This window comes from Anomaloglossus baeobatrachus, chromosome 4 (genome assembly GCF_048569485.1).
Source record: "Anomaloglossus baeobatrachus isolate aAnoBae1 chromosome 4, aAnoBae1.hap1, whole genome shotgun sequence".
NCBI lineage: Eukaryota > Metazoa > Chordata > Amphibia > Anura > Aromobatidae > Anomaloglossus > Anomaloglossus baeobatrachus.
In genome coordinates this window covers 291,693,943-291,838,121 of record NC_134356.1, presented here as the reverse complement: position 1 = coordinate 291,838,121, position 144,179 = coordinate 291,693,943, and positions in this window count along the sequence as shown.

Sequence of the window (144,179 nt, the reverse complement as noted above, 5' to 3'; positions counted from 1 at the left end):
ATTCCCCAAAGACTGGTTCCAGACTAGGGTTGGACCTAATGGAGGGCCACCTAGAGGTGGAGCCGATCCAGTCCACTAGACGACCAGGGAGGGGCAGACAGTGGATAGTCGGAGTGAGAGTGAGAGTAGTTGGTGGCGGAGAGAGAGAGCGAGTGGAAGCACTGACAGGAGTGTGATGGTGACTTGAGGGCCCTGGCGTGTGGTTGCCGGTCGAATATGGTGGCGTACTCCCGGAACCATAGCACCAACAGGGTACAGAATCCTAGGTCAGGCAAACACATCAGGCAGACCTGATAAAATCTGCACGGTGAGGGGACCATCAAGGACCTCACTGACCTTGAAGTTCAGGGCACAGTAACAACGGGAGAACCGGGGAACAGGACCAGAGACTCCGACCCCACAGGGTTCACTCTACCATCCTACAGACTACCGTTGAGAGACTACCAGGAGGGGACCCCAGACGCTCCAAGCCACGGGGACCCACTAACTAGAGACAGGTGCAGGGGAAAAATACATTAGGTCACTACACCGGCACTGGGACTAAGGGGACCAGCAGTCAAGACCAGCCTTTCTTGGGTGACCCGTTTACAACAGACTGTGAGTAAAGGCACCAGTTACACTGCAACCCCTTCTGTGGCCTACCTTCTTTCTGCACCCATCAACATCACCTATCCACTGGGGCCTGGCCCTGTTTGCGGAGGGCCTAACATCCAGGCTGCCTCCAACACCAACCCCAGTAGTGAGAACTGTGCAGCGGCGGCTCAATCTACATAGCCGCAACCCACAAGTGGTGTGACGTTTTAAACTTTCATTTAAACTCCCCTGTAAATATACCCCTTTTAAAAAGTATCCGCAGGGTCACGGAACCAGGCAACGGCCACCAAGTGACATCTCCCTAGACCGAGTACCCCATAGCTCTGGGTGACACACGTCCACACAGGACTCTGAAGTACAGTTTCAGGGCCAAAAGCGTACATGTCCTTCAACTTTCCAGCCAAGAACCGTCTGCCCAGCAGGGTGGTCATGAAGTTAGGTCAGGGGCATCACTGCAGTATGGCTTGGGGGATACAGAAGAGCCAGTCCACACACCTGTAACTGCCTACAGTCAAGCATGGTAGTGGGTATATCATGTTTAGTGTTGCATGAGTGCTGATGGCTGTGTGGAGCTATAGTTTATTGAGGGAACTATGAATGCCAACATGGAGTGCCAACATGCACTGTAATATACTGAAGAAAAGCATGATCCCCTGCTTTCAGGATCTGGGCCCCAGGCAGTATTCCAACATGATAACGACCTCATACACACCTCCAATATGACCACTGCATTGCTAAAAAAACTGCGGATAAAGGTGTTGTAATGGTCAAGTATATCTCCAGACCTAAACCCTATTAAGCATCTGTGGAAGATTCTCAAAATAAAGGTGGAGGAGTGCAAGGTTGCTAACATTCACTAGCTTTGTGACATCATCATGGAGGAGTGGAAGAGGATTCCAGTGGCCCCTGTTAAGCTCTAGTGAACTCAATGCCCAGGAGATTTAAGGCATTTTCACTTAAGGGTGTGCTCACTTTTGTTGCCAGCAGATTAAACATTATTTGCTGTGTTGAGTTATTTAGAGGACACCAAACTTACACTGTTATACAAGCTGTACACTGACTACTTTACATTGTATCATCATTGTCATATCTTCAGTGTTGTCACCTGGAAAGATATACTAATAGTTACTAAAATATGAGGAGTGTACTCACTTTTGTGATATACTATATATGTGTGTTTGTAAATAACTAACATCACCAACACACACGGAATGTACCGTGCCATAGTTGGTATATGGAAGAAGCCATATACAGAAATATTAGAGAAGAAAAAAGAAGAAACCTGTACAACGACTTAATTATAAAATGAGTATAAATTTTATTAATATAATTACAATCACAGTAAGACAAAAAAAGAGTAAAATTGTAGAACCAGATGGTGAGAGCCAGCAGGTTACAGCCTCACGTCACATTACAGCACATAAAAAAGGCACACTACAAAAATACTAACTAACCCAGCAGAACGCTGCTTGCAGAAAAAAAATTTCTCCCCATAAACAGAACAGCCGTATAGAAAGTACTAGTAGATAATGTCCTATAACGGCTGTACATAGAGCACCAAGTGGTGAGAAAATGCAGCAGCAATACCGCAAGGGAATTAACAGTAAATACAAGCCTTCAGTACCTGAATGTGAAGTGAGAGCCCAAGAACCCCGAGCTATAGGTTTCGGTGCTATAATCCTACTTCCCCCGGAAGAAACAAACAGCTGTTTGTAAAGATCAGGGATGAGTGGCAGAGGGTACTGCTTCTTCACAGTAATTTTGTTAAATTTCTACTACTCAATACATTGTCTTAGATCACTACCTATTTTAACAATACAAAAGAAACCTGCACTAGATGATGGTGTGGAAGATCTGATGAGCCCCTTTTGTAGACTTTTCGCTATATAACCTTCCATGGCCTGATATTCTGGAATTGAAAAAATATATATTCTACCTTTGTAGAGGCAAACATATGGTACCAAAACAATGGGACAATGATACACTCTGGAGGTAAATTTTCAGATTCAGACAAATAAAAAAAATGAGCTAAATCTCCAATTGTTTCAGGTAAAACAATGGGTAAAGCTTTAAACACAGTCAGAGAGAATAGACTTGTTTTGACACTTAAGTTTCAAGAATAAAATATTGCCATTGTTCTAGTCAATAACCAAGTTATGTGCACATATCCTTGACATGCCTAAGACCACAGCCAAGGACAAGTTTTCAAGGAGAAAAAATACAATCAACTCCAAATGTTAGGAACCTATATGTAAGGACTTATTGATGTACCTTACACCCTGGGTAAGAGGTCTATTATCAACAGCTGTAACATTTATAGAAAAAACATAATTTTAGCAATCATGAAAAAAAAATTTTGCCCGTCTTGGCATCAACATAATTTGCTACGAAATTGTAAATAATAAAGACTTTAAGCCACATAATTTTTTTTGTTAAGATAAACCAACAGGGAGAAATAGTTTTGCAGTGTCAGGGGAGAATACCTGTGCATCTAGGAGGGCATCCTCAGATCCACCTAGATTTTGGTGCTTGCCCAGCAGTGGTTGTCTCGGACAGTCAAATATCCGATGTCCAGGCTTTCCACAATTGCTATATTTACACACCTTTGGTCACTTAACCTCTTGTTGTTCATAGGACTGTTACACCCCAATCTGCATGGACTCCACAGTAATTGTAGTAAATTCAAGAGTTTTTGTATACTGTCTCTATTTATAACAGGGAAAAGGGAAAGGGGAAACATAAAATGAGGTGTAGCAAGCATTGAAATTACTTATTTTACAATTGTTGTCATTTTTTAACAAACAATAGGCTTTAGATATAATTTGAAAGGCAACATTAAAAAAAATAAATAAATAAATAAAAATATACAACTCCAGGATTCCTAGCAACTGTTACCATGCAAAAGAAACATACTGCAAATATAAGGCAAATTTTGCAAACAGTAAGAAAATTCAAACAACTAATATATGTAGAAAAAACAAACAAACAAGAGAATAACATCAAAGGTCGTATATCTTAAGGGTTGGGTTAAATTTAAGAGACCACAAATACCACCTCTCAGCATATCTAGAAAAGTTACCTTCCTTCAGGGCTATATTTTACTCATATATGTTGTGTAAGGAAACCCTATCTATAACTTCTTGTATTGAGGGGACATCTATTTCCTTCCATTTGGACGCTAGTAAAGATTGAATGACCAAACAATATGGCAAGTAATTTGTTTACACCGCTTTTTCAACTCCTCCAAACCAATAGATAGGAGAACTAGCTCAGAGGTCAACTGAATTCTAACTGAGATCACTGTATATATAAGATGTTCTGTGTCTTTCCATAGGGTACCCAACAAAGGCCAACTCCAAAAAATATAGAAAAAAGAGCCAGTACAGCCACAACCCCTCCAACAAAGACTTGAATTAGAGGATGAGATGACATTCAATCTCTGAGGCGTATAATACCATCTACTAAGTAATTTATAGTGTGTTTCCTGCAAATTAGCACAAGCACAATTCATATGTGTGTGTTTCAAGGACGTTTGCCATCGTTTAAGTGAGAATGAGCAATCCAGATCTCTTTCCCAAGATTTAATATACTGTAATTTAGTCAATTGGTGATCATCATTGAATATTCTGTAAATGTTGCTAGTTTTCCAGAAGATCTCATTAGTCGGATTGTGCAAAAGTACATTCAGTAATCTCGGAATCTTGAAGGCAGAAGTTGTTGTATCTGCCAAGAATTCACTTATCCTAACCCAGTTAATCTTTTCTGTATCAGGCAGATGGTATACCTCAGCAAGAACCTCAAATCCTAAAAGAGAATTATTTCTTAATAAATTACACATGTTTCTCCACTCTCTTATTTCTGCCTTGGTAGTCGGATTATCCACTAAACGTTTGTCTCTTTTTATTAAATATGACAAGATCACATCCCGTTTATGATGATTATGGCACAGGCCTTTCTCAATGTACATCTAACTATTGTTGAAATGATCCAGTAATGTGTTTTGGGTTTGCTTGACCAAATTCGTCAAATAATAGACTTGGATATTAGGCAAGCCAATACCTCCATTTTTCTTATGCTTAAATAAGGTAAGTTTAGAGATTCTTGCAACCTTCCCCTGCCAAACAAAAGATAAGATCTGTGCTTGTATTTTAATCAATATTTGTTTAGGGATAGTCAAGGGCAGACAACGCATTATATACAACATTTTTGGTAGAATAAAGAGCTTTATAAGAGACTATTTTCCCTACCCAGGACGTTTCAGTGATTTTTAGGGTATTCAAAGTGGCTTGAATTACATCTAAGGCACGCCTGACATTAACCGAAATTATTTTCTGTAAATTAGAAGGGATAATTATACCTAAATATAGAAGCTCATTGGACGACAAGTCGAAGGTAAATTCTAACTGCAAAAAATGACGTAAATGTGGGTCTAAATTATACTGCAACATTATAGATTTGCAATGATTAGATTGATAATAGGAAATATTAGAAAAATCTGTAATAATAAAACTAATACGCCGCAAAGACTCCAACGGATCGGTTAGCGTCAAAAGAATGTCATCCGCATATAATGAGATCTTGTATTGTCTTCTATTATAATGGATGCCCCTAATATTTTCATCTAATCTAATGGATTCAGCAAGCGGTTCTATCATAAGGGCAAAGAGTATAGGGGACAACGGACAGCCCTGTCTAGTACCATTAGAAATACGAAACTTATTTGAAAGGAAATGATTCACCAAAATCCGTGCCGTGGGGGTAGAATATAGTTTTAAAATTAAATTTAAAATTTTCCCATGAAAACCAAATTTGTCAAGAGTGGTGGACATGTAACCTCAATGAATGCGGTCAAAGGCCTTTTCGGCATCTAAGGAGAGCAAAATGGTGGGCAGTTTCTCTTTTTCTACATGGGACAAAAGATTAAGTAATCTTCTAGCAGCATCTGAAGCCTGTCGATGTTTAATAAATCCAACCTGATCCATATTAATTAAACTAGGGATAATTGGCAGCAATCGATTGACTATAAATTTAGAAATTATTTTGGTATCAGTATTAATAAGAGAAATGGGCCTATATTTAGAAATGTTTAAAGTATTGTCTGTGCTCTTTGGGAGCAAGATAATGTTGGCTTCCAGCATTTCATCCGGGATATTTGTTCCATTCAGAAAATAATTTATGAGCTTGGTAATATAAGGGCATAGAGTTGTATCAAATGACTTGTAGTACTCATTATTAAACCAGTCAGGACCAGGTGAGTTTTCTAACTTTAACTGTTTAATAACAGTCAATACCTCCTGTTCAGTGGCAGGCTGATTAATAATGTCCAAGTCTACCTTATCAATAACAGGAAGATGTAGTTTTTCTAAAAAGGTATTAATCAACTGTGAAGTAGGCTGAAATTGATTGGGGTTGTCTTTCTTATATAAATCTGAGTAGTAAGCTGCAAAAGCCTCAGCAATGTCGCCAGGATGTTTGCATAGTGAGCCCGACTTGTTGTTAATCGCCAGAATTCTCGTTTTTTGTCTATCTTGTTTCACCCTCCGCAACATCAATTTACTTGGTTTATTAATAGAGTGATAAAAACGTGTCTTACTAGCTAGTTGCAACCGATTGAACTCTCCAGCCAAGCAAGATCTCAATTGTAGCCGCAGCTCCATTAGTTGTGAGTGAAGCCTTTGGGTTGGTCGTAAAATCTGGAGGCTCTACTTGTGCTATTTCCTTACTTAAAGCTTTGATTTTTTCTGAATTTTTTTTACGATTCCTTTTGTTAAGTTCAATTAAAATCCCTCTGATAAATTTGCCTTATGCGCATTCCATAACAGGTGAGGTTGGATACTATCTTTGTCATTATTTTTGAAGAACTGCAACAGAGCTGTCTCGATTTCTTTCCTATATTTCTTATTTTGTAATATATAGCTGATACATCTTCAAAATCGTGGACAATTATTGGGGAAGACTTCATTAACTTCAAAAATTATTGGGGAATGATCCGACCAGGTTCTCAAGCCTATTTGCATGGATGTAAAAAAAATAATATGGGCGATAGGAGTATGGACTAAATCAATTCTGGAAAAAGATTGGTGTGAATGAGAATAAAATGTGTACTCTCTAGATGTTGTATTCAGGCAGCTGAAAACATCCAATAACTCCTCCTTTGCCAGCCAAGAATCTAGAGTCTGGAATATAAATCTAGTAGTAGAAGTGGAGTCAACTAACTTATTTGGGATTAAATTAAAGTCTCCGAATAGAATTAAAACACCCTGTGTTTTTCTTTTACAACTGGTGGAGGAAGGTTGAACTAGATGGACCTAGGTCTTTTTTCAACCTTAGTAACAATGTAACAATTTAACAACTGGCATGAGTCTGTTTAGAAAAGGAATCTGGCCAGTATTAGGTGCATAAAGAGTAACAAGAGTGTAAAGAACGTTATTAATTTTACATACCAGAATAATATATCGACCAGAACCATCCTCATGCTTATCTATAAGTTCAAAAGGACACCGAGTCTCTAATCAATATCATAACTCCCGCCTTTTTCTTTTCGCCACATGACAAGAATTTATAGGGAAAATGTTTATTCTCAAATCTAGGGATAGTATCTCTTTTAAATGTGGTTTCCTGAACACCTATGACGTCCAATTTACTTTCAGTAAGATACTTCCAAAGCATGAATCGGTGCTGAGGAGAATTCAGACCCTTGACATTATATGATCCAATTTTGATTGAAGGAACTTCTCCTCTTCCACTCCTCTCATGCCTCCATCCTACGATAGTTTTCATGTACCTAAAGGAGGAGGGAAAGGGAGAAAAAAAAACAAAAAAAAAAAACTAGATCCTGTAAGGAAGCTGCATAAACCGGAAACTAGAAAGAAAAAAGATATTCCGTATAAGGCATAGCAAAAATTCAGATAGAATCTCCAAGATAATCTTTTAAGAACTTCATTCCCTCTTCTGAAGATGTAATTGGTATTGTCTTGCCATTATGTTGTATAAGATGCTTAGTAGGGAATCCCCACCTATATAGAATTTTCTGTTGCCGCATGAGTTCAGTGACTTTCCCATATGACTTTCGCTGTTGAAGTGTTTCTCTTGATAGGTCTGCAAAAACTTTTAGTGTCTTGTATGGAGGTGGCAAGATGTTATGAATAGAGTTGAGCGCGGTTCTAGGTTCGAGGTTCTCCAGTTCTAGGCTCGAGTGATTTTGGGGGCTATTCGAGATCGAACTAGAACTCGAGCTTTTTGCAAAAGCTCGATAGTTCTAGATACGTTCGAGAACGGTTCTAGCAGCAAAAAGCAGGGCTTTTTACAGCTACAGTGTGCAGGAGCCATCACTGGCAGCTTGCCAGAAGCTGGTAACCAAGATAAACATCGGGTATCCAAGCAAAGCGCTTTGGTTAGTAACCCGATGTTTATCTTAGTTATGTACAGGAAGCCCACACCCTCCTGCCCGCGGCATGTACACATACACACACACACACACACACACACACACACACACACACACATGGTCCCGCTCGGCTTACCTGCGGTGATGAAGTCCCGCCATCCCGACCTCAGCGCTGTCACTGTCCTCCATGGCCGCCGCTTGTCACATCACCTCTCGCTTCCGACCCGAGACTGACTAGCGGTGACGTCACGGGCCTCTTGCGATATTTGGCTGTGAAGGCGGCGGTCATTGAACTCAGTGACAGGGGCTGTCAGTGTGCTGGAGATCAGCGCAGGTGATGTACCTCGCTGACAGCAGCACTTGTCATCCCCTGCAGTGACCTGGGCTGACCCATTGATGTTAGCTCAGGTCACTGCACTGCTCTCCCAGCCAATGGGGAACATCCTGCTCTTCATTGACTGGGACAGTGTGGATCGTCATGGCAACCCCTTGGATTACACCAGACCTGGATTTGTTTTTCATTCTAATAAATTGGTTAAAGAGGGAATGTTTTGGGGAGTGTTTTTTCAAATAAAAATGTGTTTGTCGTCTATTTTTTTTTATTACTGACTGGGTTGGTGATGTCGGGTATCTGATAGACGCCTGACCTCACCAACCCCAGGGCTTGATGCCAGGTGACATTACACATCTGGTATTAACCCCATATATTACCCCGTTTGCCACCGAACCAGGGCGCGGGATGAGCTGGGGTGAAGCACCAGGATTGGCGCATCTAATGGATGCGCCACTTCTGGGGCGGCTGCAGCCTGCTATTTTTAGGCTGGGGAGAGTCCAATAATCATGGACCTCCCTAGTCTGAGAATATCAGGCCCCAGCTGTCTGCTTTACCTTGGCTGGTGATCCAATTTTGGGAGACTCCTATGTGTTTTTTTTTTAAATTATTTATTTAATTTAAAATAACAGCGTGGGGTGCCCTTAGTTTTGGATTACCAGCCAAGGTGAGGTTGCCACTGTGGTCTGCAGGCTGCAGCCGTCTGCTTTACCCTAGCTGGCTACAAAACTAGGGGGAACCCTACGTAATTTTTTTTTTTCATTTTTTTGGCTGAATACAAAGCTAAGCACCCCTTAGTGCCACATGAAAGGCACCAAAGGGTTCTCCACTTTTTCCTCCACTTTTTCCTCCACTTTTTCCTCCACTTTTTTCTCCACTTTTTTCTCCACTTTTTCTCCATTTTTTTTCTCCACTTTTTCTCCATTTTTTCTCCACTTTTTCTCCGTTCTTTTTCTATGGTCGGTCTACTCATTAGCTCTGCCATGCATACTGTAGCTCTACACCTACTGCACATGTTACTTTATGATTGAAATCTCTTTCGTACCAGAGCTGCCTAAGCCTACTCTGACCCCATATTTGTCATTACTATATTGTCCTTGTACTGTATTATGACATTTGTATCATGTGTTTCATTTCTTGCTGTGTTGCAATTTTTTTGCTGCATCCCAATTGTTCGAGTTTATGTTATTGTTCTCTCACTCTTATGTGATACTGATTATTGTTATTTTTCAGGATTACATGCAGATAAGTCCAATCTGACGAAGGTTCAGGCCGAAACGTCATTTGTAACTTGTTTTGGACAAAAACATATATGCTTATGAAAATTTTTTTTTTCTTAATACGGACCAATAAAGAGTGATTTTGCATTACTATCCGTTGTGACTTACTGACTTAGTCTGGGAGATTCAGAGTACCGAGGTTACTCACTAATTTTATCTATTATTACCTCTGAGCACCTATATACCAGTGAGCAGAGCTTCCTCTACAGTAGTTCTCCTGATTAGGCATGCCCTTACCTCACGAGCAGGGCATTGCAGCTTTGGTAGCAACCATTATGACATGGACTCTGCTGCTGTGGACCCGAGAAGAGTGAGTGCAGATTCATTGCACCCACACTCCTCACATGAAGGGTCCGCACTCCTAGAAAATGGGGGATACGTTCCCTGAGTGTCTCCCCCCCATATTCTAGACAGTCCAGAGTCGTCGTGGGACCCCTTTATTTTTTTTCTTACAATAAATTGGTGAAAGAGGAAATGTTTTGGGGACTGTTTTTTCAAATAAATTTCTTTTGTCGATTTTTTTTTTTTGTTAGTACTGACAGTTTATGATGTTGGGTATCTAATAGACGCCATGACATCACAAAATGCTGGGCTTGATCTCAAGTGACTTTACAGCTAGTATCAACCCGATTTATTACCCCGTTTGCCACTGCACCAGGGCACGGGATGAGCTGGGGTGAAGCGCCAGAATTGGCGCATCTAGTGGATGCGCCACGTCTGGGGTGCCTGCGGCCTGCTATTTTTAGGCTGTGAAGGCCCAATAACTATGGACCTTCCCACCCTGAGAATACCAGACCACAGCTGTCCGCTTTACCTTGGCTGGTGATCCAATTTGGGGGGGACCCTACTTTTATTGTGTAATTATTAATATTTATAAAATAATTATAAAAAAGAGCCTGAGGGGACCTCCACATTGGATCCCCAACCACGGTAAAGCTGCCAGCTGTGGTTTTCAGGCTACAGCCGTCTGCTTTACCCTAGCTGGCTATCAAAAATGGGGGAACCCAACGTCATTTTTTTTTTAACTATTTTTTAAATAGAAAAAATTAATGGGCTTCCCTGTATTTTGATTGCCAACCAAGGTAACGGCAGGCAGATGGGGGTGGCAACCCATAGCTGTCTGCTTTATCTGCGCTGAGAATCAAAAATACCGCGGAGCGCTACGTCATTTTTTTAAAGATTTATTTTTACAGCACTGTGATGTCCAGCAATCAAAATACAGGGAAGCCCATTTTATTTTTAGTTATTTAAATAAATAATTAAAAAAAATATATATGGGCTCCCGCTGCATTTTTTGTATTGCTAGCTAAGGGTAATCCAAGCAGCTACTGGCTGCTAACCCCCACTGCTTGGTGTTACCTTCACTGGCAATGGAAAATCCAGGGAAGCATTTTTTATTTTTTTTGCCAAAAAACTACAAAAAAAGGACGTGAGCTTTGCCATATTTTTGTATGCTAGCCAGGTATAGCAGGCAGGTGCTGGAAGAGTTGGATACAGCACCAGAATATGGCGCTTCTATGAAAATGCCATTTTCTGAGGCGTCTGCAGACTGCAATTCGCAGCAGTGGGGCCCAGAAAGCTCAGGCCAACCTGTGCTGCGGATTCCAATCCCCAGCTGCCTAGTTGTACCTGGCTGGACACAAAAATGGGGCGAAGCCTACGTCATTTGTTTTCTAATTATTTCATGAAATTCATGAAATAATAAAAAAAGGGCTTCCCTTTATTTTTGGTTCCCAGCCGGGTACAAATAGGCAACTGGGGGTTGGGGGCAGCCGTACCTGCCTGCTGTACCTGGCTAGCATACAAAAATATGGCGAAGCCCACATAATTTTTTCAGGGGGCAAAAAACTTCTGCATACAGTCCTGGATGGAGTATGCTGAGCCTTGTAGTTCTGCAGCTGCTGTCTATCTGTATGGAGAAGAGCAGACAGCAGCTGCAGAACTACAAGGCTCAGCATACTCCATCCAGGACTGTATGCAGAATTTTTTTGCCCACCAAAAAAATGACGTGGGCTTCGCCATATTTTTGTATGCTAGCCAGGTACAGCAGGCAGCCACGGGCTGCCTCCAACCCCCAGTTGCCTATTTGTACCCGGCTGGGAACCAAAAATATAGGGAAGCCCGTTTTTTTTAATTATTTCACTTATTTCATGAAATAATTAAAAAACAAATGATGTGGGCTTCGCCCCATTTTTGTGTCCAGCCGGGTACAACTAGGCAGCTGGGGATTGGAATCCGCAGCACAGGTTAGCCCGAGGTTTCTGGGCGCCTCTGCTGCAGATTTCAGTCCGCAGCCGTCCCAGAAAATGGCGCTCTCATAGAAGCGCCATCATCTGGCGCTGTATCCAACTCTTCCAACAGCCCTGGAGCCAGGTGGCTTGTTGGGTAATCATGAGTTAATACTGGCTTTGTTTTACTAGCCAGTATTAAGCCAGAGTTTCTTAATGTCAGGCACGTTTGACCCGGCCATTAAGAATCTCCAATAAAGGGTTAAAAAAAGACACCACACAGAGAAAAAATACTTTAATAGAAATAAATACACAGACACATTAGAGACTCCATCTTTATTACCCCCTGTCAGCCCTCCACGATCCTGCTCTTCTGTCTTCTTTCTTTCTAGTGTAGTAGTAGTGACGATTGTACTGAGGAAGGATGAGGTTCACCAGCTCATCACTTGGGGCTGGGGAACCTCATCCTCACTACAATCGGGAAGCAGCGTGCAGCCTTCACTCCGTGAGTGATCAGTGCTGGCTGCTAGCGGTAACATAAAAACAAGAATAGGGACACTTAGATCTATCATGATTGGAAAATATCACTAGACCCCATAATAGGCATAGAAAAAAACAAGAGAAATAGAAGGGTTTCTACTAGTGAGACCAATATGTGGTCAAAAATAATGCACAGTCAGTCAACCTCTTGAAATATAAAAAGAATTTTTATTAACAACAATTTTTTAAGAGGAGAAAGTACATTTTATTATAAATTACTTAAATAGATAAAGTGAACCAGGTAAAGGCGGGAAAATACCGCAACCCAGACACGCCAGGTGATGCACAGATGGGGAAACAGAAGTACGTGCAATGGTTAGATGAGATAAATGTAGCTGAATATAATCAAATACCATTCAAGGCTAAATAGCTCCCAAAAAGCTCAATTGAGAGAATCTAAATAAGATTTGTCAAAAAAATGACACAAATACAGGGGTGTCCGCAGATATAAATATATATAAATAGTCAGTAAATATATGCAGAACAACCCCCAGATGTAAATAGCCGGATGAACGTTATCAATCCAAAGAGTCAATGGGAGCAAGAAAGCCAAAGTCAGTTGAAAGTATTAACCCATGCAGAACATTATAACATTAACCCTGCAAGGCAGATACAATAAGCCTGACCTGATGAATAAACAAGGCAATAATTGACAAAATACTCCTGTTTAAAATTCAGCTGAGTAAGAAACATTAACACTCAGCATAGCACTGATGCCACCAAATACATATATCAACCGTATAGAGAAAAACATGCTCATACCGATATATAAGGAGCATGAACATTAGCAGACACCAGGTAAAAAAAAAGTACCCAGCTGATAATAACAACAGCTGCGCTACCCGAGGAAGGTCACGAAACGTGCGCGTCGGAGCACGCCTCGCCGGGTTGTTATTATCAGATGGGTACGTCTTTTTTACCTGGTGTCTGCTAATGTTCATGCTCCTTATATATCGGTATGAGCATGTTTTTCTCTATACGGTTGATATATGTATTTGGTGGCATCAGTGCTATGCTGAGTGTTAATGTTTCTTACTCAGCTGAATTTTAAACAGGAGTATTTTGTCAATTATTGCCTTGTTTATTCATCAGGTCAGGCTTATTGTATCTGCCTTGCAGGGTTAATGTTATAATGTTCTGCATGGGTTAATACTTTCAACTGACTTTGGCTTTCTTGCTCCCATTGACTCTTTGGATTGATAACGTTCATCCGGCTATTTACATCTGGGGGTTGTTCTGCATATATTTACTGACTATTTATATATATTTATATCTGCGGACACCCCTGTATTTGTGTCATTTTTTTGACAAATCTTATTTAGATTCTCTAAATTGAGCTTTTTGGGAGCTATTTAGCCTTGAATGGTATTTGATTATATTCAGCTACATTTATCTCATCTAACCATTGCACGTACTTCTGTTTCCCCATCTGTGCATCACCTGGCGTGTCTGGGTTGCGGTATTTTCCCGCCTTTACCTGGTTCACTTTATCTATTTATGTAATTTATAATAAAATGTACTTTCTCCTCTTAAAAAATTGTTGTTAATAAAAATTATTTTTATATTTCAAGAGGTTGACTGACTGTGCATTATTTTTGACCACATATTGGTCTCACTAGTAGAAACCCTTCTATTTCTCTTGTTTTTTTCTCTGCTAGCGGTAACAGCGGTAACGCTGACAGACGCGTTACCATAGCAATGGTGCTCTCGGAGCCGCGGTTAGCGGTGACATCACCGCTAACTGCGTTGCTATGGCAACGGTGATCTCCGTTAATGACCGGCTGTGTCAGCCGGTCCCTAACGGAACGGGGAGTCGACCGTGTGCTAGAGCATGTCGCCGGTACACGGCGATACACATATGTGCACCGTGTACCGGAGAGATGCACTTGCAGGTCCTACATGACGCGTCATAGTCATGTGACCAGTCTGTAGCCAATGAGATAATAGCCACGTGACTGGTCACATGGCTATTTTGATGTCACGATAGGTCCTGCATCTCTGCTGGCAGTGCAGGTCACCGGGAGGATTAAGCGATCATCGGATGGAATAGCGGCAGGAGACAGAGTGCAGAAGGGATCGCGGGGACCGGTAAGTGTTATGGCAATGTTTATTAACTGTTTGTGTACATTTATAATGCATTTTTATGTGTTTGTGATTGCCTCCCATTATAGCCTATTGGTTCGAGTTCGGTTCGTCGAACGTTCGACGAACCGAACTCGAACGGGACCTCCGTTCGGCGAATCGACCTCGAGCCGAACCGGGACCGGTTTGCTCATCTCTAGTTATGAAGTCTCAAATAATTAAGGATTTTTTCTTTAACATGGAAGAAATGGATCCGTAAGATAGTATCTCTAGGAAGCTCTGACGAGATATGCCTAGGTTTTGGCAGCCTATGAGCCCTGTCTGTGATGATTTCTGATTCAGGCACATCAGGCAAAATCTTTTTAATCATCCGTGAAATATAACCAAGCAATTCATTCTGTTTTATATTTTCAGGGATCCCGCGTATTTTAATGTTATTACGACGATTGCGATCCTCCAAATCTGCCAAATTGAGGTTCAGAAAAGTGATTTCCTTCTTTTGGTCAGATTGTTCATTTTTTACAGTAATAGTGTCTTTTTTCAGAGTAGCAATTTCGGATTCATTTTTGTCAATCCTTTTAGCACAAAAGTCCAGGGACTGCTTAATTTCCCCAAATTCCATCTGGAAATCAGATTTTATTTGGCTCCTAAATGCTGAAAAAGAGTCTTCAAATAATTTCGGCAGAGAATTGATATCAAAAGTGAGAGGAACATTAGTTGGTGAAAGGTTAGTATCCAACATACAAGCTTCAGAAGATAAACTATCATCCATTTTCATCCGCCTTTTATCTGGGCTGTTAGTAGGAGTAGACAGCCCAGATCTGGAGTCATGCCCTGCTGACGGAGCAATCGTATCCCATTCCAAGTCTCTGTCTTTTTTGTTGTCTTGTCTCTTTTGCTTAACAGGAATATTAGATTTAACACCAGTAGCATGTGATGAAATTAATGGTTTCTTGTCTTGAAGTTTCATTGGTCTAGACATGTTAGAATAATATATGCCAATTCACTTGTATGCAGTGTGACGTTGCACCTTGCAAAATAGGGGGTTACTCGCTCTGCATGAGGGCTTCAGGTAGACACAGGAGGCACAGTTTCTTAAGATCACAGCCTGCTTTATTCAACTTCATAAAGCACCGCGCTGGTATGGACATAACATGGCATGTACAGGCAGGAAAACAGGTACATTCCCAAACCTCAGCCCTTCAGATTATGTTCAGTCCATAAGTCCCTGCAGAGCCTTCTCAGACGCTGTTTCCTTACCTCCACCCACCAATACACCCAGCTACTTCCTCCAGCACAGGAACTTCAGTGCAGGGCCATGGGTGTGTCCAGAGGCCTGACTTTCAATCCTGGGACCACACCCCGAGGTGGAGATATGGTGAATAGCCATCCCACCTATCTCATTAGCTGTCCACAACAGAGCCAGCCCAGGTAACATACCTTAACCCTCTCAGCACAGTACCAGTGATTATATCACATATCCCCCCCCCTCTGCCCAAAGCCGGGGGGTTTTGGCACCTTGACATAGCGAACAAGAGCACCCTCTCTGTCCTCCCCGGACTACAGCCCTTGACGTACCGTCCGTCACAGTCACCGGACCCTCCCCAGCGAACTCTCTCATACGCCCCCTGGTCAGTCCCAGCTCTCCAAGGCTGCCACCCACGGTCAGTGTAGGAGGGAGTCTTTCTCCCAGTCGATACTACCGTTCTGTCTAACCCTGAGCTATCCCGACACTAGAGGGGTTACTATCGAGGGGCCTCAGCGGTGAACTGCCAGAAGAGGCGCCATATCCAGGCCCTCCGCAGGGTCTGTGTATAAATCTATCGTGGGCTCTTCTACCCGGGCTTCGTCGTCTGTTTCTTGGATTGTGCACTCTCTTGTCAACAACATTGGCTAACGACACATCGCTACTTTCGTTCAGTCCTTTGGATTGTGTCTCACAGGACTGAGACCTTTCAGAGTCCGTGCTATAGCCCGATGAATACCTGGGTCCTCTATGACCCTGGCTCCTTTTACCATTGGACTTGCTTTTGCCCTCTGAAGCAACACGTTCATCGAGCGGGCCACCTTTCTCTTCCGGGCCATAGCCCCTATATGGTCGCCATCCCACACCAACTTGGCGAAGTTGGTTTGCAATCCTCCGTCTTTCTCGATTCAATTGTTTTAACTCTTACAGGTATCCCAAATGGTATTCTAGGAGGGCTCGTATATCTTCAACACACCCAGTTGTGCCCACAATGGCACATGGAACCAAACCGACTTCACAGAGCCTCCTGGCTTTGTTATGAATATCAATTCTTAATGTCGTCACACCGGTCTTATCAACCATCTCCTGCATGGCTCTTCCATGTCGTCCAATAAGCCTAAAGACCATCTCTCTGGGCACTTGCATGATCTCTTCTACAAACTCCAACAACCGTCGAGCTGTCTTCACTGCTTCTGCAGTTGTCCCATAGATACCAAATGTTCCACTGCCTTTGTCTAAATGCACAGCTGTGACGCCTGGAACCTTCCTGGCTTGCTTAATATTATTTCTTAGTGGGGCGTGGCCTGGACATGGAGCTGGCAAGACACACACTGTAGGAGCTCCTCAGTAACGGCTGCAAATACCACCACCCACCAGCTATCAAGAGCAAACACCGAGCTCAGATGAGAGGGAAAGCAGGTCTCCAATCACAGATGCCTGCCAGAGGGACTCCCAGCCGTGGGGGGCAAGGTATTGTGCCATACCTGACTGAGGCCCAGCGTCCTCCCAGGCCTGTAATGGCGACCGGGACACGTGCTGCTGCGACCCGGCTGTCACAGCCTGAGCGTTCTCCTGCTTCCCCCGCCCGCTGTGCACAGCAACCTGGAGAGGGGCTGCAGACTGACCCGGCATCGCAGGCTCCTGGATGGATGGCTCCTGGGGAAAACACTGGAGACCGGCCTGTGGTGACTGATAGGGGAGGGGTGAGCAGTGGGAAGTTGGCTGCAGGGCGCGCTTCTCCCCCTGGGGCTTCACAGAGCAGAGGATCTCCTGACTGACAACAATATTGCTTATTCCTGGGGCTATCCTTTTCAACTACAAGTCAGGAAAGGTCCCAACCTGATCATCTTGAGGTCTCCGGCTGACCTGCCAGATTTTCTTTTGGCTCTGGATCTCCCTGGGATAAAATTACTGGACTGGTCGTATACTACACCTCCACCCCAGAGAATGGTCCGTCGTGGAGGTCCCTTCCAATCTGATCAACACCGTACTCAGCGACCAAGATCCCAGAAGTCGCCGAGATCCTCATCGGCGGAGACCTGAACTCTCGGGACTACTTGGTTATACATGTAGTTTGAAGGAGGAATGAGGGCTGTTATGGCCTACTCTGATGCCTTACCAATATTGCCCTTTGTCCGTCTGGTTTTTTTTTTTTCCCTCCCCCTCCTCTCCTCCCTCCCCCCCCCCCCCGGGCATCACTAATTCTAATAATGTTGGGATTCTCTGCCTCCCCTCCCAGCATGCTCCAATGCTGAGTTGGGACGCCTGAACCCCCATGGGTATCTATGCTTCTCCTAAAAGCCTCACAAGTTGTGAGCCAGGAGACGAGAGTTTATCTCTCTTGCTGCATTCCTCACCTTGTTGCTGTGATTAATTATATTGAACTTGAGCTGTTAGCTGTTATATATGTTACTTTCATTTTGGTCGGGTGACTGACCATCTGTGGTTTCCTTTTCTTCTACCCCTTTTTGGTATTAACTAATTAGGTGGTGTAGCAGCCGTCCTTCAGGCCACATAGTTTTCAGTCACCTCCCACATTAGGGTGTGTTCCTAGAACACTAGTTACGAGTATTTTCTCAGTTTAATTGCCTTCTGAGCTAGGACTCAGGAGGCTAAGTAAAGACAGGTTTTGATACTTGTCTTTATTATTCTGGTTTCTCTCTCCATTCTACTACTTTCTCTCCTCCCTTTCCTTTAATCTCAGTTTCTTTCTTCTCCCTCCCCTTCTCCCTACTCTTCTCTCGGGTGCCCAGAAGATAGGGCTTCTAAGATGGCGAACCTCAACCTATGCTCGTTAAATGTTAGAGGATTTAATGTACCAGAGAAGAGATCCAAGATCCTCTATAACATGCATAAAAAAAAAATCCATATTCTATTGCTTCAGGAGACTCATTTTAAAACGGACCACACTCCCACATTTAAGCATAGGTATTATACTTCCTGGTTTCATAGTACCAATTCAGTTGCAAAATCCAAGGGAGTTAGCATCGCTCTACATAAATCTCTCCCAGCCCAGGTCTTAGCAGTTAAGCCCGACCCAGAGAGGCGATTTATTTTTATCAAACTTAAGATCTGTACCAAATTATTTACCATTGCCAATTTCTATCTCCCCAACCAGGACCCGGCCAGGACTTGCCAAAAGTACCTGAACACCCTCTCTGACTTCGCTGAAGGCTCCTTGATTCTTGGAGGAGATTTCAATCTTATCCTTGATCGAGCTGTTGACTCCTCCTCGGGTAGGTCTTCTGTTCCTGCAGTGAAACTGCGAGGTCTCAGAAGTAAATTACTAGACTTGAGGCTCATCGACGTCTGGCGTACCCTACACCCTAAAACACGGGACTACACTTTCTATTCTCCTGTCCATGATATGTACAGTAGAATAGACCTTTTTTTCATTAGCCACCACCTACTCACACATGACCCGGCCTGTACTATAGACCCTATGGTGTGGTCCGATCATGCTTCGGTGTCACTTTCTTTCCTCTTGACTGACTTGCGCCCTAGGGAGTGGGTATGGTCATTGAACCTGCACTTATTAAAAGATCAGACATGTCAGTCAGCCATCAGAAAGATCATCACGGACTTCTTCGAATTTCACGCCAATGACCCAACACCCTTACCGCTACAATGGGAGGCCCTGAAGGGGATGATCCGGGGGACTTTTATTCAACAGAGAACCAGACTTAAGAGGGATAGAGCTTGCAAAATAGATAGCTTAATGACTTCCATCCATCACCTAGAACAGGCCCATAAACGGACCCATGACCCTCAGATTTTAACAGACTTGCTCAAGGCTAGACTAGATCTGGGGTCCCTCTTGGATGCAGCGTCTGCCCATCACCGAGACAGAGGTAGGAGATTTATGTACGAATTCTCTAACAAGCCAGGCAGAGCTCTGGCTAGGTTTCTTAATCCTCGCCTGCCCTCTACATTTATCCCCACCATTAAATCACCATCTGGCCATTCAGCATATAAACCTCATGAAATTGCAGATGTATTCCGAGACTATTATGACGGGTTGTACAACCTAGGCGGCCCAGTGGCGTACATGTCCCCAACAAATTTCCAAGCGAAAGTGGACGAGTATGTCGATGGTACCCCTCTCCCCCCACTAAACCATGTGGACTCTCTCATGCTAGATGACCCTTTTAGCAAACAGGAGGTCACTGAGGTTATTAGGGGTCTAGCCAATGGTAGGAGTCCTGGTCCGGATGGCTTCCTGGCCAATTTCTATAAGCAATTCGCCTTGGAACTGACACCCTTCCTGACCAGGACCTTTAACGCTATATCCTCAGCTTGCCCCTTTGCCGCGCAAACTCTTGCGGCTACCATAACGGTGATTCCCAAGCCTGGGAAGGACCCATCGCTATGCTCCAACTACCGCCCTATCTCTCTTATAGGGGTAGATGTCAAGATCTTCGCCAAACTAATAGCTAACCGGTTGTCCCCGCTGTTGCCTGCCTCAATCGATACTGACCAAACAGGGTTTGTCCGGGGTAGAGAGGCGCGCGATAACACTATTAAAACTCTACTTTTGACCTCCCACATGTGCAGACAAGGTACTCCAGCCTGCCTGCTATCGATCGATGCTGAGAAGGCATTCGATCGTCTTAACTGGACCTTCCTACACTCATCCCTCAGACAGCTGGGAATCGGTCAAACTATGTTGGAGAGAATCTTTGCCCTGTATCATAAGCCCTCGGCACGAGTTCGAGCCAATAATACTCTATCTTCTCCCCTGCAAATATCTAATGGCACTAGACAGGGGTGCCCTCTTTCACCCCTTCTATATGTGATAGCCATGGAGCATTTGGCTATATCCCTTCGAAACTCCCCCGATATAAAGGGCTTTGATATAGGTCAGAAATATTATAAACTTGCCTTATACGCTGATGACCTCCTTCTATATCTAACACACCCGGAAATCGCCTTTCCAGTTCTCATCCAGGAATTTCAACGCTTTGGCATGGTTTCTAACTTCAAAGTAAACTACTCAAAGACAGAGGCCCTTAATATTACTCTTCCTACCACACAAGTCAATAGACTAAAATCCGCCTTCCCATTTAAGTGGGAGACCCAATCTATCAAATATCTTGGGATATTTGTTTCAGCCAATCCGGATGAGTTGTTTAAGGCTAATTACTCCCCACTGCTTACTAGAACTCTTGCAGATCTTAATAGATATAACCGGGGCCGACTTTCCTGGTTTGGCCGGATCAATGCCCTCAAGATGGACATACTCCCGAGGTTCCTTTATTTATTCCAAACAGTCCCGGTAAAAGTTGCTAAACAGTATTTTAGACAGCTCCAGAGGGCGTGTAGCAGATTTGTCTGGGGGACGGGGAGACCGCGGATTCGATACGCCCCACTGGTGAGACCCAAATCCAGGGGAGGCGCTGGTTTACCTGACTTCGAAAAATATTACCAGAGTGTCCTCCTCACGAGGGTCTTAGATTGGAGATTTAACGATCTCAATAAACAATGGGTGGGCGTTGAGTCACATCTCTCCCCGTTCCCTTTGGCACAGCTTCTATGGGCCCCCCTTCAACAGAGACCGGCGGTCTCGGTGTTTCAACCTCTGACTCAGGCGCTCATGCTTTTCTGCGACAGACATCTGGAGACATTAAACTTATCCCACAGACCGGGGAGTATGAGCCCACTTTTTAATAATTTAGACTTTCCCCCTGCGTTGAAGAGATCTACCTTCTTATGTTGGGACTCCGCAGACAGAGCTACACTGGGACAGGTGGCTAATAAATTATCTGGAACGACGTCTTTTGGGGCTTTGCAGGAGTCATGCCCGGAGAGGAGATTATCCTGGCTGGAATATACTCAATTGACCACATTTCTAAAAAAGAAATTCCCGGGAAACGCTCTATTATCCAAACCTACACACTTTGAGACCCTAATTTCATTAAAAGCCGAGCTGCAGCATGCCATCGCATTGATCTACAACCTCTTATGTACAGCCCAGTATAAAGGGACCCCAACGTATCTGGAGGCCTGGCAAAGAGAGCTCCAGATTACGCTGTCGGAAAAAGATCATCTCAAAATCTTTACACTCTCTCATAAAATGTCCATTTCCTGTAGTGCACAGGAGAAAAATTTTAAAATTCTTACACGCTGGTACAGATGCCCTGACGTACTGCATAAGATCTTCCCCACAGTACCAGATACCTGCTGGAGATGCGGAGTCGAAATTGGTACTGTGAAACATATATGGTGGGATTGCTCCTTGATAAGGTCATTCTGGGATTCAATCTTTGAAGTATACTTTCAACTATCGGGTATTCGAGTAATCCCCACTCCTCAAATAGCCTTACTGTCCCTAAGGCGGGCTTTGCACACTACGACATCGCAGCCCGATGCTGCGATGCCGAGTGCGATAGTGCCCGCCCCCGTCGCAGCAGCGATATGTGGTGATAGCTGGCGTAGCGAAAGTTATCGCTACGCCAGCTTCACACACACACTCACCTGCCGTGCGACGTCCCTGTGGCCGGCGACCCGCCTCCTTGTTAAGGGGGCGGGTCGTGCGGCGTCACTGCGACGTCACACGGCAGGCAGCCAATCAGAGCGGAGGGGCGGAGATGAGCAGGATGTAAACATCCTGCCCACCTCCTTCCTTCCGCATATCCTACGGAAGCCGCAGTGAGGCCGGTAGGAGACGTTCCTCGCTCCTGCGACTTCCCACACAGCGATGTGTGATGCCGCAGGAGCGAGGAACAACATCGGACCGTCGCGTCAGCGTAATCATGGATTACGCCGACGCTGCACCGATGATACGATTACGACGCTTTTGCGCTCGTTAATCGTATCATCCAGCCTTTACACACTGCGATGTCGCATGCGATGCCGGAAGTGCGTCATTTTCAATTTGACCCCACCGACATCGCACCTGCGATGTCGCAGTGTGCAAAGTGCCCCTAATTCCTGGATCTCTCTCTGTGACCAAAAGAGGTATCCTGCGCTTTTTTCTCATCGCTGCTCGTATGTTTATTCCAAGACATTGGAAGACAACTACCACCCCCTCTATGAGGGAATTTTTGGAGGAGATAAATAGATTGGAGCGTATGGAATCCCTGATGGCAGATGATAGTGACAAATGGGATGCACATGCTGGCACGTGGACTTCCTGGCTCCTTTTCCGAGAGACTCCGGAATATTCGTCTTGGCACAGATAAGGGGCTATACTGTGGTCGTTTATCCCCCAGGTTCCTTTAACTCAGGGGTCGGGAACCTATGGCTCGCGAGCCAGATATGGCTCTTTTGATGGCCGTATCTGGCTCGCAGACAGGGCTCCTACCTGTCTATGGGAAGGATGCATGCACCGCGCTCCATCAGGCCGCGGTGCACGCTGACAGGGGCGTAACTACCGCGGTCGCAGCGGTCGCCATTGCGACCGGGCCCGGCGGTACTCACCCTGAAGATAAACAGCCGGCTCCGCTCTGTGACAGAGTCACTGCGCTGTAACTATACTGTACTAGCTCTTATACAAGTGGCCGGCAGCACTGGGCTCTGCCCCCTCCAGCCACTTCCTACCTGTGACCTCGAGCTGACTGCCTGGCTCATCATCTACTCTTCTGCAGTGTGTGGAGCCAGTGACTGCTGTGATTGTGGATGCATGTCATGTCGGCAGTTGCAGGATATGCAGACTCAGGTCAGAGATGAATATGTCAGGACTGGAGGCTGCAGACATTGCGGTCTGAGTGGCAGACAGTGGCCGACACAGTCACAAAGTTTGTGACTTGCTGTGAGAACATCCTCTGCTGCCTCCCCCTCCCACTAGCTCTGGTCAGTGCCCTGATGTCGACCCTTAGCTTATTTAGTAATGTGCAGGCAGCCATGTGCTGGACAGGGTTAACAGTAAGCTATACAGAAAACTGCATCTGGCCCTTTTTGCATTATATTATCTTTGTAAAGATTCGCCAAACTGCCAGGAACAGTTTGAAATCTGGATTCCAAATCTGGAATCTGTGCACAAGATGAAGATTTGGTTGCAGAAATTTCTGCACCAAGTCTGCATCTACTGCCAGGAGAAATGCTGCAGCAAAACCAAGGCTTTTTGCCACAATTTGATGCATTATATGTATTTTTGCTTGCATTTTATTTTCATTACTTTTAATGGGGAAAACGTAGCAAAAACACAGAAAGAATTGACATGCTGCAGTTTTTTTTCTACAATACAAAGTGCAAGGAAAAGATCCTGAACATGTTTACAATACTTCAGGATTCTCATTTACCATATTTTTCGTTTTCTAAGATGCACTTTTTTCCCTCAAAACTGGCGGTAAAATGGGGGTGTATCTTACAAAACATATATGGCTTATGAAGGTGGCGATGGTCGAGCGGGCTCATAGGAGACAGGCTCACAGGACGCGCTCGGCGGTGTCGCAGTGGGCAGCATTAATCTGCGGGCAGGCGGGCTGCGAGGGTGTCTCGGCGGTGGGTGCATTGAGCTGACTGCCGACTCAATTGCATCACCCACGGTTCATGCGATGAGCTTCAAGAAAATGGCCGTGGAATCATATCTGCGCACGCGCCACCTCCGCGATCATTTTCTTGACGTCCATCTTGTCAAACCTGATTGATTCAATGGAGCCGGCAGTCAGCTCAATGCACTTGCCACAGAGACACCCTGTGTTGTGACACCTCCGCAGACCCCCTGCCCACAGATCAATGGCGGCCTCTGCAACACCCCCGAGTGCATCCTGTGACTCTGCTCCACCACTACCGCCCTGGTAAGCCATACCCGGGGGATTCAAATGCACCCATGGCTACACCCCCGAGCCACAGCATTGCTGACCCTCCTGAGCAGCAGCACCCCCTCCTCCGAGCTCGCAGCATCACTCTTCCTCCTGTGACCTTCCTGAGCCGCTCCACCACCACCAGCGCCTCTCCCCCTGGTGAGCATTAGGATTAAAGGGAAGGTGTCGCATTTTTTATTTTTGTATTAATAATAGTGATTATGAAATCAAGTATTTTTAATACAAAATTAAACTCACTGTTTATTTAGTTTTTATTTAATTCTAGTGTTACTGAAACACTGGGGGCTGCCATGCTGGATTTGGTGTTTGTAACAATAGTTACTCACCTCAACTCCTTTATGGCAGCGCCCTGTACCCGGACTGCGACCTGTACTTAATACAGGAAAGCTCCCTGCTGTGACCTGAACGCGCCGCCTGGGCTATCCAGATCACAACAGAGAGAGGAGATCGGTGCCATATTTGTGCAGCTCACAGCTTATGCTGTGCGCTGCACTTTCCCCCTGTCACCCGTTCGGCCTGTGTGAGTACCAGCGCCCTTCCCCCCGCCGCTGCTGCTACCTTCACCAAACACAACCCCTGTCCCCCCCCCCCCGTGCCACGACCACTACCCACCCCCCCACACTCTCCTTGCCTGGACTGATGTCATGCATCGCAAGTTGACAATGTAAGTTATTTATTTGATTTTTTTACTGCTAATTACCATTGTTTCAGTCCAGTTGTGGCTTTATACAGCAGGGAGGAGCATTCCTTGCTGTACTAAGTGAACATTGGAGCGATTGATCTGTCAATGGCCCTTTAAACATATTGTATGGCTCTCGCGGAATTATATTTCAAAATATGTGGCGTTTACGGCTCTCTTAGCCAAAAAGGTTCCTGACCCCTGCTTTAACTGATATTTGTAATCTTTACGAAGATTCGTATATTTGTGCGTATGAGCTCTCTGGACGCCCGACTTACTCCTATCTATCTATCTATTCCCCCCCCCCTCATACCCTCTTCTCTTTCCTATACCTATCTCTTTCTTCCTTCTTCTCTCTTTCTGATCTTCACTCAGGTCTTTATAGTTAAAATAGTTTCCATAATACTGTTTTGAGAAGTCTTACCATGACACGGTATAATCTGAATTGATTTGCTTTCTCTGTTTTTTCTGTTTTCTTTTCTTACCATTCCTATCTTGGTAAAAGTATTCACAATACAGTGTTATTTGCCTGATCCACATGTTTGAATTAACTTTAACCGATGTACATTTACATCTTATATGTGGTATGAACGATACTTTGTTCACTTTGCCTTAAACTTAATAAAATTATTTACTGGAAAAAAAAAAAATATTATTTCTTAGTGCTCTCAATGCCAGTCCAATTAATGCTTTCTTCACAACCACCACTTCTTGAAAGCCTGCGGTCAGCAGCGCCAAGCGTCTCGTGTCTTCATCCTTCTTTGCAGTGCTGATCCACTTCGTACGAAGACACCGTAGGTGCATGTCACTCAGGATTGCCACTCGCTTCTTTGTGACATCACTGAAAGAGCACACCACCAACTGATTAGTCTCTGCGGCAAAGTACACTTTACAGGCCCCTACTGCCTTCTGGAATCTCTCATGCACCTTCTCACTGGCACAGGCTTCTCTTAAGTCTTCCGGCAAGTCTATCTGGCACTTGAAGACTGGTCTGCTTCCTTCACTGTCAAGGACACTAGACTGTTCCTGAGGTCTCTTGCCTTCCTCCATATTCTCCACCAAAGGCTTCACCTGTTGAGTTACACACGCCTCGGGTTTCGCCCCGGCCTCAGAGCCTTCGGGTTTCAGGCTCTTAGCTGAGCCAATCTTCTTGTCTGCGATCTTGGTCTTACCCAATGAGTCAGTCAGGTTCTCAGCTCCTGATGAGACCTCGGGTTCAGCCCCCGCCTCAGAGCCTCTGGGTTTCCGGCTCTTAGCTGAGTCAATCTTCTTGTCTGCGGTCTTGGTCTTACCCACTGAGTCAGTCAGGCTCTCAGCTTCTGATGAGACCTCACATCCAGACTTCACCTCTTCCTCAGAGGCTCTTTCCACTTTTACAGCACCAGCTGTGTCTTGGGACTTCACTGCATTCCCTCCAACTTCCACTTGGGTCTCTGCAGTGTCACCCTCTGCCTTCTCTTGGGAGTTTACAGCATCACCTTCTACAAGGGTGTTACGCCCTTCAGCACGGCACTCTGTTCTTCTTAGAACCTTTGCACCATTTTCAACATTCATCACTTCAACACTGGGTAGCTTACCGGTCTGCTCACCAGGACCTTTGTGGATTTGTACTTCACAAATACTGTCCAGGATTCCGTCTCCTGTATTATTCTGTAGGATTTCATCTCCTACAGTGCTTTCATCCGACAGACCACCAGCTTCATGCTTGGAAATTATAGGAGACACCGCCATTACTTCTTTGGTCGGTTCCTTCCCTGCAATTTCATCCTGCTGATTTTTGTCGTGACAATGTGTCAGTTCAGTCTTTGATTCCTCTTTATTTTGTAGGATATCACTGTCTGACTCTACCGTAGCAGTTGCTACTGGCAACGTGTTTTCATTACCCAGGTATTTCACTTTCTCTGCACCCTCAGACGGCATACACTGTGCCACCTCTCGGCGCTTATTACGTCTTCGGCGTCGGGAGGAAGTTTTCCCCTTCTCACACTTCTGTACCTCACTGTACTTGTTTGTCACCTTTCTTGAGTCAGTGTCTTTACTGGAGTCATCGTCACTCCCTCTGGTGTCCTGGACTAACACGCCCCCACTTAACCAGGTGTCGGCCCCCTTTTCTGGAGCTACTATAACTGTAGTGGTCACACTGTCACTTCCTTTTGGAGACGTCATGGTCACCCCTAACTCTTGACAGTCCTTATGTGGAGGTACCGTCTCCTCATTGCACCCCAATATCCCACAGGGAATCTGTATAACCTCATACGGAAAAGAGGCTTTCTTAGGCCAGGGCCGACTCATTCCTGTGCAATCGGTCCAGGCCTCTGTCTTCCATAAATCCTGAAAGAGCTCAAAGTCCCGTCCTATGATAACCGGATATAACAAATCTGGAACTACCCCCAAATCAGGGCGTCCCAAACGTTTGGCCGTCTGAATCATCATCCTGGCCAGAGGATATACTTTAGTGGTCCCATGCACACAACTTCCTTCTATCGTCCTACCCACCATCACATGGAGATCAGGCATGGCTCTCACTAAGGTCAACCGGCTCCCCGGGTCTAACAGACCATACACACGTAGCCCATTCAAGTCCACGGAGCACTTCTGTGGCCTCATACCGGATGGATAGCCTATACCGCAGGTAGGACATATGTAACGCGAACCCCATTGCCCCTTGCTATAGTCCACCTGTTTGGCTTGTGAATGCTCCACCCCCTTGTGGGTCACCACCACTTTCTGAGGCTCCGCCCCCTATTGGGCAACCACCCCTTTTTGGGACTCCGCCCCCTTTTGGGCAACCACCCCTTTTTGGGACTCCGCCCCCTTTTGGGGTTTCCATGCAATGTCCTTAGCCCCCAGTTCACACCGTTCGCCCTTATCTCCCTGGGCACCCAATGTCCATACCGGCCCTCGAAGGGAACGCTCAAACTGGTCCATGACTGCCACATCGCTGCACACTGACAGCTCCTGCTGTTCCCGCACCAGGAACTGGTACAGCTCCTCCACAACGTCTGCATGATCCATTCCCTCTTTTCGGCTTTCAGCCCCCACTGCTGTCACTGGCCCTCCTGGCACATGCTGTTGGTGTTGCTGGCTCTGCAGCAGCTGTTTCAAGGACCCCTCCATGCTGCAATGAGAAGAGGAACAGGAGGGGCGCTCCAATGGTTAATACCCGGTGGGCAAATACAGGGGGGGTTTGAGAGCCACTAACCTTTCCTGGTTGTACCGCCCGTACAACCAGGATCTCCAGCTTGTGGTGTATCACTGCTCACCAAGCAGGGCCCCGCAATTCCAGACTGGCCTGCAACCTCCAGTCGCTGGACTCTCGCCACTGCAGCACAGAACCCCGCCACCTGGTGATTCGCTGCCAGGTGCTTGAGGGCGCTGTCACTGTTCGTGGACCCGCCGATCCACAGCTGTGTATATCCACCACATGCTCCTGGGAACGCTGCCCGCTATCTAGCACCATATGTGACGTTGCACCTTGCAACATAGGGGGTTACTCGCTCAGCATGAGGGCTTCAGGTAGACACAGGAGGCACAGTTTCTTAAGATCACAGCCTGCTTTATTCAACTTCATAAAGCACCGCGCTGGTACGGACATCACATGGCATGTACAGGCAGGAAAACAGGTACATTCCCAAACCTCAGCCCTTCAGATTATGTTCAGTCCATAAGTCCCTGCAGAGCCTTCTCAGACACTGTTTCCTTACCTCCACCCACCAATACACCCAGCTACTTCCTCCAGCACAGGAACTTCAGTGCAGGGCCATGGGTGTGTCCAGAGGCCTGACTTTCAATCCTGGGACCACACCCCGAGGTGGAGATATGGTGAATAGCCATCCCACCTATCTCATTAGCTGTCCACAACAGAGCCAGCCCAGGTAACACACCTTAACCCTCTCAGCACAGTACAAGGGATTATATCACAGCAGTAATAAAAAAATGTGTTTTATATTTTTAAATAAAGATGACAAAAATGCAGTAAGATCAGCATTAAACCTCTCAAAAAATAAACTACACAGTTTTTTGACAAGGCACGCCTCAGTACAAAAGAGGAATAGTAAAACCGGTGTAACTATCCTGTCAGTATGAGGAATACTGCCCGAGGGTCAGAAATTCTTCAGTGAAAAAAAGAAAACGCTGAAATTAAGCTCAAACTGTAAAATTTTCACTGTTTAGTTAATATCCAGACGAGAGGAAGATATTTAAAATTTATAAGCAGGACATATATTAGCATATATGTTCATCAAATATCCAAGATGGCCGCCGTGTCAGTTGCACAGCAACCCCTCACCGAAAATAATTAGTCAGTTAATAATTAGAAGTCCAAAATCCAATATTTGTCCTCACAAATAGAAATTGTATAGAAAAAATAAATTTTTGAGAAACCACAGTCACTTTTTTACTTATCTTTTTCACACACGACAGTCACTAGTGATCTACAGAAAATGGCACTTTTCAGAAATCGCAGAAAATGGATGAAAAGTACCACAACCTTTGCTATACCACTTCAGAAGAAGATATCCGGCTGTTCCAGTGTAATAAGTAGCGTTTTTTTACAGAATTTTGTTGATTTTGAGAGAAATATGACAGGAGCAGATAAACAGCACGTCCTACATGACTGGCAGTTAGGCTACGCCAATTCAAGAGTTTTTGGTTGGACTCAGCATTCCTGTACAAGCATTAGCCTGTCAAGACGAATTGCCAATGTCAAGGCACAGTCAAGGGTTTCAGGAGGAGAATACTGTATTAAGGTGTCCTTCATTTGGTGAGAAAGTCCAGTAAAGAAGGAATGACAGAGGATCTTGTCCTTCCATGAATAGTCTATAAAGGTGAGACATTTTTAGTGGTCACCTGAAAACAGTCTACTAAACTTACTGTAAGATGCAAAAAGTCAGTGGAGCTGCTGCAATGGCTTGTGTCTGATTGGTATCATGATGTTGAATCCACTATGAAAGATTTTCAACCAACTGTGTCAGGATCTTGATCTGGTCAATCATACCTTAGAATCGGTCCACATTTTTATCGCCCAGCTATACTATCAGGATGCACTGTAAGTATAAGACTGGCAACACTTGAAAATGCTTCCACCAACAGGCTTTATTCTAGGCACTGGAATTAGCAAATTCCAGGAAAACCATGGCATTCACCCTTTAACCCATAAGCAGGTAACTGGACTTATGTTGGGGCCCCTGGCATGAGCATATAGAGTGGTTGCATGCTGGTGTAGAGCAGTGGCAAAGAATGATCAGAAAGCTAGGACAGTGCCAAAAAGTCAGGATAAGGAGCAAAATTGTCAGGCACTAGTATAGTCAAAACCTGAATTGAGGTAAAAAAAAAGAAGGCAAAATAGGAGCAGAGAAAGAGGAGTGAACCATAGTATGATCAACTTATAACTGGCAACTAGAGGCAGGGAGATAGCAGCTTATATAGTGTGAATTCTCATTCATGGATCACAGAAGGGAGTTAATTAGAAAACCATGATCAAGCTTTAGCCTCCAAAGTCCATGTCTAGAAAGCACTACAAGTCCTACAGTATTAAAAAAAAAACTACTTCAATGTCACTCTGCATCTCTTCCAACGGGGTGCGGTTTCACCTGGTGACAGAAGCAATTGTACCGTTTCTACCGTCATTCCTTCTAAATTACAAATTATCTGCTTCATCTATACAGAAACATCTGCTTTTTGAGATTCAGTAGAATTTTTAAGATGTTGATGAGTGTATTAAATGGCACAGTTACTATGGAAACACAAGAGAAGATGTCTATAAAAGACATTTAATGAAGGGGTTTTCCATTTGTTTCTAAATGCTGAACAATCTGCAAATATCTGCATTTATACTGGTATACAATTTGTAGTATAACACAATCTTGTTATGCTGCTTATATGTATACTAGAGCAATGCATCCACAATAAAATGCATATGTACATTTATTTCATTTCGGTACAAGGTACAGTATCTGTCAATTTTGAACTTTGCAGTGTGTACATATTGACCGTCTCCATATTTAGCTGAGCACTCCTTTAATCTGCTTAAGGCAGGTTTTAATTACAGATAGATCCTACTTGCCGTTTAATCCCTTAACTACTGCCTATACACCTTATAACGGCGGTCATTGGCCTTATTCCTCAGTGCTGCTTTTTAATGTCGCTGAGGAATAAGTAATACCATGATCCCACAAGTAGAAATCCCATGGGTGTCAGCTGTACATGACAGCAGGCACTCACAGGCATCGTCCCCAACTGGTTTTGGAACCAATTGGGACTAATTTACCCTTTAATACCACTCTCAATCGCGATAGGAGTATCTAAAGGGTTAGACTGGGTTTAAAAGCACCCCTAAAGCAGAATCTACCCTCGCGATTATAATTGCTGGTGTTGATCATTGTCATGGTACCTTGGCGTATCTGATGACCTCAGGGTATGGTGGCCTGTAAGATCCAGCTATAAGCAGGGTCTTACAGGCTGTCGGTGAGACACTGATACAGGTCTCGTGCTGCTGTGCACAAGTACAAATCCCTTTAAAATTTTAATTCATAATCATGATCATTAGAACAGTATAAGTGCATATACCGAAAAATACCCTCCAAAAGAGGGTGGACTAGAGGGTAATTGCAATAGAAAAAAAGGTAAAGATGTATAATATACCTTAGAGGCCCTGATGTTACTCCTAAAGTTTCACCCTGCCTTGCCGCGGAGGTCGGCGCCCTAAATAAAACGCAAATGGCGGCCCCGCTCACCGAAGACTCACTCACAGTGCCCAGCAATGAATGGAATTGAAAATCCTTCTTATAAATTTACAAAGCATGAGCTAAAGGTCAGAATTAAAAGAAAGGAAAAGCATATCCACTTCCCTCATAGATGTACTTTCTTCAGAAAAACAGCCTCAATGTGTTTCTCCTATGTCAGGGGTAGATGTCCCAAGCAGGGTGGATTGGTATTTGGATCTCTTCTTTATCTGATATTGGTTAGTTGTGCAGTGCATGAGATCAGTGATCAAAGTAAAAAAAATCATGTCCCACAGTGGGACTATGGTAAATAAAACATATAAAACATAAAAAAAAACACAAAAGGCCTACACAAATCACAAAAACCCATTTTGCCACTAAAACGCATCTTTTGTGTTCAAACAAAAATAAATAAAGAAAAGAACATATACTGTAAGTGGCATTGCTGCATCTGGAACAATCCGATCTCTAAAAATGTCACGTTAATTATTCTGTACGGCGAATACCGTAAAAAAAAATACAGAACATGCCAAAAATGGTATTTCTTCACTATACTAACACACATAAAAAGGAATAAATGGTGATCAAAGAGTCATATATAAATAAAATGGTAGAAATGGATACTCTAAACCATCCTGCAAAAAAACCCAAGCCCTAATATGGGTCATTCAGAAAAAAAATAAAAAAGTTACACCTCTCGGAATATGGTCATGTAAAATTTTTTTTTTGTAAAATATAGAATTTAGTGTGTAAACGTATCAAATAGAGATGAGCGAACCGGTCGCGGTTCGGCTCGAGCTTGGTTCGGCGAACCGAGGTCTGGTTCGAGTTCGGGTCGGCGAACCGGTTCGGCGAACCACTCGAACCCATAGGAAACAATGGGAGGCAATCACAAACACATAATAACGCATTATAAATGTACACATACAGTTAATAAACATTGCCATAACACTTACCTGTCCCCGGGATGCGTCCTGCACTCTGTCTCCTGCTGCTATTCCTCACGATAATTGCTGCGTCCTCCTGTTAACTAGCAGTGATGCAGGACCTACGTGACGTCATCAAAATAGCATGTGACCAGTCACGTGTCTGTTATCTCATTGGCTACAGACTGGTCACATGACTATGACGCTTCATGTAGGACCTGTCATTGCATCTCTCTGTTACACGGTGCACGTTTGTGTATCGCCGTGTACCGGCGACATGCTCTAGCACACGGTCGACTCCCCGCTCTGCTTCCCCATTCCCTTAAGGTACCGTCACACTAAGTGACGCTCCAGCGATCCCACCAGCAACATTACCTGGCAGGGATCGCTGGAGTGTCGCTACATGGGTTGCTGGTGAGCTGTCACACAGGCAGATCTCACCAGCAACCAGTGACCAGCCCCCAGCCCCCAGCCAGCAGCACGCGTGAAAGCGATGCTGCGCTTGGTAACTAAGGTAAATATCGGGTAACCAACCCGATATTTACCTTGGTTACCAGTACACACCGCTTAGTGCTGGCTCCCTGCACTCCTAGACAGAGTACACATCGGGTTAATTTAACCCGATGTGTAGTCTCGCTATGTGTGCAGGGAGCAGGGAGCTGGGACTGGCAGCGTGAGAGCGGCGGACGCTGGTAATGAAGGTAAACATCGGGTAACCAAGGAAAGGGCTTCTTGGTTACCCGATGTTTACCGTAGTTACCAGCGTCCGCAGAAGCCGGCTCCTGACTGTTTGACACAGCCGGTCAATAACGGAGATCACCGTTGCCATAGCAACACGCTTGGTAGCGGTGACGGGGACGTCCCGCTACCGGCACCGGAATCATGTAATCGGAGCAGCGTTGCTATGGCAACCCGTGCCACCGCTTACAGCCGGGAGCCTGTGGTCACTCTCACAGAGTGATTTCTGCACGGAGCACAGCGTCTTCCCCCATGCAGTGCTGTCTGATGGAGCAGACAGAGCTGCATGTGTTGAAGGGGAAAGAAGACAGAAGACCATGGATCGTGGAGGGGTGACAGGGAGAAATAAAGATGGTGTCTCTAAGTGTGTCTGTGTATTTATTTCTATTAAAGTATTTTTTTTCTGTGTGGTGTTTTTTGTTAACCCTTTATTGGAGATTCTTAATGGCCGGGTCAAACGTGTCTGACATTAAGAATCTCTGACTTAATACTAGCTAGTAAAACAAAGCCAGTATTAACTCATGATTACCCAACAAGCCACCCGGCTTCAGGGCTGTTGGAAGAGTTGGATATAGCGCCAGATGATGGCGCTTCTATGAGAGCGCCATTTTCTGGGGCGGCTGCGGACTGCAATTCGCAGCAGAGGGGCCCAGAAACCTCGGGCTAACCTATGCTGTGGATTCCAATCCCTAGCTGCGTAGTAGTACCCGGCTGGACACAAAAATGGGGCGAAGCCCACGTCGTTTTTTTTTTTTTAATTATTTCATAAAATTCATGAATCAAGTAAAAAAAAGGCTTCCCTATATTTGTAGTTCCCAGCCGGGTACAAATAAGCAGCTGGGGGTTGGGGGCAGCCCGTAGCTGCCTGCTGTACCTGGCTAGCATAGAAAAATATGGCGAAGCGCATGTCATTTTTTTTTGTAGTTTTTTGGCCAAAAAAAAAAAAATGCTTCCGTGGATTTTCCATTGCCAGTGAAGGTAACACCAAGCAGTGGGGGTTGGCAGCCAGTAGCTGCTTGGATTACCCTTAGCTAGGAATACAAAAAATGCAGCGGGAGCCCATATATATTTTTTTTAATTATTTATTTAAATAACTAAAAACAAAAATGGCTTCCCTGTATTTTGATTGCCTGACATCACAGTGCTGTAAAAATAAATCTTTAAAAAAATGACGAAGCGCTCCGTGGTATTTTTGATTCTTAGTGCAGATAAAGCAGACAGCTATGGGTTGCCACCCCCATCTGCCTGGCGTTACCTTGGCTGGCAATCAAAATACAGGGAAGCCCATTAATTTTTTCTATTTAAAAAATAGTTGAAAACAAAAATGACGTTGGGTCCCCCCATTTTTGATAGCCAGCTAGGGTAAAGCAGACGGCTGTAGCCTGAAAACCACAGCTGGCAGCTTTACCGTGGTTGGGGATCCAATGTGGAGGTCCCCCCAGGCTCTTTTTTTATAATTATATTATAAATTTTAATTATTACAAAAAAAAAGTAGGGTCCCCCCCAAATTGGATCACCAGCCAAGGTAAAGAGGACAGCTGTGGTCTGGTATTCTCAGGGTGGGAAGGTCCATAGTTATTGGGCCTTCACAGCCTAAAAATAGCAGGCCGCAGGCACCCCAGACGTGGTGCATCCACTAGATGCGCCAATTCTGGCGCTTCACCCCAGCTCATCCTGTGCCCTGGTGCAGTGGCAAACGGGGTAATAAATGGGGTTGATACTAGCTGTAAAGTCACCTGACATCAAGCCCAGCAGTTTGTGATGTCATGGCGTCTATCAGATACCCGATATCATAAACTGTCAGTACTAACAAAAAAAATTGACAAAAAAAATTTATTTGAAAAAACAATCCCCAAAACATTTCCTCTTTCACCAATTTATTGTAAGAAAAAAAATAAGGGGGTCCCACGACGACTCTGGACCGTATAGAATATGGGGGGAGACACTCAGGGAGCGTATCCCCCATTTTCTAGGAGTGCAGACCCTGCATGTGAGGAGTGTGGGTGCAATGAATCTGCACTCACTCTCCCCGGGTCCACAGCAGCAGAGTCCATGTCGTAACGGTTGCTACCAAAGCTGCAATGCCCTGCTCATAAGGTAAGGGCATGCCTAATTAGGAGAACTATTCTACATTTCCAAATATTGGTATTTGCTGATATTATTGCTATTCCACCTTCTATATATTGGGGATAGGATCTTGGAGATGGAATACCCCTTTAAGTCCAGTTATCCAGCTGAATGAATACTAAACAACAGAGCTCACTATTTAGATGTGTTTTCTTGTGGCGTATAACGGAGTCTCATGTTTGGTAGTCGTTCAGCAGGGCAACTATAAAATCAAATACCTCGATTTGGAAATGTAGTATATAGCTCTCCTGATCAACTATGTTCCTTACCTCATGAGCAGGGCATTACAGTAATAATAATAATTTATTCATTTATATAGCGCCATTAATTCCATAGCGCTTTGCATACATTTGGAACACTGTGCCCATTGGGGCTCACAATCTAAATTCCCTATCTGTATGTCTTTGCAGTGTGGGAGGAAACCAGAGTACCCGGAGGAAACCCACACAAACAAGGGGAGAACATACAAACTCCTTGCAGATGGTGTTCTTGGTGGGAATTGAACCTAGGACTTCAGCGCTGCAAAACTGCAGTGCTAACCACTGAGCCACCGTGCCACCCATTTAGCTTACAGATGCATAAACACCACTCACTGTGTCTGAACACAGGAAGCTGAGCTGACAGCTGCTCTGTGCATGCGGCAGCGTCTATTGTGAAGGAGAGGGCCGCGGGGGATCAACGCTGCACAGGTACCGTGGGACACCGGGGAACACTGGTGGGGTTATGGGGGTGACCTGGCAGGGGTTTTCTGTCGCATGTGTCATGGCACATGTGACAGAAATCAGAGGAGTAGGGTGAATGCGGCTGGCGTGCTGCTGTGCACGCGGCCATCTTGGATTTCTGGGAGGGGGTCAGCGGGGGCACTTTGGCGACACCGGGGGACTGGAGGGGACCGGGGAGGAGATTTATCATGTTTGTTCATGCCAGATGGGGGATAAATAATTTTTTACCGGCGCTGTCATTTACTGTAACGTGATCATCGGTGTACGGTGTATACCGGTGATCACGTGAGCGGGGACCGGAAAAACCGGCCTAAATCATGATCTCCAGGGTCTCAGCTACCCACTGAAACCCCAGAGATTTTCTGACGCTGGGGGGCACTATTCACTTATTTCTGCCTGCTGTTTATAAACGGCAGATCAGAATAAGGCTACATTCACACAACCGATCCATTTTTGCGCTCCGCAAAAAACGGTTTGTTTTTTTTATGGGTGCATCCGTGTGGCATCTGTTTCTGTTCCATATACGGTCCGTATGTCATCCGTGTGCCTTCCGTTTGTTTGCGTACTGCAGAAAAACTGAAGGAGGGAAAATACATAAATTTATCCAGGATCTGTGATGCCCTGGACCCCCAGGGGTCACAGGTAACAACACACAACACCACACATATCCCCACCCCAGTAAGGCACCAGCAGCCAACAAGTCCTGACCGCCTCCTTCAGGTCTAGCAAAGCACACCAGGTGGGCGGAGCCAGGCGGATAGGCATGCCCTCCGAGGAGTCTGCTGGCCTGAGGCAGGGAAAGGACAAGTGAGTCGAGTGGGGAGAGGAGTAGTGAGAGGAGTAAAAGTGGCGAGCTGAGAGTCAGGGGCCTAGGACGTAGCCTAGGACCCCTTGGAACGGTCAGGCAAGTAGACGGTGGTGGCCGTCTGCAGAAGTCCGGTCAGGGACTGAACTGCGGAACGTAGGGATCGAGAAGAGGGTGGTGACCCTTCGGACCCGAACCGGGGAGCTAACAAGTCAACCGGAGCACCAGGCAGGGTCAGGGCCAGCATCAGCACGCGGCACACCCGGGCAAATGCCGGGGCCCTGGACAGCCAGGGGGCCCATTCGCGAGTTCTGGGGACCGCAGTCCTCTGCAGGAAACTGCAGCTGACGTCTCTTTAAGGCACGCTGTCCACAGCATTTGCTGTGAACTCCTTGTTTCAACTTCATCTGTGGACGGAGCTATCGCGTCCCGTCCAGCTCCAGTCACTGTCCCACAGATGAAAATGAGGAGCAGTGCGAGCCAGCGACCCCCAGCACAGCACTGCTCTCCAGTGCTGTGTGGGCCCCTTCTCCACCTTGATCCTTGATTTGAGCGGTATGCTCTACACCCCTCCCTGCCCCCTGGATTTATGGGCTCAAGTGATCTGTATGGACTCCCCCCACCCCTTCTGAGATGTATGTCCTCCTGGCTCCCTTCCCCCTGGAGATGTATGTCCTGGCTCCCCCACCAGAGACGTATGTGCTGGCCCCCAGAGCTAAGTGTTCGGGCCCCCCAGAGCCGTGTGTGTGGGGCCCCCAGAGCAGAGTGTGGGGCCCCTAGAGCCGCGTGTGTACATTTCCCAGATGTCCCATTATAAGCTAAAACCCCCTGCCCCCTGCATTAAAATGAGGTAACTACAACAGTGTGTCTGTGTCTGGGTGCAGCAGAGCCGAGTGTGTATTTGAATGCAGCAGGGCCAAGTAGGTGTATGGGTGCATCAGAGCCGAGTGTGTGTCTGCGTGCAGCAGAGCCGAGTGTGTGCCTGGATGCAGCAGAGCTGAGTAGGTGTCTGGGTGCAGCAGAGCCAAGTGTGTGTTTGGGTGCAGCAGAGCCAAGTATGTGTTTGGGTGCAGCAGAGCCGAGTATGTGTCTGGGTGCAGCAGAGCCGAGTATGTGTCTGGGTGCAGCAGAGCTGAGTGTGTGCCTAGGTGCAGCAGAGCTGAGTGTGTGCCTGGGTGCAACAGAGCTGAGTGTGTGCCTGGGTGCAGCAGAGCCAAGTATGTGTCTGGGTGCAGCAGAGCTGAGTATGTGTCTGGGTGCAGTAGAGCCGAGTGTGTGTTTGGGTGCAGCAGAGCCGAGTGTGTGTCTGGGTGCAGCAGAGCTGTTTGTGTATGTGTGCAGTAGAGCTGTGTGTATATATACTCTTTGGGAAGCAGAGTGTGTATTTACTCTGGGCAGCAGAGCTTTGTGAACATGTGCTGTTTGGGCAGCGTAGCAGAGATGTGTGCAGCAAAGCTGTGTGTATATATAGTCTTCAGACAGCAGAGACGTGTATATGTGCAGCAGAGCTGTGTGTGTGTATATATATATATATAATATAAATATAAATATATATATATATATATATATATATATATATATATATATATATATATATATATATATATATATATATATATATATATATATATATATATATATATATTGTGAGGCAGTGACAGGGGTAATATTTGAAGACCGCTATGTGTCCCCCAGAATGTGTCTGGAAACCCTCTGAGTTTGCTATAGCTATTACTGGGAGTATAGCACAAAGGGTAACAGGGAGACAGATCCCTCCTCCCAGTCCAGGTTTTGTAGCAATTCTCATGTCCGGCATTTTCATTTAAACTCATGCAGAGCACAGCAGGGTGTGTCTCAGTTGAGAGCCAGGCTTGGTGAAGCTAACACATGCTGTGTGAGCTGGGCTGGCTCTGTGTGGAGTGAACACAGGCCAAGAGTGTCAGCCTAGGAGAACCTTATACAGATCCCTGCGGTTATCGGGGTCCTAAGGTAACAAGACTTTTTGATGCAAAGAATTTGTCTATATGCACCGGCTGTGATCCGGAAGAGACTTTGACTGTGGGAAATTTGATCTATTTATGCTGCAACAATAAATAGACTGTTGGTGTGAACACGCTGCTGCCTCACTGCCTCACGTTTTTGCCCAAACAACGCTGCTACCTCACATTATGGTGGAGAATGCGGGCATGGCAGCCTGGTTGCTAAGGGCAATGGCCTAAGAGGTACTTACCCGGAAGAGAAAAAATTTTTTTTTTTTTTCTACTGACTGTTTGCGGTGGATCGGCGGGTCCACGAAGCCTGCAGGCATTGCAGCCTGGTTGCTAGGGGAAACAACCCAGTTTTCACATGTTTATGGTCAAGCCTGCAAAGTTACAGTTTAACTCAGCAGCCACCATGGAGGATCTTGTAAAGCAGCTGGCCCAGGCTAATGCTCAGCAGCAAAAAACCAATGTCCAGCTCCAGCGGGCGTTCATTCAGCAACAGGAGACAAACAGCTTGTTGGCTAAGCAGCTTTCTGCTCTGCGAGAAGCGCTCCCAGCAGTAACTCCAGGTCATCCAGTCCTTCCTGCGGCCCAGGACAGAGTAATTGCAGCACTTACGAGGATGAGTGCAGAGGATGACCCAGAAGCCTTTCTCTCCGTGTTTGAGAGGACCGCTGAGCGAGAGAAATTGTCTATCGACCGTTGGACTCATGTCGTGGCCCCGTTCTTGGTAGGTGAACCCCAAAAAGCCTACCTGGATCTCAGCACGAAGGATGCCAAGGACTATGGCACACTGAAAGGTGAGATCCTTGCACGAATGGGGGTTACCCAAAGAAATCCTGACCGATCAGGGCACTCCCTTTATGTCTAAAATTACAAAGGAACTGTGCAAACTCCTCCAGATCAAGCAGCTACGCACGTCGGTGTACCATCCCCAGACTGATGGTCTAGTGGAACGTTTTAATAAAACTCTAAAGGCTATGTTGAAAAAGGTGGTCTCCAAAGAGGGGAAAGATTGGGACATGTTATTGCCCTATTTAATGTTCGCTATCCGCGAGGTCCCACAATCTTCCACCGGGTTCTCGCCATTTGAGTTACTGTATGGCAGACATCCGCGGGGACTGCTGGATATAGTTAAGGAAACTTGGGAACAGGAGCCCACCCCTCACAAAAGCACAATGGAATACGTTATGGGTATGCAGGATCGTATCACGGCAATAATGCCCATTGTTAAAGAGCATTTGCTGGATGCTCAGGCAGCCCAAAGTACTCAGTATAATAGAAAGGCCTCCATCAGGTCTTTTAAACCGGGAGATCGTGTCTTAGTCCTAATACCTACTGCAGAAAGTAAGTTCTTAGCCAAATGGCAAGGTCCCTATGAGATCCGGGAAAAAGTGGGGGAAGTAAACTATAAAGTGTATCAGCCAGGTAGAAGAAAACCAGAGCAAATCTACCATGTAAACCTGCTGAAGGCGTGGAAAGACAGGGAATGTATGGTGGCTGACGTAACGTTGGACCTAACCTTTTCAGGTGCCTTGACAACAACAAAGGAGGAGTCCCCTGATGATGAATTGGGAGTAAGGATAGGGGATTCTCTCTCAAAACAGCAGAGACGGGAGTCTCGGAGATTAGTGCAGCGGAATACGGATGTGTTCTCAAGCCTACCCGGCCGAACAACCGTAATCCACTATGATATTGTCACCGAGCCTCAAGTAAGGGTACGCCTGAGGCCATACCGGGTACCAGAGGCTCGTAGGCAAGCCATTGCGGAGGAGGTAAAAAAGATGCTCCAACTAGGGGTTATTGAAAAATCCACGAGCGAATGGGCCAGTCCCATTGTGCTGATCCCGAAACCAGACGGTTCTTTAAGATTCTGTAATGACTTCCGAAAGTTAAATGAGGTATCGAAGTTTGATATGTATCCCATGCCCAGGGTCGACGAGCTGATAGAGAGACTGGGACGGGCCCAGTACTTCACGACTCTCGATCTCACTAAAGGTTACTGGCAGGTGCCGCTGACAGAGGCGGCAAAAGAAAAGACCGCTTTTGTCACGCCAGGGGGGCTCTATCACTATGTCGTCTTGCCATTTGGTTTACATGGGGCTCCGGCCACCTTTCAGAGATTAATGGACATAGTGTTAGAACCCCATCAACCATATGCCTCTGCATATTTGGATGACATCATCATCTATAGCAGTGACTGGAGCACCCACTTATCTCAGGTACAAGTGGTAGTGGATTCGCTCAGAGCGGCTGGTTTGACGGCGAATCCAAGCAAATGTGCTATGGGTCTCAAAGAAGCCCGTTACTTGGGGTATGTGATAGGCCAAGGGGTTATCAAGCCACAAGTAAACAAAATCGAAGCCATTCAAAACTGGCCTCGTCCCCTTACCACAAAACAGGTAAGAGCCTTTCTGGGTATAATGGGGTATTACCGACGATTCATACCCAATTTTGCTGGACGGTCGGCGCCTTTGTCCGATCTTTTAAAAGGGAAGAAGTCGGTCATGGTCCACTGGAATACACAAGCAGAGAAAGCCTTTCAGGTGCTAAAGGTAGTCCTATGTGGTCAGCCTGTCCTTGTCAACCCTGACTTTCAAAAGGAGTTTATAGTACAGGCAGATGCCTCTGAGGTGGGTCTGGGTGCGGTTCTGTCCCAGGAGGTAGATGGAGAAGAGCACCCGGTCACCTATTTGAGTAGAAAACTCACCCCGGCAGAGAAGAACTATAGCATAGTGGAGAAGGAGTGCCTGGCCATAAAATGGGCTCTGGAATCCCTACGCTACTACCTGCTGGGGCGACACTTTCGCCTGGTGACAGACCACTCCCCTTTGGTCTGGATGAGGAATGCTAAGGAGAGAAATGCTAGAGTCACCAGGTGGTTTCTCTCCTTGCAGAACTTTCACTTTTCTGTGGAACACCGGGCTGGTAGGTTGCAGGGCAATGCGGATGCCCTGTCTAGAGGTCCCTGTATGTTGGCAAAAGTTCAACCCCGCCCGTTTGAACTGAGGGGGGGGATATGTGAGGCAGTGACAGGGGTAATATTTGAAGACCGCTATGTGTCCCCCAGAATGTGTCTGGAAACCCTCTGAGTTTGCTATAGCTATTACTGGGAGTATAGCACAAAGGGTAACAGGGAGACAGATCCCTCCTCCCAGTCCAGGTTTTGTAGCAATCCTCATGTCCGGCATTTTCATTTAAACTCATGCAGAGCACAGCAGGGTGTGTCTCAGTTGAGAGCCAGGCTTGGTGAAGCTAACACATGCGGTGTGAGCTGGGCTGGCTCTGTGTGGAGTGAACACAGGCCAAGAGTGTCAGCCTAGGAGAACCTTATACAGATCCCTGCGGTTATCGGGGTCCTAAGGTAACAAGACTTTTTGATGCAAAGAATTTGTCTATATGCACCGGCTGTGATCCGGAAGAGACTTTGACTGTGGGAAATTGGTTCTATTTATGCTGCAACAATAAATAGACTGTTGGTGGGAACACGCTGCTGCCTCACTGCCTCACGTTTTTGCCCAAACAATGCTGCTACCTCACAATATATATATATATATATATATATATATATATATATATATATATATATATATATAGCAGGGCTGTGTGTGTGTGTGTTTGTGTCTGTGCATATGCAGCAGAGATGTGTGCAACAGTGTTATGAAGGGGTGTGTGTGTGTAGCAGATCTGTGTGAGTGTGTATGTATGGATCAGAGCTGTGCGTGTGCCCCCCCCATAGCCATCTATGCAGCCCCCTGGAGCCGTATGTGCAGCCCCCCAGAGCACTATGCAACTCACCCCAGTAATGTGTATACCCCCAGAGCTGTTTTCTATTCCAGTAACATCTATACCCTCCAGTAATGTCTATGCCCCCTGCCTCTCCTGTGATGTATATCCAACAGTGTCAGTGTGCACTGTGTGCGGCCATGTCTGTTAGTGATGACCATCATGCAGCACAGCCACATGTCTGGGAGGAGCTGGATGCAGACAAGCGGGAAGGTGTCTGTATGCATGTATGATGTGTATCTATGTATGTCACTGTATATGACTGTATAGATTTGTCTGTTTATAAGTATTTTTGTGAGTTTGTTTTCAAATATGTATATGTATGTATGCCTGTATGTGTACGTATCTGTGTATATGCATGTCTGCATGTAGATGGGGCCCAGTGAGACTCTTCCGCCCGGGGCCCACAAAAACCTGGAGCCGGCCCTGGGCAGGGTACTCAGACCCCGTTCTAGCCCAGAAGCAACCGGGCTCAGACAAATCTACTGATTGCGGTCTGGACCTCAGGGGTTCATTCCCACCCAAAGTCCCGATAGACGGCAACAGCCCATAATTCCGGATAAGAGCCACCGCCAAGGGCCAGAGATCCAAAGTGTCAGCGCCTGCGGGCAAAAGGGCTCCTCCGGTACCCAAAAGCCGGGGAGCGGACTACCGTTGCTGAAGCATAGGAGTCACTATAGCAAATTTAAAGGTGCAGGAGAAAGGCGACATCACCAACCTCACTGGGGACACACGCAGCCGGCTGCGGGCATCGATCTACACCGAACTTGGTTTACAATTGACTCTGTGTGGTTTAATCGTGAGTACACCAGTGCCATCAGGCACCGCGCTGCAAGCGAGCCCCTACGTCCTGCAACCCCTGGCTCCGGCCACCTGGCCCCGGGACCAACAAACCCACTACCTACAGAGGGGTCAACACCTAGCTGGGACCCACCACCGATCCTGGACGAGCCCCCGCACCCTCACCGCAGCGGTGGTGTCAATCACCTCACCCCGACCCGTGGGTGGCATCACAAACTGTTACCGGTCCCCGCGGCTCCGGCCATGAAACTGGTCCACACCAAAGCAAAAAACCAACCCCCCCCCCTTTCCAGAGCGACGTGGCCCCTGGTCCGGAGGCGCTCGAGCCACCGACAACTTGAGCCCGAATCCGAGCGGCTCGGCGGAGAGCAGCCGAGCCCCCAGGGCGGTACAGATCCATAGCTTCAACCTACATGAGCCGGTCACATGTTCACTCCAGTGCCATTTTCTACTGCTTTTCACAGCGTAGAGTGCTCTGGTGATTTTCTTGTGCTTGTACACTTCATATCAGTCTTTTCTGTCATTATAATGGCAGAAAGACACATAATGTCCCACTCTCCTGTATTTTGTAATTTTGCACCCTTTGGTGCCTTTCATGTGGCACTAAGGGGTGCTTAGCCTTGTATTTAGCCAAAAAAATGAAAAAAAAATGACGTGGGGTTCCCCCTATTTTTGTAGCCAGCTAGGGTAAAGCAGACGGCTGCAGCCTGCAGACCACAGCTGGCAGCTTCACCTTGGCTGGTAATCCAAAACTGAGGGCACCTCACGCTGTTATTTTAAATTAAATAAATAATTTAAAAAAAAAACACGTGGGGGTCCCCCCAAAATTGGATCACCAGCCAAGGTAAAGCAGACAGCTGGGGTCTGATATTCTCAGACTAGTGAGGTCCATGGTTATTGGACTCTCCCCAGCCTAAAAATAGCAGGCCGCAGCCGCCCCAGAGGTGGTGCATCCTGGTGCGGTGGCAAACGGGGTAATATATGGGGTTAATACCAGATGTGTAATGTCACCTGGCATCAAGCCCTGGGGTTAGTGATGTCACGCGTCTATCAGATACTCGACATCACAAACCCAGTCAGTAATAAAAAAAAAAAATAGACAACAAACACATTTTTATTTGAAAAAACACTGCCCAACATATTGCTTCTTTCACCAATTTATTTGAAAGAAAAACAAATCCAGGTCTGCTGTAATCCAAGGGGTTCCCATGACGATCCACACTGTCCCAGTCAATGAAGAGCAGGATGTTCCCCATTGGCTGGGAGAGCAATGCAGTGACCTGAGCTAACATCAATGGGTCAGCCCAGGTCACTGCAGGGGATGACAAGTTCCTGCTGTCAGCGAGGTACATTACTTGCGCTGATCTCCTGCACTGCTGACAGCACCTGTCACTGACTTCAATGACCTTCACAGCCAAGTATCGCAAGCGGCCCATGATGTCACCGCTAGTGACAGTCTCTGGTTGGCAGCGAGAGAACAAGCGGCAGCCATGGAGGACAGTGAAAGCGCTGAGGTCGGGAGAGCGGGACTTCATCACCGCAGGTAAGCCGAGCGGCGTAATGTGTGTGGAGTGTGAGGTGGGCAGAGCCTAGTGGGGTAATGTGTGCAGAGAGACAGGTGGGCGGAGCCAGAATCACCAAAATCACCAGAGCGCTCTACGCTTTGAAAAGAAGTAGCAAATGGCACTGGAGTGAACATGTGACCGCCTCATGTAGGTTGAAGCTATGGATACTGGGTAAATTTATGTATTTTCCCTCTTTCAGTTTTTTTGCAGTATGCAAAAAACGGAAGCCACATGGATGAAAAATGGATGACATAGGTACCGTATACGAAACGGAAACGGATGCCACACGGATGCACCCATGAAAAAAACGGACCGTTTTTTGCAGACCGCAAAAACGAATTGGTCGTATGAATGTAGCCTTATTCTGATCTGCCGTTTATAAACAGCAGGCAGAAATAAGTGAATAGTGCCCCCCCAGCGTTAGAAAATCTCCGGGGTTTCAGGGAGTAGCTGAGACCCTGGAGGTCATGATTCAGGCCGGTTTTTCCGGTCCCCGCTCACGTGATCACAGGTATACACCGTATACCGATGATCACGTTACAGTAAATGACAGCGCCGGTAAAAAATGATTTATCTACCATCTGGCATGAACAAACATGTCAGATGGGAGATAAATCTCCTCCCCGGTCCCCTCCGGTCCCCCGATGTCGCCAAAGTTCCCCCCTGACACCCTACCGAAAATCCAGGATGGCCACGCGCACAGCAGCGCGCCGGCCACATTCACCCTACTCCTCTGATTTATGTCGCATGTGCCATGACACATGCGACAGAAAACTCCTCCCCAGGACCTGCCAGGTCACCCCCTATAACCCCACCGGTGCTCCACGGTGTCCCACGGTACCTGTGCAGCGTTGATCCCCCGCGGCCCCCTCCTTCACAATAGATGCTGCTGCATGCACAGAGCGGCTGTCAGCTCAGCTTCCTGTGTTCAGACACAATGAGTGGTGGTAACCATGCATCTGTAACCTACTGCAATGCCCTGCTCATGAGGTAAGGAACATAGTTAATCAGGAGAGCTATACTACATTTCCAAATGGAGGTATTTGATTTTATAGTTGCCCTGCTGAACGACTACCAAACATGAGAGTCCGTTATACACCACAAGAAAACATGTCTAAATAGCGAGCTCTGTTGTTTAGTATTCATTCAGCTTGATAACTGGAATAAAGGGGTATTCCATCTCCAAGATCCTATCCCCAATATATAATAGGTGGAATAGCAAAAATATCAGCAAATACCAATATTTGGAAATGTAGAATAGTTCTCCTGATTAGGCATGCCCTTACCTCATGAGCAGGGCATTGCAGCTTTGGTAGCAACAGTTATGACATGGACTCGGCTGCTGTGGACCCGGGGAGAGTGGGTGCAGATTCATTGCACCCACACTCCTCACATGGAGGGCCTGCACTCTTAGAAAATGGGGGATACGTTCCCTGAGCGTTTCCCCCCATATTCTAGACGGTCCAGAGTCATCGTGGGACCCCCTTATTTTTTTGGTGAAAGAGGGAATGTTTTGGGGAGTGTTTGTTCAAATACATTTTTTTTTGTCTATTTTTTTTTGTTAGTACTGACAGTTTGTGATGTCGCGTATCTGATAGTAGCCATTACATCATAAGCTGCTGGGCTTGATGTCAGGTGACCTTACAGCTAGTATCAACTCCATTTATTACCCCGCTTGCCATCGCACCAGGGCACGGGATGAGCTGGGGTGAAGCGCCGGATTGGCGCATCTAGTGGATGCGCCACTTCTGGGGCACCTGCAGCCTGCTATTTTTAGGCTGTGAAGCGTCAATAACTATAGACCTTCCCACCCTGAGTATACCAGACCACAGCTGTCCGCTTTATCTTGGCTGGTGATCCAATTTGGGGGGGTCCCTACTTTTTTTTCTAATTAATAATATCTATTAACTAATTATCAAAAAAGAGCCTGGGGTAACCTCCACATTGGATCCCCAACCACGGTAAAGCTGCCAGCTGTTGTTTTCAGGCTACAGCCTTCTGCTTTACCCTAGCTGGCTATCAAAAATGGGGGGACCCAACGTCATTTTTTTTTTTAACTATTTCTTTAAATAAAAAAAAATTAATGGGCTTCCCTGTATTTTGATTGCCAGCCAAGGTAACGCCAGGCAGATGGGAGTGGCAACCCGTAGCTGTCTGCTTTATCTGCGCTGAGAATCAAAAATACCGCGGAGCGCTTCGTCATTTTTTTTAAAGATTTATTTTTACAGCACTGTGATGTCAGGCAATCAAAATACAGGGAAGCCATTTTTGTTTTTAGTTATTTAAATAAATAATTAAAAAAAATATATATGGGCTCCCACTGCATTTTTTGTATTGCTAGCTAAGGGTAATCCAAGCAGCTACTGGCTGCCAACCCCCACTGCTTGGTGTTACCTTCACTGGCAATGGAAAATCCAGGGAAGCATTTTTTATTTTTTTTGCCAAAAAACTACAAAAAAAAATGACGTGAGCTTCGCCATATTTTTGTATGCTAGCCAGGTACAGCAGGCAGGTACGGGCTGCCCCCAACCCCCAGCTGCCTATTTGTACTCGGCTGGGAACTATAGGGAAGCCCTTTTTTTAATTATTTCGTATATTTCATGAAATACTTAAAAAAAAAAAAAACGACGTGGGCTTCGCCCCATTTTTGTGTTCAGCCGGGTACAACTAGGCAGCTGGGGATTGGATCCGCAGCACAGGTTAGCCCGAGCTTTCTGGGCCCCCCTGCTGTGAATTGCAGTCCATAGCCGCCCCAGAAAATGGCGCTCTCATAGAAGTGCCATCTTCTGGCGCTGTATCAATTTTTTCCAACTGCCCTGATGCCGGTGGCTTGCTGGGTAATACTGAGTTAATACTAGCTTTGTTTTACTAGCTAGTATTAAGTCAGAGATTCTTAATATCAGGCAAGTTTACCCAGCCATTAAGAATCTCCAATAAAGGGTTAAAAAAAAGACACCACGCAGAGAAAAAATACTTTAATTGAAATAAATACTCAGACACACTTAGAGACTCAATGTTTATTACTACTTCTTAATCCTCTACGATCCCTGGTCTTCTGTCTTCTTTCTCCTTCAGCCCATGCAGCTCTGCTCCATCAGCAGCACTGCATGGGAGAAAGACACTGCTGCTCCCCGTGCAGGCTTTTCACTCCGTGAGTGATCAGTGCTGCTGGCTGTTAGTGGTAACGTCACCGCTGACAGACGGGTTACCATAGCAACGGTGCTCCGATCACGTGATTCCTGGTGCCGCTGCGGCTGTAAGTGGTGACGTCACTGCTAACAGGTGTGTTGCTATGGCAACGGTGATCTCTGTTATTGACCGGCATTGTCAGCCGGTCAATAACGGAATGGGGAAGCATTACGGGGAGTCCACCGTGTGCCAGAACATGCAATACACAAACGTGCACCGTGTACCGGAGAGATGCAATGACAGGACCTAGCATGACGTCAAAGCCATGTGACCAGTCTGTAGCCAATGAGATAATAGACACGTGACTGGTCACATGCTATTTTGACGTCACGATAGTTCCTGTCATCACTGCTGGTTACCGGGAGGAGGCAGCGATTACCGATGGAAAAGCGGCGGGAGACAGAGTGCAAGACGCATTGCGGGGACAAGTAAGTGTTATGGCAATGTTTATAAACTGTATTTGTACATTTATAATGTATTTTTATGTGTTTGTGATTGCCTCCCATTATTTTCAATGGGGTTCGAGAGGTTCGTTTAACGGTTCGTCGAACGGGGCACTGTTCGACGAACCGAACTCGAACTCTAGGGGGGTGGCTCATCTCTACTCGCCGATGTCCTTCTCTTTGCCTCTCTGTGGACTGTGTTTTCCTGGGGTGAATGATCCAGCTCAGCTTCCAGCTCACACACCACACTACTCGACTTCTTGCCTCACTGAACTCTCCTCACAGACTGACTAACTCCTCCCCCAGGTCAGAGCTTAAGGAATGCTATCTGGAACTCCAGGTTTAGAGCTCCCTCTGCTGGCTCGTGGGAGAAACTGTGTTGAATGATGGTACTTACTGGCCAATGGACTTCCTCAACTACCTCCAGGCTTAGCATTACCGTTTTGAGGAGGGTAACACTGCTGTGGCTTCCAGACCAGATTGGTGCTACATTCCCCTTTAGGAAAAAACAGTACTCCCGGACTGAGGAAACATAAATAAAACATAATATTATAACTTTTCATCCCTTTAGGGAGGCAACATCACTTGAACGTTACAAACTTAAATGACAAAGAAACAACAAAGAGCCAGCACCAATGTGCACTAAGGCATCAAATATTCCAAACTGCATTATAAAATTTTTTTTTTTTTTTTTTTTTTTTTTTTTTTTGAGATTTTTGGCAAAAAATTGCAATTTCTTGAGCTGCTTCGCCACGTCACGGCAAATCTCATTTGAAGCAGTCCTACACTAAAATATTTTTATAAAATGTGCCATGCGGCCTCACATATAAATAGCAGAACTGCTCTCAGCAGCACTCACCTGGTCTATTGCAGTCCCGTACCCATGACTGAGTCATGGCTGTGGGCGGGACAGGTCCAAGCAAATGCTGCATGAAGTATATATATAGCCTGTGGACAAAGCCTGATGACCCAATGTGAACAGTCACCAAACGCCAAAATCTATACAGATGGAATACATCCCAAATTGGGGTGCATAGCAAGGTGGAGGTCAACCACCGACCAATTCAACAAAGAAACAACAAAGAGCCAGCACCAATGTGCACTAAGGCATCAAATATTCCAAACTGCATTATAAAATTTTTTTTTTTTTTTTTTTTTTTTTTTTTTTTTGAGATTTTTGGCAAAAAATTGCAATTTCTTGAGCTGCTTCGCCACGTCACGGCAAATCTCATTTGAAGTAGTCCTACACTAAAATATTTTTATAAAATGTGCCATGCGGCCTCACATATAAATAGCAGAACTGCTCTCAGCAGCACTCACCTGGTCTATTGCAGTCCCGTACCCATGACTGAGTCATGGCTGTGGGCGGGACAGGTCCAAGCAAATGCTGCATGAAGTATATATATAGCCTGTGGACAAAGCCTGATGACCCAATGTGAACAGTCACCAAACGCCAAAATCTATACAGATGGAATACATCCCAAATTGGGGTGCATAGCAAGGTGGAGGTCAACCACCGACCAATTCAACAAAGAAACAACAAAGAGCCAGCACCAATGTGCACTAAGGCATCAAATATTCCAAACTGCATTATAAAAATTTTTTTTTTTTTTTTTTTTTTTTACCAAAAAAATTGTCATTTTTTTTTTTGACCAAAGTTCTGCCACAAAAAGGCAGCATTTTGAACAACATAGTGTGAACAAGAAACCCAAATTCCCATAGACTTTGCTTGAATAGAAGAACACATCCATTTTGGCATTAAACAGCGCAGAAGAAAAAGCAGCAAAAAAGCAGGTAAAAAGCAGGTAAAAAGCAACGTGCGCACATACCCTTAGTCAACAGTAAAGAGAAGACTCCATGAAAGTAAATACAAAGGGTTCACATCTAGATGCAAACCATTCATCAATTCCAAAAATAAACAGGCCAGAGTTAAATTTGCTGAAAAACACCTCATGAAGCCAGCTCAGTTCTGGAAAAGTATTCTATGGACAGATGAGACAAAGATCAACCTGTACCAGAATGATGGGAAGAAAAAAGTTTGGAGAAGAAAGGGAACGGCACATGATCCAAGGCACACCACATCCTCTGTAAAACATGGTGGAGGCAACGTGATGGCATGGGCATGCATGGCTTTCAATGGCACTGGGTCACTTGTGTTTATTGATGACATAACAGCAGACAAGAGTAGCCGGATGAATTCTGAAGTGTACCGGGATATACTTTCAGCCCAGATTCAGCCAAATGCCGCAAAGTTGATCGGACGGCGCTTCATAGTACAGATGGACAATGACCCCAAGCATACAGCCAAAGCTACCCAGGAGTTCATGAGTGCAAAAAAGTGAAACATTCTGCAATGGCCAAGTCAATCACCAGATCTTAACCCAATTGAGCATGCATTTCACTTGCTCAAATCCAGACTTAAGACGAAAAGACCCACAAACAAGCAAGACCTGAAGGCTGCGGCTGTAAAGGCCTGGCAAAGCATTAAGGAGGAGGAAACCCAGCATTTGGTGATGTCCATGGGTTCCAGACTTAAGGCAGTGATTGCCTCCAAAGGATTCGCAACAAAATATTGAAAATAAAAATTTTTTTTTTGGGTTTGGTTTATTTGTCCAATTACTTTTGACCTCCTAAAATGTGGAGTGTTTGTAAAGAAATGTGTACAATTCCTACAATTTCTATCAGATATTTTTGTTCAAACCTTCAAATTAAACGTTACAATCTGCACTTGAATTCTGTTGTAGAGATTTCATTTCAAATCCAATGTGGTGGCATGCAGAGCCCAACTCGCGAAAATTGTGTCACTGTCCAAATATTTCTGGACCTAACTGTATCTCACCCTGCCTGTACCCCAACGTACCCCTCTCAAACACTCTGCACCCCTTCACATCCTTCTGTCACAGTCTGCAGCCCTCATATGCCCCTCACCCTGCAGCCCCCCTCACCCTCATGTCCCATCTTTTCTTATTACCAGTCATGTGTCCAAATCTCCTTCAGGATTCAGTTCTCTTCTTGCTTTCTGCCCGGCATCCTGTGTCTCCTCCCACACAGTCACATGGGCGTGACATCATCGCAGGTCCTGCAGGATGGCGATTCCGTCTGCTGTGCAGGTCAGGACTAGCACTCCTGCAGCTCAGACATGGCTGGTGGCCTCTCCAGGTCAGGGGCCCCTCTACTGACACTGGGCTCCCCTGACTCACAGGCCGGCCACTACACAGCAGCACTACACATAGACGCAGAGCGGCTGCCGGGCCCCTATGTGTACTAGTGCCGCTGTGTAGTGGCCGGCCTGTGAGTCAGGGGAGCCCAGTGTCAGTAGAGGGGCGGCTCACTTCTCGTTCGCCCGCTGATCCGGTCTCCTCAGCGCATCGTCCATTGCTGTCGCTCGCTGACCTCTCAGCAGGCGCGCAGTGATGACGTCACCGCACTCGCTGCAGAGCTGTCAGAAGAACGCCGACAGTCACAGCGGGGAGAATGATAAGAGAGAGAGCGCGCCGCTCACTCTCATCATTGCTCTCAATTGTGCTGGCGCCGGCCCTGATCCTTCCCATAGACAGGTAGGAGCCCTGTCTGCGAGCCAGATACGGCCATCAAAAGAGCCATATCTGGCTCGCGAGCCATAGGTTCCCGACCCCTGCCTTAGAGGGAGCTGTCCCTGGGTGCTACGTTGGGACTAACGTAGTACTGGTGTTGGTCCTCTACTACCTGGGGTGTCGACTACCTCAGTATTGCTGGTAGGCCTAACTCTGACAGGTATGCTTGATTGTTGCCAACAGGGTCTTATGGTGGCTTTACACGCTACGAGATCGCTAAAGCGATCTCGTTGGGGTCACGGAATTTGTGACGCACATCCGGCCGCTTTAGCGATGTTGTTGTGTGTGACACCTATGAGCGATTTTGAATCATCATTGCAAAAACGTTCAAAATCGCTCATCGGTGACATGTCCCCCTCTTCCCAATTATTGTTGCTGCTGCAGTAACGATGTTGTTTGTCGTTCCTGCGGCAGCACACATCTCTGTGTGTGACGCCGCTGGAATGACAAACATCTCTTTACCTGCGTCCACCGGAAAAGGAGGAAGGAAGGAGGTGGGCGGCATGTTCTGGCTGCTCATCTCCTCCCCTCCTTTTCTATTCGGAGGCGGTTCAGTGACGCTGCTGTGACGTCGCTGGGACGCTGAACAAACTGCCCCCTTAGAAAGAAGGCGGTTTGCCGGTCACAGCGACGTCACTGCACAGGTATGTGCATCTGACGCTGCCGTAGCGATAATGTTTGCTACGGCAGTGATCACCACATATCGTTACAACGATGGGGGCGGGTGCTATCGCGCTCGACATCGCTAGCAATTGCTAGCGATGTCATAGCGTGTAAAGAGGGCCTTAGATTCACCAAGGGTGTGACAGATTCACCACTGGCAGGGGGTTAATTCTCCTGTTCCACTGCTGGTGTGGCATCTGGTGTTGGGACCGACAGGTCTTCAGGTAGATCTGGAAGCTCTACTGTTTCTGGTACTATTAGTTGTGGAAAAGTCAATATTGGTACCAGTATAGCCTGGTTTATTTGGGTCCATGTTCTGGGGAATTTTCCAAGTACTGTTGGATCATCTCTTTTTCTTTTTCTTGAGGTTGGGGACTGTCTTGATCTTCTTCTTTGGTTTTACACCGTTCAGGGCATACCTTCAGACAATCTCTGGAAACTTGATATGTTTTGGCTCCATCTTTACTTATGAGACACACTTTGTTATTGTCAAAATTTGAGGGAATAATTGAATAGGGCTCGGTTTCCCACTGGTCATCTATTTTGTGCATTCTCTGCTTTTTCTTGAGGACCTGTTCTCCAGGTGCTAAGGGAGTTGCTGGGGCTGTTTGATTGTAGTTCTTTTCTTGTCTCATTCTTGCTTGGGACAAGCTCTTTTCTACAGATTCCTTAACCTTGCGGTACTGTTGTTGCCGCTCTGTATTCCAACCTTCCTTCTGCTTGACTGCTTCAGGTGACAAAGTTCCCATGTCGAAGTCTATAGGTAACTTGCCAGGTCTTGCTCACATCAAGTAAGCTGGGGTGCAGTTGGTGGAGTTTACTGGGATATGATTTTACATGTCCACCAGGTCTGGTAACTTCTCTGGCCACAGGTTTCTTTCTCCTAGAAGCAGAGTCTTGAGCAAGTCAATAACCACCTGATTCATTTTCTCACACAGTCCATTGGTTTGAGGTTGATACGGTGTTGTTCTTATTTTCTTACAGCCGTACAAATTACACAATTCTTGGAACACTTCTGCCATGAATGCAGGGCCCTGATCAGTCAGTACTCTTTCAGGGTAACCATGGGGCTGACAAAAGTGTGCTGGGAATGCAGTAGCTGTGGTCTGGGCTGTTTGATCTTTCACAGGTATCACTACCAGGAAACTGGAGTAATGGTCCACAATAGTGAGGGCATAGACATAGCCTGACCAGCTTGGTGTTAATTTCACGTGGTCCAAAGTAGAGTTGAGCAATGTTCGATTTTAACTATTCGCCAATTTCAAATTCGAGTGATTTTGGGCGGTGTTCGAGGTGTTCGACGAACTCTAACGATTTGCTTCAAGTTCGGCAGTTCGAGTTACCATTCGATAACGGTTCGATCACCAAAAGCGTGGCTTTTTACAGTAGGGCTATGTGCGCACGTTGCGTATCTGCATGCGTCCTACGTCCCCAGCACAATCCCTCTCTCTTTGATCACGGGCACGGCACTGCAAGGCTGTCACAAAGCTCCGGCGGCTTTTCCTCTTTTGAAAATTCCGGCCGCTCATTATTCAATCTGGTATTCCCTGCTTTTCCCGCCCACCGGCGCCCATGATTGGTTGCAGTCAGACACACCCCCAGTGACAGCTGTCTCACTGCAACCAATCACAGCCGCCGGTGGGTGGGTCTATATCGTGCAGAAAAATAAAAAAAAAATAATTAAAAAAAAAAACAAACTGCGGTTCCCACCAATTTTGATACCAGCCAGGATAAAGCCACACAACTGGAGGCTGGTATTGTCAGGATGGGGAGCGCCACGTTATGGGGAGCCCACCACCCTAACAATATCACCCAGCAGTCGCCCGGAATTGCCGCATCCATTAGATGCGACAGTGCCGGGACTCTACCCGAATCATCCCGAATTGCCCTGGTGCGGTGGCAATCGGGATAATAAGGGGTTAATCATGGCAGGCATCTCCCCAAGATACCTTCCATGATTATGGTGAAAGTAAATAAACACACACAACGAAAAAAACCTTTATTTGGAATAAAAGACAAAAAAACACCCTCATTTACCTCTTTGTTAATCCCCAAACAACAATCCATGTTCGAAGTAATCCACACGACGCTTTCAGCTCTGCTACATGAAGCTGACAGGGAGCGCTGTAGCACATGAGCGCTCTGTGTCAGATCCACGTAGCAACTGACGTGAGACGCGCTGTCACCGGAGACTTCACTCAGGTAGTGCCTGCATGTGATCTCTCTCTCTCTCTCTCTGCAATACAGAAGTCAAGATTACCAAATCTTCCTATGCTTTTCATTAAAGGCAGTGACTCAATGGGTAGAGCTGCTGCCTAAGGAGAATTACTTTACGAGTTTGAGTACCAGCCGTCTCAGTAAAGAATTTAAATTAATTTATTTTTAATTTTAAATTCTAATTATTATTTATTTATAATTATAGTTTAATTTAATTATGCACTGGGGGGAGGAGCCGGACATCAGCTGTGAGCCGCGGCACACACCTCTAAAATAAGAGCACTTCACGGAATGAGGCTGCATTGCTCTCTCCTCTCTCTCCTCTCTCTTTTTTCTCTCTCTCTCCTCTCTCTCTTCTCTCTCCCTCTTCTCTCTCCCTTTCCCTCTCTCTCTTCTCTCTTTTCTCTCTCTCTCATTTTCTCTCATTTTCTCTCTCTCTCTTTCTTTCACTCTCTCTTTCTCTCTTTCTCTTTCTCTCTCTTTCTCTCTTTTATTCTCTTTTTCCCTCTTTCTTTCTTTCTCTCTCTTTCTCTTTCTTTCTCTCTCTTTTTTCTCTCTCTTTCTCTCTCTTTCTTTTTTCTCTCTTTTTCTCTCTCCATTCTCTCTCTTTTCTCTCTCTCAGACCTGGCGATGATCAGCTGATGCGATCACCTAACGGAATCAGCTGAAACTATAAGTCGAGCAGTGAGGCCGGCTTTTTACCGCCCAGCCAGCTAAACTATCAGCTGCTGCTGTCGGACAGGAGTCTGCACAGAAGTGTGTAGTCTGTTTTTTTTTTGCACTGATGCATCAGCTGATTGTATAAACGCCATTTATAAAATCAGCTGCTGTGTCATGTGATTCAGGCCCTTGAACCTGACACATCATCTGATCGATTTGCCTTCCAGCAAACCGATCAGATGATATTGGATCCGGATTGGACGGCGCGGGACCCTTGACCCAGGATTACTGCGGAGGGGGGGTTCTTTATTTCAATAAAGATAGAGTCACTAATTGTGTTGTGTTTTACTTCTAATAAAAATAATTTTGCTGTGTGTTGTGTTTTTTTACAGTCATATGAAAAAGTTTGGGCACTCCTATTAATGTTAACCTTTTTTCTTTATAACAATTTGGGTTTTTGCAACAGCTATTTCAGTTTCATATATCTAATAACTGATGGACTCAGTAATATTTCTGGATTGAAATGAGGTTTATTGTACTAACAGAAAATGTGCAATCCGCATTTAAACAAAATTTGACCAGTGCAAAAGTATGGGCACCTCAACATAAGTGACATTAATATTTTGTAGATCCTCCTTTTGCAAAAATAACAGCCTCCAGTCACTTCCTGTAGCTTTTAATGAGTTCCTGGATCCTGGATGAAGGTATATTTGACCGTTCCTGTTTACAAAACAATTCCAGTTCAGTTAAGTTTGATGGTCGCCGAGCATGGACAGCACGCTTCAAATCATCCCACAGATTTTCAATGATATTCAGGTCTGGGGACTGGGATGGCCATTCCAAAACATTGTAATTGTTCCTCTTCATGAATGCCTGAGCAGATTTGGAGTGGTGTTTTGGATCATTTTCTTGCTGAAATATCCATCCCCTGCATAACTTCAACTTCGTCACTGATTCTTGCACATTATTGTTAAGAATCTGCTGATACTGAGTTGAATCCATGCGACCCTCAACTTTAACAAGATTCCCGGTGCTGACATTGGCCACACAGCCCCAAAGCATGATGGAACCTCCACCAAATTTTACTGTGGGTAGCAAGTGCTTTTCTTGGAATGCCGTGTTTTTTTGCCTCCATGCATAACGCCTTTTTGTATGACCAAACAACTCAATCTTTGTTTCATCAGTCCACAGGACCTTCTTCCAAAATGTAACTGGCTTGTCCAAATGTGCTTTTGCATACCTCAGGCGACTCTGTTTGTGGCGTGCTTGCAGAAACAGCTTCTTTCGCATCACATACATCGCATACAGCTTCTCCTTGTGTAACGTGCGCTGTATTGTTGACCGATGCACATTGACACCACCTGCAGCAAGATGAAGCTGCAGGTCTTTGGAGGTGGTCTATGGATTGTCCTTGACTGTTCTCACCATTCTTCTTCTCTGCCTTTCTGATATTTTTCTTGGCCTGCCACTTCTGGGCTTAACAAGAACTGTACCTGTGTTCTTCCATTTCCTTACTATGTTCCTCACAGTGGAAACTGACAGTTTAAATCTCTGAGACAACTTTTTGTATCCTTCCCCTGAACAACTATGTTGAATAATCTTTGTTTTTAGATCATTTGAGAGTTGTTTTGAGGAGCCCATGATGCCACTCTTTATAGTAGATTCAAATAGGAGAACAACTTGCAAGTGGCCACCTTAAAAACCTTTTCTCATGATTGGATACACCTGCCTAAGAAGTTCAAAGCTCAATGAGGTTACAAAACCAATTTAGTGCTTTAGTAAGTCAGTAAAAAGTGGTTAGGAGTGTTCAAATCAAGAATTTGATAAGGGTGCCTATACTTTTGCACCGGTCAAATTTTGTTTAAATGCGGATTGCACATTTTCTGTTAGTACAATAAACCTCATTTTAATCCAGAAATATTACTGAGTCCATCCAGTTATTAGATATATGAAACTGAAATAGCTGTTGCAAAAACCCAAATTGTTTTAAAGAAAAAAGGTTAACATTAATAGGGGTGCCCAAACTTTTTCATATGACTGTATCTTTACTAGAAATTCATGGTGGCCATGTCTAATATTGGCGTGACACCATGAATTTAGGGCTTAGGGCCAGTTGATATTCTACAGCTAGCCCCAACCCCATTATTACCCAGTGAGCCACCCGTCACCAGGGCAGCTGGAAGAGTTGGATACAGTGCCAGAAGATGGCGCTTCTATAAAAGCGCCATTTTCTGGGGTAGCTGTCGACTAGAGATGAGCGAACTGGTCATGGTTCGGCTCGAGCTTGGTTCGTCGAACGGAGGTAGCGTTCGAGTTCGGTTCGGCGAACCAGTTCGACGAACCACTTGAACCCCATAGGAAATAATGGGAGGCAATCACAAACACATAAAAAAAATCTAGAAAACACCCTCAAAGGTGTCCAAAAGGTGACAAACAACTCACAACACAACAAAAACACATGGGAAAGTGACAAGAACAAATTCTCATGCGAAAACAAAACAGTGTTACGAGGAACAAGAGGACGAGACACAGATATGTGGCATGGCCTTCTAAAATCATGTAAAACACCGCAAGGTGACTCCAAGCGGAGTCTCCTTTTTTTTCCAAAAATTGGGCCACACAGACACCCCTTCAGTGGCAGCACTTGTGCCCCAGTTGTAAACTTGACAGGTACATTATCATCAAGCACATTCCAAATCCACAAGCCTTTATTCTCCACAGGATGACACAGGGGTAGTAAAGTCCTTGCGGATCCATAACTTGCTCATCTTGATGAACGTTAGTCTGTCCACATTGTCAGTGGACAGACGCGTGCGCTTATCTGTCAGCACACATCCAGCACCAGTGAAGACCCGTTCTGAGACAACACTGGCAGTTGGACACGACAAGATCTCCAAGGCGTAAGTGGAGAGCTCAGGCCATTTTTCAAGATTTGAAGCCCAAAATGAGCAAGGCTCCATTTGCAAAGTCATGGCATCGATGTTCATTTGGAGATATTCCTGTATCATCCTCTCCAGCCGTTGACTATGTGTCAGACTTCTTGTCTCTGGTGGCCTTGCAAAGGATGGTCTAAAAAAATTATGAAACGATTCAATAAAATTGCTGTTACCAACACCAGATATGGTGCTGCTGGTACGGTTAGACTGTTGATAACGAGACAGTCGAATGTTTGTCAAGTTACAACTGGGAGATTCACTCCCTGCACCACGGTGGTTTGGTGGAAAAGCCGAGCTAAGATCGAGTAACAGCTTCTGCTGATACTCCTGCATACGTGCATCCCTTTCTATGGCTGGAATTATGTCACAAAATTTGGACTTGTACCGAGGATCTAATAGTGTGGCAAGCCAGTAGTCATCATCACTTCTAATTTTGACAATACGAGTGTCATGTTGTAGGTAGTGCAGCAAGAAGGCGCTCAAGTGTCTGGCGCAGCCATGCGGACCAATTCCACGCTGTGTTTGTGGCATAGAGGTGCTACCCGTTCTTTCTTCCTCTGACATCTCCCCCCAACCTCTTTCAACTGATATTTGACCAAGGTCTCCCTCATCCGCTGAGTCTTCCATGTCCATGGACAGTTCGTTCTCCATTTCTTCATGTTCTCCTGCACCTTCCTCAACATTTTACCTGCTACCATGCACCCTTGTGGATCCCTGTCCTCCACCGTCCCATGCCTGCCGCCTTGGTGATGAAGAAAGTCTGGACCTTGGTGATGTTATTGTCCATTGCGCATATGATTCCTCCTGTACTTCCTCTCCTTCCTGTTGTCCCACCCCCTGACTCCGAATAATGTTTAGCGTGTGCTCCAGCATGTAAATGACTGGAATTGTCATGCTGATAATGGCATTGTCAGCGCAAAACATATTCGTCGCCATGTCGAAACTGTGCAAAAGGGTGCATAGGTCCTTGATCTGAGAACACTCCATCAGTGTGATCTGCCCCACCTCCGGATCTCGTTGGCCCAGGCTATACGTCATGACGTATTGAACCAGTGCTCGTTGGTGCTACCACAGTCGCTGTAACATGTGGAGAGTCGAATTCCAGCGTGTCGGCACATCGCATTTCAGGCGATGAACCGGCAGGCCGAAAGACTTCTGGAGCGATGCAAGTCGGTCAGCTGCGGCTGTTGAACGGTGGAAGTGAGCAGACAGTTTTTGTGCCCTGTGCAGAAGGCCATCTAGGCCGGGATAGTGTGTTAAAAATTGCTGGACAACAAGGTTCAACACGTGAGCCATACAAGGCACGTGTGTCACCTTGCCCAGGCGAAGGGCCGCACCCAGGTTTGCAGCATTGTCGCACACGGCCTTACCTGGCTGCAGGTTGAGTGGAGACAACCATTTACCAAACTCAGTCTCCAGAGCTGCCGACAACTCAGCCGCTGTGTGACTCTTATTTCCAAGACATTTCAAGATAAAGACCGCGTGATGCCGTTGCGCTCTGCTTTCAGCATAATAAGGAGGTGTGCGTGATTCCTTGTGCGCAGTTACAACGCTGGTGGCCTGATCAGGCAGGCTTGGGGCGGTGGTGGAGGACCCAGATGAGGTTCAGGAGGCAGAAGCAGTGGAGGAACTTGGACAGACAGAGGATTGACGCACAAGTCGTGGGGTCTAGAGTTGAGCGCGGTTCGCGGTTCGTGGTTCTCCAGTTCGCGGTTCGAGTGATTTTGGGGGCTGTTCTAGATCGAACTAGAACTTGAGCTTTTTGCTAAAGCTCGATAGTTCTAGTTACGTTCGAGAACGGTTCTAGCAGCAAAAAGCCAAGCTAATTACTAGCTGGCTTTCTGCTGTAAAAGTGTAAGTCACTCTGTGACTCACACTATTATGAAATTTCAGCGTATAGTGTGCGGGAAAAGCGCATTCAGATCACTGCTGCTGGGATAATGGCGATCGACATTTTTTTTTTTTCCCTTGTCTTCCTTCCCTAAGCGCGCGCGTGTAGTGGGGCGGGCCAGCATGTCAGCCAATCCCAGACACACACACAGCTAAGTGGACTTTTAGCCAGAGAAGCAACGGCATGTGTGATAGGATGTCCATGTCACATGTCCCTGCATAATAAATACGGGCATCTGCCCGTCTGGACGCCATTATCTGCCTTCTGCGTCTGGGTTTCAGTCACTGCTGGCGTAGCTCCTGTCTCCGATACTGCTGTGTACGCTCTACACACAGCGCTATACAGAATAGGGATAGACGTTTCTATTAGCCCTTGTAAGGGCTAATACCAGCAGGCTCAGAGCCATAGGTGACAGTCAGGTCCGTGAAAACAGATTTTAACAGCTACACAGGATAACGGCGTCTGTGTAGCTAAGGTCAGGGATTTCCTTGCTGCATTTCCCCATTAGGAGGGATAGAAAGTGAGGCTTTCTTTCCTCTACCCAGACCCACAACCCTGCCACTGTACCCTCCTGCCCTTTGCACACTCAAACTCATTGTTACTAAGCCATTTTACTAGCAAACACTGAGTGTACTTAGTGGCATCCTAAACGTGGCTGTTGGACTTCCATTAGTGTCCAACTAGTGCAAATCTATTTGCAGCACCTCTGCATTGCACAATCAAACTCATTGTTACTAAGCCATTATACTAGCAAACACTGAGTAAAGTTAGTGGCATCCTAAAAGTAGCTGTTGGACTTCCATTAGTGTCCCACTGGTGCAAAGCTATTTGCAGCACCACTGCATTGCACACTCCTGCTCTGTTTTTTATAAGCTATAATAATAGCAATAAATGCTGCCAGTTAGTGGCATCCAAAAAGTGGCTGTTGTGCTCCATTTGTGCCCCAATGGTGCCAAGCTATTTCTAACACCTCTGCATGACACCCTCCTGCTCTGTTTTTAATAACCTATAATAATAGCAAAAAATGCTGCCAGTTAGTGGCATCCAAAAAGTGGCTGTTGTACTCCATTTGTGCCCCAATGGTGCCAAGCTATTTCACCTCTGCATGACACCCTCCTGCACATTTTGCAACGCTATTTTTATAGCAAAGTCATGGAATTCCTTGCTGCATTTCACCATTAGGAGGGATAGAAAGTGAGGCTTCCTTTACTGTCCTGGTACACACAGAACACGGCCACTGTACCCACCTGCCCACTTTTGCCACGCTATTTAATTTGCCCAAAGAGCTGACACTTTTTCTGCCATCCTAAAATTGTCTGGAATACTAAGTTAGTGTTCCTTTGCTGCCAAGCAAGGTACAACACATGTGCGTTCTACACTCCTTTCCATTTGTGGAACGCAATAATTAACTGCAGGTAGTACAGCCAATCTTTCACTAAGGCCTGAAACACACATCCGTGAAACATGTGCGTGTTTGGTCCGTTTCCGTGTATACTGGAGACACGGCCAAACGTGCACCAATGTTACTATATCTCTGCGGTTACAATTGCGTTTTTGGTTATGTCCGTGAGTCCGTCTCCGTGATGCATTTTTTGGTCCGTGTCTCACGCCAGCATGTCCGTTTTCTGCACGCAACACGCAGCACGGACCCAATGAAAGTCAATTGCTCCCTGTACATTTTGTGCTTTTTTCATGTGATGTCGGTCTTTTTTCTTTTTCTGTTTCGTTCTCTCCCTCAGTCCGTCGGTCGGTTCGCTATGTCTGTCGGTCTCTCTGTCTTATCTGTCCCTCTAGCTGTCTGTCGGTCAGTTCCCCCCCCTCTCTCATACTTACCGTTCCCCGATCTCCGGCGCAGCGCTGCACGGCTGTTATAAAAACTCCGGCGGCTTTTACTATTTTGAAAAAGCCGGGCGCTCATTAATCAATTTCGTATTCCCTGCTTTACCCGCCCACCGGCGCCTGTGATTGGTTGCAGTCACACACGCCCACCACGCCCATGTCTATACTGTGCAGTGAAATAAATAAATAAATAATTAAAAAAACCGGCGTGCGGTCCCCCCCATTTTAATACCAGCCAGATAAAGCCATACGGCTGAAGGCTGGTATTCTCCGGATGGGGAGCTCCACGTTATGGGGAGCCCCCCAGCCTAACAATATCAGTCAGCAGCCGCCCAGAATTGCCGCATACATTAGATAATAATAATTAATAATAATTTTATTCATTTATATAGCGCTATTAATTCCACAGCGCTTTACATACATTTGCAACACTGTCCCCATTGGGGCTCACAATCTAGAGTCCCTATCTGTATGTCTTTGGAGTGTGGGAGGAAACCGGAGTACCCGGAGGAAACCCACGCAAACATGGGGAGAACATACAAACTCCTTGCAGATGCGACAGTTCTGGGGCTGTACCCGGCTCTTCCCGATTTACCCTGGTGCGTTGGCAAATCGGGGTAATAAGGAGTTATTGGCAGCCCATAGCTGCCACTAAATCCTAGATTAATCATGTCAGGCATCTCCCCGAGATACCTTCCATGATTAATCTGTAAGTGACAGTTAAAAAACACACACACACCTGAAAAAATCATTTATTAGAAATAAAAAACACAAACAAATTCCCTCATTACCAATTTATTAACCCCGGCAAAGCCCTCCATGTCACTGAGGTTACCCACGGCCACCGCTGGATCCAGCGGTGGCCGCGAGTTACCTGACTGACAGCAGCTGATCGCGCTACTCATCTCATTAGCTGCGAGGAGGTGACTGGAGCGGCGGTGTATTCTGCTGCTCCTGTCACCTCCATGCAGCAGAGCTGGAAGCGACGCTGGAGGTCCGTGGATTACGCCGGACATGGAGGGCTTTGTCGGGGTTAATAAATTGGTAATGAGGGAATTTGTTTGTGTTTTTTATTTCTAATAAATGATTTTTTCAGGTGTGTGTGTGTTTTTTTACTGTCACTTACAGATTAATCATGGAAGGTATCTCGGGGAGACGCCTGACATGATTAATCTAGGACTTATTGGCAGCTATGGGCTGCCAATAACTCCTTATTACCCCGATTTGCCAACGCACCAGGGCAAATCGGGAAGAGCCAGGTACAGTCCCAGAACTGTCGCATATAATGTATGCGGCAATTCTGGGCGGCTGCTGACTGATATTTTTAGGGTGGGGGGCTCCCCATAACGTGGAGCTCCCCATCCTGAGAATACCAGCCTTCAGCCGTATGGCTTTATCTGGCTGGTATTAAAATGGCGGGGACCGCACGCTGGTTTTTTAATTATTTATTTATTTTACTGCACAGTATAGACACGCCCACCGGCTGCTGTGATTGGGTGCAGTGAGACACCTGTCACTCAGCGTGGTGGGTGTGTCTCACTGCAACCAATCTCAGGCTCCGGAGGGGAAAGAAAGCAGGGAATACGAGATTGTTTAATGAGCGGTTGGCTTTTTCAAATTAGAAAAAGCCGCCGGAGCAGTGTGAATGCCGTGCAGCGCCGTTGATCGGGGATCGGTGAGTATGAGAGAGGGGGGGACACTTCAGTCACTCGGGGGATTAGCGGTCACCAGTGAATCCTTCATAGGTGACCGCTAATCAGTACACGGCACAAAGACAGAGCCGCGGCATGACAATGAAGTCGGGTGAAGTTCACCCGAGTTCATTCTCATCCCGCTACTCTGTCTTCTGACATTTTGCATCACACACGTACATTTCACACGGACAACACACACACATGTCAGTTATTTCACTCACGCACACATGGACATTCCACACGCACATACAGCTAGCATATGGGATACACACGCAGGCCACACATACCATAAAAACGGACCTAAAAAACGGAAAACGGACCCGAAAAACGGCCCGTTTTACACGGACATGGTTTTCACGGATGTGTGCCGCAGGCCTAAGGTGCAGGCGTGGATATAATGTTACCTTCATCCAATGGTGGTTCTCTCGATGTCTGACAGCTCAACAATAACATCTGTTTCCACTTCCAAAACAAGTGACGACCTGGCAATCACACTCCCGCTTACGGGTAAAGGGGTGGAAGTTCATCGGGAAAAAGCATGTGTGACTGCTGTCCCCACAGTCACAGAAGATGAAGAGCACGCAGATGCACTTGATGGGGCAGGCGGTGGTTGAACAGCCCCGCTAGTCCACATTGTAGCACAGTGAAATTCCCTTTGTGACTTATGCTTCATTTTAAGTCTTGTACTTGGTGGGATCGACAGTATGCAGCAAAACCACGCAACATGAAAAGCACTGTTTGCAATTGGGTTCATAAATGATTCTTTCACTTTCCCAAAACAAACAATAAGAACCATGCATTAAATTGAAATAATAGAACAATCTAATCAGTGGCCTACTGCTTGCTAAGCCCTCTGCGTAGCAGCAGTAATTGTGTGTTTGTGCGTGTGTGTGTGTGTGCGAAGACAACTAACTAGTGGCGCATCACAAGAGCTTCCCAGTTATCTACCTAAACATAGACAAAACACATCACCCACCCTGAATACCCTTGTTGGCTGAAACCTCACAGATAAGGCAGATGATAACAGTGTGAATGCAAACCACACAGCTCTGCAACACAGTCATGTAAATATTGAAAAGCAACATTCAATGCAAACATGTGTCGCTGTCCCTCTATGATTTAAACTGTACGTGACAATTAGACAGTGCAGAGGCAGCAAGTATGATTGTCTATATAGTCGTCCTACCCAGAACAGATATGTGTTTTCATAATAAAACAAAGTGTTGTGTGCACACATTACTGTCTGGGCACAGCCTACCGTACCCGGGTAATGTGATGTCGAGTTGCCATAAATACAGACTTTATGCTTCTATCATGGTTAACAGTATAGACAGCACCGGAAGAATGTTGGTCTGTGGCACAGGATGCTGCTTACTGGCGTTACGGTACTCCTCACAAAACTCCAAAATGACTCCCCTCACAATTGAACGAAGTGTTTCCGCGGTTGCTCCTTCCTGTGTGCCGATTTACCCCAGCCGCAGCCTAACTCCAGTGTTTTGCCAACTGAGTATGCTCTGCCTGACTGTGTCATTCCTGAGGCAAAGTCTTAATTTTGGGCTACAGCGCATGCTCGCTTGGACTGTGCATGAGTCATTCTGCGACCTGCGGCTAAACACACTTACACAGGGCCCTGGTGCTTGACTCACTCTCGGGAGGCCACTAAAACTAACTGCACCCAACATCAGCCCCAGGTGTCCCCTTACACTGCAGTGGCGGTCCCCACTGACCGCAATACCGAGAGTGGCGTCACGAAAATACATATAAAGAAGCAACCTAAGTGTGACCAGACTCTTCCTCGACGTGGAGTCCCTGAAGGTAATGCACCAACACAACACTTCACACTGACTGAGAAAAGCCTCTTTGCACAGGTACTTGCACTCCGTGCCGGGTCTAAGTCATGTGTTGTGCCTAGACAGCATGCTGAAGCGGATAGTCTTTTTTTCAGAAACTGTATTTCATGCTACTGAGCATGCTCAGGCACTTACTGCATCAGAGGCTAGGTCGGGTAATGAACTCTTTGGCCCTGCCCCTGATGTGGGGAGCCCATATAGACCACAGGGCATCAGGTGTCCTGACAATTTGGCCAGGCCACTCCCAACAGGCTTGCAGAGGGCTGCCCCTATGACTTGTCACCTCATTGTTGTTGGTCAGACGATGACTGTTGAGGTGTTTTGGTTGTGGCACCCATGAGGTCATCATTCAAGTGGCGGTTCAAAATAGGACGCTAGTTATGCCACTCATGACGTGTCACTCTGCTTTTGTCTCCAGGATGTGCATTGTGGTCCACCCTGGTTTCGGGCGGACCCAGGTTATAAAAGGGGCTGGATCCAAGAAAAAGGTGCCCCGTCTTCTATTATGCTCCGAAAGAGCACACCTCCATGTGTTTAACCCATTGCGGCTTTAGGCCAGAGGTAGGCAGGGATAGGTCATCGATGCAGGCCGCCACCACAGTTGGTAACGCAGAACGTTTAAGAACAGCTCCTGTCCTACCAGTCCTGCTAGTGCAGCCCAGTGGCATAAACAGGCCTGCTGCTGCTGATGCGCCTGCTGTCCACAGGTGTGTGCCCTACACACACAGACTGCGTAACCAATGGCCCCCGGGTTGTTAACAGGGAGTTCCGGGGCTGGGTGGTCGTGTGGACCCTGTCACGCTAACAGGGCTCCAAGTCTCCAGATCCGAGTTGCGTCTAACTCGGTTCAGGCTACTATTTGTTTGAGAGTCAACCTGCTCTGTATCCTCCACCTAACCTTCCAGTTGCCACGGTGGACACTGAATGGCGATTGGGATATCTACCTTTCTCTTTCTTTTCTTCTTAATATTTTTGATATAGCGGTAACATAGTATATACCACCTTATCCAAATCTGCCAGTCCCACCATACCAGATGTTGTTTCTTCAGCAAAAGTTAATGTTGCTTAACCACCAAACCCACGGACACAAACTTTTTTACCCTTTCCAACACACCTGTTCCCCTTTCCACCAGCATCTGTCCTTTTTCAACTCAGTTTGTATATGACCAAAAATGCAACTCTGCAGAGACACCGTACTTAACGCCATCTCAGCACAGCAGCCAGCCCTCGGTCCCTCAGATGTGGACAAGTAAGACCATTTCCTCCTATCGATGAAAAAGCATTGAGATTCACTCTGTGCACCACTAGGTCTCGAAATTCCTAGGTGACAAAAGGGTGTAAAGGCAGCCTTTCTGTAGCCAACAAGTTTGAGATGCCAAAACAAAACCTCTTAGGCATGTCATGCACTTCGAAAATCATGTAAAAAACAGCGAGGGGACTCCAACCACAGTCTCCCTCATTGCCACTTGACTGTCATCAGTTGATCCCCCTTTTCAAAATGAAAAAGATGCTTTGCATGAAGCACTCTCAAAAATACGCGTGCCTTTCGCGTCCCCTGGCTGACCCAGGGGAAGAAAAGTCCTTTGAGATCCATAACTTGTTCACCTTGGTTCTTTTAGAAACACAGCGAGGGGACTCCAACCACAGTCTTCCTTGTTTCCACTAATTGGGCCACACACACCCCACTTGACTGGCATCAGTTGATCCCCCTTTTCAAAATGAAAAAGATGCTTTGCATGAAGCACTCTCAAAAATACGCGTGCCTTTCACGTCCCCTGGCTGACCCAGGGGAAGAAAAGTCCTCTGAGAGCCATGTCCACATTGTCAGTGGACAGACGCGTGTGCTTATCTGCCAGCAGACCCCCAGCAGCACTGAAGACAGGTTCTGAGAGAACGCTGGCTGCAGGACACGACAAGATCCTCAAGGCGTACGTGGCAAGCTCAGGCAATTTATCCAGATTGGAAGCCTAAAATGAGCAGGGCTCAAGTTGCACAGTAATGGCATCGATGTTTCCTTGCATATACTCATATATATCTGTGTCTCCTCCTCTTTTTCCTTGTCCAGCTCTTTTGTTTTCGCATGAGTATATGTCCTTGTCACTTTCCCATGTGTTTGTGTTGTGAGTTGTTTGTCACCTTTTGGACACCTTTGAGGGTGTTTTCTAGGTGTTTTTATGTGTTTATGATTGCCTCCCATTGTTTCCTATGCGGTTTGAGTGGTTCGCCGAACCGGTTCGCCGAACCGAACTCGAAAGAGATCTCCGTTCGGCGAACCGAACTCGAGCCGAACCGCGACCGGTTCGCTCATCTCTAGTGGGGACGGCAAGACTTGTGCAGCAGACCCTTCACCATCTATCACCATAGTTACCCAGTACCCAGTCAGCGACATGTAACGTCCCTGTCCATGCTTACTGGTCCAATTATCGGTGGTGAAATGCACCCGTTCACACACAGAGTTTCTCAAGGAAGCGGTGATGTTGTATACGACATGCTGATGTAGCGCAGGCACACCTTTCTAAGAGAAGTAGTGGCAACTGGGCATCTGATACCGGAGCACAGCGACTGACATAAGGTCTCGAAAATCCTGTGTGTCCACCAGGCGGAAAGGCAGCATTTCGGTAGCCAAGAGCTTACAGAGGGATAAAGTCAACCTCTTAGCTTTGTCATGGGTCAGAAGAAATGACCTTTTATTTTTCCACATCTAAGGGACAGAGATCTGGCTGCTGTGTGGAGACGGTGGTGAGTAGTGTGTCCCTGGAAAAATGCAGGTTTGTGAGGAAAGTGCAGTCGGAGACATGATGTTGCCTTCATATAAAGTTGATGCGGTCGATGTCTGATAGAGCTGTACACCCGCACTTGTTTCACCTTCCAAACCAACTGATGACCTACCAAGAAAACTGCCTGTTGCGGTTACAGTGGGGGAAGTTGTGCGTAGAAAACCAGGTGTGACTGCTGTCCCCACAGTCCTAGAAGATGAAGAGTGCGTGGGTGCACTGGAAGGGGCAGGCCGTGGATGGTCCGGTCCGCTAGGCCGCATTGCAGCACGGTGAGCTTCCCACTGGGACATATGATATTTATTCATGTGACGATTCATGGAAGAAGTTGTCAAACTGCTGTGGTTTTTGCCTCTACTTACAGATTCCCGACAAATTTTACAGATCACATGATTTGGGCGATCATTTGCAAGGTAAAAAAAGGACCAGGCTAGGCAAGGCTTAGAGGACATGCGTCTTGCTGAGCCATCCCGACTAGTGCTCAGAGGCAGAGTGGTGGCTGAGGATGCAGTTGGAAACGTGCTACCAGTACTCCTCCTCTGTCCAGGAAGGTGCAAGGTAACTTCGTTGTCAGTTGCATCCTCCTCCACCGCCTCTGTTGACCTCCTCAAGTGCCTGACTGTGGGATGACAGTAGGTGGGATCTAGAACTTCCTCATCAAGCGTTGTGTTTGCACTCCCCTCACCCTCAGATCTAGCCTCTTCCTGCCCTGACCGAATATTTAAGTTGTCATCCCAATCTGGTATCTGCGTCTCATCGTCATCAGTATGTTCCTCATTGTCTCTACCAACAGGTGTTACAGTTTGTGAATAAGGGTCAACATTATGCTCAGAAACTTGGTCATCATGGCCTGAATCTGAGTCACAAAGGTTCTGGGCATCACTGCAGACCATTTCCTGGTCTGTACTCACTGTAGCGTTGGAACAGACCTCTGATTCCCAGGCTATAGTGTGACTGAACAGCTCGGCAGAGTCAGCCATCTCTGTTCCACCATACTGTGCAGGTTGGATGGAGACTTGAGAGCTGGAAGAAAGCAAGTGTGATTGGGATGACAACTCAGAGGACTGTTTTTTTTGGATGCGGTAGTTGAGGTGGAGGAGAGGGCACTTGTTGGAGCACTTGAGATCCATTCAAGAATGTGCTTTTTTTGTGCATCATCTACCTTTGTTAAGCCTGCTTTACACGAGACGACCGATTGTGCGATAGCACAATCGATCGTACCCGCCCCCATCGCTTTTGCGTCACGGGCAAATAGTTGCCAGTGGCGCACAAACTCGTTTAACCCCCATCACACGTACTTACCTTCCGGACGACCTCGCTGTGGGCGACGAACGTCCACTTCCTGGAGTGGGAGGGACGTTCGGCGTCACAGCGACGTCACACGGCAGCCGACCAATAGGATCGGAGGGGCGGAGATGAGCGGGATGTTATCAACCCGCCCACCACCTTCCTTCCATTAAGCCGTCGGGTGCTGCGGGAGGCAGGTAAGCTGCTGTTCATCGTTCCCGTGGTGTCACACGGAGCAACGTGTGATGCCACAGAAACAATGAACAACCGCCGTCATTTTAATTAAACAATTTTATGAAACCTAGCGACAAATACACGACCCACGATTTGTGAGTGATACTGCGTCGCTAGGAGGTGTTACACGAGACGACGTCGTGTACGATGCCGGATGTGCGTCACGAAAACCGTGACCCTGACGATGCATCGCACGATAGCTCGTCTTGTGTAAAGCCCGCATTACAGTTGTTCGGGTCCGTAAAAAAGGGAGCACATCTGATTGTCCACGGAAAGTATTACACATCTTAATTTTGCTGGAAGATGGCCTATCTTCTGCAGATGTTAATGTAGCTTTGCCATCTTCCCCACGGACAAAAACGTTTTTCCTTTTCCAACACGCCTGTTCCCCTTTCCAACAGCATCTGTCATTTTACCACTCATTTTGATAGCGACAAGATTGTCCACTTAAAATGTGGTAGTAAAAATTGAGAGGTGGTGTAGATTGCAGAGGTGGTCTAGCTTTATTGACAGCTGAAGAAACAACACTGACTATCACTGACAATGCAACTATGGCCCTTAAACTGGCAGCACAGTTTGCTATTATAATAGCTTAGTAAAAATGTGCAGGAGGGTAGAATGCTGAGGTGCTAAAAATTGCTTGGCACCAGTGGGACACTAATGGAGTACAGCAGCCACTTTTTGGATGCCACTAAGTTTCAGCAGTGTTTGCTATTAAAATAGCTTAGTAAAAATGTGCAGGGGGGTGGAATGCAGAGGTGCTGGAAATTGCTTGGCACCAGTGGGATACTAATGGAGTCCAACAGCCACTTTTTGGATGCCACTAAGTTTCAGCAGTGTTTGCTATTATAATAGCTTAGTAAAAATGAGCAGGAGGGTGGAATGCAGAGGTGCTGGAAATTGGTTGGCACCAGTGGGACACTAATGGAGTACAGCAGTCACTTTTTGGATGCCACTAAGTTTCAGCACTGTTTGCTATTAAAATAGCTTAGAAAAAATGTGCAGGAGGGTAGAATGCTGAGGTGCTGAAAATTGCTTAGCACCAATGGGGCAGTAATGGAGTACTGTAGCCACTTTTTGGATGCCACTAAGTTTCAGCAGTGTTTGCTATTAAAATACCTTAGTAAAAATGAGCAGGAGGGTGGAATGCAGAGGTGCTGGAAATTGCTTGGCACAAGTGGGACACTAATGGAGTACAGCAGCCACTTTTAGGATGCCACTAAGTTTCAGCAGTGTTTGCTATTATAATGGCTTAGTAAAAATGTGCAGGAGGGTGGAATGCAGAGGTGCTGGAAATTGCTTGGCACTAGTGGGACACTAATGGAGTACAGCAGCCACTTTTTGGATGCAACTAAGTTTCAGCAGTGTTTGCTATTATAATAACTTAGTAAAAATGTGCAGGAGGGTAGAATGCTGAGGTGTTGAAAATTGCTTGGCACCAGTGAGACACTAATGGAGTACATCAGCCACTTTTTGGATGCCACTAAGTTTCAGCAGTGTTTGCTATTATAATAGCTTAGTAAAAATGTGCAGGAGGGTGGAATGCAGAGGTGCTGGAAATTGCTGGGCACCAGTGGGACACTAAGGGAGTACAGCAGACACTTTTTGGATGCCACTAAGTTTCAGCAGTGTTTGCTATTATAATAGCTTAGTAAAAATGAGCAGGAGGGTGGAATGCAGAGGTGCTGGAAATTGCTTGGCACCAGTGGGACACTAATGGAGAACAGCAGCAACTTTTTGGATGCCACTAAGTTTCAGCAGTGTTTGCTATTATAATAGCTTAATAAAAATGAGCAGGAGGGTGGAATGCAGAGGTGCTGGAAATTACTTGGTACCAGTGGGACACTAATGGAGTACAGCAGCCACTTTTTGGATGGCCCTAACTGGCAGCACTCTTTGCAATTAAAATGGCTTTGCAAAAAAGGGCAGGAGGGTACAGTGGCCGGATTGTGGGTAAGTGTAGAGGAAAGGAAGCCTCACTTTCTATCCCTCCTAATGGTGAAATACAGCAAGGAAGTCCCTGACTTAAGGTATACACGCTGTTATCTGAAGCTGTATACAGCGTTTCCACTGACCTGACTGTCATCTATGGCTCTGAGCCCGAGGAAATGAGCCCTCAAAAGGGCTTAAATAAACTTCTGTCCCTAAGCTGTAGAGCACTGTGTGTATAGCGTACAAAGCAGGACCGGCGACAGGAGCTGCGTGACCAGTGACTGTCACCCAGACGCAGAAGGCAGATAATAGGATCCTAAGGGAAAATGGACGTTTTTATAATGCAAGGATATGTGACATGGACATCCTATGACACATGCCCTTGCTTGTCTAACAAAAAGTCCACTTAGCCATGTGTGTGTCTGGGATTGGCTGACATGCTGGCCCGCCCCACTACACGCGCGCTTAGGAAAAAAAAATGGCTATCGGCATTTTCTCAGCACCACAGATCTAAAACCCGTGCCCCCCGCACACTATATGCTGAAATTTGATAATAGTGTGAATCACAGAGTGACTCACACTATTACAGTGAAAAGCCAGCTAGTAATTAGCTAGGCTTTCTGCTGATAGAACCGTTCTCAAACGTAACTCGAGCTGCCTAACTTTTAGCAAAAAGCTCAAGTTCTAGTTCTATCTAGAACACCCCCAAACATCACTCGAACCTAGAACTGGCGAACCTCGAACCACGAACCGCACTCAACTCTACTGCGGACTGCAATTCGCAGCAGGGGTGCCCAGAAAGCTTGGGCACCCTGCACTGAAGATTCCAATCCCCAGCTGCCTAGTTGTACCTGGCTGGACACAAAAATTGGGCAAAGCCCACGTCATTTTTTTTTAAATTATTTCATGAATATCATGAAATAATTAAAAGAAAAGGACTTTCCTATATTTTTAGTTCCCAGACAGATACAAATAGGCAGCTGGGGGTTGGGGGCAGCCCGTAGCTGCTTGTTGTACCATTCTAGCATATAAAAACATGGCAAAGCCCACGTAATTTTTGGGGGGGCAAAAAACTCCATACAGTCTCTGATGGAGTATGCTGAGCCTTGTAGTTCTGCAGCTGCTGTCTGCTGACTGTCTGTATGGAGGAGAGCAGACAGCAGCTGCAGAACTCCAAGGCTCAGCATGCTGCATCCAGGACTGTATGCTGGAGGGAGAGACAGGGGGAGCAGAACTGCAAGGCTCAGCATGCTTCATTCACTAGTGTATGCAGGAGAGCAGACAGCAGCTGCAGAACTCCAAGGCTCAGCATGCTCCATCCAGGACTGTATGCTGGAGGGAGAGGCAGGGGGAGCAGAACTGCAAGGCTCAGCATACTTCATCCACTAGTGTATGCAGGAGAGCAGACAGCAGCTGCAGAACTACAAGGCTCAGCATGCTGCATCCAGAACTGTATGCTGGAGAGCAGACAGCAGCTGCAGAACTACAAGGCTCAGCATACTTTATCCAGGACTGTATGTAGGAGTTCTTTGCCCACCAAAAAAATGACATTGGCTTCGCCATATTTTTGTATGCTAGCCAGGTACAGCAGGCAAGTACAGCTGCCACCAACCCCCAGCTGCCTATTTGTACCCGGCTGGGAACTAAAAATATAGGGAAGTCTATTTTTTTTTAATTATTTCATGAATTTCATGAAATAATTAAAAAAAAAAAAATTGACATGGGCTCTGCCCCATTTTTGTGTCCAGCCAGGTACAACTAGGCAGCTGGGCATTGGAATCCACAGCACAGGTTGGCCCGAGGTTTCTGGGCCCCTCTGCTGCGAATTGTAGTCTGCAACCACCCCAGAAAATGGCGCTTTCATAGAAGCACCATCATCTGGCGCTGTATCCAACTCTTCCAGCTGCCCTGATGCCGGGTGGCTTGCTGGGTAATAATGGGTTAATACTAGCTTTGTTTTACTAGCTAGTATTAAGCCAGAGATTCTTAATGTCAGGCAAGTTTGACCCGGCCATTAAGGATCTCCAATAAAGGGTTAAAAAAACCACCACACAGATAAAAAATACTTTAATAGAAATAAATACACAGACACACTTAATGACTCCATGTTTATTACTCCCTCTTATCCCTCCACGATCCATGGTCTTCTGTCTTCTTTCTCCTTCAACCCATGCACCTCTGCTATATCAGACAGCACTGCATGGGAGGAAGACGCTGCTGCTCCCGTGCAGTCTAATCACTCAGTGAGTGAGCAGAGGCTGCGGGTTGTAAGTGGTGACGTCACCGCTGCCACCGTTGAAATAGTATTCTGACAGGTGGGTTACTATAGCAACGGGGATCTCCGTTACTCACCAGCTGTGAAATCCAGTCCTTGCATGTGGGCTGACTCTGTAAAGAGTGCCCACATGCTGGAACGGAGAGCCAAGCATGTGCCCAAGCATCTCGCCGGTACACGGAGATGCTCAAATGAGCACTACGTACCGGAGAGATGCACTGACAGGACCTAGCATGATGTCAAGCCATGTGACCAGTCTGTAGCCAATGAGATAATACACACGTGACTGGTCACATGCTATGATGACGTTGATATAGAAGGGTTAATAGTTTCTCTATTTCTTCATTAAAGATTTATTGTTATTAGTAAGTATATCTGATGGTAGTTCATAGTCATGGAGCCTACGGAATAAGAGACTGGCTCAAGGATTATTATGGTCTCTAAATGTTCTTCTTATCTTCTTCTTATCTCATATGCATGACTCTACAATTTTGTTTTGCTAAAACTTAAAGGTCATATGAGCAACTGGTAAAGTTCAGCTAGAAGTTTTTTTCTTTTTCTTTTGCAATATCACATTGATCTGTAAATGGTATAAATAAACTGTACTTTCATTAAATAAACAGAAGAAATTGATCATGCTCACATGGATGCTGGTCTTTTCTCTCCGAGCGCTCGATCTTGATTAGGTCTGAAGAGGCCTAATTCAGAGGACCTCACTGGTGATCCCATAAGCTGACTTGTGACAAAACAGAACAGCTACAACAGTTTTGGTGCCCAACGTGGAGCCGTGGCCAACCAGCCTATTCGGAAGAAGTTTTGGGGACTCTTGAGACAGTGAAATTTCAGCTGCAGCAAGGTGAGAAGCTTTATTCTTACACTTCATTTCACTCTCTCTGATTTCCCGAATATTCTGGGTAAGGCTGTACACACGGTTCAAGAACTCTGGCATCACCAGTGAGTATTGTTTTTTTTCATGCATGTCTGAATGAGAGTTGAAATATAGAGTAATAAGATAATCTGTTGTCCGTCCATTAACTGATTGCATAGATTGCATAGCACGGAATTTGGGACAGTCTCTGTATAATTGCATTTGCTGTGTGTTGCTGTGTTTTGTGTTTTGCTTTGGCCATCTTTGCATCTTTGATGGGCAATACACTGGTCTAGGGATATGTGTTCATAAGTGGTTTCATATTAATGCCTAGATAAAGTAGGCAGGCAATAGGTTGTTGTATATTGATGAGAAGCCTCTGAATAACAAAGTGACAAGTAATTGAGATAAGAAACTTGGTGAAATAATATGTATGTATAAGTCTAATGGTTATAGGCTATACTGTGGACTGTGAAAAGATGTTCCGGTTGTGACATGTCACAGGGCATAGCCATATAGAGTATTTGAGTGGATACCTGACATATGTATTTTTTCCCATCAGTGTCAAGAGCGGTTTAGATAATTTTATTTGCATGTGAGGTTAACTGATCCTTGGAAGGTGTATTGTTACATATGTTTCTAGAATCAAGTGCTGTGAAGGTATATAAGTAGTCTCAATTTTCCGCAGGGATTGTGTATTATACCAGTGGGTATTAGGATTGTGTTTTGGAAAGCTGAATCTGAACGAGATAACACTCTTGCTAAACAAACTGTGCGCTGACATTCTTTTGGGAGGGGTCAAGTGAACAGCTGCGCGATTTTCTGCCCTTTGTGAGAAGTCAGCTCTGTTAATTGTATTGGTTTAACTCTAGTTTACGTTCGTTGCTGGAATACTCTGTAAAGGACCAGCATGAAGTACCCAACTGCACATCAGGTTTGAAGAAGTGGGTTAGAGAGCCGTGTGGCCTTCCCACTTACATGGAGGTGGTCTAGCAGGTGAGAGGACTATCACACCTGGTCCTTCCTGCTTTAGTCATCTGGTCTATTGGGTGAGAGGTGTTTTTAACCCTTCCCAATACGCCCTACAAGTGTAGCAGGTGAGAGTGAATGCTGATTGAGCCTTCTTGCTACCACTTGAGAGCCCATTCTGACTTGCCAGGAGACGTGTGGCCTGTTAACAAGGTTCAGGGACACTGAGAGGGCATTTGCAGAAAGGTGGGCTGTGTGGGAATAAGTTGAAGCCATGGGCAACTTGTTCAGTGTGCAGCGTGGGGCTCCAGCAGGATCCAAAACAGCCAAACAGATAGTGCAAGAAAGAGAAGGCAAAGAAGCAGTGAAAAATGTCAGACCAATACTCAAAAAGGCAGACATGCCAGAGTACGGATGTTTGGATGTTGAGAAATGGCACAGATTCAGGGAAGAAAAGAGAGGTTGGATAAAAGATAAGAGGGTAGAGCAACAAGTAAATAAATGGTGTCGTGTGGCTGAAGAGGTGCAGCATTGTGGATATAAAGAGACCACAGCGGGAGATAAGGTGTATTATGAATGTTTTAATGCACCAAAAGCAGGAATTGTGACTGCTACCGCCCCCCCTTCACATAAGCAGAAACCCAGACCAGATGAATGGACTTGTAAACATTGTAGTCAGAAAAACCCAGACTGGAGAGGTACTTGTGCTACGTGTAATGTTACTTGCCCTAGGCAGATTGCACTAAATCCTGTTCGAACCAGGTCACATGTGATGACAGAGGACGCTGACACTGAGACAGAGGTAGTGAAGGAATTGAGTTTTGCGAAGGAAGCTGACGGTGAGGAAAGAAAATAACTCCCTGGGACCAGTACAAAAAATCAGATGCATCCCGACCGAGGAAGGTCACAAGAATCAGACAGACACAGGAATATTACCCCTGGAGCCCCTCTGACCAGCTAGCTATGTTGAAACAGTTACCTGACCCTGAAAACCAACCTTTCCCATTTTACAGGCAAATACAGACAATACAGGTGACTTATAAATGCACTTGGTCAGACCTCGAGAGTTTGGTGACTGCAAAGGCAGGTGACGTGCTGGGACACATAATTAAGACGCATACTGATATGATAAAGGAGCAATCATGGATCATGGATATTCAGTCTGAGAGGTCTGGAATGACGTACTGTGAGGCATTGAAAGGATGGGCTACCAAGAAACAAACAGAGCAGTCTGTACTGATGACTGACGTGACACAGCAAAAAGGGGAGAGTATAGAGACGTACTTTGGGAGGTTACAGCTGAAGTGGACAGAGATGGGGTACAGTGCAAGAAACGACCTTGATATCAAAATATTGGTGAATGCATTCATTGATGGTATGAATAAGTTTTTACGAGAAGCAGTACAGACGGCCAGACCTGAGTGGAGAAACATGGACCCAACAGACCTTCTGCAAGTAGCTAAGGGGGTTGAACTGACAAAATGCAAGCGACCAGTTATGTATGCTAGAGCACAAGGAAGACAGTGGAAGCAGAGGGGGGGGCACCAGGTGACCGAGCGACCGTACAGTGCTGGAATTGTGGACAGAATGGACATTATGCCAGACAGTGCAAAAACTCCAAAAAGGAGAGTGAGCAGACTGATCTCCCTCTTCCCTTGCCTCTGAGCTAGGAAACTGGCAACCCAGTGACAAATGTGTACCCTGTTTTCGTTCCCTCAGGACCTGGTCCCACCTTACTTATGACCATAACCATGCCAGGGGGGAAAGAGGCAGAATTTTTAATTGACACTGGGGCAGCCGGCACTGTGGTACATAAAGACCTGATAAAGCCAGATATGATTACTGACGAGACTGTGGAGTGTGTCGGGGTGGAGGGATTGGTGTCTGAAACTCCCTTGACAAAACAGATGAAGCTGAGATTACAAGATAGCCAGGAAATTCTCACAAAGCTTATTGTTAGTGAAAACACTCCTATGAATTTGCTGGGGGCTGATGTGTTAAGTGCTATCCAGGCTACCATACAATACACCCCAGAAGGTATTACAGTCACAAGTCCCCTCTCTGACAAACACTTGTGCAAGATTGCAGCAATGGTGTACATGTCCAAATCTGCGAGAGTGTCCGATACCAGAACTAGTGAAGACATAGCAATGCAACAAGTTCCAGACATTGTATGGGCAACGGGAAAAACTGATGTTGGTCGGCTTCCTATTCCCCCAGTCATGATAAAATTAAAAGAAGGCTCCACTCCTCCTTGTTTAAAACAGTATCCCTTAAGCCCAGCCAAATCAATGGCCCTGACCAGAGATATAAGAGAATATGTGCAAGCAGGGGCTCTAGTACAAAGGTCCTCCCCCTGTAACACTCCCTTGTATCCAATCAAGAAAAAAGGGCCCAAAGGTTCCCCTGACATGTACAGAATGGTGCATGATTTGAGAGCTGTCAATGCTGTCACTGAGAGTGTAACACCAATTGTTCCAAACCCACATACCTTACTGTCACAAATCCCAGGGACCTCCAAATGTTTTACAGTAATTGATTTGGCAAATGCATTTTTCTCTGTGCCTCTACACCCTGACTGTCAGTATCTTTTTGCCTTCACACATGATGGGAAACAGTACATGTGGACAGTCCTCCCGCAAGGAGGAATGAATTCACCTACCATTTATTCCACAGCTATGGCAGGAATTCTGGAACAGTGGCAACCGCCTCATCCACAGGTTACGCTATTGCAGTACGTGGATGACCTTTTGCTCTGCTGTCCAGACCAGACGTCCTGCAAGGAAGCCACAATTTCTTTGCTGTGTTTTCTAGCAGAGAATGGTTGCAAAGTTTCACGTGAGAAATTACAGTACTGTAAGCAAAAGGTAACATTTTTGGGTCACTGTATCTCTGAAGGTACAAGACACCTGACTGAGGAGAGAAAACAAGCAGTCCAAAATCTCTCCTTACCCAGGTCCCACCGGCAACTGCGCACCTTTTTGGGCTTAGTGTCATACTGCAGGCCTTGGATAAGGTCTGCCTCGCAAATGATGCAACCCCTCTATGATTGTCTGTCATCTGACCCCTTTGACCTCACTCAGGAAGCTATTGATTCCTTTCATTCCCTTAAACTACTCATTGTATCTGCCCCGGCCCTGGGTATTCCAAATTACGATCAACCATTTTTCTTGTTTTGCACAGAACAGGGAGGGCATGCGACAGCCGTCCTCACACAGCAACATGGTGACAAACAAAGACCAATAGCTTACTACTCAGCGCGATTGGACCCAGTTGTCAGAGGGTCACCCACATGTGTCCGTGCTGTAGCGGCTGCTGCAGTACTGCTAGGGAAAGCTTGCGAGATCACATTGACATTTCCCTTAACAATTTACTCCCCGCATGACATCCATGCTATACTTGTGCAAGTCCAACCGAAACACCTGTCTATGGCCAGACAGCTCAGACTTGAATGTGCCCTTCTGATTCCTGAGTATGTCACCCTCAAGAGGTGTAATGTTCTGAATCCAGCCACCCTTTTGCCAGTAGATTCAGAAAAGGGGGAATTGGTGACAATGGTAGCAAGTGAGGATGAATACTTTGACATGACGCACGAGCATGACTGCATAGAGCTGATGAGTCAGGAGACAGCAGGTTTTCCACATGTCTATGATACACCTATTACTAATGCAGATTTTGAGTTTTTTGTAGATGGCTCCAGATATCACCTGGATGGGAGATTCTACACTGGATATGCAGTAGTATCCTCACATGAGGTAATCCGAGCTGAACCACTCCCGCCGCACATGTCCGCGCAGGAGGCGGAGCTAACAGCGCTCATTGAGGCGTGTAGAGCGGGGTCAGGTAGGAAAATTAATGTTTATTCAGACTCAAAGTATGGATTTGGGATCTGTCATGATTTTGGCCCTATCTGGAGAAGTAGAGCTTTTCTTACATCAGCTGGTAAGCCTATTAAAAATGCAGAATTGGTAAAACGGTTAATGGAGGCACTAATGTTACCAGTCCAGGTTGGCATCATTAAGGTGAAAGCACACACAAAAGGTGACTCACTGGAGGTAGCGGGCAATAGAAGGGCGGATGCAGCTGCGAAAGCAGCGGCAAAGAGGCCTAGGGATCAGAGGATAGTGGCAGGGAGCCAGCAAGTCCCAGCCACAGTGAGTCTGGATGTCCTGAAATCCCTCCAGCATCAGGCTGCCCAAACAGAGAAGGAACACTGGGAGAAAATGGGAGCGGGGCTGAACTCGAATGGAGTATGGGAAAGTAAGGATAGGTTGTGTTTACCAAGGTCCCTGTTCCCTATGATGGCACAAGCAACACATGGCCCCACTCACGCCTCAAAAAGTCACATGTGTAACCAGGTGAATGCCTTCTGGATCGCTCCTGGCTTCAGTTACGTAGCCTCCAAACATGTACAATCCTGCATTATCTGCGCACAACACAACCCAGGTAAAACAGTAAAAGTCCCTAAGAAAGCAACACCCAGACCGCTCTACCCGTTTCAACGACTGCAAATAGACTACATACAACTACCCAAGGTAGGAGTGTATGAATACGTCCTGGTATGTGTAGATCTCTTTTCAGGATGGGTTGAGGCCTATCCAGTAAAATGTGCAAATGCTAAAACAACTGCAGAAAAACTGATGAAGGAACTAGTCTGTCGGTATGGCATCCCAGAAGCCATAGAAAGTGACAGGGGTACACACTTCACTGGAGAAATAATGAGGGACAATATGCAGGCCCTGGGAATAGGGCAGGCATTCCATACCCCTTATCATCCACAGAGCAGTGGAAAAGTAGAGAGATTAAACGGGACACTTAAACTAAAAATTCAAAAGGCCATGGCAGAGACAGGAAAGAATTGGGTAGAGTGCTTATCCCTGGCACTCTTTTCAGTCAGACACACTCCAAATAGAAAGACAGGCTTGTCTCCTTTTGAAGTCCTTTTTGGTAGTGCCCCAAAAACAGGTCTCTACTTTCCACAAGTGTTACAGATGCAGCACGGCACTATGACAGCCTACGTCCAGGCCTTACAGGAAAGACTTAATGTGGTGCATAAACATGTCTTTTCATCCATTCCAGATCCCAATGCAAGTGCAGATGTGCATCAGCTGAATCCAGGTGATTGGGTGGTCGTGCGCAGACACGTGAGAAGGAGCCTAGATCCACGCTTTGATGGCCCATTCCAAGTCCAGCTGACCACATCCACCTCAGTGAAACTTGAGGGAAAACCCACCTGGATCCACGCCAGTCACTGTAAAAAGGTCACTCCACTGGCAGAATGACAGTTTTGCTAATTATCCTGCTAGGTGTAGCAGGGTTGCTGCGCCAAACAAAGACACTGAGCGAACTTTTAACTACGGACTGGGATAATAAACTCATTCGCCACCATATTTCTCTTACTGAGGACATGGAAGGAGAAAAGCCAAAAGACTGTTGGATCTGCACACACAGTCCTATTTCTTCAAAGACTATGCCTTATTTAGCCTTACCTCTGGAACCACAGGAGGTGTTGGTACCAGACTGTATATACAATGAATATCCAATAATCCACTACAGTGACCGTTTCAAAATATACAATTAATCTTTATTTGTCATGATTAAAAAAACATATACACAAAGGACATAATTAAAAATCAGATAGGGTGTAAAAAGGAGGGTCTGTCCAAATAATCACTAGTCAGAAATATGATATGAAGCCATGCAGCTCCATGAGCTCACCATTAATCCTCAAAATATTGCACAAAAGATGTTTTTATAAACAACTGAGCCCTATATAGATAAAACCCTGATGGTTTTCATGAATTAAAGATGAAAACCTTTATTCAATTGTAACATATATAATATCACACAGGTGATTACAATCGGCTGAGCCCATCAGGGGTTAATAAACAGTGATTTCCATGGAGCCATAAGGAAAAAAGAATATCAGACTAGTGTCATATACAACAAGAGTCACATGGAAAGATATACTTGATTCAATCATTATTGCATGTGATGCACATATCCTCAGTGCATCAATCCATATGCATGAATGTCAATAGAATATACCGGTATATTACCTGATACGGACAGACCCCCCACACCACTCCAACGATCGTTTCACGATGCTTCGTCAGGGAGTGATGTGAGGGGGTATTGGGACACTTATTATAGCTCCCACACAGCTGAATCGTCTACTCAATTAAGCGCTCTGCTTACCGGGCGCTGCTGATACGCACGCAGTGGCATCCTCCCCCACCACGAGACACAGGCGCGTCAGGAGAGGCGACCACGTCGCCTGTGATGACGCGCCGGCAACCCGAGGCAGGGGAAGGAAAAACCACGCATGCGCACAGCAGCGTCAGCGCTCATGATGCCGTGCACAGAGGGAGTAAGCGCCATTTTATTGTATACTTCCAAGAAGTCTTCACAAAAATGGTGAACTTAACACAACCAATGCAGACTTTAATGAAAGGTATCAAATATCATAACTATAAGAAAGTCATAAAGCCACAATATGCATAGTTGTGTATACAGGAAAAATATGACATAATACGTATTAATTTTAGAAAATCGGTGCATCTGTGTTTATCTGTAAGTACACTGCACATATATTCTGTTTTTTCTTTATTCACAGTAATATTCACCAACACATTCACAAAAACAAGTACTCCAAATCCCCACACTTTAAAATAAGGGAGATATTGTGGCGATGCAGTCAGAGTATTCAGGACAATATAATATATGCATCGAAATCCGTCCAATCAAAAAGAGTTACCATTTTTCTTCTTTTTATGGATCATAGGCTAGAGGAACATTAAATGTATAGAAGGTATAGAAGAACTTTCAATCGACATAATATTACCATGGTCCATGGGACCCTTCTATAACAATGTCACAGGGAGGAACGGCACGAAAGTGCCGTCGCCCCCTGTGCATGGCATAGAAAACCAAACTCAATCAATCTCGATGAGGAGAATTCTATAATCATTATCGCAAGATATCAATCCAGGCACCTGTACCCTTGGTCAATTTGACCCTACTATAACAATACATCAGAGAGGGGCGGCATCGGAGATGCCGTCGCCCGCTGCGTATGGCATAGAGAAGTAAAAAGTATGGAACATCCAAAAGATGACACAGTATAACCGTATAGCCAAAATGACTATTTGTTCTTATAGATCATAAATTCAAGACAGCATCATAGTGAACACTCAAAGATGCCAATGTGGTCCGAAGGACCCTTCTATAGCGATGTCACAGAGAGGGACGGCACAGGAGTGTCCTCGCCCTCTGTACATGGCATAGAAAACGCAAATCAGAACGGCTATTCCCACCAGCCATAATTGAGATTCCACAACATCACCATCCGAAAAACCAGGCAGATCCTATCCATGTGGTCTTACAAACCCCAATAGTAAAAAAGGGGTAGCACACAAGGTATCATAGCCCTCTGTGGATAACATGAAGACGGAAGAAATATTAGGGGACAAGATACAATGTGGGTAAACTATTCAAGGGGTCAATTAGCGTAATCATTATGAAGTCAGAAAGACAAAGACTTCCATCAAAATACTTCAAAGAGCTGATATCAAAGTTGAACCCAAATAAGGGTCACAAACCCCTCAGACTTACAGAAAGTTTGAAAATCCCCATTGATCATTTAGACCCACTGGTTTCATACATCTTAGCAAAGTAATCCATTTACATTCCATCTGTCCCAATTTCTTAGTTACATCACCTCTCCTATTACCCAAATGTAGTTTATCAATACCCCGAAATTGGAGACGATGACCCTGACCCAAGTGGCATTCTCGAAAGTGTTTAGCAATGGGTTTCAATTTGGCAATCTTTTCTACTTGGTCTGCGGTGACTGATTCTGCGGCTCTTATGTCCCTGATGTGCTCAAGAATTCGAACCCGAAGTTCGCGTGTAGTCATTCCTACATATAATTTCTTGCATGGGCATTGTGCCAAGTAGATTACATGTGTAGTTTTACAATTTATATGTTGCAGGATTTTGAATGTTCTGTTCCCAGAAGCATCCGAAAAATTCTGAGTCTTCACAACATATTTGCAAGCAGAGCAGTCACCGCATTTCCAAGACCCCCATTTCGGTCCCCTGGAATCGAAAATGAATTGGGATGGTGTACCCACATGATGGCTATGTACCAAGAACTCCCGTAACGTCCTGCTTTTCCTAGCTACAAAAAAAGGTTCATTAGTCACAATATTACGCAAATTGGGATCCTGCTTTAGAATTGACCAATGTTTGGAAATCACACTGGTCAATTCCGGCCATCTGGAGTGATAAGTGGTGATAAAGCGCAGTCTATCCTCAGAGTGTCTTTTTGAATGTGACGTCAAGAGTGCCGATCTTTCCAAGCTTTTTGATCGCTGATAGGCTCGATCAATATGCTTCGCTTTATATCCACGTTGCAGGAATCGTAGACGCAGATTTTCCGCTTGTCCTTCGAAATCCTCTTCTTTGTCACAAATACGCCGTGCTCGAATAAATTGGCCGGTAGGTATTGCACGAATAATGTGTGCCGGATGGGCTGATTTAGCATGCAAGAATGCATTAACACTTGTTTCCTTGCGATGTATGTTGGTATGCAAATAACCTTGATCGTCCACAGAGATGTCGAGATCCAGGAAGTTGATGTTCGTCTTGCTGGTACAATGTGTCAGCTTGATGTTCCATGTGTTGTCGTTCAAATACAGTAGAAAATGTTCCAGTAATGTCTTGGTGCCCTGCCAGATAAACAGAACATCGTCAATGAATCTCAGCCAAAGTATCACTGAACCAGAAAACCTCGCCTCACTATTTTGTACAAATTCCCTCTCCCACATTCCCATGAAGAGGTTGGCGTAGGATGGGGAACACGCCACCCCCATCGCCACGCCCCTCTTCTGTAGGAAAAAACGATCTTTAAAAACAAAATAATTGTGGGAGAGAACATACTCCATGGCAATCAAAAGAAAATCAACAAGATCCGTCCCCATGTCACGGTTCGTCAGGAAGAACCTCAAAGCCGACAGCCCAAGAGAGTGGGATATACTAGTGTAGAGGGACTCTACATCACATGTGATGAGGAACATATCCTCATCCATGTGTATGCCATCCAGTCTCTGTAAGACTTCTGTAGAGTCCCTCACAAATGATGGTAATTCCATCACAATCGGCTTCAAGAAGTGGTCAAGTAATTTGGATATGGGTTCCACTAAACTTCCATTCCCCGAGACAATAGGTCTTCCGGGGGGATTTTTGATATCCTTATGAACCTTCGGTAGAAGGTACAGTGTAGGCACAGTAGGACATTTCACTTTAAGACCCTCCCATATTTTCTTTGATAAGATGCCATGCTCCAGAGCTTCATCCAATATCTCATTCAGTTCTAATTGAAAGGCATCTGTAGGGTCCTTAGAAAGCCGTTGATAACAAAGGGGGTCGTGGAGCTGCCTGAAGGCCTCTTTCTCATAGAGGTCCACAGGCCACACTACCACGTTACCCCCCTTGTCCGCCGGCTTAAAAATGACATTTCTCATGTGCCTCAGTTCTTCCAGAGCCTGTCGTTCTTCTCTGCGAAGATTATCATATGGGCGGTGCTGAGGAATATTGAATATTGCCTCCACCACCATTCTCACAAAGACTTCCACCGAGGAGCACGATGAAAGGGATGGAAAAAACATGCTCTTTTTCTTGAGGAATTCAGGAAACTTACCAGGTTGTGCCTCCACTTGTTCCAATAAAAGATCTTCTAAGGCTTGTAGTGCCGCCAATTCTTCCTCTGTTGAAAATAGACCACATGTAGACTTATTAGAATGATATTTCTTCAATAACACTTTTCTGGCAAACAGGAACGTATCCTTGATTGCCGTGAAGTGGTCAAAGTTAGCTGTTGGACTAAATCCTAGACCCAGACAAAGAACAGATTCTTGTGCTGTTGTCAAATTAATATCAGATAAATTAATTACCTTCAATGTATTGGTCACTTTAGGGTCCGATTCAAAGGTAGCTGGCTTATATTTCTTTGCTTTATTGCGTGTATAATAACCACTGGAGGTTCCTGATGCCTCACTTCGTGTATCCATGGAGGCATTAGAGACGTCGCTCATTGATGATGAGAATGATGTCGTTCTTTTTGGATTTTGTCGCGATCTCCATTTGTATACTTTATTGGTCTGATAATCACGGGTGTCCCGCTGGAATTTATCCGTCTTCAGGGTCTGTATCTCCTTCTCCCATTTCTGAAAAGCATTATTAAGCTCCAAATCGAAGCTTTGCATTTGCTCTGGGGATAATGCTTGTCTCACCTTGTCTTGTGAGATTTTAATTTTTTCCTCTAATTTATCTAGATGTTTTTTGTCAGCCTCAATCAAAATGGAAAGAAATGAGAGGGAGCACGCGTCGCATGCTTCCTCCCATCTCTTCGCTAATTGTTCCTCTTCCAAAGAGAAGGACGGCATAACTTGCACTCGTAAACCGCGTGGTATAAACTTTCGCTGACCATAGTGTTCCAAGGAAGCCTTGTTCCACCACGTCTTTGTCCTTCTATACAATAACTCTTTTAAGATGTTTTTTTCTTCAGCAATATCCTCTGAGGTATTCTCCGCTACATCACCACTTATATCTCCAAAAATAGATGGTAGTTTATTTAACCATGTGGAATCACGATTTTTGAAATCCATGTTGGTGATTTCTCCTAAAACAACAACAACAGATATTTTACTCACAAGGAGATAATCCTAATCAAAAAAGCAATCATATGGTCCCTGAGTGCATTTTAATCAGTATCCAATAATCCACTACAGTGACCCTGATGGTTTTCATGAATTAAAGATGAAAACCTTTATTCAATTGTAACATATATAATATCACACAGGTGATTACAATCGGCTGAGCCCAACAGGGGTTAATAAACAGTGATTTCCATGGAGCCATAAGGAAAAAAGAATATCAGACTAGTGTCATATACAACAAGAGTCACATGGAAAGATATACTTGATTCAATCATTATTGCATGTGATGCACATATCCTCAGTGCATCAATCCATATGCATGAATGTCAATAGAATATACCGGTATATTACCTGATACGGACAGACCCCCCACACCACTCCAACGATCGTTTCACGATGCTTCGTCAGGGAGTGATGTGAGGGGGTATTGGGACACTTATTATAGCTCCCACACAGCTGAATCGTCTACTCAATTAAGCGCTCTGCTTACCGGGCGCTGCTGATACGCACGCAGTGGCATCCTCCCCCACCACGAGACACAGGCGCGTCAGGAGAGGCGACCACGTCGCCTGTGATGACGCGCCGGCAACCCGAGGCAGGGGAAGGAAAAACCACGCATGCGCACAGCAGCGTCAGCGCTCATTTACTTCTCTATGCCATACGCAGCGGGCGACGGCATCTCCGATGCCGCCCCTCTCTGATGTATTGTTATAGTAGGGTCAAATTGACCAAGGGTACAGGTGCCTGGATTGATATCTTGCGATAATGATTATAGAATTCTCCTCATCGAGATTGATTGAGTTTGGTTTTCTATGCCATGCACAGGGGGCGACGGCACTTTCGTGCCGTTCCTCCCTGTGACATTGTTATAGAAGGGTCCCATGGACCATGGTAATATTATGTCGATTGAAAGTTCTTCTATACCTTCTATACATTTAATGTTCCTCTAGCCTATGATCCATAAAAAGAAGAAAAATGGTAACTCTTTTTGATTGGACGGATTTCGATGCATATATTATATTGTCCTGAATACTCTGACTGCATCGCCACAATATCTCCCTTATTTTAAAGTGTGGGGATTTGGAGTACTTGTTTTTGTGAATGTGTTGGTGAATATTACTGTGAATAAAGAAAAAACAGAATATATGTGCAGTGTACTTACAGATAAACACAGATGCACCGATTTTCTAAAATTAATACGTATTATGTCATATTTTTCCTGTATACACAACTATGCATATTGTGGCTTTATGACTTTCTTATAGTTATGATATTTGATACCTTTCATTAAAGTCTGCATTGGTTGTGTTAAGTTCACCATTTTTGTGAAGACTTCTTGGAAGTATACAATAAAATGGCGCTTACTCCCTCTGTGCACGGCATCATGAGCGCTGACGCTGCTGTGCGCATGCGTGGTTTTTCCTTCCCCTGCCTCGGGTTGCCGGCGCGTCATCACAGGCGACGTGGTCGCCTCTCCTGACGCGCCTGTGTCTCGTGGTGGGGGAGGATGCCACTGCGTGCGTATCAGCAGCGCCCGGTAAGCAGAGCGCTTAATTGAGTAGACGATTCAGCTGTGTGGGAGCTATAATAAGTGTCCCAATACCCCCTCACATCACTCCCTGACGAAGCATCGTGAAACGATCGTTGGAGTGGTGTGGGGGGTCTGTCCGTATCAGGTAATATACCGGTATATTCTATTGACATTCATGCATATGGATTGATGCACTGAGGATATGTGCATCACATGCAATAATGATTGAATCAAGTATATCTTTCCATGTGACTCTTGTTGTATATGACACTAGTCTGATATTCTTTTTTCCTTATGGCTCCATGGAAATCACTGTTTATTAACCCCTGATGGGCTCAGCCGATTGTAATCACCTGTGTGATATTATATATGTTACAATTGAATAAAGGTTTTCATCTTTAATTCATGAAAACCATCAGGGTTTTATCTATATAGGGCTCAGTTGTTTATAAAAACATCTTTTGTGCAATATTTTGAGGATTAATGGTGAGCTCATGGAGCTGCATGGCTTCATATCATATTTCTGACTAGTGATTATTTGGACAGACCCTCCTTTTTACACCCTATCTGATTTTTAATTATGTCCCTTGTGTATATGTTTTTTTAATCATGACAAATAAAGATTAATTGTATATTTTGAAACGGTCACTGTAGTGGATTATTGGATACTGATTAAAATGCACTCAGGGACCATATGATTGCTTTTTTGATTAGGATTATCTCCTTGTGAGTAAAATATCTGTTGTTGTTGTTTTAGGAGAAATCACCAACATGGATTTCAAAAATCGTGATTCCACATGGTTAAATAAACTACCATCTATTTTTGGAGATATAAGTGGTGATGTAGCGGAGAATACCTCAGAGGATATTGCTGAAGAAAAAAACATCTTAAAAGAGTTATTGTATAGAAGGACAAAGACGTGGTGGAACAAGGCTTCCTTGGAACACTATGGTCAGCGAAAGTTTATACCACGCGGTTTACGAGTGCAAGTTATGCCGTCCTTCTCTTTGGAAGAGGAACAATTAGCGAAGAGATGGGAGGAAGCATGCGACGCGTGCTCCCTCTCATTTCTTTCCATTTTGATTGAGGCTGACAAAAAACATCTAGATAAATTAGAGGAAAAAATTAAAATCTCACAAGACAAGGTGAGACAAGCATTATCCCCAGAGCAAATGCAAAGCTTCGATTTGGAGCTTAATAATGCTTTTCAGAAATGGGAGAAGGAGATACAGACCCTGAAGACGGATAAATTCCAGCGGGACACCCGTGATTATCAGACCAATAAAGTATACAAATGGAGATCGCGACAAAATCCAAAAAGAACGACATCATTCTCATCATCAATGAGCGACGTCTCTAATGCCTCCATGGATACACGAAGTGAGGCATCAGGAACCTCCAGTGGTTATTATACACGCAATAAAGCAAAGAAATATAAGCCAGCTACCTTTGAATCGGACCCTAAAGTGACCAATACATTGAAGGTAATTAATTTATCTGATATTAATTTGACAACAGCACAAGAATCTGTTCTTTGTCTGGGTCTAGGATTTAGTCCAACAGCTAACTTTGACCACTTCACGGCAATCAAGGATACGTTCCTGTTTGCCAGAAAAGTGTTATTGAAGAAATATCATTCTAATAAGTCTACATGTGGTCTATTTTCAACAGAGGAAGAATTGGCGGCACTACAAGCCTTAGAAGATCTTTTATTGGAACAAGTGGAGGCACAACCTGGTAAGTTTCCTGAATTCCTCAAGAAAAAGAGCATGTTTTTTCCATCCCTTTCATCGTGCTCCTCGGTGGAAGTCTTTGTGAGAATGGTGGTGGAGGCAATATTCAATATTCCTCAGCACCGCCCATATGATAATCTTCGCAGAGAAGAACGACAGGCTCTGGAAGAACTGAGGCACATGAGAAATGTCATTTTTAAGCCGGCGGACAAGGGGGGTAACGTGGTAGTGTGGCCTGTGGACCTCTATGAGAAAGAGGCCTTCAGGCAGCTCCACGACCCCCTTTGTTATCAACGGCTTTCTAAGGACCCTACAGATGCCTTTCAATTAGAACTGAATGAGATATTGGATGAAGCTCTGGAGCATGGCATCTTATCAAAGAAAATATGGGAGGGTCTTAAAGTGAAATGTCCTACTGTGCCTACACTGTACCTTCTACCGAAGGTTCATAAGGATATCAAAAATCCCCCCGGAAGACCTATTGTCTCGGGGAATGGAAGTTTAGTGGAACCCATATCCAAATTACTTGACCACTTCTTGAAGCCGATTGTGATGGAATTACCATCATTTGTGAGGGACTCTACAGAAGTCTTACAGAGACTGGATGGCATACACATGGATGAGGATATGTTCCTCATCACATGTGATGTAGAGTCCCTCTACACTAGTATATCCCACTCTCTTGGGCTGTCGGCTTTGAGGTTCTTCCTGACGAACCGTGACATGGGGACGGATCTTGTTGATTTTCTTTTGATTGCCATGGAGTATGTTCTCTCCCACAATTATTTTGTTTTTAAAGATCGTTTTTTCCTACAGAAGAGGGGCGTGGCGATGGGGGTGGCGTGTGCCCCATCCTACGCCAACCTCTTCATGGGAATGTGGGAGAGGGAATTTGTACAAAATAGTGAGGCGAGGTTTTCTGGTTCAGTGATACTTTGGCTGAGATTCATTGACGATGTTCTGTTTATCTGGCAGGGCACCAAGACATTACTGGAACATTTTCTACTGTATTTGAACGACAACACATGGAACATCAAGCTGACACATTGTACCAGCAAGACGAACATCAACTTCCTGGATCTCGACATCTCTGTGGACGATCAAGGTTATTTGCATACCAACATACATCGCAAGGAAACAAGTGTTAATGCATTCTTGCATGCTAAATCAGCCCATCCGGCACACATTATTCGTGCAATACCTACCGGCCAATTTATTCGAGCACGGCGTATTTGTGACAAAGAAGAGGATTTCGAAGGACAAGCGGAAAATCTGCGTCTACGATTCCTGCAACGTGGATATAAAGCGAAGCATATTGATCGAGCCTATCAGCGATCAAAAAGCTTGGAAAGATCGGCACTCTTGACGTCACATTCAAAAAGACACTCTGAGGATAGACTGCGCTTTATCACCACTTATCACTCCAGATGGCCGGAATTGACCAGTGTGATTTCCAAACATTGGTCAATTCTAAAGCAGGATCCCAATTTGCGTAATATTGTGACTAATGAACCTTTTTTTGTAGCTAGGAAAAGCAGGACGTTACGGGAGTTCTTGGTACATAGCCATCATGTGGGTACACCATCCCAATTCATTTTCGATTCCAGGGGACCGAAATGGGGGTCTTGGAAATGCGGTGACTGCTCTGCTTGCAAATATGTTGTGAAGACTCAGAATTTTTCGGATGCTTCTGGGAACAGAACATTCAAAATCCTGCAACATATAAATTGTAAAACTACACATGTAATCTACTTGGCACAATGCCCATGCAAGAAATTATATGTAGGAATGACTACACGCGAACTTCGGGTTCGAATTCTTGAGCACATCAGGGACATAAGAGCCGCAGAATCAGTCACCGCAGACCAAGTAGAAAAGATTGCCAAATTGAAACCCATTGCTAAACACTTTCGAGAATGCCACTTGGGTCAGGGTCATCGTCTCCAATTTCGGGGTATTGATAAACTACATTTGGGTAATAGGAGAGGTGATGTAACTAAGAAATTGGGACAGATGGAATGTAAATGGATTACTTTGCTAAGATGTATGAAACCAGTGGGTCTAAATGATCAATGGGGATTTTCAAACTTTCTGTAAGTCTGAGGGGTTTGTGACCCTTATTTGGGTTCAACTTTGATATCAGCTCTTTGAAGTATTTTGATGGAAGTCTTTGTCTTTCTGACTTCATAATGATTACGCTAATTGACCCCTTGAATAGTTCACCCACATTGTATCTTGTCCCCTAATATTTCTTCCGTCTTCATGTTATCCACAGAGGGCTATGATACCTTGTGTGCTACCCCTTTTTTACTATTGGGGTTTGTAAGACCACATGGATAGGATCTGCCTGGTTTTTCGGATGGTGATGTTGTGGAATCTCAATTATGGCTGGTGGGAATAGCCGTTCTGATTTGCGTTTTCTATGCCATGTACAGAGGGCGAGGACACTCCTGTGCCGTCCCTCTCTGTGACATCGCTATAGAAGGGTCCTTCGGACCACATTGGCATCTTTGAGTGTTCACTATGATGCTGTCTTGAATTTATGATCTATAAGAACAAATAGTCATTTTGGCTATACGGTTATACTGTGTCATCTTTTGGATGTTCCATACTTTTTACTTCTCTATGCCATACGCAGCGGGCGACGGCATCTCCGATGCCGCCCCTCTCTGATGTATTGTTATAGTAGGGTCAAATTGACCAAGGGTACAGGTGCCTGGATTGATATCTTGCGATAATGATTATAGAATTCTCCTCATCGAGATTGATTGAGTTTGGTTTTCTATGCCATGCACAGGGGGCGACGGCACTTTCGTGCCGTTCCTCCCTGTGACATTGTTATAGAAGGGTCCCATGGACCATGGTAATATTATGTCGATTGAAAGTTTTTCTATACCTTCTATACATTTAATGTTCCTCTAGCCTATGATCCATAAAAAGAAGAAAAATGGTAACTCTTTTTGATTGGACGGATTTCGATGCATATATTATATTGTCCTGAATACTCTGACTGCATCGCCACAATATCTCCCTTATTTTAAAGTGTGGGGATTTGGAGTACTTGTTTTTGTGAATGTGTTGGTGAATATTACTGTGAATAAAGAAAAAACAGAATATATGTGCAGTGTACTTACAGATAAACACAGATGCACCGATTTTCTAAAATTAATACGTATTATGTCATATTTTTCCTGTATACACAACTATGCATATTGTGGCTTTATGACTTTCTTATAGTTATGATATTTGATACCTTTCATTAAAGTCTGCATTGGTTGTGTTAAGTTCACCATTTTTGTGAAGACTTCTTGGAAGTATACAATAAAATGGCGCTTACTCCCTCTGTGCACGGCATCATGAGCGCTGACGCTGCTGTGCGCATGCGTGGTTTTTCCTTCCCCTGCCTCGGGTTGCCGGCGCGTCATCACAGGCAATAATGATTGAATCAAGTATATCTTTCCATGTGACTCTTGTTGTATATGACACTAGTCTGATATTCTTTTTTCCTTATGGCTCCATGGAAATCACTGTTTATTAACCCCTGATGGGCTCAGCCGATTGTAATCACCTGTGTGATATTATATATGTTACAATTGAATAAAGGTTTTCATCTTTAATTCATGAAAACCATCAGGGTTTTATCTATATAGGGCTCAGTTGTTTATAAAAACATCTTTTGTGCAATATTTTGAGGATTAATGGTGAGCTCATGGAGCTGCATGGCTTCATATCATATTTCTGACTAGTGATTATTTGGACAGACCCTCCTTTTTACACCCTATCTGATTTTTAATTATGTCCTTTGTGTATATGTTTTTTTAATCATGACAAATAAAGATTAATTGTATATTTTGAAACGGTCACTGTAGTGGATTATTGGATACTGATTAAAATGCACTCAGGGACCATATGATTGCTTTTTTGATTAGGATTATCTCCTTGTGAGTAAAATATCTGTATACACAATGAAACCTGGACTCAATCTAGATTTTTGGGAGAAGATGTACCTCGTGATGTATCTGCTACATTGACTATAGTTGGATGGGTCACTAAACCCTGGTTCCAGCTAAATATCACAGGACCCGATGGATACTCGTGGTGGATGGAATACGATTCAGACAAGGGCATAATTGCCAAAATAAAGACTAAGATTCCTCATTCGGGCCCCATTCCTCATGATGGATTATGGTTCAGTCTTCAATACAATGGTGTTGGAAATTGTGGAAAAGACAATAACTGTTTCTATATACATACACATGACTTAACCAAGGACAATGAGACAGTATATCAGAAGGGTATTGAGGGCTGTACATCATCATTTATTAGACGGACTTTTAGGAGGGAGCGGGGTAGCTGTATCTCGGGTATGACCGGAAAACAAATGAACAATACATGGTGTGCTCATAAAGTCATGAAGGGGATTCTGAATCTGCTTTATTGTGTACAAAGTCAAACTCACTTTTGTATTTTCCCAGAGGGAGTGTTTTTGGTTTGTGGGAATCGTGCTCACAAGTGGGTGAGCCCTGACATGAGAGGGGTCTGCACACTTGCCAGACTAACACCTGCCACTTTCATAGTTCCTCATAGTGAAGTAGATGTAGCAGCTGTCCCAATTCATACCTTGTATAAACGAGCAGCAGATAATATGCCCCGGCCAAATGGTAGGCCTCATGTAGTAGAAATGGGAAAAGCAAATAAGGTATTTAGTGCTATTTTCATACACCCTTTCTTAATGCAAATGTGGGACAAGCTAGTAGAGTCCACTGACTACCTGGATGATCAAATTTTTCGGGTTCTTGAGATTCTAAATGCTACCAATGCTATACAAAAACAATTAATTGTAGTCACTAACCAGCATACTATAGTGCTAGACTTTGTGACAGCAAAAGACGGCGGAATGTGTCAAATAATTGGTCCTGCCTGTTGCCATTACATTGACCCTGCAGGCAACCTCCAGGTTAGAGCAGATATACAGAAAACAAGTGAACTTAGGGATAAATGGTTAAAAGAGCACGATGCCAACAAGGACTCCTGGTGGGGAAATACATTTTCTTTTATGAATCCAGCCAATTGGTTTAAGGGCATAGCAGGTTGGGTTTCTGGCATTATACAAACCTGTATGCAAATATTGTTGTTCTGTCTACTGCTTTATATAGCTGTAAAAGCATTGATATATGCATTACCTAAACTAATGAATAATGTATGTTCTAAGAGTCCCAGCATTGAACCCTCTGTAGTTTACTACGGACCCCAAATGGCCTCTGCTGACCGGGAGTAGGTGTCCACACTGAGGGTGGATGGGTGAAGTGGTAGGAAGACCCCTCATGGGTACTAGGCCCATGAGCCAGCAGCTCCTGTTTGGACGCCTACTGACCGTGTAGTGAAGGTTATACCATTTACAAAAGGGGGAAATTGATATAGAAGGGTTAATAGTTTCTCTATTTCTTCATTAAAGATTTATTGTTATTAGTAAGTATATCTGATGGTAGTTCATAGTCATGGAGCCTACGGAATAAGAGACTGGCTCAAGGATTATTATGGTCTCTAAATGTTCTTCTTATCTTCTTCTTATCTCATATGCATGACTCTACATTTTTGTTTTGCTAAAACTTAAAGGTCATATGAGCAACTGGTAAAGTTCAGCTAGAAGTTTTTTTCTTTTTCTTTTGCAATATCACATTGATCTGTAAATGGTATAAATAAACTGTACTTTCATTAAATAAACAGAAGAAATTGATCATGCTCACATGGATGCTGGTCTTTTCTCTCCGAGCGCTCGATCTTGATTAGGTCTGAAGAGGCCTAATTCAGAGGACCTCACTGGTGATCCCATAAGCTGACTTGTGACAAAACAGAACAGCTACAACAGTTTTGGTGCCCAACGTGGAGCCGTGGCCAACCAGCCTATTCGGAAGAAGTTTTGGGGACTCTTGAGACAGTGAAATTTCAGCTGCAGCAAGGTGAGAAGCTTTATTCTTACACTTCATTTCACTCTCTCTGATTTCCCGAATATTCTGGGTAAGGCTGTACACACGGTTCAAGAACTCTGGCATCACCAGTGAGTATTGTTTTTTTTCATGCATGTCTGAATGAGAGTTGAAATATAGAGTAATAAGATAATCTGTTGTCCGTCCATTAACTGATTGCATAGATTGCATAGCACGGAATTTGGGACAGTCTCTGTATAATTGCATTTGCTGTGTGCTACTGTGTTTTGTGTTTTGCTTTGGCCATCTTTGCATCTTTGATGGGCAATACACTGGTCTAGGGATATGTGTTCATAAGTGGTTTCATATTAATGCCTAGATAAAGTAGGCAGGCAATAGGTTGTTGTATATTGATGAGAAGCCTCTGAATAACAAAGTGACACTAACTCAAGGGGCTGCTTTGTGATGATTGGCTGCAGTGGAGACCTCTGGTTAGTATCATCTTTCCGCCTCAGGTTACATGGGCCACATTCTTGGCACCACTTCTCGATTGCCTTTATCATGCCAACCCAGTAGAACCGATCACGGAGTAGGATATCCAACTTCTAACCCCCGAAGTGTCCTGCTCCATCATGGTATGCTTCTAGGACCATTGGGGCATCCCTCTGGGGAACCATTATTTGCCAGACAAGTTCAATGGTCCGCCAGTTAACATATCTTTTGCATAACTTGCCCTTGTAGATAAACAGTCATCCCCTCTCCTTCCACAGCTGTTGGGCTTCTTGGGGAGCATCAGGACCAAGATGGGGGTCAGCTTGCAGCAGCTTTTTTTTGACTAATCGGATGGCCAGGTCACTGTTCTGTGTTTCCTCCCATCCATCGTGAGGCAATAGGTTGAAAGAGACCCCTTGTTGGCTCGAGCACTTCTCTATGACAGCATGCGCGTACTGGGAGAGGCCTTGTTGGTGGAAAGCTGGAAACTCTATCTCTTCCAGTTCATCCAGGTCTTCTCCAGACTGGAGTAAGTGAGGCATTCTCGACAGCGCGTTAGCATTGGTATTCTTTCGGCCAGCTCTGTACTTGATGGTAAAGTCAAAGTTGGACAGTCGAGCCATCCATCGCTGTTCCAGTGTACCTAGCTTGGCTGTTGTCAGGTGGGTCAATGGATTTTTGTCCGTGAAGATGGTAAACTTGGCCGATGCCAGGTGATGCTTGAAGCGTTTGGTCACTGCCCAGACGATAGCGAGGAACTCCAGCTTAAAGGAACTGTAGTTTTCTGGATTCCTTTCTGTGGGACGAAGCTTTCTACTGGCGTAGGCTATCACCTTCTCTCTGCCTCCCTGTACCTGGGACAGAACTGCTCCCAATCCCACATTGCTGGCATCTGTGTAAAGTACAAACGGCTGGCCATAGTCAGGGTAGGTCAGGATTTCTTCAACTGGACGAAGGAGGTTTCTACTTGGCTGTTCCATTCGAATGGAGGACTTTGCTTCTTAGCCTTCTTCGACTGACCCACCGGGACATATTGAAGGGGTGCTGCTATTTTCGTGAAACCGCTAATGAACCTTCGGTAGTAGCCCACCAGCCCAAGGAACTGCCGCACCGTCTTAATCGTGGTGGGTCTTGGCCAGTCCTTGATTACTGTGACCTTCTCTGGATCAGGTTCCACACCTTCTGCGCTGACTACATGATCCAGGTACTGTACCTTTGGCTTCAAAAGGTGACATTTTGACAACTTTATCTTCAGGCCATACCCGGACAAAGACTCAAACACTTCGGCCAGGTGCTTCAGGTGGTCTTCATAGGTCTTTGAGTAGACTATGATGACATCTAGGTACAGTAGCAGGGTTTCAAAGTTCTAATGCCCCAAGCAACACTCCATCAATCTTTGAAATGTTCCTGGTGTGTTGCAGAGCCCAAAAGGCATACAGTTGAACTCGCAGAGGCCCATTGGTGTCGTGAATGCAGTCTTCTCCTTGTCCGCCTCTGCCACGGGAACCTGCCAATACCCACTGGTGTGATCCAAGGTGGAGAAATAATTAGCTGATTTTAAGGCTGCCAACGACTCCTCTATTCTGGGTAGTGGATAAGCATCTTTATTAGTGATGAGCGAGTACTAAAAAGCTCGGGTGCTCGAGGCTCGGGCCGAGCATCCCAAGATACTCGTGTACTCGGCCCGAGCACCGAGCCCAATGTTATCCTATGGGAGACCCGAGTATTTTTGTGAAATGACCCCCCGGCAGCATGTAGAAACCCTAAAAATGTCACAAAAGTCTCAGAAGAGTGCTCAAATGACATGGCAACAGCATGGGGAAGACCCCTTGAAGCATTTATCACTCAAAAGTCACAGCTGTGAACAATTTTGTCCGAGTTTTACGCCATTTTTACGGACTCACCAGAAAACCTTCCAAAATGACACCAAAATGAATTTTCATGGCGGAAATGTTAAGGGCACATACCCAATAGTGAGATAGAGCTGGTGTATGTTACTTTTTGAGATTAATACATGAAAGATTTTACGTGAAAACCTTGTGTGGCACTCCGATGTCCAAAACGCACGTTTTGTGCTTTTTACTAACGATGTCGGTCATTTTTTTTTTCATTCTATCTCCCGTCGGTCGGTCTCGCTCTGTCTGTCTCTCTCTGTCTTGTCTGTCCCCCTCTCACAGTCTGTCGGTCATTCTCCCCCCTCTCTCTTACTTACCGTTCCCCGATCACCGGCGCGGCGCTGCACTGCTGTTCACTAAACTCCTGCGGCTTTTCCTCTTTTGAAAAAGCCGGCCGCTCATTAATCAATCTCGTATTCTCTGCTTTCCTGCTTTTCGGCGCCTATGATTGGTTGCAGTGAGACACGCCCCCACACTGAGTGACAGCTGTCTCACTGCACCCAATCACAGCAGCCGGTGTGTGTGTATACTGTGCAGTGAAATAAATAATTAAATAATTAAAAAAAACGGCGTGCGGTCCCCCCAATTTTAATACCAGCCAGATAAAGCCATACGGCTGAAGGCTGGTATTCTCAGGATGGGGAGCTCCACATTATGGGGAGCCCCCCACCCTAACAATATCAGTCAGCAGCCGCCCAGAATTGCCGCATACATTATATGCGACAGTTCTGGGACTGTACCCGGCTCTTCCCGATTTACCCTAGTGCGTTGGCAAATCGGGGTAATAAGGAGTTAATGGCAGCCCATAGCTGCCACTAAATCCTAGATTAATCATGTCAGGCGTCTCCCCGAGATTCCTTCCATGATTAATCTGTAAATTACAGTTAAAAAACACACACCCGAAAAATCCTTTATTAGAAATAAAAAACACTAACAAAGTCCCTCTTTACCAATTTATTAACCCCGACAAACCCTCCATGTCCGGCGTAATCCACGGACCTCCAGCGTCGCGTCCAGCTCTGCTGCATGCAGGTGACAGGAGCAGCAGAATACACCGCCGCTCCGGTCACCTCCACGCAGCTAATGAGGTGAGTATAGCGATCATCTGAGCTGTCACTGAGGTTACCTGGATCCAGCGGTGGATGCAGCGGTGGCCGCGGGTAACCTCAGTGACAGCTCAGCTGATCGCGCTACTCACCGCCGCTCCGGTCAGCTCCATGCACCAACTGAGGTGAGTATAGCGATCAGCTGCTGTCACTGAGGTTAATCGTGGATCCAGCGGTGGCCGGGAGTTACCTGACTGACAGCAGCTGATCGCGCTATTCCCTTCATTAGCTGCGTGGAGGTGACCAGAGCGGCGGTGTCTTCTGCAGCTCCTTTCACTTCCATGCAGCAGAGCTGAACGCGACGCTGGAGGTCCGTGGATTACGCCGGACATGGAGGGTTTGTCGGGGTTAATAAATTGGTAATGAGGGACTTTTAGTGTTTTTTATTTCTAATAAATGATTTTTTCGGGTGTGTGTGTTTTTTAACTGTAATTTACAGATTAATCATGGAAGGTATCTCATAGACGCCTGACATGATTAATCTAGGATTTAGTGGCAGCTATGGGCTGCCATTAACTCCTTATTACCCCGATTTGCCAACGCACTAGGGTAAATCGGGAAGAGCCGGGTACAGTCCCAGAACTGTCACATATAATGTATGCGGCAATTCTGGGCAGCTGCTGACTGATATTGTTAGGGTGGGGGGCTCCCCATAATGTGGAGCTCCCCATCCTGAGAATACCAGCCTTCAGCTGTATGGCTTTATCTGGCTGGTATTAAAATTGGGGGGACCGCACGCCGTTTTTTTTAATTAATTAATTTATTTTACTGCACAGTATAGACCCGCCCACCGGCTGCTGTGATTGGGTGCAGTGAGACACCTGTCACTCAGCGTGGGGGCGTGTCTCACTGCAACCAATCATAGGCGCCTGTGGGCGTGGCAAGCAGGGAATATGAGATGGCTGTGTACAGAGCACAGCGCGCCCGCCGGTATAAAGGCTCGGTCACGCTGTGCAGGCCGGCCAATCACTGCAATTCCACAACTAACAGGGCTGTGGCATTGCAGTGGTCTGCCAGCCAATCCCTGCATGAGGGCTGGCTCTCAAAAGAGCGCCAACATGCAGGGATGAAGACCACGAGTACAGCACGAGTATCGCGAGATTACTCGGTCCCCGCCGAGTAGCCCGAGTACAGTGATACTCGTGCGAGTACCGAGTAGTAACAAGCATACTCGCTCATCACTAATCTTTATGTGTAATGCGGTTAATCTGCCTGTAGTCAACACACATTCTCATTGTGCCATCTTTTCTCTTTACAAGCACCAGTGGAGCTTCCCAAGGGCTACAGCTATCTCTGATCACCCCAGCCTCCTTCATTTCCCATATCATTTCTTTAGCACTGTGATATTGGGCTGGGCGTACAGGGCAGTATCTCTCTTTAATGGGATGATGGTCACCAGTGGGAATTTGATGTTGGACCCCTTTTACCTGCCCGAAGTCTAGAGGATGTTTGCTGAAGACCCTCTTGTATTCTTGTACCACCCGGTAAACCTCATGCTTTTGATGTGAAGGTGTGGAGTCGGTGCCCACATGTAATTTCTGACACCAGTCCTCCAGCTGTCCCTTGGAGCCGTTGTCTTCCGCCTGGTCAGACGGGATCAAGGGTTCCACTGTCCTGATGGCACTATTACTGACAGTGTACAGCTTAGCTACAGTGGCATACCGGGGTAATTTGGTTTCCTCCTCCCCACAATTCAGGATGCGGACGGGTACTCTCCCCTTGCAGATGTCTGATACCCCCCTGGCTATCAGGATCCCAGGCCTACTGTCTGAATACACAGGTTCTACCAAGGCCTGGTAATCTTGACCCTTGAGGCCTATTGCTGCCATATCAACATTTCACTTCTTGGGGGTATTACAATGGGGAAGGGGTCACTTACCAACTTCACCTCTGGCCTGCTCTACCTGCTGCCTCCTCATCAGAGCTCTGATCTACCTCTGTAGGATACGCAGCTGCCCGGAGCTAGCAGTTTCAGCCACCTGTTGCAACAAGATTATCACCTCGGCAAGACAATTTTCTATAACATTTGTACCGATCGTTAACATTGGTTTAGATTCTTTGCTATCAATGTCCACAATTATCATTCCTTGAGATGACAATTCTACCCGCTCCACTTTAATGGTTACCTCTTTGTACCCAATTTGAGGCCATTACTTCCTACTATAGTCAAGTCATCATCTGGGCTTCGGGTGATGTCTGAATCAGCCCAGTATATTTTGTACAGTATATAAGGGATGGTCGTTACCTGGGACCCCGTATCCAAGAGGGCAGTCATAGGAATCCCATCCAGCACAATAGGAAGAACCGGTTGTCCTCCCACATACTTGTTGCACCAGGAATACGAGCCAGGTTTTCTTACACTTGGGGGTTGGCTCCTGGCCCCAGGTTCTGCCCGTTTAAAGGACAGCGCCTTGTGTAGTGACCCGCTTGGTTACAGCGGAGACAAATTGGTTGTCCAGTTGAATCGGAACGGTCTGTGTCTTTTCCTCGGGTTGGTGGGATCTTCCATTGCCGCATCCCCTGGGGCGTCATCTGGACTGGATGCCAACTCGATGCTTGCAGGCGATGGGGTCACCTATAGAAACTGCACTGTTTTTGTGAGGGCAGCCACACTCTTGGTGAGTTCTTGGACCTGATGTCTGAGGTCTGCAGAAAGGTCTTTATCCAGGGTCTGCGGCTCTGCCCCTGCAGTTGTTCGGGTTGCGGGCACCACCTCTGGGTATGTGATGGCAAGTTGATGTAGATTCTCTCAGCACCCAAATGGCCTGGTCCTTAAACTTTGCAAAGTCCAGGGCAAGGTTCTGCAGGACCATAATAAGCAGCTGTGTCCTGTGAGCATCTGACAGGAGCCCTTCTATAAACTGCTCAGTCAGTAGTTTGTCTTCATTATGCACACTCTCTGGGTTCACCTGTTTAACTGCTCTCAGTGCCTCTTGCAAGTTTAAGGCATAGTCCTGTATACTGTCTTGTGCCCTTTGTTTGCACCCAAAGAATTTCATTTTAATTTCTGCCGCAGTGCGGGTGTGAAAAGTGTCCTTTAACTTGGCCAGTATATGTGTTACTGTCCCTTTATCAGTGTCAGGCCAGGACTTTACTTCACGCTGGGCTGCGACAGTTACAGTAACTGTCCTATTATTATGCCCACTCTCTGGCTTTCGCTCATGGGGTATACTTCAAATAGCCTTTTCAGTCTCTCTTTAAAGTCGCTCAGGGTATGTGACTCGCCTGAGTATTGTGGTAACCAGGCCGCTCCTGGGAGGTATGGCATTGTGAGCGACATCACAGGCACTGCAGCTGGAGCTGTAGCGGCAGCCTCATCTCCACCTGAGCTGTACATCTTCTTCCCCCTTAGTGAATCTTACCAGGCTCCGCATTTCTCTTTCGGGTCTCTCTTCCGGGTAGCGCAGGGTTAACTAACCGTCGCTCTGATGGCGGGCTTTCTTCGCGCTCTTTTTATGGCACGCCCCCTTTCTTCCTGCGCCCGGCAGTTTTAATGGCGGCTTCAGTTTCCACCAACAGTAAAACACAGTCTATTAAATACAGTTCAAGGCACACTTTAATAAGGCACACAGTACCCGGTGGTACCGGGCACGAACATCCTGTTTGTGATGCCAAAAGTGACTCGCCTGCCCCAGGGCCTTAGGTGACTCAGCGTCAGGCCGGACTAGTCCGGGGTAGTCAGCGGTGGTGGGGCTCGACTCCGTGACCCATGCGGAGTCAATTAATGTGGAGGTATTGGGGGGGATGATAATAAAGTTTGTATAAGATTCGGGACGCCACCTGTGCATTGCGGCTTTGTAGCTGCCGCTGCTGGATGGGACCTCCGGGGCTGGTGTTATGGCAGCTGAGCTGTTTCTTGCTCCCCACAGGTGGAACGGGTACCCCAGGGCAACCGTTTGTAAAGTCTATGGTGGATGTTGATGAGGTGCAGGGCTAACAGGGCAGTGGAAAGGAACAGACACAGACAATGATTTCTTTTACCTTCTCCTTTACTTGTCCTCAACTGGTGACCTCCAGAGAGCCTGTTACAGTTGGTAGCGGCAGTCCGGTAGCCTGGAAGCAGTCAGGAAACTTACACTGGCCAGTTGAGTAATGAGGCCTGATCCCTATGCTCTGTCTGTGTAAGCAGGGTCCCGCTGCTTCAGCGATGCTGAGACCCGTTCTGTTGTTCTCTGAGGTAATCTATTACCCCCCCCCCATATGGCAGGCTGCATGGACTGTCACAGGTGCTGTTCTCCCAATCCTGGCTCCAAGTCCTGGCTTTACAGCTGTGCCTCCGGGTGTGGGGTGGACAGGAGACCTGAAGTCCTCTTGTCCTCAGGATGCGACCACCCGTACTCGAGTACCCAATTAGCCTCGAACTCCGTTATTCGATGTGCCAGCGATGACGTCAGGGTGAGCTGGCTGCACTCCACTCTCCGATGTCCTTCTCCTCTTTGCCTCTCTGTGGACTGTTTTTTCCTGGGCTGAACAATCTGGCTCAGCTCCCAGCTCACACACCACACTACTTGAGTTCTTTCCTCACTGAACTCTCCTCACAGGCTGACTAACCCCTCCCCCAGGTCAGAGCTTAAGGAATGCTCCCTGGAACTCCAGATTTAGAGCTCCCTCTGCTGGCCCATGGGAGAAACTGTGTTGAATGATGGTACTTACTGGCCAATGGACTTCCCCAACTACCTCAAGGCTCAGCATTAACCATATTGAGGAGGGCAACACTGCTGTGGCATCCAGACCGGATGGGTGCCACACATATATGATGTGTATCTATGTGTGTCATTGTAAATGATGATGTATAGATTTATTTCTATTTAGATGTATTTTTGTGAATTTGTCTTTAAATATGTACATATTCGCAGCATGTATGTGTACGCATCTGTGTATGTGCATGTCTAAGTGTGCATGGGGGCCACTGAGATTCTGTTGCTCGGGCGCCACGAAAACCTTGAGCCGGCCCTGGCACTACTCAGTACCTTAATTTGCTGTCAATTCAATGATTGCATACCACTTTCAAGAAATGATGGTGTTTGCGTATTCTTTCTAGAAGATAGACAACGGTCGTTATTTCTTGCACAGAGGGGTCCCACTCTGTGATCTCATATGCAAAAGAATGTGAGCCACTCCATGAACTTCCATTTAGTTAAAATGTGCACTGCACCATTGGCTTGTGAAATAGCAATTATGGACAGTGATTTAGTAATATGTCTTCCATGGCCCATCATGTCAATGTTTGAGCAGTAGCAGTGCCCTGCCATAACAATAGCAGGTGGTAAAGACTCCATGGTATAGTGTTATATATTGTTTCAGCAACATGCCACTTATCCATCACCTCCTACACCTCCACCACATAATACTAAATGGAAAAATTACCAACCACCACAGCAGCAAGGCGGAATGTTGCATCCACAGCCCATCCTTAGTCTGTTTATTATTGCAGGGAATACACTAAAGGAAAGACAAGCGCAAATTGGGTCTTATCAGTGAGAAAAGCAGTATCATTGAACTCACTGAGTGCTCACCTGGTGAGTACAAACAACCTAGGAATAGCTTGTCCATTGGTAGCACAGATATTTAAGCCTTCTTTTCCTGACATCCATTTATGTTTATTTTTGCAAGCTTAAGTATTGCCATGCTACTTTATAGCTTATGAGCATGTGCGACAAAAGCCATACAGTGAATAAGTTGCTCCTCTGCATCAAGCAGCAAATCTCTTTTTGTCAACTGTAACTGGGCATTGTCATAACTGACAATCCTCAAAACAATGTCGCTGCATTTGGTTTTGGCAAAGTAACTCTCTCCCACTGCTCGGGTCCGGCTGCCGCTGCTGCTACGGCCTGCTGCTGCTCGGTGGCTCGAGCGATGGGCCGGATCCCGGGGACTTGAGCGGCGCTCCTCGCCCGTGAGTGAAAGGGGTTTGGTTTTTGGGATAGTTTATTGTCCGTGACGCCACCCACGGTTGTGGTGATTGTATGGGCACCATCGCTGCTCTGTATGGGGATCCTGGGAGCGGTGTCAGGGAGCAGCCAAGTTGTTAGTTCTCCCCTCCGTGGGTAGGGGTTGGTTGTCCCGGGGCCCAGTGATGAGGTGGGGGATGCTGGATGGCAGGGTCGGTGCAGGGCTTGGTGGGGTGCAGGGACGCGGGGGCAGCGCTGTGCCTCACGGCACTGTGGTACTCACTCAGCCTGAGACGGTGACACAGTTCTCGGTAAAACACACGGCTGGAAAGACGGTTCCCACGGACGGCTGCTGTTGCTTTTCCCCGGTAGTTGACGGTGACGGTCCCTTTTCCTGCACCTAAGTCTATGTTGGTAGCGATGGGTTCCCACCGGTAACCCGCTCCCCGGCTTGGATATGTGCCGGAGGAGCCCCTCTTTGCCCACAGGTGCTGGCCCTGAGAAACTGGTGCCTTGGTGGTGGCGGTGTCTCTCTCTAACGGTTGGACTGTTGCCTTCAATCGGGACTTGGTTGTTGGGAGACCCAGAGGTCCCCTTCACTGACGGATTTGGCAAATTCACGGCGACTCCTAGCCTTGCCGGGATCCGAAAGGCCCCTGCCAATGGTGCTGGCTCCTCTTAGTATACCGCTCCGGTACCGCCGGGCCACCACCCGTCCACGGTCCTTTCGGCAACCTCCAAGCAGCCTCTCCTACAGACAGTCACCGCCGTCTGCTGACCTTGCTGTCTCAGTCCGGGGCACACACCCGGACCAACTTCAGGCTTTCTCTCACTTTCACTTTTACTGTCACTACTCTCACTGTCCTCCTTCTCCTTCCTCTCTTGCTCCTCTACCCTTCACTGTTTACTCCTTCAAACTCCAACTCTATCTGCCTGGTTTTCCCGCCTCCAGGGCTGTGAACTCCTCGGTGGGTTGAGCCAACTGCCTGGCCCACCCCCTGGTGTGGACATCAGCCCCTGGAGGAAGGCAACAAGGATTTTTGTTTAGCTTTGGTGTACCTATCCGGGGTGTAGGGTGTGGTGGTGTTATGACCTGTGACCCCTGGCTTGCCCAGGGTGTCACATTCCCCCTTAGCAAAATGCAGACCGTCCGCGGGCTACCCGTCCAACACCAGTTTTATTTTTCTGAAAAGATAAGAAACGGTAACATATACAAATAGAATAACATCATCCCACAGCGGGAGGCACTTTTCTTAAATGTTACGGAACATTTTAACGGTTGCTGTTGCCGCTCTCTCCCACCCAAGTAACCTGGCCCTGATGCTGCCTCTACGAAACAGGCAGCACCCCTTGACCCCAGTCCTGAACCAGTTACCCGAGCGGGATCTGTCCTTCCCCTCCAGAGGGTAGCCACCGGTTCCTGTGGTGGCTGGACCCCAGCCTGCTCCACTGCGGGCCCTCCCTCCAACCTGCCTCTCCGGAGGCGGTAACGGTTAGCTGCAACAAAACATTTTTATTTACAAGCCACTAACGTTTGTGGTTGCCCTGCAAGTTCTCGGGCCTGTTCATAGAGAGTTCCCTATGCAACTTTTTGAAGGGTCCCTACGGGGACAACAATGCCGGCAACGGCCGGTTCTCCAAATCACGGTTCAAATCAGGTTACTTTCACGGTAATCACTTTCATTTTCTTCTTTTGCAAAACTTTAAAACTTTCTCAAACTGGTGGTCCCAACGGGGACAGTGCAACGGTGCTCTGCTGACCTTGAGGCGGCTACCACCGCAGGGAGTCGGCCCACTCAGGGACCGAGCGGTTCATGGGGTTTTCCCTCCATTGGCAGTTCAACCCCAAACCACTAACAGCCGTTGGGAACGGCGGCGGAGGCAGCATACTTGGGACCTATTTTCCCATCAACGGCATTCTCTCCGGACCCCCGGCCGCAGTGCTGATGTCCGTCTCCCACTCAATCAGGGTCGGTTCTGGGGTTTGGGTGGACTGATCGCGATGCGGCACGGCCGCAGCGGCCCCTTGCTCACGGGCCCCCACTACGGCAACCATTCTGCGCATCTCCGCTTTCCAATCCATCAGCTGCTGCAGGCTCTGCGCCCTCACCTTCAGGCAGAACTGACCCAGTTCCCGCTCCAGCCACTCAGCGGTCCCGGCGAGGAGCTCACCCGGGCCGCAGTCTTCAAAGGCTACTCCCCCTCTTTTTCCCCAGAGCTTGGGTGCTCCGGTGGCGGGTATTCCTGCGCTCCAATTCGAGGACGCCGCCATTTCTCCATCCGCGTCCCCCTTAGCCTCATTCCGGCCCCTCCTCTATCGGGGTGGGATTTTGGCCTTCACGCCTCTGCTACTCGAGAAGACACTCGAGCGGGAACTCTTCGCATCAAAGATGGCGACTTCTGAAATTTTCCGGCCGGACACCTCCGGCGGTCACAAGGCGCACCTCTACCCAACGGCAGAGCGGTAAAATCCTGTTTGTGACGCCAAGTTGTCGCAGGCGGAGGAGGGGACGCTGCACTCTCCCACTGCTCGGGTCCGGCTGCCGCTGCTGCTGCGGCCTGCTGCTGCTCGGTGGCTCAAGCGATGGGCCGGATCCTGGGGACTCGAGCGGCGCTCCTCGCCTGTGAGTGAAAGGGGTTTGGTTTTTGGGATAGTTTATTGTCCGTGACGCCACCCACGGTTGTGGTGATTGTATGGGCACCACCACTGCTCTGCATGGGGATCCCGGGAGCGGTGACAGGGAGCAGCCAAGTTGTTAGTTCTCCCCTCCGTGGGTAGGGGTTGGTTGTCCCGGGGCCCAGTGATGAGGTGGGGGATGCTGGATGGCAGGGTCGGTGCAGGGCTTGGTGGGGTGCAGGGACGCGGGGTCAGCGCTGTGCCTCACGGCACTGTGGTACTCACTCAGCCTGAGACGGTGACACAGTTCTCGGTAAAACACACGGCTGGAAAGACGGTTCCCACGGACGGCTGCTGGTGCTTTTCCCCGGTAGTTGACAGTGACGGTCCCTTTTCCTGCACCTAAGTCTATGTTGGTAGCGATGGGTTCCCACCGGTAACCCGCTCCCCGGCTTGGATATGTGCCGGAGGAGCCCCTGTTTGCCCGCAGGTGCTGGCCCTGAGAAACTGGTGCCTTGGCGGTGGCGGTGTCTCTCTCTAACGGTTGGACTGTTGCCTTCAATCGGGACTTGGTTGTTGGGAGACCCAGAGGTCCCTTTCACTGATGGATTTGGCAAATTCACAGCGACTCCTAGCCTTGCCGGGATCCGAAAGGCCTCTGCCAATGGTGCTGGCTCCTCTTCGTATACCGCTCCGGTACCGCCGGGCCACCACCCGTCCACGGTCCTTTCGGCAACCTCCAAGCAGACTCTCCTGCAGACAGTCACCGCCGTCTGCTGACCTTGCTGTCTCAGTCCGGGGCACACACCCGGACCAACTTCAGGCTTTCTCTCACTTTCACTTTTACTGTCACTACTCTCACTGTCCTCCTTCTCCTTCCTCTCTTGCTCCTCTACCCTTCACTGTTTACTCCTTCAAACTCCAACTCTATCTGCCTGGTTTTCCCGCCTCCAGGGCTGTGAACTCCTCGGTGGGCGGAGCCAACCGCCTGGCCCACCCCCTGGTGTGGACATCAGCCCCTGGAGGAAGGCAACAAGGATTTTTGTGTAGCTTTGGTGTACCTATCCGGGGTGTAGGGTGTGGTGGTGTTATGACCTGTGACCCCTGGCTTGCCCAGGGCGTCACAAACTCATGGAGCACCTCCTAAATTAGTATGTGCACATTTTTTTTAACTATACCCTCTTAAAAAGAAGCTTGTCATAGCCAGTAGCAGATCTCAGCATTTCAACTATTTTTACATGGTGAAATCTGCTCCTCAGACTTTGGAAAAAGAGAATTGTCTGGCAGTATCATAAAGCAGTGATTGCTTATATCATGCAGTGTCACTAGCAAATTAGAGCTTGTGTTACTTTGACATCCACCAATGTATAGCAGTATGCTGTCTCTGCAGTTGGAAAATAATCTGTTGACATCCTGAGAAATTTGACTAGGTACCACAATATATCTCTCCATCACCACGTGCAGTGGTATCACCTGTTGATATGGAGAAAGCAAACTGACCAGCAAAATGAGCAATTCAACCTGTCCTTGTCCTTTCCCCAAGGCCAAAACAACTGGATTTTAGTATCTTTTGTGAAAGAATCAGGTGTGCTCAGCCTTATGGAAGTCACCATAATTAATTGACTACATCCATCTCTGCTTTATAGTTTCACTTGGCAGAAACTGTGGTCTTGCCTTGGAATTATATTGTGCTGCAAGATACAATCCAATATCCATATCAGCAATTATGGCAAGGAACTTTATATGTCTATGATGTCCCATTGAGTTTACATTTGGTGCTATGGCAGTGCATAACCAAAAACGTGTCAAGTGTTAACTGGTGATACCTCCATACCATATGACGTTTTTACACTTCCACCATATTCTTGTTGATCAATATCTCCCCATCCCCACCAGGATTGGGCAATAATGTAACAATCCTCACACTGAATGATTCCTAGTCAACTACAAATTGGCAAATGAGTAAGTGACAATGGCAGGAACATCGTGGCTATCATACATTTAGGCAAAGTAACACATGCTTGCTGCATGGCGCAACACATGCCCTCAATTTGATGGTGGAAATTATTTAAGAAAATATACCCACTGGAACAAGATTATGCTCATTGCTAGGAGTGTGTGGCATTTCTATCATTGTTATGTAGCAAAGAACGCGTTCAGGGTGTGCAGCGACAGAGTGGTATGAATGAGCCTCTGGTTAATTTATAAAATTGAAGCGTGGTAGGATTTATCACAGCATCTGTATGAGCAATATCAGGTGATGAGGTGATGGATAATATTATGCAGCATAGAAAATGGAGCTTGTGTTACTTTGACATCTGTATTACTTACAGCAAGATGGGCTGCAGTGTGTACATCGCCCTGGCCAAAAACTAGTACTCTAGCAGGATACAGCTAAACCCCCACTAAGAGGAGGCATCACAGGTGCAGGAGGAGCAAATCACACACACACCTCCATGGGATGGAGGAGGGCGATTGCTAGATGATAAAACTGCACACTAGTGGCTTGCATAGAGCGCTGTTCACATATGCAGATAACACAGTCACAAACCCGCAGCCTATTAGCTGACGCCCATACTATTAGATCAGGCGGGCTGCCAAGCCGTACCCCACTGTGTATCACGCACGGACAGACACTCTACAATGCAAGGCCCAACAGAAAGGGGCCTGGCTGTATCCTGTACAAAAAAATAAATGTGAGGTTTTTGTTGGAATTTATGGCCATAAAAACGTAAGCCTACAACCCGCGTCACGGAACATCATGCTTGTAGGTCCCTACACTAAATATAAACATAGCAACAAAAAGAGGAAAATATCCTCCAAAAATTAAGTATTACTTACAGTAAGATGGGCTGCAGTGCGTACATCGTGAATAAAGTTCCCTGGGTAAGATTGTGCCCATTTTCAGGATTGGAAATTTAGAAGGTTCTGGTGGTGTGTCTTTACTTATATACTCCATGTAATTAATATTAAATAAATATCAGGTACCTTACGAGATGGATTCTGCTCAATGCTGTCAAATACATTTTCAAGTGATGGAAAGGTGTCAATTCTTCAAGAATTTTTACCTATTAAAAAAAAACTGACATTAATAATGCTAATTATTTTCATGACAGTAATAATAATGCTAATTATTTTCATGACAGAGTATACTTTGCAACAACATTATCAATTTTCCTATGAATGTTGTACATTCAGTATTGTCCTTTTTAGGCATTAACTCACAAAAGGTGTCCAAGTGAGAAATCAAATCCTGACTCTCTTCCCAAGGCATAGACATTATTTTAGCCATAGAAAGTGGCATCCAAAGTTTATTGTACACACCGACATGTGATTGCTACATGAATGCATGGCCATTATCAAGTTCAAAATCCTTGAAGTATTTATATAATACATAGTCAACCAAGTTTGAGGTGGATCACAGGCCCGGAAGCGTGAATTCTTATTTGGCCCTCATGCAAGACATTTTAGTTGTTGGGCGGCATGGTGGCTCAGTGGTTAGCACTGGGTTCAAATCCCACTAAGGACAACATCTGCAAGGAGCTTGTATTTTCTCCCCCTGTTTGCGTGGGTTTACTCTGGGTACTCTGGTTTCCTCCCACACACCAAAAAAATACAGGGAACTTAGATTGTGATCCCCAATGGGGACAGTGTTGCCAATGTATGTAAAGCGCTATGGAATTAACAGCGCTATATAAATGAATACATACTATTATTATATTCTACTGGACTTACATGCAGCAACAAAATAGCTGTTCATAATCCCAAAAGTGTTGCACAGCTTCTAGATCACAGTTGCAGAAGAAAGTTCACATAGCAGATTACATGGGATAACAAGGTATTTACTTCTGGAACATGAGGTAATGATAAGCACAGACATACAGCACTGCATGAGGAAGAGAAAGTGAAACCAGATAGAAAAACAAAAGACTTTTTACAATTCAGTGAGTAAGGAAACTTTACACAACATCACCATCTACTGTTAGATCAGTATAAAGTCCTCCTTCACACAGTCAAAGAAGTCCTTGTCTGTTGCATATACCAACAAAAAGTTTAAGAGGGATAATTTGTGGGCACATTTTCTTTTTAAAAAGTTTGTTTGTCAGTGCAGTATGTTATTAAGTGGGCTGATGGTTACCATCTGTTAGTAACTGCTTACCCAAAGCCATATACCTGTATCGTGAGATCATTTGGCTGTGTTTGTGTTAAAAAGCTTTCAAATACATTCAAAGGAGACCTCAGAGTGTGCCACGTGGGCTTTCCTGGCAATTATGGGCTTTGCGTGCATTCGATTCCCAGCAAATCAAATCACTGCATATTAAATTATTTTCAAAATCTGACAAAGCTGCGATGAATTCAAATTTCCAAGTTTTGATCATCTCTAATTAAGACATGAGAAAATTAAAGAAACTACTTTTAGAAAGACTATAATGTAGAACCTTAGTTTACCAATAATAAGATATTTATTATTTGTAAGTAAAGTCACTAATTGAATTTATTTTTATGCTTGCACAGACTGTCCAGCACCAGGAATGATGATGATGCTTTTGTTGAGCTGTTCTGTTTGCTTGTAATAAACAATGAGGGGGAAGAAGCTGGATGGAGATAACCCCTGATTGCTTCAATGATCCTACAAAAGGTCAGAAATTAAAACATCGGACTCTTTACTTAAGTGTAAGTGGACACGTTGAGTATTTGGTTGCAGAAATTTCAGCACCATTTCTGCACCTCTTGTAAGGAAAAACGCAGCTGAAAAATGTGTATTGTTGATGCATTGTTGGTGTATTTTGAAGCATTGTTGGTGTTCTTTTGATGCGTTTTTGTGTGCATTTTTCAAATTGAAGTCAATGATGAAAAACGCTGCAAAAATGCTGAAAAATGTACATGCTGCAAATTATTTTCCTCACCAAATCTGCAAGGAGAAAATACTCAACCTAGGATTGTCATTGACATTGTATCAGGATTTGCTTGCAATTTTGTGAAAAATCTGCACTCAAGGACGCATTAAAAATGTGATAATGACAAGATAAAAATGCACCGTGTGCACACAGCCTACCTGTCAAAATGTAACATACATGATAGGTGCCCCTGTATTCCGCTGTATATTGGACACATTGTGAGGCTTAAACAGCTTCATTCAGCAGTATGAGTATTTGTGGGAAAAAAAGCAAAAAAACATGTAATCCAAAGAAGAGGTTGATTAGAAATATGAAGGGAAAATCTGGGTTTCTTAAACACTTTTTTTTTTAACAAAAACACTTAGTATATGACCTTAGATGGTTGATATTAGAGGAAACTGACGTACATAATAAAGAGATCAAAATTCCGGACTTTTGGATATGGACTGGACCCCGACTCCACCTTAAAATAACCATAACTATAGTAAATAAAAAACTGGAATAAATACACAAAACATATTATTTTGGTTGTCAAAATGACCACAGCTTTATTTAAATCACAGGATTAAAACATTCACAGTAGGAATCAGAAGTGCAAGTACATAGGGATTCACAAGTACTGTGATAAGCTCATACAGCACCAGGACAGACAGCCATAACGGTGGTGGCAAACACTGGCTTGAAATTCAAGCAGAGCTAGTAAACTTTCAGAACACCAATGACCATATTATCCACACTCCTGTGCTTAACCACAGTGATCCCTACGATTGACAATACCGTTACAACATCCTTCAGGCTGGCCACCAGAGCCGAGCCTGTTCACCATTATGAGTTTTACATCTTCTATTAGTTAAAATTAGTCCATCTTAACTTATCTGTAACTTCAACCTGACTCCTACCTCGCCATCAAAGAGACCATTTGACACCTGAAATGGACTCAATTGCCATTAACCATGCCTAATAAGCCATCAACCAGTTCTACAAGCCATGGAAAGACTGTGCATACAAGTAACCTTTTATTTTTAGGCAAAATTCCAGAGCAACAACAGAAATAAATTAAACACTGCAACTCAAATTGGGACTTATAGTATGTCATGCCCTCACCGGAGTCTTCTGTTTCGGTTACCAGGCGCCGCTGTGTTCCCACCATGGATAGTGCTGATGACAGGAGAGGAACCGGTGCCAGTGGCTCTAGTGGGTGCAGGCTCCGCTCATCCACTAAGCTGGGTTTCCCTGGGACCTGCAGTACCACTGGTTGACTGTAGGTGGCGTGTGTCTTCCAGCTTAAGTTACCACCATTCAACTACAGCCAATGGGAAGACACCACACCCTTCTAATCCCCCTCTTGATTGCTGGTCACTACAAGAGATAGTTTTGTATTCCTGCTAGTGTCTGGTTACTGTTCTGACTATTCAGCCCTGTGTTTTGACCTCTGCCTGCTAATTAAATACTCTCCTGCCTTCCACTCTTGTACCTCGCTGCCGTTTTGAATTCTGCCTGATTTCCTGACTACGTCCCTGCCTGCCAATTTTATCCTTTTTCGTGCCTTCTGTTTTGGACACTGTCTGATGACCACTCTTCCCTGGATTGCAGCCTTTTAACGGCAGTGATCTCCTGGACCTTGTGTAATTCCAAATCCCTGTACAGGGGTTAAAGGGTTTCAGGGTTCTTGAGATTCTGACTAGAGATGAGCGAACCGGTCCCGGTTCGGCTCGAGGTCGGTTCGCCGAACGGAGGTCCCGTTCGAGTTCGGTTCGTCGAACGTTCGACGAACCGAACTCGAACTGCATAGGAAACAATGGCAGGCAATCACAAACACAGAAAAACACCTAGAAAACACCCTCAAAGGTGTCCAAAAGGTGACAAGCAACTCACAACACAACACAAACACATGGGAAAGTGACAAGGACATATACTCATGCGAAAACAAAAGAGCTGGACAAGGAAAAAGAGGAGGACACACAGATATAGGCATGGCACGCCCTTCTAAAATCATGTAAAACACCGCAAGGTGACTCCAAGCGTAGTCTCCCTTTTTTCCAAAAATTGTGCCCCACACACACCCACCCCTTCAGTGGCAGCACTTGTGCCCTAGTTGTACACTTCACAGCTAGATTTGCATCAAGCACATTCAAAAATACGCTATTCTTAACCGTCCCCAGGATGACACCGGGGTAGGTAGCAAAGTCTTTCCTGATCCCAGCTCTGTTCATCTTGGCTTCTTTTAAAAACACATCAAGCAAGGGTTACTCCAAGCGGAGCCTCCCTTTTTTCCAAAAATTGTGCCCCACACACCCACCCCTTCAGTGGCAGCAGTTGTGCCCCAGTTGTACAATTCACAGCTAGATTTGCATCAAGCACATTCAAAAATACGCCATTCTTATCCGTCCCCAGGATGACACCGGGGTAGGTAGCAAAGTCTTTCCTGATCCCAGCTCTGTTCATCTTGGCTTCTTTTAAAAACACAGCAAGCAAGGGTTACTCCAAGCGGTGTCTCCCTTTTTTACAAAAATTGGGCCCCACACACACCCACCCCTTCAGTGGCAGCAGTTGTGCCCCAGTTGTACAATTCACAGCTAGATTTGCATCAAGCACATTCAAAAATACGCCATTCTTATCCGTCCCCAGGATGACACCGGGGTAGGTAGCAAAGTCTTTCCTGATCCCAGCTCTGTTCATCTTGGCTTCTTTTAAAAACACAGCAAGCAAAGGTTACTCCAAGCGGTGTCTCCCTTTTTTCCAAAAATTGTGCCCCACACACACCCACCCCTTCAGTGGCAGCACTTGTGCCCTAGTTGTACACTTCACAGCTAGATTTGCATCAAGCACATTCAAAAATACGCTATTCTTAACCGTCCCCAGGATGACACCGGGGTAGGTAGCAAAGTCTTTCCTGATCCCAGCTCTGTTCATCTTGGCTTCTTTTAAAAACACATCAAGCAAGGGTTACTCCAAGCGGAGCCTCCCTTTTTTCCAAAAATTGTGCCCCACACACCCACCCCTTCAGTGGCAGCAGTTGTGCCCCAGTTGTACAATTCACAGCTAGATTTGCATCAAGCACATTCAAAAATACGCCATTCTTATCCGTCCCCAGGATGACACCGGGGTAGGTAGCAAAGTCTTTCCTGATCCCAGCTCTGTTCATCTTGGCTTCTTTTAAAAACACAGCAAGCAAGGGTTACTCCAAGCGGTGTCTCCCTTTTTTACAAAAATTGGGCCCCACACACACCCACCCCTTCAGTGGCAGCAGTTGTGCCCCAGTTGTACAATTCACAGCTAGATTTGCATCAAGCACATTCAAAAATACGCCATTCTTATCCGTCCCCAGGATGACACCGGGGTAGGTAGCAAAGTCTTTCCTGATCCCAGCTCTGTTCATCTTGGCTTCTTTTAAAAACACAGCAAGCAAAGGTTACTCCAAGCGGTGTCTCCCTTTTTTACAAAAATTGGGCCCCACACACACCCACCCCTTCAGTGGCAGCAGTTGTGCCCTAGTTGTACACTTCACAGCTAGATTTGCATCAAGCACATTCAAAAATACGCTATTCTTAACCGTCCCCAGGATGACACCGGGGTAGGTAGCAAAGTCTTTCCTGATCCCAGCTCTGTTCATCTTGGCTTCTTTTAAAAACACATCAAGCAAGGGTTACTCCAAGCGGAGCCTCCCTTTTTTCCAAAAATTGTGCCCCACACACCCACCCCTTCAGTGGCAGCACTTGTGCCCTAGTTGTACACTTTACAGCTAGATTTGCATCAAGCACATTCAAAAATACTCCATTCTTAACCGTCCCCAGGATGACACCGGGGTAGGTAGCAAAGTCTTTCCTGATCCCAGCTCTGTTCATCTTGGCTTCTTTTAAAAACACAGCAAGCAAGGGTTACTCCAAGCGGAGTCTCCCTTTTTTACAAAAATTGGGCCCCACACACACCCACCCCTTCAGTGGCAGCAGTTGTGCCCCAGTTGTACAATTCACAGCTAGATTTGCATCAAGCACATTCAAAAATACGCCATTCTTATCCGTCCCCAGGATGACACCGGGGTAGGTAGCAAAGTCTTTCCTGATCCCAGCTCTGTTCATCTTGGCTTCTTTTAAAAACACATCAAGCAAGGGTTACTCCAAGCGGAGCCTCCCTTTTTTCCAAAATTGTGCCCCACACACCCACCCCTTCAGTGGCAGCAGTTGTGCCCCAGTTGTACAATTCACAGCTAGATTTGCATCAAGCACATTCAAAAATACGCCATTCTTATCCGTCCCCAGGATGACACCGGGGTAGGTAGCAAAGTCTTTCCTGATCCCAGCTCTGTTCATCTTGGCTTCTTTTAAAAACACAGCAAGCAAGGGTTACTCCAAGCGGTGTCTCCCTTTTTTACAAAAATTGGGCCCCACACACACCCACCCCTTCAGTGGCAGCAGTTGTGCCCCAATTGTACAATTCACAGCTAGATTTGCATCAAGCACATTCAAAAATACGCCATTCTTATCCGTCCCCAGGATGACACCGGGGTAGGTAGCAAAGTCTTTCCTGATCCCAGCTCTGTTCATCTTGGCTTCTTTTAAAAACACATCAAGCAAGGGTTACTCCAAGCGGAGCCTCCCTTTTTTCCAAAAATTGTGCCCCACACACCCACCCCTTCAGTGGCAGCAGTTGTGCCCCAGTTGTACAATTCACAGCTAGATTTGCATCAAGCACATTCAAAAATACGCCATTCTTATCCGTCCCCAGGATGACACCGGGGTAGGTAGCAAAGTCTTTCCTGATCCCAGCTCTGTTCATCTTGGCTTCTTTTAAAAACACAGCAAGCAAGGGTTACTCCAAGCGGTGTCTCCCTTTTTTACAAAAATTGGGCCCCACACACACCCACCCCTTCAGTGGCAGCAGTTGTGCCCCAGTTGTACAATTCACAGCTAGAGTTGCATCAAGCACATTCAAAAATACGCCATTCTTATCCGTCCCCAGGATGACACCGGGGTAGGTAGCAAAGTCTTTCCTGATCCCAGCTCTGTTCATCTTGGCTTCTTTTAAAAACACAGCAAGCAAGGGTTACTCCAAGCGGTGTCTCCCTTTTTTACAAAAATTGGGCCCCACACACACCCACCCCTTCAGTGGCAGCAGTTGTGCCCTAGTTGTACACTTCACAGCTAGATTTGCATCAAGCACATTCAAAAATACGCTATTCTTAACCGTCCCCAGGATGACACCGGGGTAGGTAGCAAAGTCTTTCCTGATCCCAGCTCTGTTCATCTTGGCTTCTTTTAAAAACACATCAAGCAAGGGTTACTCCAAGCGGAGCCTCCCTTTTTTCCAAAAATTGTGCCCCACACACCCACCCCTTCAGTGGCAGCACTTGTGCCCTAGTTGTACACTTTACAGCTAGATTTGCATCAAGCACATTCAAAAATACGCCATTCTTAACCGTCCCCAGGATGACACCGGGGTAGGTAGCAAAGTCTTTCCTGATCCCAGCTCTGTTCATCTTGGCTTCTTTTAAAAACACAGCAAGCAAGGGTTACTCCAAGCGGAGTCTCCCTTTTTTACAAAAATTGGGCCCCACACACACCCACCCCTTCAGTGGCAGCAGTTGTGCCCCAGTTGTACAATTCACAGCTAGATTTGCATCAAGCACATTCAAAAATACGCCATTCTTATCCGTCCCCAGGATGACACCGGGGTAGGTAGCAAAGTCTTTCCTGATCCCAGCTCTGTTCATCTTGGCTTCTTTTAAAAACACATCAAGCAAGGGTTACTCCAAGCGGAGCCTCCCTTTTTTCCAAAAATTGTGCCCCACACACCCACCCCTTCAGTGGCAGCAGTTGTGCCCCAGTTGTACAATTCACAGCTAGATTTGCATCAAGCACATTCAAAAATACGCCATTCTTATCCGTCCCCAGGATGACACCGGGGTAGGTAGCAAAGTCTTTCCTGATCCCAGCTCTGTTCATCTTGGCTTCTTTTAAAAACACAGCAAGCAAGGGTTACTCCAAGCGGTGTCTCCCTTTTTTACAAAAATTGGGCCCCACACACACCCACCCCTTCAGTGGCAGCAGTTGTGCCCCAGTTGTACAATTCACAGCTAGATTTGCATCAAGCACATTCAAAAATACGCCATTCTTATCCGTCCCCAGGATGACACCGGGGTAGGTAGCAAAGTCTTTCCTGATCCCAGCTCTGTTCATCTTGGCTTCTTTTAAAAACACAGCAAGCAAGGGTTACTCCAAGCGGTGTCTCCCTTTTTTACAAAAATTGGGCCCCACACACACCCACCCCTTCAGTGGCAGCAGTTGTGCCCTAGTTGTACACTTCACAGCTAGATTTGCATCAAGCACATTCAAAAATACGCTATTCTTAACCGTCCCCAGGATGACACCGGGGTAGGTAGCAAAGTCTTTCCTGATCCCAGCTCTGTTCATCTTGGCTTCTTTTAAAAACACATCAAGCAAGGGTTACTCCAAGCGGAGCCTCCCTTTTTTCCAAAAATTGTGCCCCACACACCCACCCCTTCAGTGGCAGCACTTGTGCCCTAGTTGTACACTTTACAGCTAGATTTGCATCAAGCACATTCAAAAATACGCCATTCTTAACCGTCCCCAGGATGACACCGGGGTAGGTAGCAAAGTCTTTCCTGATCCCAGCTCTGTTCATCTTGGCTTCTTTTAAAAACACAGCAAGCAAGGGTTACTCCAAGCGGAGTCTCCCTTTTTTACAAAAATTGGGCCCCACACACACCCACCCCTTCAGTGGCAGCAGTTGTGCCCCAGTTGTACAATTCACAGCTAGATTTGCATCAAGCACATTCAAAAATACGCCATTCTTATCCGTCCCCAGGATGACACCGGGGTAGGTAGCAAAGTCTTTCCTGATCCCAGCTCTGTTCATCTTGGCTTCTTTTAAAAACACATCAAGCAAGGGTTACTCCAAGCGGAGCCTCCCTTTTTTCCAAAAATTGTGCCCCACACACCCACCCCTTCAGTGGCAGCAGTTGTGCCCCAGTTGTACAATTCACAGCTAGATTTGCATCAAGCACATTCAAAAATACGCCATTCTTATCCGTCCCCAGGATGACACCGGGGTAGGTAGCAAAGTCTTTCCTGATCCCAGCTCTGTTCATCTTGGCTTCTTTTAAAAACACAGCAAGCAAGGGTTACTCCAAGCGGTGTCTCCCTTTTTTACAAAAATTGGGCCCCACACACACCCACCCCTTCAGTGGCAGCAGTTGTGCCCCAGTTGTACAATTCACAGCTAGATTTGCATCAAGCACATTCAAAAATACGCCATTCTTATCCGTCCCCAGGATGACACCGGGGTAGGTAGCAAAGTCTTTCCTGATCCCAGCTCTGTTCATCTTGGCTTCTTTTAAAAACACATCAAGCAAGGGTTACTCCAAGCGGAGCCTCCCTTTTTTCCAAAAATTGTGCCCCACACACACCCACCCCTTCAGTGGCAGCACTTGTGCCCTAGTTGTACACTTTACAGCTAGATTTGCATCAAGCACATTCAAAAATACGCCATTCTTATCCGTCCCCAGGATGACACCGGGGTAGGTAGCAAAGTCTTTCCTGATCCCAGCTCTGTTCATCTTGGCTTCTTTAAAAAACACATCAAGCAAGGGTTACTCCAAGCGGAGTCTCCCTTTTTTACAAAAATTGGGCCCCACACACACCCACCCCTTCAGTGGCAGCAGTTGTGCCCCAGTTGTACAATTCACAGCTAGATTTGCATCAAGCACATTCAAAAATACGCCATTCTTATCCGTCCCCAGGATGACACCGGGGTAGGTAGCAAAGTCTTTCCTGATCCCAGCTCTGTTCATCTTGGCTTCTTTTAAAAACACAGCAAGCAAGGGTTACTCCAAGCGGAGTCTCCCTTTTTTACAAAAATTGGGCCCCACACACACCCACCCCTTCAGTGGCAGCAGTTGTGCCCCAGTTGTACAATTCACAGCTAGATTTGCATCAAGCACATTCAAAAATATGCCATTCTTATCCGTCCCCAGGATGACACCAGGGTAGGTAGCAAAGTCTTTCCTGATCCCAGCTCTGTTCATCTTGGCTTCTTTAAAAACACAGCAAGCAAGGGTTACTCCAAGCGGAGTTTCCCTTTTTTACAAAAATTGGGCCCCACACACACCCACCCATTCAGTGGCAGCACTTGTGCCCTAGTTGTACACTTCACAGCTAGATTTGCATCAAGAACATTCCAAATCCACAAGCATTTACTCTCCCCAGGATGACACAGGGGTAGTAAATTCCTTCTGGATCCATGACTTGTTCATTTTGATGAACGTCAGTCTGTCCACATTGTCACTGGACAGACGCGTGCGCTTATCTGTCAGCACACACCCAGCAGCACTGAAGACACGTTCAGAGACAACGCTGGCAGCTGGACACGACAAAATCTCCAAGGCGTAACTGGATAGCTCTGGCCATTTTTCTAGATTTGAAGCCCAAAATGAGCAAGGCTCCATTTGCAAAGTCATGGCATCGATGTTCATTTGTAGATACTCCTGTATCATCCTCTCCAGCCGTTGACTATGTGTCAGACTTGTTGTCTCTGGTGGCCTTGCAAAGGAGGGTCTAAATAAATTATGAAAAGATTCCATAAAATTGCTGTTACCAGCACCAGATACGGTCCTACTGGTACGTGTAGACTGTTGAAGATGACGAGACCATCCCATGTTTGTCAAGTTACAACTGGGAGATTCACTCCCTGCACCTGCACGGTTGTTTGGTGGAAAAGCGGATCTAAGATCGAGTAACAGCTTCTGCTGATACTCCTGCATACGTGCGTCCCTTTCTATGGCTGGAATTATGTCACAAAATTTGGACTTGTACCGGGGATCTAATAGTGTGGCAAGCCAGTAGTCATCATCACTTCTAATTTTGACAATACGAGGGTCATGTTGGAGGTAGTGCAACAAGAAGGCACTCATGTGTCTTGCGCAGCCATGCGGACCAAGTCCACGCTGTGTTTGTGGCATAGAGGTGCTAACCGTTCTTTCTTACTCTGACATCGCCCCCCAACCTCTTTCAACTGAAATTTGACCAAGGTCTCCCTCATCTGCTGAGTCTTCCATGTCCATGGACAGTTCGTCCTCCATTTCTTCATGTCCTCCTGCACCTTCCTCAATATCTCGCCTGCTACCATGCGCCCTTGTTGATCCCTGTCCCCCATGCTCCCATGCCTGGCGCCTTGGTGATGATGAACGTCTGGACCTTGGTGATGTTGTTGTGTCTTGCGCATATGAATCTTCCTGTAGTTCACCCCCTTCTTGTTGTCCCACCCCCTGACTCCGAATAGTGTTTAGCGTGTGCTCCAGCATGTAAATGACTGGAATCGTCATGCTGATAATGGCATTGTCAGCGCTAAACATATTCGTCGCCATGTCGAAACTGTGCTGAAGGGTGCATAGGTCCTTGATCTGAGACCACTCCATCAGGGTGATCTGCCCCACCTCTGCATCTCGTTGGCCCAGGCTATACGTCATGACGTATTGCACCAGGGCACGGCGGTGCTGCCACAGTCGCTGTAACATGTGGAGAGTTGAATTCCAGCGTGTCGCCACATCGCATTTCAGGTGATGAACCGGCAGGCCGAAAGACTTCTGGAGTGATGCAAGTCGCTCAGCTTCGGCGCTTGAACGGCGGAAGTGAGCAGACAGTTTTCGTGCCCTGTTCAGAAGGCCATCTAGGCCGGGATAGTGTGTTAAGAATTGCTGCACGACAAGGTTCAACACGTGAGCCATACAAGGTACGTGTGTCACCTTGCCCAGGCGAAGGGCCGCACCCAGGTTTGCAGCATTGTCGCACACGGCCTTACCAGGCTGCAGGTTGAGTGGAGACAACCATTTATTAAACTCGGACCGCAGAGCTGACCACAACTCCTCAGCTGTGTGACTCTTATTCCCAAGACATGTCAAGCTAAAGACCGCCTGATGCCGTTGCGCTCTGCTGCCAGCATAGTAATGAGGGGTGCGTGATTCCTTCTGTGCAGTGAGAACGCTGGTGGCCTGACCAGGCAGGCTTGTGGCAGAGGTGGAGGACCCAGATGAGGTGGAGGATGCAGAAGCAGTGGCGGAACTTGGACAGACAGAGGATTGACACACAAGTCGTGGGGACGGCAAGACTTGTGCAGCAGACCCTTCACCATCTATCACCATAGTTACCCAGTGCCCAGTGAGCGACATGTAACGTCCCTGTCCATGCTTACTGGTCCAAGTATCGGTGGTGAAATGCACCCGTTCACACACAGAGTTTCTCAAGGAAGCGGTGATGTTGTGTGCGACATGCTGGTGTAGCGCGGGCACACCTTTCTTAGAGAAGTAGTGGCGACTAGGCATCTGGTACTGGGGCACAGCGACAGACATAAGGTCTGTAAAATCCTGTGTGTCCACTAGGCGGAAAGGCAGCATTTCGGTAGCCAACAGCTTACAGAGGGATAGAGTCAACCTCTTAGCTTTGTCATGGGTCGCAGGAAATGGCCTTTTATTTGTCCACATCTGAGGGACAGAGATCTGGCTGCTGTGTGTAGACGGTGTTGAGTAGGGTGTCCCTGGAAAAATGCAGGTTTGTGAGGAAAGTGCAGGCGGAGACATGATGTTGCCTTCATCCAAAGTTGGTGCTATCGATGTCTGAGAGAGCTGTACACACTCACTTGTTTCCCCTTCCAAAACAACTGACGACCTACCAAGCAAACTGCATGTTGCGGTTACAGTGGTGGAAGTTGTGGGTGGAAAAACAGGTGTGACAGCTGTCCCCACAGTCCTAGAAGATGACGAGCACGCGGATGCACTGGAAGGGGCAGGCGCTGGATGGTTCGCTCCGCTAGGCCGCATTGCAGCACGGTGAGCTTCCCACCGGGCCATATGATATTTATTCATGTGACGATTCATGGAAGAAGTTGTCAAACTGCTGAGGTTTTGACCTCTACTAAGAGAACCATGACAAATTTTACAGATCACATAATTTGGGCGATCTTTTTCTATGTTAAAAAAGGACCAGGCTAGGCAAGGCTTAGAGGCCATGAGACCTGTTGATCCACCCCGAATAATGCTCAGATGCAGAGTGGTGGCTGAGGATGCAGTTGTAGACGTGCTACCAGTACTCCGACTCTGTCCAGGAAGGCGCAAGGTAACTTCGTCATCAGTTGCATCCTCCTCCACCACCTCTGTTGACCTCCTCGAGTGCCTGACTGTGGGTTGACAGTAGGTGGGATCTAGAACTTCATCATCAATTGTTGTGTTTGCACTCCCCTCCCCCTCAGACCGAGCCTCTTCTTGCCCTGACCGAATATTTAAGTTGTCATCCCAATCGGGTATCTGAGTCTCATCTTCATCAGTATGTTCCTCATTGTCTATAACCACAGGTGTTACAGTTTGTGACAAAGGGTCAACATTCTGCTCCGAAACTTGGTCCTCACGGCCTGAATCAGAGTCACAAAGGTTCTGGGCATCACTGCAGACCATTTCCTGTTCTGTACTCACTGTAGCTTGGGAGCAGACCTCTGATTCCCAGGCTATAGTGTGACTGAACAGCTCTGCAGACTCAGCCATCTCAGTTCCACCATACTGTGCAGGGCTGATGGAGACTTCAGAGCTGGGAGAAATCAAGTTTGATTGGGATGACAACTCAGAGGACTGGTGTTTTTTGGATGCGGTACTTGAAGTGGCTGAGAGGGCACTTGTTGGACCACTTGAGATCCATTCAAGCATTTTCCTTTTTTGGCCATCATCTACCTTTGTTCCTGTTGTTCGTGTCCGTAAAAAAGGGAGCACATCAGAGTGTCCACGGTAAGTAGTAGACATCTTACTTTTGCTGGTAGATGGTCTATCTTCAGCAGATGATAATGGAGCTTTGCCACCTTCCCCACGGACAAAACCTTTTTTGCCTTTTCCACCACGCCTCTTCCCCTTTCCACCAGCATCTGTCATTTTGCCACTCATGTTGATTGCGACAAGATTGTGGACTGAAAATGTGGTAGTAAAAATTGAGAGGTGGTGTAGATTGCAGTGGTGGTCTAGCTTTATTAACAGCAGAATAATAAAGAATAAATATCCCTGACAATGCAACTACGGCCCTTAAACTGGCAGCAAAAATTGCTAGTATAATGGCTTAGTTATAATGAGTTGGAGTGTGCAATGCAGGCAGAGGTGCTGCAAATATCTTTGCACTAGTGGGACTATAGCAAAGTCCAATAGCCACGTTTAGGATGCCACTAGGTACACTGAGTGTTTGCTAGTATAATGGCTTAGTTATAATGAATTGGAGTGTGCAGAGCAGGCAGAGGTGCTGCAAATGTCTTTGCACTAGTGGGACTATAGCAAAGTCCAATAGCCATGTTTAGGATGCCACTAGGTACACTGAGTGTTTGCTAGTATAATGACTTTGTTATAATGAGTTGGAGTGTGCAATGCAGGCAGAGGTGCTGCAAATGTCTTTGCACTAGTGGGACTATAGCAAAGTCCAATAGCCACGTTTAGGATGCCACTAGGTACACTGAGTGTTTGCTAGTATAATGGCTTAGTTATCATGAGTTGGAGTGTGCAATGCAGGCAGAGGTGCTGCAAATGTCTTTGCACTAGTGGGACTATAGCAAAGTCCAATAGCCACGTTTAGGATGCCACTAGGTACACTGAGTGTTTGCTAGTATAATGGCTTAGTTATAATGAATTGGAGTGTGCAATGCAGGCAGAGGTGCTGCAAATGTCTTTGCACTAGTGGGACTATAGCAAAGTCCAATAGCCACATTTAGGATGCCTCTAGGTACACTGAGTGTTTGCTAGAATAATGGCTTAGTTATCATGAGTTGGAGTGTGCAATGCAGGGAGAGGTGCTGCAAATGTCTTTGCACTAGTGGGACTATAGCAAAATCCAATAGCCACGTTTAGGATGCCACTAGGTATAATGGCTTAGTTATAATGAGTTGGAGTGTGCAATGCAGGCAGAGGTGCTGCAAATGTCTTTGCACTAGTGGGACTATAGCAAAGTCCAATAGCCACGTTTAGGATGCCACCAGGTACACTGAGTGTTTGCTAGTATAATGGCTTAGTTATCATGAGTTGGAGTGTGCAATGCATGCAGAGGTGCTGCAAATGTCTTTGCACTAGTGGGACTATAGTAAAGTCCAATAGCCACGTTTAGGATGCCACTAGGTACACTGAGTGTTTGCTAGTATAATGGCTTAGTTATCATGAGTTGGAGTGTGCAATGCAGGCAGAGGTGCTGCAAATGTCTTTGCACTAGTGGGACTATAGCAAAGTCCAATAGCCACGTTTAGGATGCCACTAGGTACACTGAGTGTTTGCTAGTATAATGGCTTAGTTATAATGAATTGGAGTGTGCAATGCAGGCAGAGGTGCTGCAAATGTCTTTGCACTAGTGGGACTATAGCAAAGTCCAATAGCCACGTTTAGGATGCCACTAGGTACACTGAGTGTTTGCTAGTATAATGGCTTAGTTATCATGAGTTGGAGTGTGCAATGCAGGCAGAGGTGCTGCAAATGTCTTTGCACTAGTGGGACTATAGCAAAGTCCAATAGCCACGTTTAGGATGCCACTAGGTACACTGAGTGTTTGCTAGTATAATGGCTTAGTTATCATGAGTTGGAGTGTGCAATGCAGGCAGAGGTGCTGCAAATGTCTTTGCACTAGTGGGACTATAGCAAAGTCCAATAGCCACGTTTAGGATGCCACTAGGTACACTGAGTGTTTGCTAGTATAATGGCTTAGTTATCATGAGTTGGAGTGTGCAATGCAGGCAGAGGTGCTGCAAATGTCTTTGCACTAGTGGGACTATAGCAAAGTCCAATAGCCACGTTTAGGATGCCACTAGGTACACTGAGTGTTTGCTAGTATAATGGCTTAGTTATCATGAGTTGGAGTGTGCAATGCAGGCAGAGGTGCTGCAAATGTCTTTGCACTAGTGGGACTATAGCAAAGTCCAATAGCCACATTTAGGATGCCACTAGGTACACTGAGTGTTTGCTAGTATAATGGCTTAGTTATAATGAATTGGAGTGTGCAATGCAGGCAGAGGTGCTGCAAATGTCTTTGCACTAGTGGGACTATAGCAAAGTCCAATAGCCACGTTTAGGATGCCACTAGGTACACTGAGTGTTTGCTAGTATAATGGCTAAAGCGGGCTTTACACGCTACGACATCGCTAATGCGGAGTTGTTGGGGTCACGGAATTCGTGACGCACATCCGGCCGCATTAGCGATGCCGTTGCGTGTGACATCGATTAGCGATTTTGCATCGTTGCAAAACAGTGCAAAATCGCTAATCGGCGACACGGGGGTCCATTCCCAATTATCGTTACTTCAGCAGTAACGAGGTTGTTCGTCGTTCCTGCGGCATCACACATCGCTGCGTGTGACGCCGCAGGAGCGAGGAAGCTCTCCCTACCTGCCTCCCGGCCGCTATGCGGAAGGAAGGAGGTGGGCGGGATGTTACGTCCCGCTCATCTCCGCCCCTCCGCTGCGATTGGGCGGCCGTTCAGTGACGTCGCTGTGACGCCGCACGGACCGCCCCCTTAGAAAGGAGGCGGTTCGCCGGTCACAGCGACGTCGCCGGACAGGTAAGTATGTGTGACGGCTCTGGGCGATGTTGTGCGGCACGGGCAGCGATATGCCCGTGTCGCGCAACAGATGGGGGCGGGTACGCACACTAGCGATATCGGGACCGATATCGCAGTGTGTAAAGTAGCCTTTAGTTATCATGAGTTGGAGTGTGCAATGCAGGCAGAGGTGCTGCAAATGTCTTTGCACTAGTGGGACTATAGCAAAGTCCAATAGCCACGTTTAGGATGCCACTAGGTACACTGAGTGTTTGCTAGTATAATGGCTTAGTTATCATGAGTTGGAGTGACGCTGTTTTCAGGACCTGTCACCTATGGCTCTGACCCTGCCGGTTTGAGCCCTTAAAAGGACTGATGGAAAGTGCTATCCCTAAGCTGTCTAACGCTGTGTATGCAGCGCATACAGCTGTATCAGCGATAGGACAAAGGACGGAGCTGCGACAGTGATGTCTGACACCAAAGACGCAGAAGAGATAATGGCGTCCTGGAGGAAAATGTCCGGTTTTATAATGCAGTGACATGTGACATGGACATCCTATCACACATGCCGTTGCTTCTCTGGCTAAAAGTCCACTTAGCTGTGTGTGTGTCTGGGATTGGCTGACATGCTGGCCCGCCCCACAAGACACGCGCGCTTAGGGAAGGAAGACAAGGGAAAAAAAAAATGGCGATCGCCATTATAGAAACAGCAGTGATCTGAAGGCGCTGTTCCCGCACACTATACACTGAAATGTCATAATAGTGTTATTCACAGAGTGACTTACACTATTACAGCGGAAACCAAGCTAGGAATTAGCTGTTTTTTTGCTGCTAGAACCGTTCTCGAATGTTTCTAGAACTATCGAGCTTTTGCAAAAAGCTCGAGTTCTAGTTCGATCTAGAACAGGCCCCAAAATCACTCGAGCCTAGAACTGGAGAACCTCGAACCGCGAACCGCGCTCAACTCTAATTCTGACGACTTGGTGGCTAGTCCTAATCTGTCTGTGACAGTCATTCTGAGTCTATGGTCATGGGCAGACATTACAGTATAGTAACTAAAGCAAAAGGAAAGTCACTAAAAATCTTGCAATGTGGACTGCTGAAAATTACCATAATAAAGGTGGTAACCATCGTATTGATACATGTATAAGGGACATCTGTCTTACCCCAAAAACCATTATACTGCATGTATTGTAGCCAGTTCTAATAATTCACTAATTCAAAGGTTTTGACTCTAGAAAACCAGTTACGGAAAATAGCTCAGTTCTCTGGCACAAATCTTTTTTTTAAATTTTATATAAACAATACCTTGCAGTAAAAATTTCACCGATCGGTTGATTTCCTAAAGAAGAAGTGGAGTTTCACTTTTGAAACACGTATAAATAAACCACCTTTCACACCTCATCCCATCTATTGGGTCTACATTTTGTCTATGGCAGTGTGGTTCTCCCAAGAATTTATTCCAGTTCCGGTACTTCTCATTTGGCCTTAAGGGGGCTTTACACGCTACGAGATCGCTACAGCGATCCCATTGGGGTCACGGATTTTGTGACGCATATCCGGCCGCTGTAGCGATGCCGTTGCGTGTGACACCTATGAGCGATTTTGCATCGTCGCAAAAACGTGCAAAATTGCTCATCGGCAACATGGGGGTCAATTCTCAAATATCGTTACTGCAGCAGTAACGAAGTTGTTCCTCGTTCCTGCGGCAGCACACATCGCTCCGTGTGACACCGCAGGAATGAGAAAGCTCTCCTTACCTGCCTCCCGGCCACAATGCGGAAGGAAGGATGTGGGCGGGATGTTCGTCCCGCTCATCTCCCCCCTTCCGCTTCTATTGGGCGGCGGTTCAGTGACGCTGCTGTGACGTTGCTGTGACGCTGAAAGAACCGCCCCCTTAGAAAGGAGGCGGTTCGCCGGTCACAGCGACATCGCAGGGAAGGTAAGTAGTGTGACGGGTCTGGGTGATGTTGTGCGACACGGGCAGAGATTTGCCCGTGTCGCACAACCGATGGGGGTGGGTACGCACGATGGCGATATTGGTACCGATATCGCAGTGTGTAAAGCGGCCTTTAGAGCACGTGGATTCCGTGGCAGCTACAGTACACCTGTATTACTGGATGTGTGTTACAGAACCATACAAGGTAAGCAAGCAAGCACCTCTCTTTATCTCCTCTCTTTTTTTCGGTAAGATTTTAGTGAGCTTGTCTATTCACAGTAATTTAAAGAAAAAAGACATACATAAATATTGCATTTTAAAAAAACACCCCCCGACTTTAGCCCTGGTTCATCAATTGAATACAAAAAAATAAAGCCATGGAGATCCGAAGTAGTCCACCGAATCCGACATAGTCCACAAATGGGAACCAGAAAGATATAAAAAGAGAAAAATATGAACAAGATACTGTCCCTCGTTCACCAATTTTTTATTAAACAAAATCCCTAGAGCTCTACATTCTGTAAACCATGGTGTTTCCATGACATCCCCTGATTCTGTAGAAGTTATTCTGAGAATAACACTTCATAGGTCACCCCCTATCAGGCTGGACTGTGCAATACCAGGTAACTGTGATGAGGAGTGATGACATCAATAGCATTACTGCACATGACCACTCTCATTGGGTCCCACAGATGGCAGCGCGAGACCCGGAATGTCTGATCATCGCTGAACTCTGTGTGACCCGGCGAGAGTGATGATAAGTGGTGACATTACTGATGTCATCACTGCTCATCACAGATTCAGGTGACGTCATGTGAAAGCTATGGACTACATCAGAGCTGTTGGGATTTTTGTAAATAATAAATTAGCAAACAAGAAACAGTCTCTTGTTTTTATTTCCTTACCTCTATCTTTTTATGACTTTCAGGTTCTAATTTGTGGACTATGTCGGATTCGGTGGACTACTTCGAAGCTGCATGGCTTATTTATATATATTAAAATTGGTGAACCAGAGCAAGACTCAGGAAGTGTTTTTTAAAATAAAATATTTTTGTGTGTGTTTTATTATCTTTAATAGTAATGAGTAGAGATGAGCGAACTGGTCCCGATTCGGCTCGAGGTCGGTTCGCCGAACGGAGGTCCCGTTCGAGTTCGGCTCGTCGAACGTTTGACGAACCGAACTCGAACTGCATAGGAAACTATGGCAGGCAATCACAAACACATAAAAACACCTAGAAAACACCCTCAAAGGTGTCCAAAAGGTGACAAACAACTCACAACACAACACAAACACATGTGAAAGTGACAAGGACATATACTCATGCGAAAACAAAACAGCTGGACAAGGAAAAAGAGGAGGACACACAGATATATGAGTATATGCAAGGAAACATCGATTCCATTATTGTGCAACTTTAGCCCTGCTCATTTTAGGCTTCCAATCTGGATAAATTGCCTGAGATTGCCACATACGCCTTGGGGATCTTGTCGTGTCCTGCAGCCAGCGTTCTCTCGGAACCTGTCTTCAGTGCTGCTGGGGGTCTGCTGGCAGATAAGCACACATGTCTGTTCACTGACAATGTGGACATGGCTCTCAGAGGACTTTTCTTCCCCTGGGTCAGCCAGGGGAGGTGAAAGGCACGTGTATTTTTGAGAGTGCTTCATGCAAAGCATCTTTTTCATCTTGAAAATTGGGTCAATTGATGCCAGTCAAGTGGGGTGTGTGTGGCCCAATTAGTGGCAACGAGAGAGACTGTGGTTGGAGTCCCCTCGCTGTGTTTCTAAAAGAACCAAGATGAACAAGTCATGGCTCTCAGAGGACTTTTCTTCCCCTGGGTCAGCCAGGGGACGGGAAAGGCACGTGTATTTTTGAGAGTGCTTCATGCAAAGCATCTTTTTCTTTTTCAAAAGGGGGCTCAACCGATGCCAGTCAAGTGGGGTGTGTGTGGCACAGTTAGTGGAAACGAGGGAGACTGTGGTTGGAGTCCCCTCGCTGTGTTTCTAAAAGAACCAAGATGAACAAGTCATGGCTCTCAGAGGACTTTTCTTCCCCTGGATCAGCCAGGGGACGGGAAAGGCACGCGTATTTTTGAGAGTGCTTCATGCAAAGCATCTTTTTCTTTTTCAAAAGGGGGCTCAACCGATGCCAGTTCAGTGGGGTGTGTGTGGCCCAGTTAGTGGAAACGAGGGAGACTGTGGTTGGAGTCCCCTCGCTGTGTTTCTAAAAGAACCAAGATGAACAAGTCATGGCTCTCAGAGGACTTTTCTTCCCCTGGGTCAGCCAGGGGATGGGAAAGGCACGCGTATTTTTGAGTGCTTCATGCAAAGCATCTTTTTCTTTTTCAAAAGGGGACTCAACCGATGCCAGTCAAGGGGGGTGTGTGTGGCCCAGTTAGTGGAAACGAGGGAGACTGTGGTTGGAGTCCCCTCGCTGTGTTTCTAAAAGAACCAAGATGAACAAGTCATGGCTCTCAGAGGACTTTTCTTCCCCTGGGTCAGACAGGGGACGGGAAAGGCACGCGTATTTTTGAGAGTGCTTCATGCAAAGCATCTTTTTCTTTTTCAAAAGGGGGCTCAACCGATGCCAGTCAAGTGGGGTGTGTGTGGCCCAGTTAGTGGAAACGAGGGAGACTGTGGTTGGAGTCCCCTCGCTGTGTTTTACATGCTTTTAGAAGGGCATGACATGGCTTAGAGGTTGACTTTCAGCATCTGGAAACTGTTGGCTACCAAAATGCTGCCTTTCCAACCTTTTTAACCGAGGATTTTCGAGACCTTATGCCCATCGCAGTGCCCCAAGAGCCGATGCCCAGACGCCACTCCTTCTCCAACAAAGGCGTGCACGCGCTACACCAGCATGTCGCACTAAACATCACTGATTCCTTGAGAAACTCTGTGTGACAGGGTGCATTTCACCACAGATAATTGGCCCAGTAAGCATGGACAGGGGCGTTGCATGTCGCTGACTGGGCAATGGGTTACTGTGGGGAGAGATGGAGAAGGGTCTGCTGTACAAGTCTTGCCGTCCCCCCGAGTTGTTTCAATCCTTCTTCTGTATGTAGAAGTTAATACACTGCTTCTGCCTCTTCAACCTCGTGTGGGTCCTCCACCTTGGCGCAAACACTGTGTGGTCAGGCCACCCTTCTTGTAACTGCGCACAAGGACTACCACACACCTCCTTACTATGCTGGCAGCAGAGCTCAATGCCATCAGGCGGTCAAAGGTTTACTTTGAAATGTATGGGAAATGTGAGTCACACCGCTGAGAAGTTGTGGACGGTTAGCTCTGGAGACCGAGTTTCATCAATGGTTGTCTCCACTCAACCAGCAGCCAGGGAAGGCCGGGTGCGACAATGATGCAAACATGGGTGCGGCCCTTCGCTGTGACAATGTGACACACGTGCCTTGTGTGGTTCACGTGTTGAACCTGGTTGTCCAGCAATTTTTAAAGCACTATCCTGGCCCACATGGCCTTCTGCAGAGAGCACGGTGTAACGCCTTCCTTGATCCACACACTCAGATGGGCTGTAAATGATAGGCTAGAGGGAAGCCACTCACCAGGCAGGACCCCTAGAACCCTGAAACCCTTTAACCCCTATACAGGGATTAGGAATTACACAGGGCCCAAGGTGATTAATACCTGTGGAAGGCTGCAGTTCCAGAGAATAGTAGTCAGGCAGGGTCAAAACATTAATTGAGGAACAGGAACAGAATGGGACGGCCAGGACTTAATCAGAAAACAAGCAGAGGTGAAATGCGGATCGGCCAACAAGGTACATAAACAGCAAGCAGGAAAAGTAGTCAGGTAACAAGCACACAAAATCATTAAACTGAACTGGGGGTAAAAGCAGAGCTATGTCTGGCAGTGGTCTGCAGACAGGATGGGCATAAAAAAGGGTGTGGTGTCTTCCCATTGGTTGTAGCTGAATGATGGTATTTCATCTGTGAGATACCCACCAGCTACATTCAGCCAGAGATTCTGCATCTGTCAAGGTAATGCAGCCCAGTGGGTGAGCATAACCTGCGTCCACCTGCGCCGCTGGCATCGACTCCTCTCCCATCATCAGCACTATGCATGAAAGGAACATGTTGTCACCTGGCAACCGGAGTACAAATTGACGGAGCGGACTCCGTTGGTGACTTAACAGCCGTGTGCGGCAATGATGCAAACCTGGCTGCGGGCCATCGTCAGGGCAATGTGACACACGTGCCTTGTATGGCTCACGTGTTGAACCTAATTCTCCAGCAATTTTTAAAACACCATCACGGCCTACATGGCCTTGTGCAGCGGGCACGCTCGCTATGTGCTCACTTCCATCGTGCGCACACAGCAGCTCAACAACTTTCGTCGCTACAGAAGTCTTTAGGTCTGGTGGTTAAACGCCTGAAATGCGATGTGCCCACACGCAGGAATTTGAATCTGCACATGTTGCAGCGTTTGTGGCAGCACCGCCGAACCCTGCTGCAATACGTTATGACATATAGCCTGGGATAACTTGATCCAGAGGTGGTGCAGATCACGCTGCTGGAGTGGTGTCAGATCAAGGACCTATGCACCCTGCTACACAGTTTACAAATGTCGACGAAGATGTTTAGCACTGGCAATGTCATTCTCAGCGTGACAATTCTGGTCATCTACATGATGGAGCACACTGTAATTATTATTCGGAGTCAGGTGTTGGGACAAGAGGAAGGGGAGGAAGTACAGGAGGAGTCATATGCGGAAGGGATAACAAGATCTACGAGGTCCAGATGGTCAGCGGCACCTATGCGGCAGTCATGGTGAGGGAGAGGGATTAACAAGGGCGCATATTATCAGCAAAAAGTGTTGAGGAAGGTGCAGGAGCCCATGAAGAAATGGAGGACGAACTGGCGATGGGCATGGAAGACTCAGCAGATGAGTGAGAGCTTGCTCACATTTCGGTTGTACGAGGTTGTGGGGAGAGGGCAGAGGAAGGAGGCACGATTCTCACCTCTCTGCCACCAACACACCAAGGACTTGGTCCTCCTGGATGCCCAAGACACATGAGCGCCTTCTTGCTGCACTACCTACAACATGACCCTCGGATTGTACGAATTCAAAGTAATCCAGAATACTGGGTTGCCACACTGTTAGATCCCCGGTACAAGACAAAATATGGCGAAATAATTCCTGCCATAGAAATGGACGCACGTATACAGGAGTATCTGCAGAATGTGGTACGCAATCTTAGATCTGCTTTTCCACTAAACACCAGTGCTGCACAGAGTGAATCTCAACGCTTTGTCATGGATAGGAGGAAATGGTCTTTTACTTGTCCACATCTGAGGGACCGAGGGCTGGCTGCTGTGCTGAGATGGCGTTGAGTACGGTGTCCCTGCAGAGTTGCACTTTTGGTCATATACCAAAATGAGTTGAAAAAGGACAGATGCTGGTGGAAAGGGGAACAGGTGTGTTGGAAAGGGGAAAAAAGTTTTGGTCCGTGGATTTGGTGGTTAAGCAACAGTAACATTTGCTGAAGAAACACCATCTGTTACAGTGGGACTGGCAGATTTGGATAAAGTGGTATATACTATGTTACCGCTATATAACGAAAATTAATAAGAAAAGAAAGAGAAAGGTATATATCCCCATCAGCAGTCAGTGTGCACCATGCTCCCAGTTGGAAAAGGAGAGGTTGGCAACTGGAAGGTTTGGTGGAGGATACAGAGCTGTGTGGCTATGAAACTAATAGTATCTTGAACCGAGTTAGACGCCATTCGGATCTGGAGACTGGGAGCCCTGTTAGCGTCACAGGGTCCACATGCCCACCCAGCCCAGGAACTCCCTGTTAACAACACAGGGGCCATTGAGTACGCTGACCGTGTGCGTAGGGGCACACCTGTGCACAGCAGGCGCATCAGCAGCAGCAGACCTGTTAATGCCACTGGGCTGCACAAGCAGGACTGGTAGGACAGGAGCTGGTCTTAACCGTTCTGCGTTACCAACTGTGGTGGTGGCCTGCATCGACACCCTATCCCTGCCTACCTCTGGCCTAAAGCCGCAATGGGTTCAACACATGGAGGTGTGCTCTTTCGGAGCATAATAGAAGACTGCGCACCTCCTTGTTGGCTCCAGCCCCTTTTATAACCTGGGTCCGCCCCAAACCAGGGTGAACCACAATGCACCTCCTGGAGACAAAAGTAGAGTGACACGTCATGAGTGGCATAACTAGCGTCCTATTTGGAACCACAACTTCAATGATGACCTCATGGCTGCCATGACCCAAACACCTCACCAGTCATCGTCTGACCATCAATAATGCGGTGACAAGTCATAGGGGTGGGCCTCTGCAAGCCATTTGGGAGGACACCTGATGCCCTGTGGTCTATATGGGACCCCCACATCAGGGGCAGGGCCAAAGAGTTCATTACCGGACCTAGTCTCTGATGCAGTAAGTGCCTGAGCATGCTCAGTAGCATGAAATACAGTCTCTGAAAAAAGACTATCAGCTTTAGCATGGTGTCTAGGCACAAAACAGGACTTAGACCCGGCACGGAATGCAAGCACCTGTGCAAAGAGGCTTTTCACACTTAGTGTGGGAGCATGCGCTGTATCCCGAAATGAAGACTTAGCGTCAGGAATGGCACAGTCAGGCTGAGCATACTCACTAGGCGAAACACTGTAATTAGGCTGCAGCTGGGGTAAATCGGCACATGCATGCGCACTAGCTGCCTCTCCACACTTAGACGTGGAGGAGAAATTGCTCTTGGAGATGCTGTCTATGAACAGAAGGAAAAGATAAAGGAAGCCTGACTTTCTATCCCTCCGAATTATCAAATGCAGCAATGAATTCCCTGAGTTTGCTATAACATTAACGTAGCAAAATGTGCATGAGTGTTACGGGGGGCTGTCTGATAATAACTTAAAGGAGTATCAGACAGTCAGGGTCCACCGTGCAAAGACTCTGCTGCAGACTATGGCAGAGTGCAATACCTCTGTTAACTCACAGAAGGATATAATAAGTAAGTAAAGCAATTCCTCCCTTACTTGGAGGGTGTGTGGAATGATCTCTGTTAATAATCACAGAGACAAAGGCAATGTGTGCGAAATGGCACCTACCTAGGTCCGCTCTTCTAGTGGTGCAAAAGAGACGAACAGCAGCGTAAGCCGCACAAAGCTCCTACCTGCGTTCGCTCCACTAGTGTGCGAGGATACGAACCACTAGATATGGCACCTGCCTAGGTCCGCTCTTCTAGTGGTGCAAAAGAGACGAACAGCAGCGTAAGCCGCACAAAGCTCCTACCTCTGTTCGCTCCCCTAGTGTGCGAGGATACGAACAACTGCCAGACGCAGTATAAGGAACGTTACCCTAGCGGCAACGTCCACCTAGGAGTAGAATCGCAAGGCCCAGCCAGACCATGTGCCTCAGGCACCTGCCTATGTCCGCTCCCCTAAGAGGTAAGGATACGGACAGCAGCCGAAGCTGTAAGGTATAAGAACGCTACCCTGCCGGTAGCGCTCACCTAGCATAGACAGAGGAATGCCTAGAGGAACGCGCACAGAGCGTCTACTCATATGCATGAACCAAGAGGACTGAGCACCATGCGGCGTGTGTCAGGGTCTTATATAGACTCTGTGCCTCATCCAAGATGGAGGACACCAGAGCCAATCCGCTGCCAGAACGACAGGAGTGACGTCATGCTGGCCTATCACCGAGCAAGACGTCACAAGCACATGACCAGCGACCAATCGGCATAGAAGGTGTCAGAGACATGTGAACTCGTGTCAGCGATGATGTCACCCGCACATGTGCAATGGCTCCAAGATTGGACTTAGTCTCCAGCGCTCGCACATGTGCAGTAGCAAGAAATCTGGACTTAGTCTCCAGCGCTCGCACATGTGCAGTAGCAAGAAATCTGGACTTAGTCTCCAGCGCTCGCACATGTGCAGTAGCAAGAAATCTGGACATAGTCTCCAGTGCTCGCAGCAACCGTAACAGTACCTCCCCCTCAAGGGCCCCCCTCCCGGCGACGCAGGTAATCGGCAACTAAGTCGGGAGCATGGACAGCCTCCTCAGGCTCCCAAGAGCGATGTTCCGGGCCATAGCCCTCCCAATCTATCAAGAAGAACCTGCGCCCTCTAACCATCTTAGAACCAACTATGGCTCGTACCTCATAGCTAGAGCGAGAGGAATCAGAGGCAGGAGAGTGCACTTCACGAGCGTGCGGTAAAATAGCCGGCTTTAGCAGTGAGACATGGAATTTGTCATGAATCCTAAGATGGACAGGTAACTTCAATTGATAGACTACAGGATTTACCTGTCGAAGAACCTCATAAGGACCCAGGAAGCGAGGAGCAAATTTGACAGAGCTCACTCTAAGTCTCACGTGTTTTGCAGAGAGCCACACAAAGTCCCCTGGAGAAAAGACAGGAGCCGGGCGACGAAACCGATCGGACACCGTCTTCATACGGTCCTTAGCTGCTTGGATCGACTCTTGAGTCCGATCCCAAACCTCTCTGGCATTAGTTGCCCAGTCGGCCACAAGAGGAGGAGGTGCAGCAGCGGGAAACGGTACCGGTACCCTAGGGTGTTGCCCATTATTGAGTACAAACGGTGTCTGCCCAGTGGCCTCAGCCAGCGAATTGTTAAGGGCAAATTCTGCCCAGGGTAGGAGGGAGGACCAGTTATCGTGGTTCTCAGCAACAAAGTGTCGAAGGTATATAATCATAGATTGATTGGTACGTTCAACCAAACCATTAGTCTCCGGATGGTATGCCGAAGAGAGATTCAACTCAATTTGCAGAAGGCTACAAAGATCTCGCCAGAAACGGGAAGTAAATTGCAGGCCTCTATCACAAATGATATGATCTGGCATCCCGTGAAGCCTAAAGACATGCTTGAGGAATAGTTTGGCTAGTACCCTGGAAGATGGGATTCTCGATAACGGTACGAGATGAACCATCCGGGAGAAATGGTCCGTAATGACCCACACAAATCTATGTCCCTGTGAACATGGAAGATCACCCACAAAGTCCATGCCTACCACCTCCCATGGTCTATCTGGCACTGGTAAAGGATGCAAGAGCCCAGCCGGTCTCTGCCGTAATGGACGGTTGCGAGCACACGAGTAGCAGGAACCGACATATCTCTTGACGTGGCTGGCTAAGTGTGGCCACCAATACCACCTCTCCAGTAACTCTCGTGTCCGCCTAATACCAAAATGCCCACCCACCTTTGAGGTGTGGGCCCATGACAGTCTATCATTCTGTCGATCAGGCGGAACAAAGGTCTTGCCCGGTGGGATTTGGTCTAACGTCACAGGGGAGAGCGTATGAAAAACCCTGGAGGGAAGGATAAGATGAGGTTCGTCAATCTCTTCCTGGGTAGAAAGCATAGAGCGAGACAGGGCGTCTGCCTTGTTATTCTTACTCCCAGACAAATAGTTGATGGAGAAGTGAAAGCGGGAGAAAAACAAGGACCAGCGGGCTTGGCGAGGATTCAGACGCTGAGCGGTTTGTAAGTACGTCAGATTCTTATGGTCTGTATAGACCTGGAAAGGATGTTTCGCTCCTTCCAGCAAGTGACGCCACTCCTCCAAGGCTAATCTCAAGGCGAGCAGTTCCCTATCCCCAATGGTATAGTTTCTCTCTGCCGGTGAAAAGGTTTTAGCAAAGAAGAAACACGGCCTTTTTCTACCTGCACCGTTCTTTTGATACAAGACCGCACCAGCACCCACTGAAGAGGCATCAACCTCTAAGAGGAAGGGCTTACTCTCATCGGGTCTTTGAAGAACGGGAGCAGTTGAAAAGTGTCTTTTTACTGCCTCAAAAGCCTGAGATGTCTCAGTAGACCAGGCTTTGGGATTAGCACCTTTCTTAGTCAAGGCCACCAAAGGGGCCACCAAAGTAGAAAAATGGGGTATGAACTGCCTGTAATAATTTATGAATCCTAAGAAGCGTTGCACCGCCTTCAAGGAATGAGGTTCGGACCATTGCAGGACAGCAGAGAGCTTCGCAGGATCCATAGCCAGACCCTCTTGTGAGATAATGTAACCCAAAAAAGGCAATGAGGACTGCTCGAATACACATTTCTCGAGTTTAGCAAACAATGAGTGCTCCCTTAAACGGGAAAGGACACGAACGACATCCTGACGATGAGTCTCCAGATCAGGAGAAAAAATCAGGATGTCGTCCAGATACACCACTACTGAGGATAACAGTAAATCCCTGAACACATCGTTTACGAAGTCCTGAAATACTGCGGGTGCATTACATAACCCAAAAGGCATGACGAGGTATTCATAGTGACCGTCTCGGGTGTTAAAAGCGGTCTTCCATTCGTCACCCTTTCGAATTCGTACCAAGTTATACGCACCCCGCAGATCCAACTTCGTAAAAACTTGAGCTCCTCTCAGTCTGTCAAAGAGCTCCGAAATTAAAGGTAATGGGTATTTGTTCTTTATTGTGATTGCGTTGAGACCCCTGTAATCTATGCAGGGACGCAAATCACCCTCTTTCTTCCGAACAAAGAAAAACCCAGCTCCCGCGGGAGAGACAGACTTACGAATGAACCCCTTCTCTAAACTCTCTCTTATATAGGTTGACATGGCCTCCGACTCAGGTATCGACAGGGGGTAAACCCTGCCTTTAGGTGGAACCGAACCTGGGATAAGGTCTATGGCACAGTCATACGGCCTATGGGGTGGAAGAACCTCAGCACCCTGTTTGGAGAACACGTCAGCGAAATCCAAATAGGGTGTAGGTATGGGAGAGAGATCAGTTGATGCAACCGCAACGACCTTAGGTGGTAAGGGAAGACATCGGGACTGACATTTCGAACCCCAACTAATAATGCTGTCAGACTCCCAGTCAATGTGAGGAGCATGAGTCCGAAGCCATGGAAGACCCAGAAGGACGTCGTCTATACCCTCAGGCAAAACAAGAAAAGAAATCTCCTCTATGTGACCCTGAGACAGGGAAAGGCGCAAGGGAACTGTCCTCAATGTAATGGAGTCAGACAACATAGTTCCATTAACAACACGGACAGGAATAGGCGCCTCTAACATGATAGAGGGAATATTGTGTCCCTTTACAAATCCTGAGGACACAAAAATCCCGTCAGCTCCGGAATCCACAAAAGCCATAATAGGCCATGTATTCTCAGATAACGAGAGCTGACCTGGGATACAACACTTAGAGGGTGCAGAAGACGTCTCTAGTAACCCCCCTCTAATGGTTACTAGGCCAGGGAGTTTCCCTGACGACTAGGACACTTGTTGGCATAGTGCCCAGCCTGACGACATACGTAACATATAGGAGGACTAGACTTGCGTAGTCTGGAGAACGTATGACCTAACTCCATAGGAGTGGGAGATGTTTCAGATGCTGAGGAAGATGGTAGTGGACCCTCAACAACTGGAATAGCCCGATGCTTAGGGCGTGAGGAAGAGACCTCGAGTCTACGTTCCTTATGGCGTACATCGATCCTCGTTGCTACTGTGATCAAGTCCTCCAGAGAAGCAGGGACCTCACGAGTAGCAAGGGCATCCTTGACATAGCCTGCCAACCCTCTCCAGAAGATAGGAATCAACACCTTCTCTGGCCAATCTAGTTCTGCCACCAGAGTTCTAAAAGCAATGGCATAAGAACTAGTGGATAACGAACCCTGAGATAGATCTAACAGTCTCAGGGCCGCATCATGGGTAACCTGCGGACCCATGAATACCGCCTTAAGAGCATCAAGAAAGTCTTGATGTCTCAGAGTAACCACATCAGAGCGCTCCCATAGGGGAGTCGCCCATTCTAAGGCTTTGTCCTGAAGTAAGGAGATGATAAAGCCTACTCTGGACCTCTCCGTAGAGAAGCGAGAAGAGTTGACCTCTAGGTGTATCTGACACTGACTAATGAAACCACGACATGATCTGGCATCGCCAGAATATCTGTTTGGCAGAGCAAGTCGAGGATCATGTGCAGATGTCACCATGGTCTGAGGTTTATCCTCTATACTCTTGAGTCGTGACTCAAGTACTTGTATGTAACGGTGTAACTGCTGATATTCTGCCATAACTGCCAGACCCTTGGCTCAGTCCTAATGTTACGGGGGGCTGTCTGATAATAACTTAAAGGAGTATCAGACAGTCAGGGTCCACCGTGCAAAGACTCTGCTGCAGACTATGGCAGAGTGCAATACCTCTGTTAACTCACAGAAGGATATAATAAGTAAGTAAAGCAATTCCTCCCTTACTTGGAGGGTGTGTGGAATGATCTCTGTTAATAATCACAGAGACAAAGGCAATGTGTGCGAAATGGCACCTGCCTAGGTCCGCTCTTCTAGTGGTGCAAAAGAGACGAACAGCAGCGTAAGCTGCACAAAGCTCCTACCTCTGTTCGCTCCCCTAGTGTGCGAGGATACGAACAACTGCCAGACGCAGTATAAGGAACGTTACCCTAGCGGCAACGTCCACCTACGAGTAGAATCGCAAGGCCCAGCCAGACCATGTGCCTCAGGCACCTGCCTATGTCCGCTCCCCTAAGAGGTAAGGATACGGACAGCAGCCGAAGCTTTAAGGTATAAGAACGCTACCCTGCCGGTAGCGCTCACCTAGCATAGACAGAGGAATGCCTAGAGGAACGCGCACAGAGCGTCTACTCATATGCATGAACCAAGAGGACTGAGCACCATGCGGCGTGTGTCAGGGTCTTATATAGACTCTGTGCCTCATCCAAGATGGAGGACACCATAGCCAATCCGCTGCCAGAACGACAGGAGTGACGTCATGCTGGCCTATCACCGAGCAAGACGTCACAAGCACATGACCAGCGACCAATCGGCATAGAAGGTGTCAGAGACATGTGACCTCGTGTCAGCGATGATGTCACCCGCACATGTGCAATGGCTCCAAGATTGGACTTAGTCTCCAGCGCTCGCACATGTGCAGTAGCAAGAAATCTGGACTTAGTCTCCAGCGCTCGCACATGTGCAGTAGCAAGAAATCTGGACATAGTCTCCAGTGCTCGCAGTAACCGTAACAATGAGGGTGTCATGTAGAGGTGCTATAAATAGCTTGGCACCAGTGGGGCACTAATGGAATACAACAGCCAGTTCTATGATGCCACTAAATGGCAGTATTTTTTGCTATCATTATAGCTTATTAAAAACAGAGCAGGAGGGTGTCATGCAGAGGTGCTAGAAATAGCTTGGCACCAGTGGGGCACTAATGGAATACAACAGCCAGTTCTATGATGCCACTAAATGGCAGTATTTTTTGCTATCATTATAGCTTATTAAAAACAGAGCAGGAGGGTGTCATGCAGAGGTGCTAGAAATAGCTTGGCACCAGTGGGGCACTAATGGAATACAACAGCCAGTTCTATGATGCCACTAAATGGCAGTATTTTTTGCTATCATTATAGCTTATTAAAAACAGAGCAGGAGGGTGTCATGCAGAGGTGCTAGAAATAGCTTGGCACCAGTGGGGCACTAATGGAATACAACAGCCAGTTCTATGATGCCACTAAATGGCAGTATTTTTTGCTATCATTATAGCTTATTAAAAACAGAGCAGGAGGGTGTCATGCAGAGGTGCTAGAAATAGCTTGGCACCAGTGGGGCACTAATGGAATACAACAGCCAGTTCTATGATGCCACTAAATGGCAGTATTTTTTGCTATCATTATAGCTTATTAAAAACAGAGCAGGAGGGTGTCATGCAGAGGTGCTAGAAATAGCTTGGCACCAGTGGGGCACTAATGGAATACAACAGCCAGTTCTATGATGCCACTAAATGGCAGTATTTTTTGCTATCATTATAGCTTATTAAAAACAGAGCAGGAGGGTGTCATGCAGAGGTGCTAGAAATAGCTTGGCACCAGTGGGGCACTAATGGAATACAACAGCCAGTTCTATGATGCCACTAAATGGCAGTATTTTTTGCTATCATTATAGCTTATTAAAAACAGAGCAGGAGGGTGTCATGCAGAGGTGCTAGAAATAGCTTGGCACCAGTGGGGCACTAATGGAATACAACAGCCAGTTCTATGATGCCACTAAATGGCAGTATTTTTTGCTATCATTATAGCTTATTAAAAACAGAGCAGGAGGGTGTCATGCAGAGGTGCTAGAAATAGCTTGGCACCAGTGGGGCACTAATGGAATACAACAGCCAGTTCTATGATGCCACTAAATGGCAGTATTTTTTGCTATCATTATAGCTTATTAAAAACAGAGCAGGAGGGTGTCATGCAGAGGTGCTAGAAATAGCTTGGCACCAGTGGGGCACTAATGGAATACAACAGCCAG